Raw genomic sequence first — 139,206 nt, 5'->3', positions numbered from 1 at the left:
TCTCATATCACAAATTCGTAAGTGAAGGTAAAATTCAAAATAGGGCCAATAAATGTATTGGGGTCCAAGTTTTGATAAAGGCTTTGTTTCATCTAGGGCTGTAATCGAACGGAGTAGAGCTTTAGGATTTCAAGACTGGCTCGTTTACAAGGATGCTTATTCGAGCCGAACTCGTGTTCGAGCTAAACTATAAAATGTGTGTTCAAGCTCTGCTTGTTTAAAATTCAGGAGAGCTCGAGTTCATTGAGAATGATATTCGAGCCAAGCCGGGCAAAACTCGAGCTCGAATTAAGCTATTAAATTCCTTAATGTATAATCCGGGTAGAGTTTAAGCTCGAATTTTAAAACAACCTCTAAACATTTATCTATAGTATAAATATAAATATTAAATAATTTATAGTACATATATTACTTAATTACTAACGTACATACTTAAATTTATATAACTAATTTTAGTAATAAATTAATATATGTTTGTGTATATATATATATATATATATATATATATATATGAACGAGCTAACGAGTCGGGCAAACGAACCGATCAAGCTTTAAACGAGTTAAGCTCGCGAGTCCTTATCGAGTTTTCTCGAGCAAGTCGAGTATGTATCATTTACTAATTGAGCAAGTTTTTACAGTAATGAGCGAGTTCATACAATATCGAGCTCAAGTTCGAGTCAAGTTAAACTGAGTGGGTTGTTGAATGGACTGGTTTATTTATAGCACTAGTTTCATCATGTCATAGTTTGAGACTAGCTATGTGTTCACATAGACATGGTAGCTCCATTCTCAACAATAATAGAGCCCAGTAGACCCTAAGCGGTTGGTCTCAACCAATCAGGTCATATGATAGGATAAGGGCTTTCGTTATTAAGCTATTTAGTCTTCCTTATAGGGCCAATGAATGTAAGTTGAGGTAAAATCCAAAATAGGGCCAATAAATGTATTGGGGTCCAAGTTTTGATAAAGGATTTGTTTCGTCACATCATAGTTTGACACTACTGCGTTCACATGGACATGGTAGCTCCATTCTCAAATCTCAACAATAAAAGAGTTCAGTAGACCTCAAGCGGTAGGTCTCAACCGATCAAGTCATACATCACATTTGAGAGAACTCAAATAAAACTCTAGTCCTCGTATCACAAATTCGTAAGTGAAGGTAAAATTCAAAATAGGGCTGATAAATGTATTGGGGTCCAAATTTTGGTAAAGGCTTTGTTTCTTCTAGGGCTGTAATCGAAACGGGTTAAGTTTCTGCAGTTCACTGGTTACTTTAGGAACAGAGTTAACATTCACATAAGGATGCACCTCTTACTGAACAGCTGAAAAACAAACAGTTTCAGAGAAGTCCCTAATTAACAGATGATAAGTTAGTGGATGGAGGGATCAAAAAACACCAACTAATTGAAATAAAACAGCGATAACAATGAGGGTAACGACGAAAATGTAATGCATTGTGACCATTTATACAGCTGATACTGTATACCATTAACAAAATTGAATCTGATTCTAAAACCTAGCAGCACATACATCTCAGTCAATTTAATCTATGAATATAAGTTTTAGGCCCCATCAAGCTGAGAGTATGGGAACAAACAAACAACCAAAAAAGAGATACAGATGCATATAAAAACCCAATAAATGATTCCATCCAGTTATTTGATAAAGAACACAGAAGTTAACAAATGCAAAAGAAACAGAGAAAAGAGAAGAGAAAGAGACAGAGCAAGTGAAGATTCAGACTTAAATAAATAGGCACCTCAGAACGCAGATAGGGTACGGATACAGCAGTAAAAACAAAACCAGCAATAATGTAATAAGGAGGAGGTTTGCCCATGATGTGTGCTGGGATGAGCCGCTTGTGTGTTTCAAGTCTTATGTTGAATTCAAGTATCTCTGAATCACGGAGAACTTTTACTAAAGCATTGTCCCCAGTGTATTTTTGAGATACAAGATAACTGAAGCCAATGCGCTCTCCATGCCGGAATGGAACTAAAAAGGAATTAAAAGAAGCAAGAGTTAATGGGTATTCTCAAGAGCCGTGAAATTCAAAACAAAATCTTAAATACTATATAGATGTTCCTGGTTTGCGAAAAAAATTTGGGCCACACCAAAGACAATGACCTGTCCTCCATAAGATGGGTTTCACGTGGAAGTGAAGTGGAACAAAGATACAGGACGGGGAAAGAATAGTACACTGACAGTTATCAACATAGGAGTGGCCAAAACAAGAGAGCATGAGGTGTGAAACCTAAGTACTTCAGACAAAGTTCAAATGTGACTCGATGCACTTTCTTTTTATCAGCCAAGAAACAACAGTAGTTCGGTCAGTTGCCCTACTTTAGCCACTGGCTGAAGCTAACTTCCTGCAAATGTTCAGTTTCCATTACTTCATCTATAACTCTTGTATACACTCCGCAACCCTCATTTTTAAAATCTACTTTCCATGGTTGCCCAACAATCAACCACTTAATTGCACATGCTTCCTATTGTAGCTATTATTTGATGAAAGACCTCAAACTGACAAAGAAAATTGAGATATGGCTAGCATCCAAAATTTTATAGGTGTCGCACTTTTGCAAACCAGAGGGTATTGTATCCAAATTATCATAAAATGAACCTTAAAATGCATACAAAAGATTTAAAGAAAAAATTGCCAACTAATTAAGTTCTATGGCATTACTAGAAAAGATTATCACAGGTAATCATTCCTCATGGTAAATATTTCTTAAGACCAGAACACATAGTTGTAGAAACGAGTATGCATGAACAAGATACAGAACACAGTACTAGCAACAAATTCTGATCTTAAATTATCATTTTTTTTATTTTCTTTTGGCTGGGGGGAGGGGAGGGGTTTACCTGTTCCATCATTAGCAATATTAACCCCATCAAAACTCAAGATAACATCAGATGGCTTCAGAACCTGAGACTCAGGAGCAGTAGGTTCGATTCTTCTGATACGGACACCTTTCTGATCAGGTCCCATCCCCATTGCCATGCGTAGATCAGGATTTTCTATCTTCTGCCATTCAACTCCAAGAATTGGGAACCCTAACACATCGCAAATGAACAGAAGATTTAAAGAAATGAAGATCAACTCAAAAGTCTCAACAAAGAAACAATACCCTCAAAGTTCAGCACTGTCCCTGTTCTCCAGTTGCCTGATCAGATGTGCAGGGACGGAACAAGATACAGATAACAACCTTTACAGTTACAATAGCTAAATTTCTGCACTGAGTTTATTTGTTATAATATTATTTTTGGATTTCTTTTCGGCGGAAGTGGGGTTGAACAAAGTAAAACTACACCCTGAGAAACCTGTATATGCTCCATTCTTCTCATAATCTTTAATGAAGTGCATAATAACTGGTGTCGGTATGACATAACCTATGTTCTCCACATCTTCATGTTTAAGAGACTGAAATGCAATACCCACACACTTTCCTTTATCATTGAAGGCAGGCCCACCAGAGTTTCCAGAGTTTATTGCAGCATCTATCTGGGAAAAAGCATGTCATAACAAGGGACAGCAAGAGACTATGTCAACAAAAAGGTACATGATATCAACAGTAAGTCTAACAGAAGGTAAAGTCAAAACTCTATAACCTGCAGTCCGAGAAGTTCTGTTGACCCATGAACATAAGAAAGTATCTCAATGCGTGAAACAACACCACTTGTCACAGAGATTGTGTCACCCCCAATTGGGTAGCCCACAACAGTTACTGCATCTTGGAGCGCAGGCAAATCTCCAAACTCCACAGGTGAAACTCCTTCCCAGAACTCGTCATCACTCACCGTCAGCATTGCTGAAGCATCACAAAAAGCGAAAAAATAACCCTTTTAGTTACATTACATACAAATTCAAACTAAAATCTTTAGATGAGTTACTCTACCATCTCTAAATGTTAATTCAATTAAACCAGACACTAGGATCAGCATAAGCATCGGGGTAGCTTAACTGGGTGAACCATTAACATATCCTTTTTATTCCATTTCGACACACACCAGCCTCTTTCATGTATTCGTTTCAACAGAAACGCACAAATTAGGACTTCTTCACTATTTTTATAGAATTTAAACCAAGTAAAAACTTCAAGTAAATGCCTATACCTACAACAAACCTATTAGATAAGTAACATTAATTTGATAGAACCATAGTCATTACTTTTCATTCTTTTTTCTTTATTTAATGAATTACTAATAGATTTTCATTCGCATTATTGCAATAACAAAAGTGAACCTCACTCCCACCCTACAATCCACATATTTATCGCCAAGCTATTGCCTCAGTTAAACTTAAATTAAATTATTTAGTAATTAATAAAATAAATATTACATAAATTAACATGTTACGCCTCGTTTGGTTCTCGAAATGTCTAGTCCATTAGAAAATGAATAGTTACTACGGAGAATAGAAGAGTGTAAAATATAATAGCTATTCTTTTTTTATATATATATATATATATATATATATATAATAGCTATTCTTATTCCTTAGTTTAGTAACAACACACATGCAAACATTGGAATTTAATCAAAATTATGAAAAACCCAATTTTTTTTTTCAAACTCATATAATAATTATAATAATTTTTTTTTTTTTTCAAAAAAAAAACTGAAATAAAATGGATGGCCGACCACCCATTGTGATGGTCGAGCACCCACGGGTGGCCGCGCTACCACCCTTGACGACCTGCAGGGTGGCCACGACCACCCTAGAGGAACTTCGAGGGTGGCCGCAGCCACCCCTAAAGCAAATCTGGGGTGGCTCAAAATGTGACGAGGGTGGTCGCACCACCCCCGACCCCTTTTGTGGGTGGCCAACCACCCCAATGGGTGGTCAAGCAACCCACTTTATTTTTTATTTTTATTTTTATTTTGTTTTAAGTTTAAAATAATATATATATATATATATATATATATATATATATATATATATATATATATATATATATATATATGAGTATTTTTGAAAAATGTATTTCATTCCTTAAGGATTAGTTAAGCCACTAAAAAATGAGTGGCTTATCTAATCCTGTGTGTATGAGATTAGTGGTTCAATGGGAATAAACTATTCTCAAGAATAATGTGTAGCCTAACAAATGAATAGTTATACCGTAGGATTAGCTATTTGTTTTCATAGGTCTATTATACAAACCAAACAAAGCATAAGTTTGAGATGATGCGCGATGAAAAAGTTTTTGTGTGCGTGCTGCATTAGAGTATATTGCAACATGTACAAAGTGCGCATTTAGTACATGTTGCTGAAAAAAATAGCTTTTCCTTTCTAATTTGTTGAATATGGTGATGCATTTAGACGGTAAATATCGTGGGTATTGTTCTAATTGTTGGGAAAATTAATAATTAATTGGCAACTAATTTTCCATCAGACCTTTATGCGAAAGACAAGTTTGGAAAGAAAACACACAAGAACACACACCAATCACACATGTACACAAAGAGTTTATGTGGTTCGGCAATATGCCTACATTCACGGGGCGTGATCCAGTCTCCTTCTTTACTATTGAGAAATATTGAGTACAATAATACAAGCTTGAATTGCTCAAGTTTAATATCTCAAACCCAAGCCTTTAACCCCTTGTACACCCCTTGTACACCCCACTCAATCGTCCCTCTCAAATACCCAATAAAGAAAAAATCTTTATACTTTATAAATGCTACAAAGTGTTCTCACCAATTTGAATTTTCCGGATGATCTCAACCACAGACTACATGTCCTTTTATAGAGACTTAGTCACGAAAAATAGGAGAACAATTTTAACCAAATTGCTGCTAGGAAAACGAAACCATCATGAATACAAAGTCTTTTCCATGATGAAGATAAACATTGCGGCCCACATGTTTACCCACACATGTTTTCTCTAGAAATCCAATTCTAAGTTGTTCTTGAACTCTTTTTAAAACTAACATTATCCTCTTACAGATAAATAGGACTTGAGCCCACCAACTTAAATATTAATACTTTTCAGCAATTATCTTTACACTTATTAACAATTTGAGCCATTATGACGTACTCACCGCTGAGAAAAGAAAATGATAGACACTCATGGAGTTAAAAGGCATGTGAGACATCACTAATCAGTTCCTATTTTGATGTAAGAGAGGCATTGTTATTTTGATCTACTGTATTATACTAATTTTAACGATTATAGTATCCCAAACAACACTTTATGACAATTATTGAATTCGTAAGAAAGAAGATATAAGTTATAATATTGTATTGAGAATGGATAATTAATGTGCATGGCATGGGATAATGTTCTTCTCCATTTCCTACCTTTCTTATGTGGTTGAACAAAAACAAAAGGAAGAAGCAAGTAGTATGATCACCAAATCCGCTTGACTCCGATTACATTCATGCATGATGCATGAAAACAGATAGTCCAGGAAGGCGGTGTGAATGCAAAACACGTCATGATCAGCAATTGGTTGATAATTTGATCTAAGCTAGCTTATATGAGTTGCCAAGCAGATCCCTTTGCCAGAGAGGCGGGCGCCCATGTGGGAATTCAAAACACGTTGTCTGCCACGTTGAAATTTTGTTGATAATAAGTAGCTAATTAATTATGAATAGTCTCCTTCCAATGACATTCTCCATCTCGGTATTTAGCTAATTACCTTGGGCCCATATGGCCCAAGGTATTCCCCATCTCGGCCTGTTCAGGGCCTACCCTTATCCAATGACATTCTCTTCTTTTGGTGGCGGTAAAGGTCGATTTTTGCTTGCGTGTTTACCTGACATTATCACATCAGTTAAACTTAACACGTTAGTTTGTAATAAGAAACTAGAAAAAACCTTTGAGAGGATGCGCAGGAAAAGTTTTTGTAAGGGAGTTGCATTAGAGTATTGCAACATGTACGAAATGCTATATATACGAAACAAGAAGAAAGAAAAAAAAAATTCTTTCCAATTTATCGAGTATGGTGATGCATATAAACGGTGAATATTGTGGGTATTGTTCTAATAGCGTACTGAAAAGAAAAGAAAATGATAGACACTATCAGGAGTTAAAAGGCATGTGAAACATCACTAATATATATATCAGATCCTATTTTGATGCATGTGTAAGAGAGGTACTTTTATTTTGTTCTACTGTACGAATTAATATACTAATTCTTATAGTATCGCTAGGAACACTTTATGACAATTATTGGTAAGAATTAAGAAGTAAGAAATTAAGAAGAGATAATATGTTATATTAATATTGAATTGAGAAATATTGATAACGTGCATGCATGGGATAATATTGGTGTTCCCCATTTCCTACATTTCTTATGGGGTTGAACAAAAACATACACTAAATACAAAGGAAGCAGCAGGTAGTATCAACAAATCAGCTAGCTTGACTCCGATTACATTCATGATGCATGAAAATAGACTAACAGGGAGATAGTCCAGGAAGGCGATGTGAATGCAAATTAAAACACGTCATGATCTGCAATTGGTTAATAATTTGATATAAGCTAGCTTATATGAGTTGCCAAACAGATCCCTTTGCCAGAGAGGCGTGCGCCATATGGGAATTCAAAACACGTTGGCTGCCACGTTGAAATTTTTTTGATAATAATTAGCTAATTAATTATGAATAGTCTCCTTCCTAGTTCCTGCCCCAGAGAGGCAGGCGCCGATATGGGAATTCAAAACACGTACGTACGTGTCTTGCGTGTTGACCTTATTTTGATATGGTTAACCTTCAAAGTTATATAAATTGCACCAAATCTTCGTGTGCAATACGTTGCAACTCTTGCATATGTAAAGGAAATTTCAGCAATAACATAAGACTTGTTCTTTCCGATAATTAAGTTGTATTAGATAGAGCAATTATATATGCTTTATCGTTAACGATGGTATAATGTACCTGTCTGGTTCAACAAGCACTAGGTAATTAATTAAACAAAAGTGTACGTGTGTAAACGTACGTTAATGTTTTAATTGGACCGATGTTGCTAGCAGCAGGTTTAGATTATTGGATAAAGTTTGTTATGATATCATCATATTCGTTTCCTTCTGGTCCTGGTAGCTTTGACAATTGTTTTATCTCTTTAGGTGTAAATTAATATATATAATTCTCTTTTTAAACACACAAAAACAAAAAAGAGACGGCATGATTGATGGTCTAGATCATTTCTTATGTCGGGAACATTGAATTATTGTCTTTAATTATATTATTATTTTGTCTGGTAGACTTGGGTCTTCACGTACCAGCTTATGCTCTCTATTGATAGACCAATTCTAACATTAATATTATAAATCAATAAAACAAAATACATATATACACAACACCACTTGGAGAAAAATAGTAAAATAGAACATAAAAAAGTGGAAGCCTGGCTAATTAATAAACTGGATGAATATTTTTATCATTAATGGGTTATTATAAGACCACCATTGGAGGTCCATAAGGTCCAGACATGTACTAAGGCGTAGGTCCGAATATCCGCAATGGATAATCACTCACATAAACCTATTTAGTGTTAGCCACCTTAAAAATTCACTGATGTCCTGATGGGGCTGGGTCAGGTTCTAGTTCAATTGTTGTTGACGGAGTGCCTATAGTTCTTGTCGTTTAGGCGCCTCCTGAACTAGCCGCCTTAGGAATCCACTGATGTCTTAGTGGAGTTGAGTCAAGTTATGATTCAATTGGTCTTGACGGAGCATCTACGGTTCCCACCGTCTAGGTCCTTCCTTAGCAATTCTTAGTGAATAGATGTTACCATGGTAAATTAATCCCGGTAGAGTAGCATCACCACCTCCTGCCCTTTTTGCTTAAAAAAAGGGGGGTTAATATAGGAATATGCATGTTAAAGTAAGAATATGAGAGAAGTGCTAGGAAGCCAAACAAATGAACCTAGAAAAATTTCCAAATTTACGTGGCAAGAGTTTTTAAATTAAAAAAATGCAATTCTCTTTTCTTTGTGTACTATTCACGGTCTGCCACGTCAATTTGAAAAAAAATTTGGGTTCATTTGTTTGGTTCCGAAACACTTCTCAAAATATGATTTTCACAACTTTGACCTATAAAAGTCATATCAGCCCATAGTTCCGCCGCTCAGGTGAATTGTTCAAAAAGGCTGCATTTTAGTTAATCAATATTGGCCGCCTCTCGATCATCGTTTGACATTTTTGCACGAAGGACGACGTCCCTCCATTTGGTATATATATATGTGTATATCTTAAAGAAAGAGTAGTAATTGTATGCAAGCAACGATCGACAATGTTGTCTGTAGTAATGACATCCCTGAGGGCCCTCCTAACTGCTCCTTTCCATCGATTCATCCATGGAGACTTCCATGAAGCTGTTGCCAAGATGACTCTCATAGACGCTTTCCTCTTCCTTGTACTGCCATTAATGTTCATCTATAAGCTTGTGCTTTATTATTATTATTATTATTATTATTTGTTTCTGAAAATGTCAACACATGCATGTAGCTAGCTAGCTACTAGCTAGACATATACGATCGACACTCATTAATTAATTAGCGTATGCATGTTTCTTTTTATGGGAGGAAGACATAATTAATGACGTTATCTTTCATGTGTTTCGTGCAGATTGTCCACTCCATTGATAAGCTGGGGATTTGGCACCGCTTACCGGTGTTCTTAGGTCTAGCTTATCTTGGTGTTCGCCGGCACCTTCACGAGGAATACAATTTAATCAACGTTGGTAGATCTCCGGTGGGTGTTAGATTTAACCCCGGGGATTATCCATACAGGACAGCTGATGGAGAACACAACGATCCCTTCAATGAGGGTGCAAGTAATGAAGGAACTTTCTTTGGCAGAAACCTTCTTCCGGTTGATCAAAAGAACAAGGTATTTGGTATTTCTCCCGTTGGGACCATATAAGAGTATAAGACTACTAACACATCTCAATTTTTAATTTTGAAATTAAGTTTACTATCATTTTAAACCCAAAAATTTGTCATTTTCTTTTATTAAATACATAATATTAACGATGTGAAATACATATTAATTAACAAGCTAAATTTGGTAATCCCGCTTACCAGTTAGTTCCACTTCTGGGACGAAGCTAAACTTTAAATGTTTTATGTGTTGAGTTATTTGATAATGTTTTAAGTTTTTTGCTTTTTACAATTATGTTAACGGGCTTGTTTGGTAAACTTTTACATTTTTTTTTTCTTAAATGAAAGGTGAAAGTAGTTTTTGAATATTTTATGTGTTGATTACGTTGTTTGATAATTTTTTAGTATTTTTCTAAAAAGGAAAAAGTTATCCTAAAGAGAGTTGCCAAACGAACCATTATTTTTATAAAAATTAAAAACTAAAGAAAAAATAAATGATGAGATAAGAATTTTTTTTTTTTTTTTTTTAAAAAAAAAATGGTTGGATCTTTCCCTACCATGGGCTCATGGTATGCATGGTTGACTGCATGAGACAATTTTAATATTTTACAAGGCCTTGACGCACCCAATTTTACAAGGCCGGCCGTGGCCGGTTGAGAGCTCGACAATGATGAGGTTGGGTCGTATCCAGCCATCATCATGGCTAGCTGCATGGATCGATATGGCTGCACGTGCATAAGTCAACTTCATTTTTTTTCTCCTTCTTTTCTTGTTTTTAATGTTTGTTCAACTTTTTTTAAAGGAGTATATTTTCATATTAATTTTGTCATTTGTTTGAGGAAAAAAAAAAAAAAACAAAAAGATAAAAATATCAGATTTAAGATAATTGTAAACTCGGATCTCAAATTTACAAAAATGAAATCCAAAGTTTTAATATAAAGAGACGAAAAACACACGTGGTCCTACCAATATTTTTCATATAAATAACTAAATATTATCTCATATGAAATAAAAAAAAAAATGGTCCCATATAGATATACACACTATATGTGTTTGTATATATACAGGGACGGAGCCAGTTTTTAATTTGGGGAGGAACCGATTGGTAAAAAATACCTTAATTTTATTTATTTATTTTTTTGCCATAATTTTTTTTTTCTTGTAATTTTGTGGGGGATCAAGGCCACTCCCAGTCCCCCTAAATCCGTCCCTGCTTATATATATGATCACATGGCTCAATATACACATGAAAATTTTTAAATATTTATTACTTCAAATTATAATTACGATAATTTGCTGTATGTGAAACTCTAACTAGTAAAAGTTCTAAGAAATCTAAAAGAGTTTCAATAATTTATGTTATGAATAATTAATTTAATTTGGATGATATGTGCGTGCGCAGCTAAGGAAACCAGATCCAATGGTGGTGGCCACAAAACTTCTAGCGCGGAGAAAATTCACCGACACAGGGAAGCAATTCAACATGATTGCTGCTTCTTGGATTCAGTTTATGATACATGATTGGATTGACCACTTGGAGGATACCAATCAGGTTTGCTTTGTATATATTGAAATTAAACACTTTGTATATATATATATATATATATGAACATGTTCTTTAATTTGGATAAAATTATTGTAGATTGAGCTGATTGCACCTAGAGAAGTTGCAAACCAATGTCCCCTCAAGTCTTTCAAGTTCTACAAGACAAAGGAGGTTCCAACTGGCTTTTACGAGATCAAGAATGGGACATTGAACATTCGTACACCATGGTGGTAAGAAACGTTTCGTAATCAAATTTAATTTTTTATTGGTTGGTGTAATAAATGTAAGAATATAAATTAAATGATTAAATTAATTTCTTCCCTAGACAAGTGATTATATATTTTAAAAATTTGCATGTCTCTAACAAGAATGATGGTGAATATCAGGGATGGAAGTGCTATATATGGGAGCAATGCAGAGAGGTTGGGAAAGGTGAGAAGTTTCAAAGATGGGAAGCTCAAAATATCACCAGATGGCCTTCTTCCCCATGACCAAGATGGCATTGCTGTGTCCGGAGATGTTCGTAATAGTTGGGCTGGCGTCTCAACATTGCAGGCCCTCTTCATTAAAGAACACAATGCTGTCTGCGATACCCTCAAGGTATATTGGATCAACTGTTCGTATCATGTGAATATTTACCACTTTTCATGCGACCACAAGAGCTCAAAACAGCCTCATTTTAATGATGTTTTAGAAGGAATATCCAGAGTTTGGTGATGAAGAATTATATCGTCATGCAAGGCTGGTGACATCAGCAGTAATTGCTAAGATCCATACAATAGATTGGACAGTGGAGCTCCTCAAAACTGATACATTGCTTGCTGGGATGCGCTCCAACTGGTATTCTTTTATTTCAACATAAGTTTACTGAATTGATCATCTTCTCCATTAAGATCAATTAAGACAACTAAAAAGGAAAATGTTGTTCACAAACTTAAATTGAAACAATATGGTTCAACTATAGGATCATTGCAAACACAAACGGATGATCCAAAATTCAACCTTATAATTGTTATATGATGGTACTTTCTGAACATTTATTTCAGGTATGGATTGTTGGGTAAGAAATTTAAGGACACCTTTGGTCACGTTGGAGGAGCCGAATTGGGAGGTTTGGTGGGTCTAAAGAAACCAAATAATCATGGTGTTCCTTATTCTTTGACGGAAGAGTTTGTTAGTGTTTATCGCATGCACTCGCTTTTACCCGATCACCTTAACCTCAGGGACATCTCAACCGCACCAGGACCGAACAAATCTCCACGGTTGATCGAAAAGTATAACCCTCTTGATTTAACTCGGCATCAAAATTAGACCATTCAATTTTCATGGAAATTGTTTTGTCCTAATTATTTTTGTATTTCAGGGTTCCTATGGCAAATTTGATAGGTATTAAGGGAGAAAAGGTTTTGGCAGAAATTGGGTTCACAAGGCAACTGGTTTCAATGGGCCACCAAGCTAGTGGGGCCCTAGAGCTTTGGAACTATCCTACGTGGCTCAGGGACCTTATACCACAGGAGGTGGATGGCCATGATAGGCCTAATCATGTGGACCTACCAGCTCTTGAAGGTAGTATTAGCTAATCTGGGTCGTTTATTTAATTCATTTAATTACCAATTTATATTCAATGTGAAGCAAGCTTATTCTTAGCCTCCATGATGCAGTTTATAGGGACAGAGAGAGGAATGTCGCAAGGTACAATGGCTTCCGCAGGGCCCTACTATTGATACCCATTTCAAAATGGGAAGATCTGACGGATGACAACGAGGCGATTCGAGTGCTTGAAGAAGTGTACGGTGATGATGTTGAAGAGCTTGATTTGCTTGTGGGCCTCATGGCAGAGAAAAAGATCACAGGGTTCGCTATTAGTGAGACAGCTTTTGTAATTTTCTTACTAATGGCATCAAGGTAATAAAACAAATCCAGTAATTGTAATGAAATTAAATAAGGGAATCGTGTGTGATACAATTATTATAACATGATGATTAACTTGGTTGGGCATTCATGCGTGCAGGAGGCTGGAATCAGATAGATTCTTCACAAGCAATTTCAACGAGGAGACGTATACAAAGAAAGGATTTGCATGGGTAAATAATACAGAGAACTTGAAAGATGTGATTGATCGTCATCATCCAGAATTGACGAAAAAATGGATGAATTCTACGAGTGCTTTCTCAGTTTGGGATTCACCTCCAAATTCTCACAATCCAATCCCACTTTATCTGCGAGTTCCTCAGTGAATCTCATATTATATCAAACCCTATTATGTATTATTTGGAATAATAAAGTTGTATATTGAGTCTGTCTTAATTTTCCCTCGATCTACTTGGAAGGGGAAAATGTTCGTGCAACTACTTTAATAAACCATAAGCTTATTATGTCTAATATTACCTAGAAATATTTAACTGATACATTTGTTTATCATTTTTCCCAAAGATGACATCTTTACAAAAGAACAAACTTTGAGCACAAATATATATATATGGTCCTAAATCTAATCACCTATGTTGTCTAGCTATTTGTACACGGTATTCATGTTGGACATCCGTACGTATCTCTCTCTCTCCAACATGGGAAAACCAGCAAACATAACCCCCAGCAACGTGGCCAAACAATAGCCATTGGGTCTGTCTGGCTGCCGAGAAAAGAAATACAAATTAAAATTAGACCAAAAAAAAAAAAAAAAGGTGGTGGGGGGGGAGATTGATCGATGAGTGGAAAGCGAAACCCAACCCAACTTAGCTACTAGATCACGCTACATAGGCATTTGAAGGACAAGTGACGTATATATGGCATTACTGTGCGCTATAATTTTTCTAAGTTTTTATTAATTATGATATATTCATTCGTTTTCTCCTGATCGTGATCTTTAAATATTGTTATATATTGAAACTAGTGGCTCGTGCACAACATTATATTTATTTACAGCATTCACATTTACCATTCAGCTTCAAAATCTTATCTCATCGAAGCGGGGCATGGGTGATGTCGATCGGTTAAAGATTCCCGAGGCATCCTTTCTCAATCATCATCTCAAAACCCTCCAAAGACAAATATGTTCTTTGAAGTTTGCAAAATTCCTCTGATTCAACGATGAATAGGTGTAGGAATCTGGCCAAAAGTAAGAGATAAGATTACGTACGAAGCTGAATACAATCACGTGTCACTGCTGCCATTAAATAGATAAGGCTCGGTTCAAAAAATTCTCTCCTTCGTGGGGCAAATATGGAGCAATATTGTCCTCATTTATATGGTCCCCAACGGTCAAATTTTGCTTCAGATTCAATGCCATCAATCTTTGACCACAGGAGATGAAATATCCAATATTTGAATATCGTTGCATATACCAATGAATTTGGTCCCAAATTTACATATATCAGATAATATTAGTCAGATGCTAAATACGATCATGAACAAAAAATTGAAAATACAACTTAACATTATGAGCACAAATATGGTCCCAAATCCATTCACCTATGTTGTCTATTTGTGCACGGTATTCACGTTGCACATCCGTACGTATCTCTCTCTCTCTCTCCAACATGGGAAAACCAGCAAACACAACCCCCAACAACGTGGCCAAACATTAGCCATTGGGTCTGTCTGGCTGCCGAGAAAAGAAATACAAGTTAAATTTATAAAAAAATAAAAATAAAAAAAGGTGGGGAGGAGATTCACCTGACCTCATCAAACTACCATCTTATGACAAAAAGTTCTCTTCCGCTAGTTAAAAGAGTTAAAATTGACGGTTAACGGTCATGTGCAAGTCATGTATCATTTTAAATTTTTTTCTTCCGTTTTTGCCCTCACTTTAGACCGGAAAGATGACGCTTATACCCTCCTAAACATATTAACTTTATTTGTTTGAAGTGAGGGCAAAAGAGGAAGAAAAAAAATTTTAAATGACACATGACCGTTGACTGTCAATTTTAACCCATTTGACTAACAGAATAAGACTTTTTGTCATAAGATGCTAGTTTGATGGGATTAAGTGTCATAGTTGATAGTTCATAAAGAGAAAGTAACAAGACACTATAGTTCATTAGGCCAAAAAATAATTACCCCAAAAGTTTTTGTAAGCGAGTTGCATGCATTAGAGTATTGCAACATGTACAAAATGCCATACCAAAAAAATAGCTTTTTCTTTCTAATTTGTTGAGTATGGTGATATCATATACCTTTAAGGGTATATGATATCACCATATACATTTATATCACTACCAATGGACCTCTCGAACCATCAAATCATTTCATAGAATAGTTTAACAGAGTGTGAATAATTCATGAGCATCCATCCACCGTAAAACTAATTAACCCAAAAAAAACAAAAAAACAAAAAAACAGAAAAAGTAAAAAAAACAGAACAAAACAAAACTCTCATAATTTGGCTTTAAGTTTTGGTCAACGTAACCACTTTGGTAGTTGACATGTCGTTATAAAAAAGGCAAAGCGTTAATGATATAATAATGAAGGAAGGTGAGATGGTACAAGCAAACAGGTGGGGAAGATGAGATTGCAGGCTTTCTTTCGCTTTATTGATCAGACAGGACACAGCCTAGTGCATAAAAAAAAAAAAATTAATAAATAGAGGAAAGTTCACTAAGCTATCCTAAAGTTTCAATTGATTTGACAAATACTTCTTGAATTTTCAAAACTCTCATTTAGGCTCTTTGAACTTTGATTTGCTCTCACTTTAGACCTTTATGTTAGTTTTCAACGTTAAAGTCAAATAATTTGACTTTTTATGCCCATTTTACCTTCATCCCAAAACTATACCGTTTTGTGTCGTAAAACTACAACACCTATTCAGCCCAAAACGATGTTGTTTTAGGTATTAATTTTTTATTTTTTATTTTTTTTAAAAAAAGAAAAGTAAAATATTAAAAAAAAAAAAAAACACGAAATTGGAGTGGCTCCAGCCACCCCCTGGCCGATCTGAGGGTGGCCGAACCACCCCCTTGGCCAAGGGGGTGGTTCGGCCATCCCCAAAAGGCCAAAAAAAAAAGAGAAGGGGGATCGAGTGTTTTGGGGGTGGCCGGACCACCCCCCCCCTCCCCAAGGGGTTGGGGTGGTTTTGGCCACCCCATACCGGCCGTATGGGTTGGGGGTGGTCCGGCCATCCCCAAAAGCACCCGATCCCCCCCCCCCCCCTCTTTTTTGGCCTTTTTGGGGTGGTCCGGCCCACCCCCTTGGCCATGGGGGTGGTCGAACCACCCCCAGACCAGCCAGGGCATGGCTCCAACCATCCCCTTGGCCAAAAATGGGGTGGTCCTGGAGCCACCACGATTTCGTTTTTTTTTTTTTTTTTTTTTTTTTTTTTTTAAATATTATGCTCAAAACGAAGTTGTTTTGGGTTGGGTGGTGATGTATTTTTTAAACCCAAAACGGTGTAATTTTGGTTGAGAGTAAAATGAGCATAAAAAGTCAAATTATTTGACTTTAACGTTAAAAACTAACAAAATGGTTCAAAGTAAGAGCAAACCAAAGTTCAGGGAGCCTAAGTGAGAGTTTTGGTAATTCAAGGGGTACTTGTCAAATCGGTTGAAAGTTCAGGGGGGCTTACTGAAGTTCCAAAAAAAAAAAAGAGTTAAGGGACATAGTTATTTGGAGCATTTTTGGCCAACAAAAAGGGTTCCTATTGATTTCGCAACGCTTGATTAGAGGCACTTGAGACACGACAATTTTTATGGCGACTAGAATTTAAGTTTGAGATATTTTTTAAAAGAATTGACGTGCCCCATTTTTTAAAAGGGGCCGCTTAGTGGTAAAAAACGCACCCTTTTAAAAAAAGGGAGCGCTTGCCTAGGAAACGCCCTCATTCTAAAAATGGGTGCTCAGGTGGGCAAGCGCCCCTTTCATAAAAGGGGGCGCTGACATGTAAAGCGCATCTATTTCTATATGGGAATATTTTCACATCGCGAAGCGCCTGCAATAATTAATATATGGAGAAAATGTTTTCCCCATGCAATCCATATATATTTTTTATTTTCTCCTGATATACAATACGCAATACAATATTGTATTGCATATTTTCTCCATAAATATTGTATTAATCCATAAATATTTTCTCCATTCATCAATCTCATACAATCTTATATATATCTTATATATATCTCACAGTACATATCTAATCCATATATACAATCTCATATCTCATAAGACATCTAAATCCAAAATGATGATATCATAAACACAAAGTGTACATCTTAAAGAGTTAACAAAAATTGTACCATACATATGAAATAAAATATTCACAACGATATCATAAACACAAAGTGTATCACCTCTTAAAAGAGTTTACAAAAATTATATATTGCATATGAAATAAAATATATAATGGGTTCGCTTAGCATTTGGCGTCAAATACATACCCAACCTAACAGGTCAAGTAAACGTACATCACTTAATGATTACCTGCAAATGATAAAACCAAAAATAAATAAATAAATTACAAACCTATATCTAACTATTTTGAAAGTGCAAACCTATATATAACTAGATTATAGTACAAGTGACTAAGATATGAAGATCTACACATACTTTGTGATGATCCATAATGGTCGCCTTCTGCATCAGCTGCATGCTCATCTTCATTTGTTATCCATTCTTACCTATATATAAATAGATGCAAATGTATATTATGCAATCATATATATGTTCTTAAGTCAACTACAATGTGGAAGTAACATTTTTAATTATGAAAATGTAAATATAACTAATATAATGTAATTAAGGTTAATTACCCGGTCGCCTCCAATAATTAATATATAGAAAAAATGTTTTCAAAAAAAAAAAAAAAAAAGTGTCTAAAACTACACTTTATGGTCTCTTAAAAGTACAAAATCATCAAGTATCGAATCTAAATCATATTTTGTATAATGAAATGCTACAAGCAGGCTATCTATAACAAGTGGTGCTTCAAATGTCTAAAAGATCCCACACATGTTTTAGGAAATAAATTTATCAAAGATTGCCCAAGTCTCCATGATAAGATAGTTGAGTTAGTTAGGTCTTTCCTTTATAAGGAAACTAGCTGCTCAAACACAATTCATTATCATTGATCTTGCAAATATCATTACTATAAATGTGAAGCACTATAAACCTACATTTACACTAAAGTGTATCACTCTCATAATTCTAAACCAAGATGCTAAGTCATATGTACACACCGTAGAAAGCCTGAAAGGGCAAAATTTGGGCTTCCCTCTTCGTTCACACTTCAAAAGATATGCACCCTTCTTTATGGATACAATTGCCTGTACATAAATCGTTATTATGTGAAGATTTTTGGGTTGTTATTATAAGGCTATATGAATAATAATTTATTGAAAGAAAAGGGCAGAGCCCTCGTACTCAAAAAAACTATAACCACCCTAAAAGCGTGGTGATGCACTGATGCTGATCCCGTGATGGACCTTTAATATTTTATTTTATTTTATTTTTTTATGGACGTTTGCTTATATTTCAGAAATGAATAATGATAACAGGTTTTTTAAAAACTGTTTGGAGAACAAAAACGAAATTTACAAAAACTAAATATTTAATAGAGTAATGTTATTTTAAAGCCAAATCATAGTTTTGTTTTTTGTTTTTTGTTTTTTTTTTTTTTTTTTTATAAACTTTTGGGTTAATTAGTTTACAGTGGATGGATGCTCATGAGCTCTTCACACTCTGTTAAACTATTCTATGAAATGATTTGATGGTTCGAGAGGTCCATTGGTAGTGATATAAATGAGTACTTGAAGAAAAATAGTAAAACAGAATATAAAAAAGTGGAAGCCTGGGTAATTAACAAACTGAATGAATTTTATCATTAATGGTTTATTATAGGAGAAACTTCACTGAAGACCTCCGAACTTTCACCCGTTTTGAAATACTCTCTTTAAACTTTAAAATCTCTCAATTTAGTCTCCTAGACTTTCAATTTATTTCAATTTGGACCCCTTCGTCAGATTTTAAATGTCACATGACGTTTATACACCTGACTTTTGTATAAAATTTCAACTTTCAAAACATTTTTTTATTTAAAACAAAAAACAAAAATTAGGGATATTTTGGTCTTTTTTTTTGAATTTTTAACAGTTAAAATTAATATAAGGGTTCAAATTGAGAGCAATTGAAAGTTTAGGGGACTAAATTGAAAGATTTTAAAGTTTAGAGGTATTTCAAAACATGTGAAAGTTTGAGGGTCTTTAGTGAAGTTTTCCCTTTATTATAAGACCACCATTGGTGGTGGTTCAATAGTCTCAAAGAAATTCTTATGAGCTCTAGGCATGTACTAAGACATGAGTTTGAATCTCCACAATGAATAATCACTTATATAAGTCTGATTAGTATTAGCTACTTTAGGAATACGTTGATGTCCTGGTTGGTCTAGGTTAGGTTATATATGGCTCAATTGATCTTGACAGAACGCCTATAGTTCCTACGTACCGTCTTGGCCCCTCCTGAGCAATTCTTAGCAAGTAAATATTATCATGATAACATTCTCGTAGAGTAGTCATATTTGGTCGCTCTCTTTTGTTCTTTTTGCTAAAAAAATAATAATAATAATAAAAAAAAAAAAAGTAGGGGGTGAGGTGGCATGTTAAAGTAGAAATTTGATTTTCAAAACTTTGACCTATAAAAGTCATATCAGCCCCAAGTTCCGCCGCTTGTGAATTGTTCAAAAAGGGTGCATGTATATTATAGTTAACTAATACTGGCCGCCTCTCGATCATCGTTTGACATTTTTGCACGAAGGACGAGTGGACGACGTCCCTCCATTTGGTATATATATATCTCAAAGAAAGAGTAGTAATTGTATGCAATTAAGCAACGACAATGTTGTCTGTAGTAATGACATCCCTGAGGGTTCTTCTAACAGCTCCTTTCCATCGATTCATCCATGAAGACTTCCATGAAGCTGTTGCCAAGATGACTCTCATAGACGCTTTCCTCTTCCTTGTACTGTCATTAATGTTCATAAGCTTGTGCAATATTATATATGATTATCATTCTTTTTTGTTTCTAAAAATGCCAAGATCGACATGCATGTAGACATATATACAGTACTCTTTAATTAATTAGCGTATGTTTCCTTTTATGGGAGGAATTAAGACATTAATTAATGACGTTATCTTTTTCATGCAGATTGTGCACTCCATTGATAAGCTGGGGATATGGCACCGCTTACCAGTGTTCTTAGGTCTGGCTTATCTCGGTATTCGCCGGCACCTTCATCAGGAATACAATTTAATCAACGTTGGTAGATCTCCGGTAGGTGTTAGATTTAATCCCGGGGATTATCCATACAGGACAGCTGATGGAGAACACAACGATCCCTTCAATGAAGGTGCAGGTAGTGAAGGAACTTTCTTTGGCAGAAACCTTCTTCCAGTTGATCAAAAGAACAAGGTATTTGATATTTCTCCCGTTGGGACAATATAAGACTCGCACGTACATCTCGATTTTTAATTTTGAAAATTCGAAAATTAATTTTACTATCATTTTAATTTTTTAAACCCCAAAACTTGTCATTTTTTTATTAAATAAATAATATAAATGATATGAGATACAATTATGTTAACGAGCTCGTTTGGCAACCCTTTTTAAAAGGTGCTTTTTCATTTTTTTTGTTATGAAAGGTGAAAGTTGTCCTTAAATGTTTTACGTACGTGTTGAGTTCTTTGAAAATATTCTTCTTTTTTTTTTATAAAAAAATAAATAAATAAATAAATGCAAAAAGTTATCTTAAAGATTGTTGCCGAATGAAATCAAAAGCAAAAAAAAAATTAAAAACAAAAAAAGAATTAAAAACTATTAGGAGGAAGAAGAAGAAGATAAGATACGATTTTTTTTATTAAAAGAGAAAAAAGAGAGGGTTTGATCATGATGGACTCACCCCACTATACTTACCCCCGTGGCCGGGTTACCCAAATACAACAATTGGGTTATGCCTGACCACTATATATGCATGGTTGGGTGCATGAGAGCTCGACCTTGACGCACCCAATATTTAAACAAGGCCGGCCGGCCGTGGCTGGTTGCAGTGGCGTATACACGCGGGACGCCCTCCTCTACAAAAATCCTAAAAAAAAAGTTTACACCTGTAATTTTGAGGTTTTTTAAGCCCTCTTACTCTTTCAGCCCCTACTATTTTTCTTTTTTCTTATTCTTCTTCTTCATTTGCTTAGAGAAAATAAAAAGAAAAGAAATATGTAGCAGATCTTAAATGAGAATTCTGATTTTGATTTTCTCTTCTTTTCCTGTTTCTTTTTTGGTTGGCTTCTCTCTTCTTCAATTGATTATTCTAAGACTTGCACTTGATTCACTCTCTCAATACATTTTCTGGACATGAATTTGAAGAAGAAAGGTGAAAGGCTTTTGTTTAAATGTGAGAAATGAAAAATAAGGAGAAGATGCTGATAGGCGTGGGTATCAAGGGTGTTAGCTGGCGTGTCAGTCCCTAAGCCATAAGTCCATAGCCACTAAATTTCACTCTCTCAAAGTCTTTCATCTCTCGAAGACCCACTTTCCTTTTCTTTTGTTTTTTTTTTAACCCACACAGGTGGCATTTCAACCACTTAAACTAATCTTCTTTTCTTATTAGTATGTTTTTGCTCTAGAAAAGATATTAGATGTTAGTGTGAAAGACAATATCTTTAAAAAAAAATTGCATATTATTGATAGATAATTAAATATTGGAAGTAATTAATTGAAATACAATATTGTGTTTTAAATAAATATTTATATATGTTGGTTTTTGGGTAAATCAGAGTAATGCTATAAGTAAGATTTATGTCGTTCTCTTATTTTTAAAGGTACATAGATTTTTTTTTTTTTTGACATGAAAAGTATATAAATTTTAAAATTACTATTAAATTTGGAATGAATCACTATTAATTTTTTATATAATACATCATATTTTGGGGATAAAATAGAGATATAATCTTACTACAGTGTTTCTTGATCAAATAAACAATATTAAAATATAACATTATATTATATTAATTAATTATTAATCCCACTTTCAGCCTCTTCAAAAAAATATCTTAGCTCCGCCACCGGCTGGTTGAGAGCTCGACAATGATGGGGTTGGGTCGCATCTAGCCATCATCATGGCTAGCTGCATGGATATATATGGCTTCAGATGTATAAATCAACTTCATTTTTTTTTCTCCTTTTCTTGTGTTTTTAATTTTTTTTTTCAACTTTTTTTAAAGGAGAGTATATTTTCATATTAATTTTATCATTTTTTTAGGAAAAAAAAAAGATAAAAATATCAGGACTTAAAATGATTGTAAACTCGGATGTCAAATTTAAAAAATTGAAATCCGAAGTTTTAATATAAAGAGACGAAAAACACACGTGGTCCTACCAATTTTTTCCGAGTAAATAACTAAATATTATCTCATATGTAATAAAAAAAAAAAAAATGGTTCCATATAGATACACACTATACATGCTTATATATATACAGGGACGGAGCGAGCTTTCAATTTAGGGAGGGACCAATTGGTAAAAGATACCTAATTTTATTTATTTATTTTTTTGCCTTAATTTTTTTTTTCTTGTAATTTTGGGGGGACCAAAGCCACTTCCAGTCCCTCTAAATCTGTCTCTGCTTATATATATGATCACGTAGCTTAATATACGCATGAAAATTTTTAAATATTTATTACTTCAAATTATAATTACGATAATTTGCTGTATGTGAAACTCTAACTAGTAAAAGTTATAAGAAATCTAAAAGAGTTTCAATAATTTATGTTATGAATAATTAATTTAATTTGGATGATATGTGCGCGCGCAGCTAAGGAAACCAGATCCAATGGTGGTGGCCACAAAACTTCTTGCGCGGAGAAAATTCACCGACACAGGGAAGCAATTCAACATGATTGCTGCTTCTTGGATTCAGTTTATGATACATGATTGGGTTGACCACTTAGAGGATACCAATCAGGTTTGCTTTCTATATATATATTGAAATTAAACACTTTGTTTTTTTTTTTTGTGTCAATAATAAATATATGTTTATTTATTTATGTGCATATATATAAACATGTTCTTTAATTTGGACAAAATTATTGTAGATTGAGCTGATTGCACCTAGAGAAGTTGCAAACCAATGCCCCCTCAAGTCTTTCAAGTTCTACAAGACAAAGGAGGTTCCAACTGGCTTTTACGAGATTAAGAATGGGACATTGAACATTCGTACACCATGCCATGGTGGTAAGAAACTTTTCGTAATCAAATTTAATTTTTTATTTGTTGGTGTAATAAATGTAAGAATATAAATTAAAAAATTAAATTAATTTCTTCCCTAGACAAGTGATTATATATTTAAAAAATTTGCATGTCTCTAACAAGAATGATGGTGAATATCAGGGATGGAAGTGCTATATATGGGAGCAATGCAGAGAGGTTGGGAAAGGTGAGAAGTTTCAAAGATGGGAAGCTCAAAATATCACCAGATGGCCTTCTTCCCCATGACCAAGATGGCATTGCTGTGTCCGGAGATGTTCGTAATAGTTGGGCTGGCGTCTCTACATTGCAGGCCCTCTTCATTAAAGAACACAATGCTGTCTGTGACACCCTCAAGGTATATTGGATCAGCTGTTCGTAGCATGTGAATATTTACCACTTTTCATGCGACCATACATCATGAGCTCAAAACAGCCTCATTTTAATGATGTTTCAGAAGGAATATCCAGAGTTTGGTGATGAAGAATTATATCGTCATGCAAGGCTGGTGACATCAGCAGTAATTGCTAAGATCCATACAATAGATTGGACAGTGGAGCTCCTCAAAACTGATACATTGCTTGCTGGGATGCGCGCCAACTGGTATTCTTCCCCATATCTCTCTCTCTCTATATATATGATTAATACTAAAAGAAAAATGCAAAATGGTGGTTTTTAATTCATTTTCATAATATCTATTAAGGCAACCGAAAATGAAAATTTTGTTCACAAACTTAAATGCAACCTCTATGGTTCAACTATTGAATGATTGCAAACACAAACGGATGATCCAAAATGCAACCTTATAATGGTTATATGATGGTACATACTTTCTGAACATCTATTTCAGGTATGGGTTGTTGGGTAAGAAATTCAAGGACACATTTGGTCACGTTGGAGGAGCCGAATTGGGAGGTTTGGTGGGTCTAAAGAAACCAAATAATCATGGCGTTCCCTATTCTTTGACTGAGGAGTTTGTTAGTGTTTATCGCATGCACTCGCTTTTACTCGATCATCTTAACCTCAGGGACATCTCAACCGCACCAGGACCGAACAAATCTCCACCGTTGATCGAAAAGTATAACCCTCTTGATTTAACTGATCAGCATCAAAATTAGACCATTCAATTTTTATGGAAATTGTTTTGTCCTAATTATTTTTGTATTTCAGGGTTCCTATGGCAAATTTGGTAGGTATTAAGGGAGAAAAGGTTTTGGCAGAAATTGGGTTCACAAAGCAACTGGTTTCAATGGGCCACCAAGCTAGTGGGGCCCTAGAGCTTTGGAACTATCCTACGTGGCTCAGGGACCTTATACCACAGGAGGTGGATGGCCATGATAGGCCTAATCATGTGGACCTACCAGCTCTTGAAGGTAGTATTAGCTAATCTGGATCGTTTATTTAATTGATTTAATTACCAATTTATATTCAATGTGAAGCAAGCTTATTCTTAGCCTCCATGATGCAGTTTATAGGGACAGAGAGAGGAATGTCGCAAGGTACAATGACTTCCGTAGGGCCCTACTATTGATACCCATTTCAAAATGGGAAGATCTGACGGATGACAACGAAGCGATTCGAGCTCTGGAAGAAGTGTACGGTGATGATGTTGAAGAGCTTGATTTACTTGTGGGCCTCATGGCAGAGAAAAAGATCACAGGGTTCGCTATTAGTGAGACAGCTTTTGTAATATTCTTACTAATGGCATCAAGGTAATAAAACAAATCCAATAATTGTAATGAAATTAAATAAGGGAATCGTGTGTGATGATTAACTTGGTTGGGCATTCATGCGTGCAGGAGGCTGGAATCAGATAGGTTCTTCACAAGCAATTTCAACGAGGAGACGTATACAAAGAAAGGATTTGAATGGGTAAATAATACAGAGAACCTGAAAGATGTAATTGATCGTCATCATCCAGAATTGACGAAGAAATGGATGAATTCTACGAGTGTTTTCTCAGTCTGGGATTCACCTCCAAATTCTCACAATCCAATCCCACTCTATCTGCGAGTTCCTAAGTGAATCCCATATTATAGCAAATCCTATTATGTATTATTTGGAATAATGAAGTTGTATATTGAGTCTGTCTTAATTTACCCTCGATCTACTTGGAAGGGCAAAATGTTCGTGCAACTACTTTAATAAACCATAAGCTTATTATGTCTAATATTACCTAGAAATATTAAACTGATACATTTGTTTATCATTTTTCCCAAAGATGACATCTTTACAAAAGAACAAAATTTGAGCACAAATATGGTCCCAAATCCAATCACCTATGTTGTCTATTTGTACACGGTATTCACGTTGCACATCTGTACGTATCTCTCTCTCTCTCTCTCTCTCTCTCTCTCCAACATGGGAAAACCAGCAAACACAACCCCTAACAACGTGGCCAAACATTAGCCATTGGGTCTGTCTGGCTGCCGAGAAAAGAAATACAAATTAATTTTTTTTTTTAAAAAAAAAAAGGGAGTGGGGGAGATTCACCTGACCCCATCAAATTACAATCTTATGACAAAAAGCTCCATTCCGTTAGTTAAAAGTGTTAAAATTGACGGTCAACGGTCATGTGCAAGTCATGTGTCATTTTAAAAAAAAATTTCTTCCACTTTTGCCGTCACTTCAGATCGAGAAAACGACGCTATACCCTCCTAAACATATTGACTTTATTTGTTTGAAGTGAAGGCAAAAGTGAAAGAAAAAAAATTTAAAATGGCACATGACCGTTGACCGTCAATTTTAACCCCTTTGACTAATAGAATTGGGTTTTTTGTCATAAGATGGTAATTTGATGGGGTCAGGTGTCATAGTCGATAGTTCATGGGGAGAAAGTGACAAAGTATTGTAGTTCATGAGGCCAAAAAGTAATTACCCCAAAAGTTTTTGCAAGTGAGTTGCATGCGTTAGAGTATTGCAACAGCATGTACAAAATGCTATACCAAAAAAATAGCTTTTTCTTTCTAATTTGTTGAGTATGGTGATATCATATACCTTTAAGGGTATATGATATCACCATATATATACATTTATATCACTACCAATGGACCTCTCGAACCATCAAATCATTTCATAGAATAGTTTAACAGAGTGTGAATAATTCATGAGCATCCATCCACTGTAAAACTAATTAACCCAAAAGTAAAAAAAAAAACAAAAAAAAACAAAAAAAACAAAACAAAAACAAAACTCTCATAATTTGGCTTTAAGTCTTGGTCAACGTAAACATTTTGGTAGGTGACAAGTAGTTATAAAAAAGACAAAGCATTATTAATATAATAATGAAGAAAAGTGGGATGGTAAATGCAAACGGGTGATGCTAAATAGAACATTGGCGTGCCGTGCACGCCAGCGTTTTGTGTATCATGGCCCAATGCAAACAAGTGGAGAAGATGAGATTGCAGGCTTTCTTTCGCTTTATTGATCAGACAGGACACAACCTAGTGCACCACAAAAAAAAAAAAAAAAAAGAAAAAAAAAAGGGTTTAGTGATATGATTATTTGGGATATTTTTGGCCAAAAAAAAGGTCCCTATTAATTTTGCAGCGCTTGATTAGGGCACTTGGGACACATCGGTGACGTTTGGAACAAAACGCCCCCTTTTAAAAAAGGGGGCGCTTAGTAGTGAAAAACGCACCATTTTAATTAAAAAGGGTGCGCTTCCTAGACAAGCGCCCCCTTTTTAGAATGAGGGCGCTTCCTAGACAAGCGCCCCCTTTTTAGAATGAGGGCGCCTCCTAGGCAAGTGCCAAAAAGGGGGCGCTTTGTTCCTAACGTCTCGTTTTAAAAAAAGGTCTCAAACTTAAATTCTAGTCGCCATAAAAACTGATGTGTCCCAAGTGCCCTAATCAAGCACTGCAAAATTAATAGCGACTTTTTTTTTTGCCAAAAATATCCCAAATAATCATATCACTAAACCTTTTTTTTTTTTTTTTTTGTGGTGCACTAGGCTGTGTCCCGTCTGATCAATAAAGCGAAAGAAAGCCTGCAATCTCATCTTCTCCACCTGTTTGCATTGGGCCATGATACACAGAATGCTGGCGTGCACGCCATTGTTCTGTTTAGCATCACCCCTTTGCATTTACCATCCCACCTTTCTTCATTATTATATTATTAATGCTTTGTCTTTTTTATAACGACTTGTCAACTACCAAAATGTTTATGTTGACCAAACACACACCTTTTTAATTAAAAAGGGTGTGCTTCCTAGACAAGCACTCCATTTTTAAAGCACCCCCTTTTTAGAATGAGGGCGCTTGCGTGTAAAGCGCCCCTATTTCTATATGAGATCACTTCCACACCGCGAAGCGCCTCCAATAATTAATATATGGAGAAAATGTTTTCCCCATACAATCCATATGTATTTTTTATTTTCTCCTGATATACAATACGCAATACAATATTGTATTGCATATTTTCTCCATAAATATTGGATTAATCTATAAATATTTTCTCCATTCATCAATCTCATACAATCTTATACATATCTCACAATCCATTTCGAATCCATATATACAATCTCATATCTCATAAGACATTTAAATCCAAAATGATGATATCATAAACACAAAGTGTACCACATCTTAAAGAGTTAACAAAAATTGTACCATACATATGAAATAAAATATCCAAAACGATATCATAAACACAAAGTGTACCACCTCTTAAAAGAGTTTACAAAAATTGTATATTGCATATGAAATAAAATATATCAACGGGTTCACTTAGCATTTGGCGTCAAATACGTACCCAACCTAACAGGTCAAGTATACGTACGTCACTTAACGATTACCTGCAACTGATAAAACTTAAAAAAAAAAAATTAAATTACAAACCTATATTTAACTATTTTGAAAGTGCAAACCTATATATAGCTAGATTATATTACAAGTGACTAAGATATGAAGATCTACACATACTTTGTGATGATCCACGATGGTCGCCTTCTGCATCAGCTGCATGATCATCTTCATTTGTTAATCAATTCTCACATATATATAAATAGATGCAAATGTATATTATACAATCATATATATGTTCTTAAGTCAACTACAATGTGGAAGTAACATTTTTAATTATGAAAATGTAAATATAACTAATATAATATAATTAAGGTTAATTACCCGATCGCCTCCTATAATTAATATATGGAGAAAATGTTTTTCCCATGCAATCCATATATTAGAAATATAACATGCCAGCACTATATAAAAAAATAAAAATAAAAATAAAAAAAGTGTCTAGAACTGCACTTTATAGTCTCTTAGAAGTACAAAATCATCAAGTATCAAATCTAAATCATATTTTATATAATGAAATGCTACAAGCAGGCTATCCACAACAAGTGATGCTTCAAATATCTAAAAGATCCCACACATGTTTTAGGAAATAAATTTATCAAAGATTGCACAGCTCTCCATGATAAGATAGTTGAGTTAGTTAGGTCTTTCCTTTATAGGGGAACTAGTTGTTCAAACACAATTCATTACCATTGATCCAGCAAATATCATTACTATAAATGTGAAGCACTATAAACCTGCATTTACACTAAAGTGTAACACTCTCATAATTCTAAACAAAGATGCTAAGTCATAAAATTTGGGCTTCCCTCTTCATCCACACTTCAAAAGATATGCACCATTCTTTATGGATACAATTGCCTGCACATAAATCGTTATTATGTGAAGATTTCTGGGTCGTTATTATAAGGCGATATGAATAATAATTTATTGAAAGAAAAGCGCAGAGCCCTCGTACACAAAAAACTATAACCGCCCTAAAAGCATGGTGATGCAGGGATGGAGCTAGGAAGTTTTATGGGAGGGAACCAAAGCAATTTTTTTTTTTTTTTTTGTTATGAGGATTTTTTTTTTTTTTTTTTTTTTTTTTCTTTCGGTGCAATGTGTAATGAGCTAGTGCTTTTTTCTATTTTTCTTCTTCTTTTTCTAATCACTGGTACTTAAATACAATGGGGAATTGAGCTTAGAATTGTGTCATACTCTCCAATTAAATGTTTAAATTCTAACAAACAATATTCTCAATATTTAATAACCATAATATCTAAATTACAAGACCACTTAGATTATGAATTGAGCTTAGAGTATTAACCTCAAAAAGTGCGACCTGCGTTGAGTTATTTTGCACCTCGTTGATTAACATAATATTCTCATAAGTGACACACAATCCAGAATCAAACTCCAATAAATTTTGTGCATTTTTTCTTTTGAAATAGTCAAATATTGTATTTGACTTTCTCATCATCTACAAATAAATTTCCATGATCATTTTGAGTCTTTAAAAAATAAAGAAAAAATATGTGTAAGTTAACAATGAACAAACTCACATAAATAACATAATCATCACATAGACTCTAAGTTAAACATTACACTTTAACCCTATAATTATTATTCTCTTCCTATTCCATTGATCTAGCAATTTACCCCAAATTTATAATACTCATATTCATATACAATAATCAATATGATTATAATATGACATATTAAAACCTAAACCCCATGGGCATCAATTTCCATTGAACTCATAAAAGTCTAGCTAGGGTCAATTAACGCTTAAATGTAATTAACACATCCAATTAGCAATCCTAGTGTTCACATACCAAAAGCCCTAATTTAATTCATACTATACAAATTAGGGTTTATGTCCATACTATAAACAATAGTGAAATTAAAGTTTTAAACCCATTAATCTAACAACCCGGATTTTAAATCATGCATAGAAATCCACTACACATAAAATCCCCTAGTTAATTTTAGGAATTTAGCTTCTTACTAAAATTCTCCCAAATTCGGACCTAATCAAAAATTCCCTAAATCATTATGATTTCAAACTTGAAATTAAATGGGTGGAACAAAAACTCAAAGAGAAACTAGAGATTTCTCAATGGCATTAGTTATAAAAACCCATCAAAATAAAACCTATAAAAAATTCTCATACGGCCATACCAAATCAAGAACCAGAAATCCCCACAGAGAAAAGATTCAAGATTTACATACATACATAAAGAAAATAACAACAAAAAACACAGAAATTTCCAAGTAGCCACAGGAATTTCCAAGTTTCCAAGCCGACAACCAATCTATGAAGGAAAAAAAAAAATTGGGGGGTACCAGTATAATTTTTTTTTTTTTTTTACTCCTTAAAATATCTTTTTTGAGGAAGTGGGGGGGGGGGGGATCATGGCCCTAGCTGGTCCCCCCTCCCTCCGTCTCTGTGTGTAAGCAACGTCATTGCAAACGTGTATTAATTATATATAGACTTTTTTGGAAGCTAGCTAGTTATAACAATTTAAATAATGGGTAATATCTGTGTGTGTAAGCAACGTCATTGCAAATGTGTATTAATTATATATAGAGACTTTTTGCAAGCTAGTTATAACAATTTGAATAATAGGTAACATCTTTTTGAGGAAGTGGGGGGGGGGGCGACCATGGCACCAACCGGTTCCCCCCTCCCTCCGTCTCACTGATGCTGATGCCGTGATGGACCTTCAATTTTTTTTTTTTTTTTTTTTTATGGACGTTTGCTTATATTTCAGAAATTAATAATGATAACAGGTTTTTTAAAAACTATTGGGAGAACAAAAACGAAATTTACAAAAACTAAATAATTAATAGAGTAATGTTATTTTATAGAAAATTATATATTGTTGTCATGCAATTAAAATTATTGAGCTTTGTCTTTATTATATTATTAATGCGTCTTTATTATATTGTATTTTATAGTTAATTAATATTGGCCGCCTATCGATCATCGTTTGACATTTTTGCACGAAGGACGACGTCCCTCCATTTGGTATATATATATCTCAAAGAAAGAGTAGTGATTGTATGCAATTGAGCAACGACAATGTTGTCTGTAGTAATGACGTCCCTGAGGGTTCTCCTAACTGCTCCTTTCCATCGATTCATCCATGATGACTTCCATGAAGCTGTTGCCAAGATGACTCTCATAGACGCTTTCCTCTTCCTTGTACTGCCATTAATGTTCATAAGCTTGTGCAATATTATATTATTATCATTCTTTTTTGTTTCTGAAAATGCCAAGATCGACATTCATGTAGACAATTCCTTTTATGGGAGGAATTAAGACATTAATTAGTGACGTTATCTTTTTCGTGTGTTTCATGCAGATTGTGCACTCCATTGATAAGCTGGGGATATGGCACCGCTTACCAGTGTTCTTAGGTCTAGCTTATCTCGAAATTCGCCGGCACCTTCACCAGGAATACAATTTAATCAACGTTGGAAGATCTCCGGTGGGTGTTAGGTTTAACCCTGGGGATTATCCATACAGGACAGCTGATGGAGAACACAACGATCCCTTCAATGAAGGTGCAGGTAGTGAAGGAACTTTCTTTGGCAGAAACCTTCTTCCGGTTGATCAAAAGAACAAGGTATTTGATATTTCTCCCGTTGGGACCATATAAGACTCACACGTACATCTCGATTTTTAATTTTGAAAATTTGAAAATTAAGTTTACTATCATTTAAATTTTTTAAACCCCAAAATCTTGTCATTTTTTTATTAAATAAATAATATAAATGATATGAGATACAATTATGTTAACGAGCTCGTTTGGCAACCCTTTTTAAAAGGTGTTTTTTTTTTCTTTTTTTTTGTTATGAAAGGTGAAAGTTGTCCCTAAATGTTTTATGTATGTTGAGTTGTTTGATAATATTCTTCTTTTTTTATAAAAAAAAAAAAAAAAAAAAAAAAAAAAAAAGCAAAAAGTTATCTTAAAGATTGTTGTCGAATGAACTCTTTTTTTTTTAAAAAAAATAATAATAATAAAAAAAAATTAAAAACTATTAGGAAAAAGAAGAAGAAGAAGAAGAAGATAAGATACGATTTTTTTTTATTAAAAAAGAAAAAAGAGAGGGTTTGATCATGATGGACTCACCCCACTATACTTACCGGCCCCCGTGGATGGGTTATACCCAAATACAACAATTGGGTTATGCCTAACCACTATATATGCATGGTTGGGTGCATGAGAACTCGACCTTGACGCACCCAATATTTAACCAAGGCCGGCCGTGGCTGGTTGAGAGCTCGACAATGATGGGGTTGGGTCGCATCTAGCCATCATCATGGCTAGCTGCACGGATATGGCTTCAATTCAGATGTATAAATCAACTTCATTTTTTATCTCCATTTCTTGTGTTTTTAATTTTTTTTCAACTTTTTTTAAAGGAGAGTATATTTTCATATTAATTTTGTCATTTTTTTGAGAGGAAAAAAAAAAAAAAAAAGAAAGAAAAAAATATCAGGACTTAAAATGATTGTAAACTCGGATATCAAATTTAAAAAATTGAAATCCAAAGTTTTGATATAAAGAGACGAGAAACACACGTGGTCCTACCAATATTTTCCATATAAATAACTAAATATTATCTCGTATGTAATAAATAAATAAATGGTCCTATATACATAAACACTATACGTGCTTATATGATTACGTGGCTCAATATAAGCATGAAACTTGAAACTTTTTAAGAGAAATGCTAGGTATACCGCCTGGGTCACGGCTAGAACCCAGCGACTAGCCTGAGAATTTTTTTTTTAGTGTGTGTGAGAGAGAGAGAGGCACTGGGCAGCAAAGAACTCTTTTTCTCTGCTGCCAGTGCTGCGTGTGAGTGAGAGAGAGATTTAATTTTTTTTTTTCATTGTTTATGAATTTCTCTCTCTTCCGTATGCCTAGCATTTTTTATTTTTTAAATATTTATTACTTCAAATTATTAAGATAATTTGCTGCATGTGAAACTCTACTAGTAAAAGTTATAAGAAATCTAAAAGAGTTACAATATTTATGCTATGAATAATTAATTTAATTACCTATTATAATTTAATTTGGGTCTTCAATGAGTAGCTCAATCGGCTGTTGATCATACCTCATAAAGCGGAGGTCACTAATTCAAATCTCCCTCTCTATTCTCTTGTGTAGACATATCAAAATAAAAATAATAATAATGATAACAATAATTTAATTTAGATGCTATGTGCGCGCAGCTAAGGAAACCAGATCCAATGGTGGTGGCCACAAAACTTCTTGCGCGGAGAAAATTCACCGACACAGGGAAGCAATTCAACATGATTGCTGCTTCTTGGATTCAGTTTATGATCCATGATTGGGTTGACCATTTGGAGGATACCAATCAGGTTTGCTATGTATATATATATATATATATATATATATATATATATATATATATATATTGAAATTAAACACTTTGTGTTAGTTCTTGTGTTGGCTTAATTCAGTTCCAAAATGCAGATGCTACTGTTCACGGCTCAAACACTGATATAGAATGCTCAGAATCCAATCTGCACCGTTCATAATGTAGATTCATGTGTTATGAACGTCCCTGCAAAATTTCAGCTCAATCGGACCACAAACGCACATCGATCGGAGTTGTTGATGAAGACTGGACAGTCCGGGTCCGGACCTCCAGAATCCGGGTCCGGACCCCATTTCCAGAAACTTGATTTTTCAAGCAGGGTCCGGACCTCAATTCCCCGGGTCCGGACCCCAGTTCCCGAAAGTGCATTTTATGAGGCATGTCCGGACCTCAGATCTGCAGGGTCCGGACCTGGCTGACTTATTAGGTTTATTTTCTATTTAAACACGATTTTGCTACATTTAGACGTACGTATTTTTCGAGAGCAAAATCAGAGAGCTTAGAGAGAGATATTGTTCTAGATTATTTGAGAAGGGATTAAATACGTGAAGCCAATCGGAGTTCCGGTGAAAGGAAATCTTATAGAAGAATTGTGCCAGATGTTCTGGAAAGGGCTACTGCGGTAGAAGTCAAGTGGGTCGCTTGTCGTGTACAAGGAAGAGTAAATTGCAAAGGTTTTGTAATTCTTCTTGTATTCCTTATTCTTCTTATAGTGGATTGATTTCTTGGGTTTGGCTGCCCCGGAGAGGTTTTACATTTAGAGAGTTCTCTAAATGGTTTCCTCTTCGTAACCAAATATCTGTGTTCTTGATTTTCATTACATATCTGTATTTGGTTGATTATTGATTGTTAGGTCAGATCTTATTCCGCTTAATATTTGTGAATCACCTAGACATTTGAATAGGTGTTGTTTGGAGTCGTTTTAGAATTTTCAATTGGTATCAGAGCGGGTTCACTCTGTGAAGGATTTATTTCCTGAGTGTGATCCGAGACTCCATATCAAATGTCTCTTACGGTTGCTCCTAATTCTCTTCCCGTCTTTGACGGAACAAATTATACGCTTTGGAAAATTCGTATGAGAGCTTATTTTAAATCCATTAATGTTTGGCATATTGTTGAATCTGGATGGACACGTCCAGACAAAGCAATTGCTGAATGGACAACGGAGGAAAAGAATAATGCTACTGCGAATGACAAAGCTATAAATGCTATTTACATCTCTGTTTCAAATGAGGAATTTTCTAGAATTTCTAGATGTGAAATAGCTAAGGAAGCCTGGGAAACTTTAGAAATCACACATGAAGGAACTAAGGTTGTTAGAACTTCAAAAATTCAAATGTTGGTTTCTCAGTTTGAGGAGATTAGAATGCAGGAAGATGAAACTTTTGATGAATTTTATTCAAAGCTTAGTGCCATTAGAAACTCTACCATTAATTTGGGAAAGAAAATGAATGATGCTAAAGTGGTGAAAAAAATCTTAAGATCTTTGCCTGAGAGGTTTATTCCCCAAATTGCTGCTATACAACAGAGCAAGGACTTAGATACTATGAGAGTAGAAGAACTTGTAGGTTCCCTTCAGACCTTTGAGCTAATTCTTCCTAAACACAAGAATACCAAAAATATTGCTCTTAAGGCAAAAAATGTTAAGGTTGACTCTTGTGGTTCATCTGATGAGGATTCTGGAAATGAGGAAGAAATTGCTATATTTGCTAAGAAGTTTAGGAAATTCTTTAGAGCCAAGAAAGAAAATTTTAGAAATAGCAATTCACAATTTTCTGAGAAATCTAGAAATGAGAATGTTGAGAAAGGAAAGTCATCTAGAGGTATCAAGTGTCACGAATGTGGTGGACATGGGCATATTCGTGTTGACTGTGCTAACTTGAGAAAGTCAAATGGCAAGGCATTTAATGTGACTCAAAGTGATGAGTCAGACAAGGATGATGCTGAACATGGAGTTAATTACTTAGCACTTGGAGTTAGTTATGAGAGTGAGCATGAGAATAGTGAGTGTAATTCTCAAGACAAACAAGGTGTGTCCGATAATGATTCGGAAGAAGAAGATGATTTGCAAAATGCTTATAATAATCTCTTTGTAGAATACACTAAACTGAAAAAGCTGAATAAGCAGCAATTGAAGAAACTCAATGAGGTTAATCTTGAAAATGATCAACTTTCTGTCACCTTAACTGATTCTCTTGCTACTCATAATACTTTGATGTCTGAAAATCAAATGCTAATTGCCAAAGTGAAATCCTTAGAGAATGAACTGAATGAATCAAAGAATCATTTAACAAAATTCTCTAGTGAAAAGCTAAATCAAATGCTACATAATCAGAAACATTCGTTTGATAGAACTGGATTGGGTTTTGATAAATCTACTATTTTATCTACTAATGTTGCTTCTTCTTCAAAGATGATTTTTGTGAAACCAGTGAACAAAGAAGATAGCTTGGCTGAAAAGAAGGTAATTTCTCCTCAAATTTCCAAAGGTGGAAAAGGTAAGGGAACTCTAACTGATTCCTATATGTCTAGTTCTAAGTCGAGAAGTATGCACATGTTAAGGAACCAACCTTCTCAAAGGTTTATTCCTACGTGTCATAACTGTGGTAAGATTGGACATATTCGTCCTAAGTGTTTTCAGCTTAACAGTCATGAGCCTAAAAGAGAATATTTCCATTCTAGAAATAGTTATGAGAAATTATTCAACATGATGAGAGACGTAGTAACACGGTTAGATGTCTTGGATAAGAGTCACACAGTTGTCCTTGATGTGAAGAAAGTTTGGGTCAAGAAGATTAATACCATTCACCCATTGAGGGGGAGTGGTAATGGACTCACCTAGATTAGGTGGGCACATAGACCATGCCTAGAAATTGAGCATATTGATATTTGTCTATAGCTGTTCTAGGGCATTTTTTTCTTAATTTTTGTTTGCTTTGTTTTTATTTTCTTTGATTATTTTTTATTCTTTTAGATTGTTTTAATTGTTAGATACTCAGTTTCTCATGTCTTGTGCTCAAATGAATATTTTACATATGAGTGGGGTCAATATTTCTGCAATTTACATCTATTGCTCCATATGTTTCTGATATACCTTGTTTTTCTGAAGACTGTTAAAGGAGTAAGAGTCAGTTTTTCTCATGTTCGAATTTGTGCACTTTTTGCCCCCATTAGGTTTAGATTTTTGTTATATGTTTGGGAATTTGGAGCAAGCATTTTGCTTGGAAGATAAGTAGTGTCAGTTCTATCCACTTGACCAACTCGTTAGTTGAACCTAGCTCCTAAAAAATTCCACCATTTTCCAAAAAAAAAAAAAAAAAAGAAAAAAGAAAAAAAAAGGGCATAAAATAAGCTCAGATGATTTCATTTTGCTTCTGTCTGTCCCTAAAGAAAGAATCAGTGATCAAATCATTGCGGAAATAGATGATTACTAAAGGACATGGTAAAAGAAAATGATCAGTCTCAGGGGGAGTGTATCGGATGAGGGAATCTAGGTCCTAACATTATAAGGTTTTACTGTGGTTTGAATCAGACTGCTGGTCTTCCTTTACAAAATGTCTGCCTAGATTTACCTTTCATTGATGAAATCTTAGTTAATGGGAGTACTCACACACTACACCATCACATGAGATTTCTGATTATTGCCTACTTGACTGCATTCACAGACCAAGGTTGTGTCATGCATATGGTACATTTACGGTGTAAGTGTAGCTTGTTGATCACTCCGAATTGTTCAGATATTCATACGAGCATGCATGATCTATTGCTTATCTATACATGTTTTTTTTGGTGTTTTGTTTTTTTTTAAAAAAAAAAAAAAAAAAAAAAAAAAAAGGAAAGCTTTTGGATATTCATTGTGCAATACATGAGTCCTTGATGTGTTATCATGTGTGTTCATTTAACTTTTAAAGGGGGAGAAACATGCTTTGCATTTCCAGTTTCCTGTTGTTAATTGAGTCATACATTGAGGGGGAGTTTTGCTGATGTTTCTTTATAATCACGCATCATATTTTTTTCATGAGTTTTATTTATGTCTTCTTGTTCCACATATGCCTTGATGTATTTTGTGAAGTGTTTCAGGAAACATGAAGACCTTTTGTCATTCTGTGACAAAAAGGGGGAGTAAATATGGGGAGATGATGGGATTGGCTCGACATTTTGGTTTTGTCACTGAATTGCCAAAGGGGGAGTTTGTTAGTTCTTGTGTTGGCTTAATTCAGTTCCAAAATGCAGATGCTACTGTTCACGGCTCAAACACTGATATAGAATGCTCAGAATCCAATATGCACCGTTCATAATGTAGATTCATGTGTTATGAACGTCCCTGCAAAATTTCAGCTCAATCGGACCACAAACGCACATCGATCGGAGTTGTTGATGAAGACTGGACAGTCCGGGTCCGGACCTCCAGAATCCGGGTCCGGACCCCATTTCCAGAAACTTGATTTTTCAAGCAGGGTCCGGACCTCAATTCCCCGGGTCCGGACCCCAGTTCCCGAAAGTGCATTTTATGAGGCATGTCCGGACCTCAGATCTGCAGGGTCCGGACCTGGCTGACTTATTAGGTTTATTTTCTATTTAAACACGATTTTGCTACATTTAGACGTACGTATTTTTCGAGAGCAAAATCAGAGAGCTTAGAGAGAGATATTGTTCTAGATTATTTGAGAAGGGATTAAATACGTGAAGCCAATCGGAGTTCCGGTGAAAGGAAATCTTATAGAAGAATTGTGCCAGATGTTCTGGAAAGGGCTACTGCGGTAGAAGTCAAGTGGGTCGCTTGTCGTGTACAAGGAAGAGTAAATTACAAAGGTTTTGTAATTCTTCTTGTATTCCTTATTCTTCTTATAGTGGATTGATTTCTTGGGTTTGGCTGCCCCGGAGAGGTTTTACATTTAGAGAGTTCTCTAAATGGTTTCCTCTTCGTAACCAAATATCTGTGTTCTTGATTTTCATTACATATCTGTATTTGGTTGATTATTGATTGTTAGGTCAGATCTTATTCCGCTTAATATTTGTGAATCACCTAGACATTTGAATAGGTGTCGTTTGGAGTCGTTTTAGAATTTTCACTTTGTTTTTGTGTCAATAAAAAATATATGTTTATATTATAAACATGTTCTTTAATTTGGACAAAATTGTTGTAGATTGAGCTGATTGCACCAAGAGAAGTTGCAAACCAATGCCCCCTCAAGTCTTTCAAGTTCTACAAGACAAAGGAGGTTCCAACTGGCTTTTACGAGATTACGAATGGGACATTGAACATTCGTACACCATGGTGGTAAGAAACTTTTCGTAATCAAATTTAATTTTTTATTTGTTGATGTAATAAATGTAAGAATATAAATTAAATAATTAAATTAATTTCTTCCCTAGACAAGTGATTATATATTTAAAAAATTTGCATGTCTCTAACAAGAATGATGGTGAATATCAGGGATGGAAGTGCTATATATGGGAGCAATGCAGAGAGGTTGGGAAAGGTGAGAAGTTTCAAAGATGGGAAGCTCAAAATATCACCAGATGGCCTTCTTCCCCATGACCAAGATGGCATTGCTGTGTCCGGAGATGTTCGTAATAGTTGGGCTGGCGTCTCAACATTGCAAGCCCTCTTTATTAAAGAACACAATGCTGTCTGCGATACCCTCAAGGTATTTTGGATCAACTGTTGGTATCATGTGAATATTTACCACCTTTCATGCGATCATACATCATGAGCTCAAAACAACCTCATTTTAATGATGTTTCAGAAGGAATATCCAGAGTTTGGTGATGAAGAATTATATCGTCATGCAAGGCTGGTGACATCAGCAGTAATTGCTAAGATCCATACAATAGATTGGACAGTGGAGCTCCTCAAAACTGATACATTGCTTGCTGGGATGCGCACCAACTGGTATTCTTTCATTTCAACATAAGTTTACTGAATTGATCATCTTCTCCATTAAAAGGAAAATCCTGTTCACAAACTTAAATTGAACCAATATGGTTCAACTATACGATCGTTGCAAACACAAACGGATGATCCAAAATTCAACCTTATAATTGTTATATGATGGTACTTTCTGAACATCTATTTCAGGTATGGATTGTTGGGTAAGAAATTCAAGGACACATTTGGTCACGTTGGAGGAGCAATATTGGGAGGTTTGGTGGGTCTAAAGAAACCAAATAATCATGGCGTTCCTTACTCATTGACTGAGGAGTTTGTTAGTGTTTATCGCATGCACTCGCTTTTACCCGATCACCTTAACCTCAGGGACGTTTCAACCGCGCTAGGACCGAACAAATCTCCACCGTTGATTGAAAAGTATAACCCTCTTGATTTAACTCGGCATCAAAATTAGAGTACCGTACCATTCAATTTTCATGGAAATTGTTTTGTCCTAATTATTTTTGTATTTCAGGGTTCCTATGGCAAATTTGATAGGTATTAAGGGAGAAAAGGTTTTGGCAGAAATTGGGTTCACAAGGCAACTGGTTTCAATGGGCCACCAAGCTAGTGGGGCCCTAGAGCTTTGGAACTATCCTACGTGGCTCAGGGACCTTATACCACAGGAGGTGGATGGCCATGATAGGCCTAATCATGTGGACCTACCAGCTCTTGAAGGTAGTATTTAGCTTAGCTAATCTGGGTCGTTTATTTAATTGATTTAATTACCAATTCATATTCAATGTGAAGCAAGCTTATTCTTAGCCTCCATGACGCAGTTTATAGGGACAGAGAGAGGAATGTCGCAAGGTACAATGGCTTCCGCAGGGCCCTACTATTGATACCCATTTCAAAATGGGAAGATCTGACGGATGACAACGAAGCGATTCGAGTGCTTGAAGAAGTGTACGGTGATGATGTTGAAGAGCTTGATTTGCTTGTGGGCCTCATGGCAGAGAAAAAAATCACAGGGTTCGCTATTAGTGAGACAGCTTTTGTAATATTCTTACTAATGGCATCAAGGTAATAAAACAAATCCAGTAATTGTAATGAAATTAAATAAGGGAATCGTGTGTGATACAATATTTATAACATGATGATTAACTTGGTTGGGCATTCATGCGTGCAGGAGGCTGGAATCAGATAGATTCTTCACAAGCAATTTCAACGAGGAGACGTATACAAAGAAAGGATTTGCATGGGTAAATAATACAGAGAACCTGAAAGATGTGATTGATCGTCATCATCCAGAATTGACGAAAAAATGGATGAATTCTACGAGTGCTTTCTCAGTTTGGGATTCACCTCCAAATTCTCACAATCCAATCCCACTTTATCTGCGAGTTCCTCAGTGAATCTCATATTATATCAAACCCTATTATGTATTATTTGGAATAACAAAGTTATATATTGAGTCTGTCTGAATTTACCCTCGATCTACTTGAAGGGGAAAATGTATGTGGAACTACTTTAATAAACCATAAGCTTATTATGTCTAATATTACCTAGAAATATTAAACTGATACATTTGTTTATCATTTTTCCCAAAGATGACATCTTTACAAAAGAACAAAATTTGAGCACAAATATATATGGTCCTAAATCTAATCACCTATGTTGTCTATTTGTACACGGTATTCATGCTGCACATCCGTACGTATCTCTCTCTCTCTCTCTCCAACATGGGAAAACCAGCAAACATAACCCCCAACAACGTGGCCAAACATTAGCCATTGGGTCTGTCTGGCTGCCGAGAAAAGAGGGGTGGGGGGGGGAGATTGATCGATGAGTGGAAAGCGTAACCCAACCCAACTTAGCTACTAGATCACGCCACATAGGCATTTGAAGGACAAGTGACGTATATATGGCATTACTGTGGGCTATAATTTTTCTAAGTTGTTATTAATTATGATATTCATTCGTTTTGATCTCCTGATCCTGATCTTTAAATATTGTTATATATTGAAACTAGTGGCTCGTGCACAACATTATATTTATTTACAGCATTCACATTTACCATTCAGCTTCAAAATCTTATCTCATCGAAGCGGGGCATGGGTGATGTCGATCGGTTAAAGATTCCCGAGGCACATATCCTTTCTCAATCATCATCTCAAAACCCTCCAAAGACAAATATGTTCTTTGAAGTTTGCAAAATTCCTCTGATTCAACGATGAATAGGTGTAGGAATCTGGCCAAAAGTAAGAGATAAGATTACGTACGAAGCTGAATACAATCACGTGTCACTGCTGCCATTAAATAGATAAGGCTCGGTTCAAAAAATTCCCTCCCTCGTGGGGCAAATATGGAGCAATATTGTCCTCATTTATATGGTCCCCAACGGTCAAATTTTGCTTCAGATTCAATGCCATCAATCTTTGACCACAGGAGATGAAATATCCAATATTTGAATATCGTTACATATACCAATGAATTTGGTCCCAAATTTACATATATCAGATAATATTAGTCAGATGCTAAATACGATCATGAACAAAAAATTGAAAATACAACTTAACATTATGAGCATAATGTAATTCAACATTCATACTTTCAATGATTGTCAAATATTTTTAAATTGTCTCAATGCATGGTTTGTAAGCACCAGAATATCAACCATCAACCAACTTGTATATATATTGAGTCGTTGTACTTGTGCTTATTCTTCTTATTTTTACCACAGCTACAAATTAAACAAGCATTGTCAGTTATGAATATTGTTGAAACTAAGTTTCACGACAAAATTAAATACGAGTTTATGACTAATTCTTTGATATTGTATATATATTAAAGGAAAAATTGTTATGAATGTTGGTACATATTCAATCATAAATGATTTTTAGGATCTAAAAGAACGTCAAGTTCCATTTTGATAGATAATTAAACTACAAATTGAAATATATTAAGAAATAATTATTTTATTGTCTTTTCTTTTGCTTATATTTTCTTAACACTAAATAGATACTAATTTTATCTTTTATATATTGATTTAATCTTCAATCTTAATATATTTCTCACCCATACCTTAGCCCTTTTATCTAAATATATTTTTATTCATGTTGTGCCACCATCGATAAAAATCCTTGGTTATGTTGATGGTGGCTAGCAACACCACTTGAAGAAGAAAAATGGTAAAACAGAACATAAAAATGTGGAAGCCTGGATAATAAACTGAATGAATTTTATCATTAATGGGTTATTATAGGAATATGTTAAGAACATAGGAAAGCAAAGTATAAATTTATTTCTTATAAAAAATTAAAAATTAAAAATTTAAAAAAAAAAGTATAAATTTATTATAAGGTGATTGCTTCTGATTTTCATGCCCATATATGACCAATAAAAGTCACATCAACACTAATTAGTTCCACCCCTCACTTGAATCATGTTGATCAAAAAGGCCGAATTGCAGCGAATTAATGGTCCCCCGATCGAACGTTTGACGTTTTGCACGAAGGAGGTCCTTCCTTTTAGTGTATATATAGAGCTAGAGAGGGTTGTGATCATTCATCAAAACAAAAAATAGAGAGTGCTAGCTGTGATCTTAATTAAGCTATGTTTTCTGCAGTAATGGCATCGCTGAGGGATCTCCTAACTCCACTTTTCCATGGATTCATCCATGAAGATTTCCATGCAGCTGTTGCGAAGATGACTCTCATTGATGCTTTCCTCTTCCTTGTAAAATCCCACTTTATCATTCTATCTATATCTACTGTCATAATGTTCATAAGCTTTAGCGTATGTTTCCAAAAATGTCAAGACATGCATGTACGTAGCTAGATACTACTGATCTTTAGCGTATGTTTCCTTTTTTAGGAAGAAGACAATGACGTGTTATCTTTCATGCAGATTGTGCACTCCGTTGATAAGTTGGGGATATGGCACCGCTTTCCAGTGTTCTTAGGTCTATTTTATCTCGCCATTCGCCGGCACCTTCACCAGGAATACAATTTAATCAACGTTGGTAGATCTCCGATGGGTGTCAGGTTTAACCCCGGGGATTATCCATATAAGACAGCCGATGGAAAACACAACGATCCCTTCAATGAAGGTGCAGGTAGTGATGAAACTTTCTTTGGCAGAAACCTTCTCCCCGTTGATCAAAAGAACAAGGTATATATTTGTAAGCACTACGTACGTAGTGATTGCTCCATTTCGACAATGCATTAATTCTTATGCAAACTGATTGCTCGATCCCTCCTTTGTTATAGCAACACTTAATTTGGATGATATATATATGTGCGCGCAGCTAACGAAACCAGATCCGATGGTGGTGGCCACAAAACTTCTTGCGCGGAGAAAATTCACCGACACAGGGAAGCAATTCAACATGATTGCTGCTTCTTGGATTCAGTTTATGATACATGATTGGGTTGACCACTTGGAGGATACCAATCAGGTTTGCTTTGTATATATATATATTGAAATTAAACACTTTGTTTTTGTGTCAATAATAAATATATGTTTATTTATTTATTTATGTGTGCATGAATGTTCTTTAATTAATTTGGACAAAATTATTGTAGATTGAGCTTACTGCACCTATAGAAGTTGCAAACCAATGCCCCCTCAAGTCTTTCAAGTTCTACGAGACAAAGGAGGTTCCAACCGGCTTTCACGAGATTAAGCATGGGACATTGAACATTCGTACACCATGGTGGTAGGAACAAACTAAACTATTTGTTTAATGACTAACATTATAAGTGACACGTACATAGATTTATAAACTAACATGTTAGTAGTCAACGTAGAACTGTAATGTAATAAGTGTCACGTAACTATCACATCAATTTATAAAGAACTTGTAATAAAAATTGTAATACCAAAACAGCACCCGTGCAAAGATAATCTCAAATTGCAAATGACTGTACGAATTTCCTGAACAACATTTTTGCATGTCACTAACATGAATGATGGTGAATATCAGGGATGGAAGTGTTATATATGGGAGCAATGCAGAGACATTGCGAAAGGTGAGAACTTTCGAAGATGGGAAACTCAAAATATCACCAGATGGCCTTCTTCTCCATGACCAAGATGGCATTGCTGTGTCAGGAGATGTTCGTAATAGTTGGGCTGGTGTCTCAACATTGCAGGCCCTCTTCATTAAAGAACACAATGCTGTCTGTGACACCCTCAAGGTATTAATTTGAATTTGCCGTACGTCAGTACGTAGCATGTGAATATTTATCACTTGTCATGCGACTCATCTTAAGCTCAAAAATGCCTCATTTTCATAATGTTTCAGAAGGAATATCCAGAGTTGGGTGATGAAGATTTATATCGTCATGCAAGGTTGGTGACATCAGCAGTAATTGCTAAGATCCATACAATAGATTGGACAGTGGAGCTCCTCAAAACTGATACATTGCTTGCAGGGATGCGTGCCAACTGGTAAAATTTCAACTATAGGATGATTGTAATTAAACACAAAAGGATGATCCAAAATTCGACCTTAATTGTTATATATACAATGGTTTTTGAACATCTATTTCAGGTATGGATTGTTGGGTAAGACATTCAAGGACACATTTGGTCACGTTGGAGGAGCCATATTGGGAGGTTTGGTGGGTCTAAAGAAACCAAATAATCATGGTGTCCCTTACTCATTGACTGAGGAGTTTGTGAGTGTTTATCGTATGCACTCGCTTTTACCTGATCACCTTCACCTCCGGGACATCTCGGCCGCTCCAGGACCGGACAAATCACCACCGTTGATCGAAAAGTATAACACTCTTAATTAATTTCCCTAAGCAGAAAAATTCGTGCATGCAATTTTCTTGGAAATTAATTAATGTTTATGTTACGCATGTTTTGTCCTAATTATTTATTTTGCATAGCAGGGTTCCTATGGCAAATATGATAGGTATTACGGGAGAAAAGGCCTTGGCAGAAATTGGGTTCACAAAGCAACTGGTTTCAATGGGCCACCAAGCTAGTGGGGCCCTAGAGCTTTGGAACTATCCTACGTGGCTCAGGGACCTTATAGTACATGACGCAGATGCCAATGATAGGCCTCATCATGTGGACCTACTAGCTCTTGAAGGTAGTATTATCTAATTTGGATCGTTGATCTAATTGATTGGCCAATATATATTCCGTGTGAAGCTTATTTTTTAGCCTCCATGATGCAGTCTACAGGGACAGAGAGAGGAGTGTCGCAAGGTACAATGACTTCCGCAGGGCCCTACTATTGATACCCATTTCGAAATGGGAAGATCTGACGGATGACAATGAAGCAATTGGAGCGCTTGAAGAAGTGTACGGTGATGAAGTTGAAGAGCTTGATGTGCTTGTGGGCCTCATGGCAGAGAAAAAGATCACAGGGTTCGCTATTAGTGAGACAGCTTTTGTAATATTCTTACTAATGGCATCAAGGTAATAAAACAAATCCACTAATTGTAATGAAATTAAATAAGGGAATCGTGTGTGATACAATTATAACATGATGATTAACTTGGTTATAAGTTATCATAACCTAGATGAGGGCGGAACTATCCTCGGGCTTGGGGACTTTAGCCCCCAGTCCCCCCAAGCCAAGGAGTACCACAAAAACTAAACATTTTAGTTATGCTCCTGACCTACATCTAAAGAGTCAAGAATTTTGAGGGCCTCAAAGCCTTGTTTAGTGTCAATTTGGTTTAGCAGTTTCAAAATGTGATTTCCAAATATAGCAATTTTAAGATGTAATTGATGAAAACTTAATTTTTTAAAAACACAATTAAATATTTAGTAGCGATCTTGTAAAGGGGTGTGTTTTTTAAACACATCCCCTTGCCCATCATTTTTGTGTTTTTTTTTTAAAAAAATACACACTCCCCGCCAATGGCCAAACATGACATTTTCTGCAATTTTATTTAAAACGCAGTTTTGGCTTATGAAATCACAGGGCTAAACACACCCTTGAAGGTAAATTAGGTGGTGCATTAATGCTATATATCTAACAAAATTTTCTATTCCTTCATTACTTCAAAGTTACATGATCAAATGAATGTTGCATAAAGGCAGAATTAATTAATTTTTTCGAAAGTAGGTGGAATGCCATGATTATAATTAGGTGTTAAAATTAAGATTTGGACATACAATAAGTTGATAACTAACTTGCTTTGGCATGTGTACGTGCAGGAGGCTGGAAGCAGATAAGTTCTTCACGAGCAATTTCAACGAGGAGACATACACGGAGAAAGGACTTGCATGGGTAAACAATACAGAGAGCTTGAAGGATGTAATAGACCGTCATTACCCAGAATTGACGAATAAATGGATGAATTCTACAAGCACTTTCTCAGTGTGGGATTCACCTCCAAATTCTCCCAATCCGATCCCAATCTATCTGCGGATTCCTCACTGAACCCCAAATATATATTTGGAATAATTAAGTTATTAATGGGTCCATCTTTACCTTCTACCTAAATAAGAAAAGTGTGGAATTGCTTTAATAAACTGTTACGTGGCAATAGTCATGCAATGGCAGGACTCGTGGAATAAGAGAATTCTAGGATAAGAGGGTATCTATCCCCTCAGTAATTAATAGTAGTAGTAATCAATATCTGTAGCAGAATGTAATGTACCTCATCATGTAATTCATTTTCTCTGTTCTTGTTTACAGTGTCTTGTAACGCTTATTTAAGCAATGGATTGATGAATAATATTATCAAGATTCAGTATTTTAACTTTTCAGTTGTTTGGGAGGTGCAGAGCTTTTGAAATTATTCAGAAAAACCGATCCTAGAGCCTCGCCCAGTCATGTACTTCTAGACGCCCACAAGTAATCATAGTGGCGTAATAACTTGGTATCAGAGCGGTAGCGTATGAAGAAACAAATGGAGTTATATTTTGGTGCTTGCTTCATTCATGAGTTTTACTTTTCAATGAAAGAAGTACCCTTTAGATCATTCCTGGATGTTTCTCTACAATTTTGTATTTTTGATATAAGGCCATGTAGTTAGAGCATTTTCAGCGGTTCTTTCATCATTTTTTTTACATTTAAGGATTCAAACTACTTTTTGCTTCCTTGTGTCAAAATACATTATGCGCATTCCCAGCAGCTTTCTTGTCATTTTCCCTACATTTAAATATCCAAACCACTTTTTACTTCCCTATGTCAAAATACACCCCAATAGTTTCCATTAATCATTTTGTATATCATTAAAATATTTGTTTCTTTTAATTATATTATATATTTGAGATGAGAGATGAGAGAGAATTGTGAGACATGACTTATGAGAGCATATGCAGCAGCATTAGGTATTTTACCTACTCAAAAAGCACTATTCTCTATTTTACCTACCCATTTTTCTATACAAACTCCAACAGCTTCTTTATTTCATTTTCTACTTTTCTTTAAATATTTTTATTTAATCTTTTTTATTTTTTATTTTTTATTTTAATTTTTCTCTCTCTCACTCTGACTCAACCCAAACCCCCCATGGCCAGCCTCTGCAATTATTTCTTCCCTCTCCCCTCTCTCCCTCCACACCACCACAACCCAAGAAACTTTAAATTTTGGAGCTTAAACAACACTGCCACAGAAGAATGATTTGATACTAAAAGAAAAAAGGATTTGATACGGTCGGCCTATGATGGATCTGAACCCCATCTACGACCGTGGGTTCTGGTGCTCTTGTTGGGAAATTTTTTGTTTCAATTTCGGATGATTTTAGGTGTGGTTAACTTGGTCTTGAGGAATTGGGTCAGTCTCATGGAGTGTAGGTGAGGAAGAATGATTTGATACTAGAAGGAAATATGAGAGGAAGGGTTGTTGGGTGGGTTTGTCCAGAAAACCAAGAATGCCTCGGTGAGGAAGAAGAAGAGTGAGAGAGAAGAGAGAGAAATAATACTAAATAATATTATATTCAATCTAGTGTACTATAGTGAATAACTATAAATTTCTATTCACTGTAGCAGTTAAAGTATAATAGTTAATATGAAGTTATTATGTTTGAGCAAAAAAAAGGTAAAAAATAACTAAATGTAGCTAATATATCTATTTTAGCTACACTGCTGGAGATGCTCTGAAAGAAGAGAGGAGAGATAATTATTTTTTTTTATTTTTTTTTTATTTTAATAATCATAAAGATTGCAATAATAGAATCCAAAACATTAGGTTCCACTGTAGCAATCATAATATTTAGGGTTCATTTAGGGAGTCTACTGTGAGACTTTTTTTGCGATTTTTTGGACATATTTTCTAAACTTAGGAAACAAACTCCCTTATAGGAAGTCTACTGGGAATGCTAATAGCTTTCCTTAATCGTTCCCTATGTCATTAAAATATTTGTTTTTTAAAATTATATTATATATATGAGATGAGAGATGAGAGAGAATTGTGAGAGGAGAGAGGAGAGAAGAGAGATAATGATTTTTTTATATTTTAATAATCATAAGAATTGTGATAGTGGAACCCAATATTTTGGGTTCCACTATTATAATCCTAATGTTTAGGGTTCATTTAAGAAATCTGTTGTAGGATGATTATCTTATAGGGAGTATGTTGGGAATGCTCAATTTCACAATTGGGAAATGCTAGACATCCTAAGACTTACTTCTTAAAAGTTAGTTCTCAAATGATATGTCATCATCTCATGAATTGGTGATACATTTTCTAAAATAATAAATCTCATGAAATGGTAACACATCATTTGAGAATTAACTTTTGAGAGAAAAATTTAAGATGTGTAGGCTATGTAGCACTCCTCTTCACAATTTAGACTACTCTGTGAAGTTAATTTCTCTACAATTCTATATTTTCTATATATTGGTAAAGCGTATGACTCATTAACAACTAATAACAAACTTATACCAACCTTTTATTCCCAAGCACCAAAAAAAAAAAAAAAAAGGTTTCTTCTAGCATTATTTAATTCATTCATATGTGCAAATGAATCCCCACGGGCCACAGCCATATATCCGGCGTCCACCTCTAGGAGTGAGTGCATAGACTTAATTTGTTAATGTATATTAGACTTAATTTGCTTGGTTTGGTAAGGTATAAAAATAATGTGTCGCTTCCCACCTTGTGTTTAATTTAAAAGTATTTTCAATTAGTCTCTTATTCTAACTTCTATTCAGATTAAGAATGAAAAAGACTCTCCATTATAATCTCTTTCTTCATTTAAATAGAAAAAGAAAAAGAAAAAAAAAAACAAGAAAGAGAGGTGTGAGCCAATTTCAGAAACGCCTTTATAGTTTTTTTAACAGATCCTCAGAAACGCCTTTAGAAACGTCCTAACGTTTCGTTTTTTGTTTGTTTTTGAGCGCAGATCCTAACCTCTCTCTATTCGTGGCACACCTAAGCTACAGTACTTCTTAGGGTGTCCGACGTAGCAAAGTCTCTCTCTCGGCGCCGTGATGATTGAAGGCAATTTGGTTGGGAAACCTCGCAAAAACACAGTACCAGGGCAAAAGCCTTTTGATTTCTTTCCCTTTATTCCCTCTGTCTCTTTCTGATTGAAACTTTACTCCCACCGTTTCACATGTGATTGTTTCTTCCATTTCCTATTCCTACAGCAATACCCCTCTGAACTCTCCGTCTCTCTCGTTTCCCTTTCTCCAATTGCCCATTTCTCATCTCACTTCCATTTTATTTTCTTACATTTTCCTTCTGCTTTGGCTTCTTTTACCTTCAATTTCATCTGGGTGTTTCTTATTCTTTGTGTTCTCGCACGAAATCTCTAGGGTTTTGATTTTTACCTTCGTTGGCTACTCTGAATCTCACATGTTGCTCACTTCTTAGGTCTCATTTACCTTCAATCTCATCTGGGTATTTCTTATTTTTCACATATTTGTGCTAAAACGTCCAGGGTTTCGATTTCAACTTTGTGGGCTAATTGGATTGTTCAATTTCCCTTATCGGGTTACTCTGAGATCTCAATTCTGGATATTGGGTTGTGCTCCTTTCTCTTTGATTCACTCTTTTCCCCTCTGAATTTCAATTCCAATAGCAATGTCACAAGGCTATGCAATAGAGCTTTACTTCGATCCCGCCCTCGAAAACCAGGTCTTGAAGGCCTGGAACGTGCTCGCTCGCCGCCAAATCAGCACCCAACTCATCGAAATCGAATCTCGTCCACATATAACCCTCTTCTCCAGCCCCTTTATCGACCCCGCGAAGCTGGAAAACGTTGTCAAGAGCTTTGCTTCAAAGCAGGAGCCTTTGCCTTTATCTTTCTCGTCAATTGGGAGCCTTCCCAGTGACAACAATGTGCTTTTTCTTTCGCCTACGCCTTCATTGTCGCTTCTTCAGTTCCAGTCGCAGTTGTGCGATGCAGTGAGGAAGGAAGGGATCGAAATTGCGGAGGAGTATCGCCAGGACTCGTGGATTCCGTATTGCGCGGTTGCTCAGGAAGTGCCGAGGGCTCGGATGGCCGAGGCATTCTGCGTTTTGCGGGACTTGAAGTTGCCGGTTACTGGGTATGCTATGGATATCGGGTTGGTGGAGTTTTCGCCCGTGCGCGAACTATTCTCCTTTGTGCTTGGTAATTCAGTAGAGGCATGACGTTCCAAAGCCATTTTTATGTGTTAATCTGAAATTTGGTTTTTCCTTATGAATGTGGTGCCTTTGGTGTTAATGTAGGTTTTGATTACGATGGTGCTATTTAGAGCATAGTTACAAAATTTGCAATTTATGTTTTTGAATCTGACCTTTTTTTTTATCTTACTTGCTTTAGATTGATAGTTTATTCTGCTCATATTGAGAACATTATCAGAAAATTACTCCTACATACACTACTAGGCATTTCTTCTTGTTGCTTTGGATGTTCAGTGTATATAATACATTGCGATATCTAATCTAAAAGATATTTCTAATGGTTCTTTGGAGATCAAAAGGTTTACTTTTGGTTTAGATTCTTGTATTGAGGCCGTTTTCGAGGATGCGATACCTTTGATGGTATTTTTATTTTTCATGTGCGACCGATCAGCTAATTTCTATAGTTATTTTCATTATGATTGTAACCTGCTTTTTCACTTTTTGTTCAATAATTTGAGAATTTCTTATAACTTGGTCATTTTGCTGCAGCGAGGGTTAGCTTTGTGACTCTTATACCCATTTGGTTTAGCATTGTGGATCCTGTTTCATCAATCTTATTTTCTCATTTTTTTACCTTTATCTGTTTTCTTTGTCCATCATTTTTACCATTTTGTTCCCTTATTTTTGTAGTCTTTCCGCTCCAAACTTTGCTATACCTATTCATAGCAAGTGTTATTTTAATTAACACCATCTCACTCCATGAATCAGGGCTAGTTTTTTTTTTTTTAATCAGCCATACCTCCTCCTTGATTTTTCCATCTTCCATGGTATGTGAATAGGCTCTTCCTCTTTTTGTATCATTCACTGAAGACAGCTGAATTTTTTTGCTTTAAAGTATGTATCTCAGGGTTGTCAATTTTATGAACAAACTTTTCTTTTCTGGCCGAGTAGCAAAGATATCACATACGTAGTATAGTTTTGGCTAAGTGAATTTTTTGTTTGACTGCACAAGCCGAATTGGATTCTGTCTACATATTTTTGTTTTGGCTCATTTGAAAATTTGGATTTCTCGAGTGTTGACCAGTTGTAATTTTGTTCATCAACAACAAGGAACTTTACCTAAGCAGTTCATTCTTCTATGGACATTAGAGAAAAAATATGGTTTTTTGTGGTGTTTCCTGTTTGTGAGTCGACGTATCTACTTTGGCTGTCAGATACATGCTTAATCTTTCAAATCTAAGTTCTGAATATTCAAGAATAACAAATGGCGTGTAACACCTAATGCCTATCTTTTGGAGATGAAGAAGAAATGCCTTCTATTGCTTCCATATTTAGAAGTAGTTGATTTTTTCTTTTTCTGAGAATTAGAGTAGTTGATTACCCCTTGATACATATTGGTATCTTAAAATTGTTTGATGCATAGAATGAATATTTATGAAGTTCCGGGTTCCTTGTTGACTGGTGATGGAATGAAGGTTAGATAGTGTAAAGATTAAAAAAAAAAGCCTGGTACTCCAAGGTTATCTTACTTGAAAGATCTAGGGCATTTAATTACAAATTTAGTGCGCTATGGTGCCTTTTGATGCTCAAATCCTCCATGGACCTTGAGTTCTCCTACCAGTTGTAAATTATATATTGTTTCTTTCATGTATGAGGAACTTCTCCACGTTTAGGCTTGTTGCAATTGTTTAGTACATATTTACCTCCTAGTGAAATGTGGTATATAAAATTGAGCCCTTGGACCGACAATTAATTGAATTTCTCCAGATTTGTAGTGTGGCATTAATGCCTTTTATTTTGCAGTGGAGTCCCCCGTCCTCCCTTTGTTGTTCAACTCCATGAAGGGTTAAACACTTTTTATTTTTTGGCCTCATCTATGCTGTTTTTCCATTTCAGGGTTTATGTTATATTCCCATAATCATGTGTTACACACAGCTTTCCATTACATCACTATCACTTTTTTTTTCTCCTTTAAGGAATTCTTTGTATATTTTCATATTACCTGCCTAGAATTGCTAGAAGCCCTGTATGTTGTGCCTAGATCATATGATTTGCCTGCTTGTATTAAGAGAGCAAGCTACCCTACAGTGACTATAGGATTGAAAGTTGCTCAGGAAAACAAAATGACCATAGGATTGAAGTTCTTTTTTCTGCAAAGAAAAAACTGGGACTTTTGTTTAGCTGAAATAAGTTTTTTCCGTTTGCAGTTTTGCATATCTCATCAGTTGTTGGCAGCCACCATGAGGATTAGTCTCATTCATGCAAATATGTAGCCTTTTAGGATTTTAATCTTGCAGGGAAGCAATTGTGCTGGTAGACACCTTTAGCAGTTGGTATTATTACGAGGAAATAATTAATGTGTATTGCTAGATTACCTACAATGATATGACGCACGTCGTTTTGAAATATATATTCATTATTTTTATGTCTTTCATAAAGAGTAGAAGCACCTCTCGAATTCCTAATCAGAAGCACCTCATGTTTGAATGTTCTCATCGAATTCCTGATTTCCTTCTGCTTTACGCCCTCTCTAGGATATGTAATGGGTTCTCATGAAGCCTTTTTTTTTTTTTTTTTTTTACATTTTAGAAGTGGGGGTTGGTGTTGCGGATGAATTGATTGTATTCAATTCATGTTTAGGGATATTTATAAAACTATATAAATAAATTTTAATTCAACTCATTTAATTAAATGGACGAGACTCCTTAATTTTAATTTACTAATTTTGTGTTGGGTTTGTATTGGATTCGCAAGTTATGTAAAAATTGATAGCCGTAAATGTTCCATATAGGGTTCCGGACTATATAGACTAATCATAACAAGACTCCAGTAGTTTGTGTTCATATATGTCTTCAGATGCCCACTCTCCAAAATCATGATCGATTTACTTACAAATGACTAGTTTCTTTTGTGTAAATTTGAAGCCAAGTGAATATAGACAAAAAAAAAAAAAAAACTCTGTAGCAAATTTAGATTCAAATGAATGACATTTTTATAAACGCAAGCAAGACCCTTGATCGTCCAATCACAAATCTTGATCTTCCAGGATTATTTCTCATTGGCATGCTTATATTTTTCAACCCAAACAACTATATATTGCCGTTATGAACAAAAATGGGGATGTTATTATGGCTAAGATATGTGTGCTATATTGGTCGTCTAACTACCCTCAATCAAGAACTCAACCCTGCCTCTGCTTCCTTTCTCAGAGCTGCTAGAAAAAGTTCACTCCAGGTGTCAACAGGGCCCGGCATGCACCAATGGACACAATCGTTGTAGCCTCCTTTCCATGTGTTGCCCCAATGTTCTCCTGGGTGCCCATCAGGTCTCATCAACATGGCCCTTGTAACATCAACTAACCCAAACCTCTTCCCCTGTTTTTCCCCTGCTTCTCTTGCTCTTTCAAATTCTTCTACCTGAACATTCCTCAGCTGCCACTCAAATTTCTCCAAGTCTACATCCGTCTCTTTGAATGGAGTTGTCCTGTTGCAGTATCCTCCTGTATTCCAAAACCCATTCTCAAAGTGGGCAGGCGCAAACGTCCTTAATAGAGTCATCAGGCGAGTGCTGCAGTTCTTGCAGCCATTGATGTGCTTCAACGTAGCTCGAACAGCCATTCGAAGAGCGAAGTCAATGTTGAGGTCAGTGACATTTGGTTCATGGCAGTAAACACATCCTACTTGATTCTCGCCTTCATGTAGGTACAATACTCGGAAGAACCAATGCCCAGCCGAGATGATAGCGTAGTCTATATCAGGGAGGTACTTAGCCCACTCGTCTTCAACCTTGTCAATCTGCAAGTCAAAAAAGCTTGACCCCGTACCATTTATCATTCTTTCCTCACCGACTATAAGGAATTTGCTCCAAAGGACCATAAGGGTGAAGTCGTGGCGAGGGAAGTACAATGTCCGGAACCTGTCTTCCGAATCCTTGTAAACGTCATTTGGAATTTCCTCCTGCAACAACATTAGCACAAATTTATAAGCTTCAATGGGATTGCTGTCTTCTTCACACACAAATGGCATGAATCTCCTTTCAAAACATGGAGCTTCCATTGGGATTGCTGTCTACACTCTCTTAACAATGTGGAATGAAGACATTATGTAAATTTGATTTCCTTGTAATCTTAGCCTCCTTTCAAAGCAAAGGTTTTAGGTTTGATTGGTGATCACATAAGATCACATCGGCCATAGAAAAACTCTCATATCTACGTGGGGTTGACTGAAAAGCTAAACCTGTCCAAATCCTACCTCTACACAAAATATAAGAAAATGATCAATCTTTATTAAGATTGATTGCTTCTATGATGGATGTAATTGTACTGCCCACATGTGCCTACTTTGATCATCGTTTTGAATTCCCTGTTATTGCTGCGATCATTATTGAATAAAAGACATTATGTAAATTTGATTTCCTTGTAATATTAGCCTCCTTTCAAAGCGAAGGTTTGATGATCACAGAAGATCACATGGGCCACAGAAAACTCTCATTTCTAGGTGGGGTTGACTAAAAAGCTAAACGTGTCCAAATTCTACCTCTACATAAAATATAAGAAAATGATCAATCTTTATTAAGATTGATTGCTTCTATGATGGATGTAACATGTGCCTACTTTGATCATCGTTTTGACTTCCCTGTAATTGCTGCGATCATTATCACCGTCCTGCCAACTGACAGGAACACCAATCTCCAATGCTTAAAAAAATAAATAAATAAAAAGCAACAAAATAGATCCACTCTAAGTTATACATGAAGTAATAGCTGTAAATCTTAGATTGTTATTGGCCTATCTTCACCAAAATTGCTTAAGTTTTCATTAAGATTTTCAATTAGAGAAGAACCTTTTTGAGAACGATGTCCAGCTATTACAAGTTAGTTTTAGAGTCTGTTCGACCTATAATTTAGCAAGTTAATCGCGTGTTTTTAAATAAAATTATAGATAGTGACCTGTTTAAAAGTACGTTTGTAAAAAATGGCAATTTAAAAACATTAAATTTTTACATTTTCACACCGCAAGGAAGAGATAAAAACACATAATATAAAAGATTGAACTATAATTTTACTAAACGTTTAATTATATGTTTAAAAATATCAATTTTCAAGTCTTATTATTTGGATTTCCGATTTCAAAACTTGTGATTTGAAACGCTCTTCTCAAAAACACAATTAAGAGTTTGGTAAAATCACGATTTGACCTTTAAAATCATAACTTAGCATTTAAAATAATGCATTTTTCAAATCACATCCGCTTGCTTGCAAGTTGAAAATACAGAATTTTCAATGTTTTCAAACTGCAATTTAAAAAAAAAAAACACATTCCCAAACAATTTTTAATTTTCTTTTTTATGATTTTATTTAAAATCGCACTTTTATTTTGTGAAATCACAGCGTTTTAAAATCACTATTTTCTCTGCAATTAAGACTTAAAATAAATTTGTTTCCTTAATTATCTAGTGAAGTCAGAAAGGTAATGCCAATTCCCACATTAATCAAAGTAAAATTCTTTCCTTGTAAACACAGTAAATTAGTGAGCAAGACACGGCACTGAAAAATAGAAATGTTCTCTGACAAGAGCAAGCAAAGAATATTAGAATTAATAGAAAGTAATTTAATCCGTGCAATGTGCATTAAATTTGATTTATTATTTGTATGTAACATATAATTAGATTACTGTACACTCAAAAAATTAGGAATTTCAGAGGAAAAATAATAATAATAATAATAATAAAAATTGTAAAGTAACTACCTGTGACAAGAGGCATCGTAGGGATTCCATATGATTCCGGGCAACCGAGTCACCGATAAATGCCATTTTCTTTCCCTGCACAATTTGCAGAAAGCTTCTTGCATCAAACCGTGGGAGGTGGCATTCGTCAGGTTTCCATCTCCAATTGAGAAAATCCATGTCTTTCCTCCCATTTTTGAAACAATTTTTTGACTCAGGAATTGTTGTGCAGCTTGAATTGGTGTAGAAAGGCCCTCTTGGTTCTTGCACCCAATGACCCTTAAACAAGTCACAATCCTTTTCTACAAAAACCAAAAAATATTTTGAATTAATCACAACCCAGAACCATTTTTCAGCATAATGTGAGGAAGAAATGGTTGTTTTGGAATTTACTTTTTTGGGGTTTGAGATTATGATGATGATGATGATGATGATCAGCAGGGCCTTGCATGGGGGCTGGAGGTTGTATTTGGAAGGAATCAAGGCCTTGTTTGGGTGGTTGTTGTTTTTCGGGGACAGAATCGAGGCCTTGTTTAGATATAATTGTAAAAGGGTTTGGAGAATAGAGGAGGAAGAGGCCGAAAATGGTGGCTATGAACATCAAAGGTACCAGTTTTCCCATGTTGAGGAATCTGTCTCTCTTGCCATGCTGATGTTTGTATTGGAAAAACATGTTTTCTTCCTGTGCAGGTTCTGAATGACAATGAGAGAGAGAATGGTTTTAAAGTGAAAGATTTTCCAATGGAGACTCAAAGAGTGAAAGCCGAGCTTTGAAGAAGAATCTGTCACTTCCTTCATTAGATTATGCTCCCCTGTGTCTCTCTCTCTCTCTCTCTCTCTCTGTGTTATTTTTTGTTTTTTCTTTAAAATGAGACATAAATAAAACTGTGAGATGGTTGGTTCTTTAATTTGTAGAAATTAACGTCAGCCGTGTGATACAAACAGATGGCACTTCTTCTGCCAACTTAGTGCATGTGAATTTTTGGCCTGGTCTTTACAAATGAGCCTGATTTCTCGGCGCAATCCTTTCGAATTTGGAAAATATACATAATATATATAGAGAGAGAGAGAGAGAGAGAAATGCACTTTGTGATATTGTGTGGTCTTTAATGGTTTCCACGACGTTAACTTTCCCACTTACCCATGAGATGGAGGGCCAACCATGTCTACCTACATCGAAAGTCCTGTAAGGGTCTTAATCCCATGTAGTTCTTCCCCACACAAACACGGACGAGGATCTCTTGTTAGAGTCCTGCTATGCGGCTGCCCGTAGGACAAATATTAAAAAATAATAATAATAAAAAAATTATTATTATTTTTTTATAACATTTTTATAAGTTAATATTTAGTTTCTAATGCCTCAAAACTTATTTTTGGATTTAAAACTAAAACTTAGGGGTGGAAGGTTAACCCTTTAGGAATGGTATCACCTAAAAGGGATTTTATCATCTTAAATTTGATGCTAATACCTCAAATTTAGTATTAATATCTCAAATTTGAATTTTCCTTTAATATCTCTCTTTTTCAATTTAAAAAATAATTTTTTTTTTAAAAAAATGTCAAATGTCTGACGCTTGAGGCAACCGAAAATCTCTATTCCTCTTGTTATTAGGACAAGCTGTGATTCTCACTTACTTCGGACAGTTTAAAATTTGGAACCTATTTGTTCGGAAAGATGAATTCTACATTCTTTTTTCTCTTTTAAGCTACCAAATTTACGTAAAATTCGAGATCTAGTAACAAGAATTCCAATCTAGGGAATTTGGGTATGTTTGGATTTACAGTTTGAAAACGTGCGATTTGAAAGTAAAACTTTTAAAAAATAGACATGTTACATACACGCAATGGGATAAATATTAGATTTTGAGAGAATCGAAACTCTTAGATTCGTTAAAGGGAACCTAAAATATTTTCAAATACAAAGTTTGTATTAATTTTCTGCTTGTTTTATTATTCATAACATAATGCCCTTTAAATAGACAAACTATTACAATATTTTATAAGGCTGAGTCAGCAGCTCTTATTATAATATAAACTAGTCATCAAGACTCTTACATGGAAATAATTAAAGACAATATCAAATAAAAATAAACATAATAAAATATTCTACCGTATCATATATTTTAATATATCATAATATTAATAATTGTTTCGCATAAACTCTATTCTTGTAACAAATTCACTATTGAATTTACAGACTCAGTCCCACAAATATAATAGCGGATTCACTCATCCATTAGACGGAGATAGGTGAAAAATAAGATGAAGAATGATATATCATTTCTCTTTAAAAAAAAAAAAAAAACAATTATTTATTTGATTATTATTAAACAATGAAATGGGAGACTAATGGAAAAGTACCTTTGTATTCCATGTGTTTTGAACCATATGAGGACGCATACACGTTGGGCTTAGGAAAGTTGGCAGTGGAATTGTCCAACTCTCATTTTCAATGATGCTCACGTCATTACCGACATTCCTCCTTTTTCATTCCAAGTGTGAGACTTGGACTTTCAAAAGTATCATATCATCTCATGCCCCAACTTTCATCGTTACCGTCCACTACACCCTGGCCCTACCACTTCAATTATTAGTATAGTAAAGAAGTTTTTGTTCTTTCTTTGATTTTTTTTTTCCTCTACAAATAGATATTAATTTAATGAGAAATGCTTGGTTGTATTATGTCATTAATCTCGCATATATTTTTATTGAAAAATGTATATTATTCTGAAGATGTACTTGAAATGAACGCTAAAATGTAAAAAAGTATATCCAATAAGGTAATTATATTAGACCATTAGCTTTTAGTGGTAAAATTGTACTTGGGTAATTAAGATTCATTGCTTCTATGATGAATGTACTTGCCAACATGTGCCTACTGTGTTAATTGTTCTACTTTTCTTGCAATGCATATATTGCAATCATTATTAAGTTGGAATATCTTGCAAATTGCAATTTAGGTAGTAATTGTTTGAAATCTCATATAAGTTTTGAGTTATTCAACCATTTATATGAACATATGAGTTCTATACAAGCTCTCTTATAATTAATGTATAAATTTGCTAAAAATCATAATCCATCAATATCTCAGGAGAAGTATTAGAGAGCCAAACAAATAAAAAAAAAATTAAACTGACGTGATAAGGGTTTTTAAATTAAAAAAATGCAATTTTTTCTCTCTTGTCTGTCACTCACGGTCTATCACGTCAATTTAAAAAAAAAATTAAGTTTATTTGTTTGATTCTCTAACACTTTCCATATCTCAGTCATGCAAGTTTTCATTAAACTCCAAAACACTTAATAAAAAGGCTAAAAAAGTAGTCTACTCAAACAACCCCTTCAAGGCTTCAAACAAAAGATCTGAAACCCTAAAATCAATGATGCTTACACGATTGCAATCACTCATATTTAAACCTTTTACACTGAATGTGACCTGAACCCCCTCTCAAAGCATAAAGATTAAAGAGTCTTTCTTTCAACAGTAGCAACCTGCTTGGGCCATTTGACTTGCAATTAATTTGAACTTTTATTTTCTAATAATAAAATTAATTATGCATTTAGTACACCTGGCTGCCTAAACTTAGTTTTAATCAAATCAAAGTGAGAGGATCCTTCACTACCTGGGGTTGTTGGTGAGCAAAGAAATTACCATTTGAATGTTTTCGCCTTTCTTTTACGGCGACTTGTTTATAGCTGTTAATTGTAAAAAGCCAAGCCAAGCCAGGCCTAATGTTTTTACAGCAATAACCGCTGTTGACACGAAAAGATGGGTCGGGTATAATCTTTTGGAGCAAGAAGTCATTGTTTGTTGCCGTGGAAAGTTTGGCCCAATCAAGATCTTCCCCAGCGCCACGTGAAAAGATGGTCGGCCTGGCCCAACCTTTCTCGGGATTTGTTCTGGGCGATAAAAGTTGGGCCTTGTTCAACAAAGCAACGCATTAATTTCTCCCGCACCAAATATGAATAAGCAAGCGGGTTAGCCTCGGTGTCTGGTGATATGGAGTGGATCATTTGAACCGGATATAATATTTAGTTAGTTATATTTTATGGGTATTTTTGTCTTTTTATTTTTTAAAGAATAAAAATGCTTATCCAATATAATTAATTGAATATTATTCAGTTCATTTAAACTAAAAACAATCATAATTCAATGATATTATGGGGAATTCGATTAGTGTCTCGAGGGCGTAGATACCTATGGGTCTTTAAGAGGCCTATCCACAAAGTCTAATCAGGCCGCAGGGCCGGCCAAACCCTTAAGCAAGTTAGGCTGCCGCCTAGGGCCCCCAATTTAATAAGGCCCTCAATTAATTATTATTATTATTATTATTATTATTATTATTTTTAAATCAATAAAACAATTTTAAGCCATTATTAGCGTCCATATTCTTTAATTAAAGCCCCCTAATCATGGTAAATAAATAATTTAAAAAAGGCCCTCCAATTTAATTTGAATTAGGATCCTCTCAATTTATTTTGAACTGGATAATATCCAATTAGTTATATTTTAGGGCTATTTTTGTCCTCTAAAAAAGTGAAAAGAGAAAAATATTCTTCCAAGGCACCAATTAATGAATCCTAATAAAACAATTTCCATAAAAAAAATTAAATATATATTTGCCATCAATATATATGCTTTAATTAAGGCCCCCTACTTAATTTTAAAAAAATGCATTAATATCATTTGATTCTCCAACATTCCGAAATAAATAAGGCTTAAAAAATGAATAACAATAAATAAGAGAATCAAATCATAATCAAATATTCAACCCTAAAATCAAATGGGAAAAACATATAAATAAATGCTAGAAGATGAAAAGTTTCTAAAATATTTTATTCAATTACAAACTCCTCTATTTATAAGTTTCCATTTTTCTCTCTATATCTCTTTTCAAGACTTATTCAAATTTGAAATTTTCTTTTATTCTCCATAATTTTGCTATTTGCAAGCTAATCAGTGTTTAAGTTATTAAAATCATTCCATATATATGATCAACGAAAAAAAAAAAATGTTAGTTACCAAAAAGTCAATCAATCACTTTCATTATTATTTTTTATTTGATTTTTGAAAATATTTTTACAATTAAGAACAACGAAAACATTTTTGGTTTTTTATTTAATTTTAAGAAATTAAAATCACTAGACTATGATAGTTTGCAAAACAAATGTCTTAATCTAAAAAGTTTCCTAAAACATGATATCTGTTATGATATTGATGGTTTAGAATTATTTTCAGAATTAAAAGTTTTAAAAGAAATTTTATAGAAGAAAGTGTTCCAATTGACATATTAAATTATATAAAAAGACTTGATTCTTTTCTAAATGCATGTATCGCTTATAAAATTTTATTAAAATAAATATTATTTAATATATATTAAAAAAATAAGGTCTCACTTAAAAGTTTTGCCTAAGGCCCCAAAATATATCGGTCGGCCCTGCACTAGGGACTCGATGTCTCGATGACCCACAACTTGGCTAATTGCCAGAATTCGAGTGCACCTTCGCTAAAAAGATATCACTTAGCCACCTATTCTCCCTTGTTAGTTCAGCTAACTGGATGTCCATGCCATACGCCATTCTCAACAAACCAAGGGAAAAAATCTCAACATTAGTAATAACTTCTTCAGCCCTTAAAACCCTAAGAGAGAGCATAAGCATTGGCTTATATAAGAAAGCGAGGTAAACCTTGCAAATATTCAATCTGAACCTTTACAAATTCAATTTAATTCTTAGCAAAACTCTGCCTAAATTTCCATTCAACATACTTCACTATCAATTGGGTGTGTAGTAGTGTCAACGAATTTCAACAGTGAATCCTTCTAATCCTTTTTTCCGCTCTTTCTGATCTCCTCCCTAAAAGGTGGTTTAAAGTCACAATAGATCCCACATCCAACAGTATGTTTTCCCAGAAGTTTAAGGTTGCAATTGGGACAGCAAGTTAATTAGGTGTAACGTTACACCTAATGAGCAATACCAAAAGACCCAGTGATTGGAAGGTTTTTGGAAGTCTCCCCTGAAATATTGACAATTGACAATTCCTGACCATATTACCCAGCTATACAGGCTAGGCAAGGTGGCAGATAATTAACTAAGGTTGTATCATCATATATGGTCTATTTATATCGAAGCCACAGTCCAATCTTGATTCAGAAATGGACATCCCACCCAACAGACAAGCTTTAGACTCCCGTCTAATATCTCAGACACTCCCACATTCTTCTTTCTTAGACACGGTGGCCACTCCCATTTTATGTCTGCCAATTGCAACCTTTTGTGACCCATGTGGATGTGGGTATTTATCTTCTCTTATTATACTACTGAAAATGTTAGTTTTTTGAGTTGTGACATGCATGCATATATGTAGCATATTTAATTTGTGTCGGCAGTGCATGACACAGATAATACCATGATACATGCTATGCATCAAGGGCCACTGTGTGTGGCCCAATATGGATGTAAATCTGGAGATTTGAATGTTTGTAGTGTAGCTTTCAAATCGACGTGACTGGGTTTCTAATCTGGATCACTTATCTACAGCTTCCTTCTTGATCGATCTAAGGATCAAGATTTGTTGGTTGGATGATTCTATTTAAAAGGGTGAGGTCCATTGAGGGACCCTTGTTAATTAACATTGATATTTAGTATAGATTTTCCCAATACAAAAATAATGCCTTGGATGTTTTTTAGTAAGTTAATTAATTAAGAAAGCCTCCCTTGGATCTTGGGTCCTTGGGAATAAGAAACTAGGACAAACTTATTACAAGATCCCTCCGATAAGGGGTGTTATGGATCTAGGAAGTATCATAACTTGTAGAGAAAGTGTTGGTCACATCTGAACTATCATCTCATCATATATTTGTAAAGTGCTAACCACATTTGCATTATTACTTTAAAATGACTAGTTAATATATATGAAGTTTCTCAAAAATTACTTATAAAGCTTTGTTTCGCATGATAATTAAATAAACAATGTGAGACTTAGCAATTAACACCCATAAATGTCTTTATAAACCACACACTTTAGATGTTTTACTACATCTTCACACTATGTGACCCTAGAATACACTAAAAAAAAAAAAAAATTAAGCATGCGACGTCAATTGAGTACATTGAAAAAAAAAGACTAAGAATGCAAAATAACATTTCTAGTTGTTTTTACCTAACTTGCCAAAGCTGGTAGGCCACAATACCCCCAATGGGAAATCTCTCAACCAATCCAATGTGCCCTTGCACGAAGATAGAGATTAGTTTGGCAAAAGCTGATGTTGCTTTTAAGTATGAGCTCATATATGAAGCTGTTTTTAGTGGTGATGGAGAGGGCATTGCCAAAACTGGTAGGCCACAATTAGGCATTGCCAAAACAGCAAGCTTGCACCAAGCTGTTAGCATGGGATTTGGAGCTTCATTCATGTGCTGCTTATGCCAGACTTTGTCGGCACCTGGATGAAGTACGTAGATCAATGATTACATGCCATGGCATGCCACACAAATGTAAATAAATAGGCATTCAAATTCATTTCAGGAGGGTTTAACTTTATAGAATGAAAGTAAACATTAAAAGCCCCACATCTTTTAATATGTGATGACTACATATAACATATATATACTATACATATAAATGGTACACAAATAGCAATGGTGAAGGGAAAGTATATATTAATTAATTGATGTGCACAGGCTGCCATGGCCAGGGTACATAGCTGATCACATGCGAGAGTGGCCTGACCTCCCATGTGGCCGTGACAAAGAACAACAACAACCAAGACAAGTCCATTTGAGATGAAAATAATTAATCTCCCATGTTAATGTGATCCTCATGCTACTTCCCACTGCTTGGTTGCTGGGATGCATACCCATCAGACCACACATGAAACAAGCTGCCCCATTTGTTTCTCCACAGTAATTTATTAGAGAAAGTGTACGTCCTCATCGATCTGCAAGGGAAAAGTACTGTGATATTATCCTCTCCAACAGTACTCCATTCAAAATTCTATGACCTTTATGAACAAAAATTGATTTCTTTTGTCCCCTATAGTAACTAATTAAAGTGTTGTTAATTAAGACGGAAAGCAGAGAAAAATAGTAGGAATTGAAATGGATCGAGTTCCTTGATTAGCGGTTATGGGAAAGGGTATTCTCTAATCAACAAACGCGGCACAATTGATACCTTGATTTGTGCATATGGTCAAAGGACGGTAGCTAGCTCCTCCTCGTGTAAGACCAACAGCTATTATTTAACTACTTAAAAAAAAAGCTATTATATATATATATATGAAGTTTAAAATTGATATTAACTAACTATTTTAAAGTTGAGATAATTAATGTAAATGAAATGAATTTTCATTAAAGACTGATCACATGGGCTCCCAAGGCAGCGGGCTGGAGACCCCGCAGCAATAAATACTGTCTTTTTTATAATATGAGCTTATTTATTTATTCCTGATTTCTTCAAAAAAATAACATAAATTAAAAAAAAATAAAGGGATTCCATTTTGACACGTGCATGCTCTCTGACACTTTGATTAGATTTTCCTATGATCTTGATATGATGTTGCCTCAAATCTTTTCCTCTTAATTAACAAATTGACCTCTTACAACAACAAAAAAAAAAACCATTCTTCAACGTGTAGGTGACAAATTAAACTATTCTCTATCTCACTATCTTCATGAGCTGAGGAATATACCATAATAGTGCATGTGGAGCCGGACAGTGGACAGTTTCTCCTGCTTTTTACTAAATAAAAGCGACATTGTTTATTTCAATAATGAAAGCAACTATTACTGTACTCTTTTTTTTTTTTTTTTTTTTACTATTACTGTGCTCAGTTAAAGGCTACAACCAAATCACTACATATATTTATAAATAGTTCAAGCTTTATTTGGAATAAATTTTGTGACGTCCCTTACAATTGAATTGCCCTTCTTTTTTTTCTTTTTTTTCTTTTCAAAAATTTGCGTATGCTGATTTATTTAAGAAAAATGATAAGTGTTTTTCTAGTATTTTTCTGGTATCCTCTTAACTGTGATGTAATTTTTAAAATTATCGTTGAATTTTAGATTATTACTATTGACTTTTAAAATAGCAGTAATTTTAAAAGTAACATTACAGTTTAGAGGATAATAAAAATCACCCCCTTTATTTAATGAGATCCTCTATAATTTGGGTGTCCAAATTTCACTCAAATTCGGATACCCCACAAAAAAGGGACTATAGGACCCACTTGTCCCAGGCAATGCAAGGTATAAGGGCTACTTGTCTCATACAAGTGAGTATCACCACCACCACTCTATATAAACTATCAGAATTTCAATCAAATTTGAACACCCTAATTGTAAGGGATTCTCTCTCTCTCTCTCTCTCTCTCTCTCTATATATATATATATATATATATACTTGAGATAAATTTCTTTAAATTTGTAAATAAAATCACAAGATAACTCGAATTATACAAGAAACAAAATACAAAATCAGTCTCTTGGTTTACTTATGGAAGAACCATTTTTATAGAAAAGCAAACCATATGGATCTCTTCTATAAAATTCAAACAACTGGAAATGATTCTATGAAGATGCAAATCACAATAATTGATTTTGTATTTTTGCTCCAAACATAGTCCAGTAGCATGTGCTTACTTTGACTTCACATTTAATTATAGATTTTAACATTAATTACTTGATATATATATATATATATATATATATATATATATATATATATTATAATAATTACTTGTAATATTCTTTCCAGTTCATGCACTGCTAACTGTTACACGTTTCTCTGTATCAGGGGAAAAAATCATCGTTAAAAAAATAAAAAATAAAAAATCCTGTTTAGTAGATACCCGGAAATTGACCAACAAGTTGTTTAATTTACTTTTTATATCTTAAAAACCGAATATTCACGCTTCTTTTTTTTTTTTCTCTAAAGATTCAGATTAATTAAATTAAGATTAATTAGTTTTCAAAATGAAATTAATGATAATTAAAGTGCACATGGTATACAAATGCAATCATAAGTCATAACAAAGTATAGATGGTATAGTACTTAATTATCAACCAAACTAATAATAAATATTATAAAGAGAGTAAATTTGATTTCTTACTGCGCGTAAACATGGGTGGCGGTCAATAAAATAATATAATCAAAACCCAAACAAGGAATTGAGAAGCTTCTTTGAAAGTGGTGAAACAAGAAGGAAGCTTCTGCAGTATAAAATGGTGTCCAAAATCCAAATCAGCAGACAGGAACAACTTTTTTGTGCAGCTTGGCTGTATTTAGTTGTCACCCCCAAAAAGTTCTTGACTTCTTTACCAGGCTAGCCCAAGCTGGATATTCTGAGCTTGCGTATGTTAAAGCATTTGGTTGGTTCTAACTTGTAACTTGTTATCACTATTTTTTTTTTTACTCGTAGGATGTTTCAACCAATCAAACACAGATGCCATTGCCGGTTGATTTGTCTTGATGGTACTTCGTCACCTCATTTGTCGGTTTCAGAATTATATAATAGAGCTGGCTCTTCCAGTTCTTACCATATAGAAAAATAACTTCTTTATTAGTAGTTCACAGCTGATGCCAATGAGACCGAGTACATTTTCTGCTTTGACATGAAAGATCAATTGTCAACCTTCATTTTCAACTCGATCTGAAACTTGGGATTCTGTTTCCACTCTGATTTCAAGGATCCAGATTTCAGAGGAAACCATATAAAATTGACCATTTTCGAGGTTTCCTTCTCCTAACTGAATTCCCGGTTCATCCCATTTCTTCTTTTCCGAAATCTTGCTCTGGGAAGTGATTCGTTTTCAACTTTCTTTCCTTTGAGGTTGAGTTCCGGGGAAGGAAATGGCATCAAACTCTGTTGTGGTCACAATTGAGAAGACTGACAACTTCTCTTTACTGGAAGTTAATGGTTCGGATTCATTTTTGTTTCCGGATAAGCAGAAGGCTGTAAGTCCCAAGCAATTTACATGGGTTCTTCTTCTCAAAGCTTACAGAGTTCTGACCAGTCTTTCATGGCTGGCCATGGCTTTCAGGACCATGTTTGTTTCAGTTAAGAAACGCATTTCCTTGTCTGATGTAAGTGAAGAAGACCCAAGAAGCAGAGGAAGGTTGTATAGATTTATCAAAGTTTTTTTAGTTATTTCAATTCTAGCTTTGGTGTTAGAAGTCGTTGCTCATTTCATGAAATGGAATTTGCAAATGATTCAGCCTTGGGAGGTTCACGGCCTCGTGCAATCGTCCTATATGGCTTGGCTGTCTTTTAGAGTTGACTATATTTCTCCGTTTGTGATGCTGCTTTCAAAATTCTGCGTCGTGCTTTTCTTGATTCAATCACTCGATCGGCTACTTCTCTGTCTTGGGTGTTTCTGGATCAAGTTCAAGAAGTTGAAACCCACAATAGAAGGAGAAGCTTATGACATTGAGGATTCTTCAACTTTCCCAATGGTTCTTGTTCAGATTCCCATGTGCAATGAGAGAGAGGTAAGAGAAGAGAACATTTCTTGTTTTCTCTAATCAATTCTTTGTCAATGCTTTGTTGCTTGTTACAACTCTGTTTTTTGGTCTGGTGCTGAAATATTATGTTTGATTTAAGGTGTATGCGCAATCAATTGCTGCTGTCTGTGAGCTTGATTGGCCAAGGGACCGAATTTTAATCCAAGTCCTGGACGATTCAGATGATGGAAATCTACAGCTTCTGATCAAAGATGAAGTCTCCTCATGGCACGAGAAAGGAATCAACATAATCTACAGGCATCGACTAATCAGAACTGGGTACAAAGCCGGGAATCTAAAATCAGCAATGTCGTGTGACTATGTCAAAGATTATGAATTTGTTACAATATTTGATGCAGATTTCCAGCCAAATCCTGATTTCCTTAAACTGACCATTCCTCACTTCAAGGTAATATAACCCAAATAAGAACAGGAAAATTAATTTCCTTTTGGTACTCTCAATCAAACAATAGTCATCTTAATTAAGGATGTTTTTTGATTTGTACAGGGAAAACCCCAATTGGGTCTTGTCCAGGCTCGCTGGTCATTTGTGAACAAGGATGAGAATTTGCTTACAAGGCTCCAAAACGTAAACCTCTGCTTCCATTTTGAGGTGGAGCAGCAAGTGAATGGCGTTTTTCTCAATTTCTTTGGATTCAATGGAACGGCCGGTGTTTGGAGAATCAAGGCTTTGGAGGATTCAGGAGGCTGGCTTGAGAGAACCACAGTCGAGGACATGGATATTGCAGTTCGAGCTCACTTGAATGGATGGGATTTCATCTTCCTCAATGATGTCAAAGTTCTTTGTGAGTTGCCGGAGTCTTATGAAACTTATAAGAAGCAACAGCACCGTTGGCATTCAGGTCCAATGCAGCTCTTCCGGTTGTGCCTTCCTGCTATCATAACTTCCAAGGTTTCCTCAAAATTCCTAAAAATTTCGATTCTTTTTACCTTAAAATTCTGAAGAACTTTTTTAATCTTGGATTTATGTTTGTTTGTGCAGATATCTATTTGGAAGAAGGCCAACCTGATATTTCTTTTCTTTCTGCTAAGGAAACTTATACTTCCCTTCTACTCATTCACATTGTTTTGTATCATACTTCCATTGACCATGTTCATACCTGAGGCAGAGCTACCTCTTTGGGTGATTTGCTATGTCCCCATTTTCATGTCCTTTTTGAACATTCTCCCTTCACCCAAATCCTTCCCTTTCTTGGTTCCATACCTACTGTTTGAGAACACAATGTCTGTTACAAAATTCAATGCCATGGTCTCTGGGCTGTTTCAGCTGGGAAGTGCTTATGAGTGGGTGGTAACCAAGAAGACAGGCAGATCATCAGAATCAGACTTGTTGGCTTTTGCAGAGAGGGAATCAAAGTCTTCTAGTGAAGAGAAGATCCTTAGGAGGCATTCTGAGTCTGGTTTAGAATTGTTGGGTAAACTTAAGGATCAGAAACTCCCTTCTTTGAAGAAGAGAAATAAGCTCTACAGGAAGGAACTTGCGCTTGCTTTTCTTCTACTCACTGCATCAGCCAGAAGCCTCTTGTCTGCACATGGAGTTCATTTCTATTTCTTGCTGTTCCAAGGGTTGTCTTTCCTGGCCGTAGGCTTGGATTTAATTGGTGAGCAGATGAGCTAAAATGGAGTAGACAAAGTGTATTATTGTTTGAGCTTATATTTTTTTGGGATATATAGTGGAATTAAAGAGCTAAAAATGGAAATTCAAATGTGTATGCTTTACAAGCATTTGCATTTAACCTTGAGCTGGAGCTGCATATATTAGAAACAATTGGTATTGGGATCATTAGATAAAGAGATAACATGTCAAATTCGGTTCATTGTAAAATCAAATGTTGTGGATGTTTGAATAATGAGAACGACCTTGTTAATACAAAAACAAGTAGTTCAAAACATGGTCATGTTACTTTCAATTGATATATGATCCTTGTTTGTTTAATGCAATTCCAGATATGAATGAGAGAAACAGAGTATTTAAGAAGGGAAATCAGAGAACTAGTACAGAATCAAAAAGAACACCCAAAAGACAAACTCAGTCCCTAAGCCAAAGGGTAAGAAAAGTCACAAAAGTTGGTTAGAAGTCCATTCAACTCTTTGGAAAAAAAAAAAAAAAAAAAGAAGCTGGTGTTATGCCCTAATTAAGACACGATCCCAACCATTAATTCAAATCTAATCTAATGGTTCTAAATCTATTATGCAGCGGTCACATGCCAAACTAAAAAGTCATATGGCTTATTAATGGTCACATGGCTTATAACATAAAAATTAAAAGGCTTAAGATAAGAAAATACTTAAGTTCAAGACACAAACACAGTAACTACAATCAACCAAAATTGGTAATATAATTAAACCTATAGACGGCTAGGCTTCCTTTTAGACTTTTTAGTGGTTTTTTCCAGGTGGTCAAGTGTTTGTATAAAGTCCTCTTCCATATGCTTTCCATCAATCCCTTTAGGTAAGGGAGAACTCGCTGTCGAGTTAGAATCTCCATGGTATGAAATCAAGTAGCATACATTGAAAATGTTGGAGGTTTTAATATGACTTGGAATAAAAAAACTGACTATTTTTTCTCGAGTTAAAGCAGCCCACATATGATTTCTGATGATTGGGAATTCAAGAGAGGGGAATAAGATTGATTTTGAGTAATTTTGGTGTTATATATACTACTCGACTCTACTTAACAAAAACTATTTTATCAAAAGAGATGTGCTATACATTTTTCCACGTCCTTTTCTCTCAATTTTTAAAATTATCATTGGATATGTGAGATTCATATGGATCCCATACATAGGTCCACATATCCAATGATAATTTTGAAAATTGAAAAAATAGAAAAATGAACCACAAAATAAATGAATTATTACTACGAAAAGATCCAAGAAATTCAAAACATTGTTTGATTGATACCCTTTTGAGGACATCTAATCTGTTTTCTGACGGAAGAAATCCTAAAACATTTAATTTTTGATTCATAATAAAAATGGATTACAAAACTTTTTTTTTTCCTAGATAATAACAATTAATCTCTTTTGGCTTATCCAGATACGATCCAGTTAGGATTTTCTCTATTTCATTTGAACGAGAGAATATCATGTTAGTTATAATGAAGAGTAATTTTGTCTCCTAAAAAAACAGAAAGACAAAAGTACAATTTCATTATAATTAACTGGATATTATCCCGTTCATTTGAATTGAACTGGGATCGATTATGTTCCATCTAGAAAATGGTTATTTATTCTCAATGCATTTCAATAAAATTCTCTTCACTTTTCCTCTCTCCCTCTCACATGGCTTCTCCTCCCAAGTTTTATCTTCATTTCCTCCTCTTACTCCTCCCTCTCTTACTCTTGCTCCAAAGCTCACCATATCTGCAATGGCCTTCTTCAGAAGAAAGCTCACCATATCTGCAATGGCCTTCTCCAGCAGAAGCTGACGAGATCATAAAAGCTCTATGGGATACAGGGCGTTACAAGTTGGTGTCAATATTACTCAAGAACAATCTCCACCGTATAATACCGTGCATGAACATGCAAAACAAACTTCCCATCACCATATTTCTTCCTGCTGAGAATGAAGCGTTCCGCTTCGCCGGCCGGAACAGGGGCCCACTCGAGTACCACGTTGTAACATCGAAGGTTGTCGAAGAGGATTTTGATTCGGGTCGTCTCTCCGGCGGTTCTGAGCTAATGACGTGTCTTTCAGCGTACAATCTTACTGTAACTGATCATCCGAGAGGCGGCTATTCCATCAACGGCCGGAGAATCATGGATTGGAATATTTACAGTGATCGGAATGTAATTGTTCATGGGATCGAAAATTTCTTTAATTCTGTTGCTTTTCAATTCGAGAAATATTCTTTTTAAATAATGTAATTGTATTTCTTCTTTCCAAGTGTTTCAACATGCACCAATAATATCCAATCTTTTTATTCTCTAATCTTCGTAAATCCAATGCCATGAGTAGATCGATCGATATTTTAACTTATATATTTACTTTGTTGCTTTTAAGAAATCTTAATTCCCGGCCTCCTTGTTTTAAACTAAATATAAAGAGACCACTAAGGGTGGTAATTTAATTGTCTCAAGGGAATTCTCATGAGGTTGGGCATACTTTAGGGTTTACGTTCGACTCCCACAATGAAAATCCCTTAGCCTATTAGTGTTAGCTACCTTGAATCCCATTGATGCTCTGGTGGGGTGGGTATTAAGTTATGGCTCGATTGGTTTTGAGGGAGCGCATGCAGTTCCCACCGTTTAGATTCGTCCTGAGTGGCGCCCTGCGGGTTAGTGCTACTATGGTCACGCTCAAGTAGGATAGCAACAATTGGCCTCCCCCTCCAACCTTTTTCAATTAAAAAAAAAAAAAAAACACTAAATATAAAGAGAAATTATAAAAATTATTATATATCATATCTTTCACCTATCTCTATGAGTTCATGTAGTGAATGAGTGAATTTATGGTTAAATTTGTGTAGAGCTCACATAAGTCTACAAATTCAATAATGAATTCATTGTGTTTGCAAAAAGAGATTATTAAAATATTTAGTCACAATATTGCATGTAACACTAAAGATTGATTTATTTTTTGTTTGAAATAAGGAGGGATTAATATTCCTTAAAATTTTTAAAATATTCTATCAATTAGACCTTTTCAAATCTCAAAAAATATTTTAAAATGATATTATGAAGATTTTGCTATATCATATTCGTTCACAATTTTTAGCTTACATGAGAATATAGTTAGAAATTAAAATAACGTTCAAAATAGCAAAGAGGTGTCGTGGTGTAGTTGGTTATCACGTCAGTCTAACACACTGAAGGTCTCCGGTTCGAACCCGGGCGACGCCAAGTTCATCCTTCAATCGTTTTTTCAATTCCCAAATGAGCGAGAGAAATAAAGAAATAAAACCGTCGCTTTGGTGATAACACAAAATCGCGGTTTAGAAATCTCTTTTCTACTTTTTAGCTCAAAGGAGTCCCGCCAGAGCAAAGAGTCCTCCTGCCTTCTCTGTTTCAGGTCTGGCACTTCTCTCTTCGTTCTTCCTTTTCAGGGTCTTCTATAGCTAATTCCAATTATTGGGTTTCCTAGAATTTGGTTCATTTCGATTTTCAATTAATTTTAAAGTTCTCTTTGGTGTTAAATATTTGCACGTTATTCATTGCACAACAGACGTTTGTGGAAATGCCTTACAGTTACTGACACCTGCATTGCTTCGTAGACCTTAGTCACCTTACCATCCGTGTTAAGGAAAATGCTACTCTGTTGCGTATTAAGTGGGTTACCCCTGCACATAGCACGCGTAGACATTTATGCTTGGAGCAGTAGGCGCATGCTAATTCTTGAAGTGACAGATTCGATTATATCTCATTCAATTTTATATCCATTTTGACAGCTAAAGAGACGTAGAAAATGTTGTCTTGGGCCACGGCAACCTTTTCGTCGAATCAACTTGTTCCACTTTCTGCTGTTGTTACTGCTGCAGCTGCTCCTTGTTCCAGCTGCAGAGCCAATTTCTTGAAAGTTTGTAGTCCAAGAAGAGGAAGGTTTTATTTGTTTGTTCCTGAGAACCACTCAAGACTGAGGACTTTTGTGGTTGAGTCAAACCGAGTTTCTACATTACAAACTCGACCGGGTACTTGGGAAGATCCTGATGACGGCAGTGGTAGTGATTATGACGAAGAAGATGAGGAAGTGGAAGAAAATGACTTGGATAATGAGAGTGACTGGGAGGAAGAAAGAGATGCTTCAGCTACAACTAGTGTTGATAACCCCACAACAAATAAGTATGAGGAGGATCTTGTCAAAGGTTATTACTTTGCTATAACCCTTTATTCTCCTCTGTATCTAAATCTGTTTTCTGCTTCCGTTAGTACTGTTGTTTTCAATGAGAGTGAATGATTTGAAGTAGAAAGAAGCTTGAAATCTCTAGAACTTTATAACCTTATCTCCTGGGAATAAACGACATGGAAATAATTAGTCTTTATCTTTGTAAGTTTTGTGAAGTATAGCATAAACCAAGTTAGCTCAAAACATTAGGTGATCTGTTTCTATTGTAAACTAATAGTTAGGATTGATTGTTCTACGCCTAATGAAGTGGAGGTCATTAGTTTGAATAATCCTCCTCCTCTTGTGTGGACATGTCAAAAAAAAAAAAAAAGTACTTGATAGCCAAGGATCTGACTAATCCATGTTTGAATGCAATTACCCAAGCCAAGAACTTTATACTCTCCATTTCAGACATATAGTAAGTGATGTTTCATAATACTAGATTCACCTTTGTTCCCTAAACCATGGCCGGAAAAGCATTAGAGGATGGTGGGAAAGAAAATTCTTTTTTTCTGCTAATGATGATGACAAAGACAATATTCCCTGCTCTCAATGATTCTGGTCTCTTGTTGCATATCGACTAGGAATGTATAGGTGACTCTGAAAAGAACCAAAACTTCTTGTGCATAATTTAGTACAGGGTGTCCCTTAATTTAGTAACAAACTGGCAAAGTTCCATTTAGCCTTTGCAGTTCAGGAGAGGACCAAGCTCATCTAAAAGCTGAATTAAACCAACCAAGCAATATCATTTTGGTTGGATTTTGAGGTTGCATTCGACCCTAGTTTGTGCTGCCATCCTGCATCAATTAAAATTTAAGACTTTCATCTAAATTCGTTTCCATCGTGTGGGTGTCTCAAGTTTTTTGGTGCATTCTAGCTTATCCCTTGTTATCTAATTACATCATATTTATACACATCTATGGGTTTGCATTCTCTCAGCTCCTATGTAATTGTCAAGCAACTGTTATCAGCTTTGCTTATTACTGCAGAGGTTGAACAGCTTTTGGGCCCAGAAGAAAGAGCAATTTTGCAACAGAATGTGACACCTAACCTGGGAAAAATCTCATCTGTAAGTATTGAAAATATTGATTAGCTTCCTTTTCTTCTTCTCTTTATATAGTTTTAGTAGAATTAGTAGTTTCTCCTGCTGGTTAAATATCTCCTAGTTTAGTTATTACAAGAAACTGTTGGGAAGCACGTACTACTTGCTATAGATTTTTATTCTTGAAACAGAAATTATATGTGCAGTTTCTTGCTAACTGAGGGTTTATAACTTTTCCATCTTTGTAATTTTTCTACCCCAATCATTCAGGCAAAATGGAGCCCACTCCATACTCTTGCGCTTTCAGGGCAGATATCTTTCATGGATAAGCTACTAGAAAATGGGCTCGGTATTGATATTCTTGATCAGGTGAGGTCTATTCATATATTAGTCCCACATTTATGTCCAAGTTGATAGCATCTTTCTTCTGGACTAACAAATCTTATATAATTTGGCAAAACAGGATGGTCTCACTGCTCTCCATCAGGCAATTATAGGCAAAAAGGAGGCTGTAATAAGTCATCTTCTAAGAAAAGGTGCAAGCCCTCATGTCAAAGACCGGGTGAGGATAAGATTTTCATTTTCATAAATCAACAACAAATACCAAGGATCTGTGGGTTTATATCTTTATCCTCATGTCAGGATGGTGCTACTCCACTTCATTATGCGGTTCAAGTTGGTGCCATGCAAACTGTGAAGTTATTGATAAAATACAAGGTTGATGTAAATGCTGCAGATAATGTGGGTAAAGTTTTTAAATTTCCTTAATTACCGTATCCTGTTGATGCTTGTCTCATAGCATGTTTATGAGTTCTTTCAGGAGGGGTGGACTCCATTACACATTGCCATCCAAAGCAGAAATCGATATATTGCAAAAATTTTGTTAGTCAATGGCGCAGATACACACAGAAGAAATAAGGTAACTTTCTAGAACCATACATATCCCCAGAAAATTGTAATAATTCAGTTCTAGCCTCTTTTTTTTGTTTTTTTTTTTTTTGTTTCAGGTTTTCATTGACTGATATCAGAGAGTCTAGTCATATCTGTTCATGGGAGTTTTGTGATTAAATTTTGGCAAATAGAAAAAAGAAGAAGTTAACTATGTAATCACACGTGCAAGTTCTGCATGTCTCTGTTTCCTATTCTTTTCTATTGCATTGTCATGCTTAGTTAGTTTATGATACTTTCATCTACTTTTTCTCGTATAAAGCTAATTTTTGGTGATGCATGAAAATTGATAAGCAAAGAGTTTTTCTTGTTTGCTTTCAGTGAAGGTGCAATTAACTTGGTGGGTTTTACTGCTTTCAGGATGGAAGAACACCCCTGGATCTGAGTCTGTGTTATGGTAAAGACTTCAAATCATATGATCTCGCCATTTTACTGAAGGTAGTGTCTGCTAACAGAGATCTTTGATGGAGACTGGGAATACCACAATGTTGAGATAGAATCTTCTGTTGCAAGAATGTTTCTATCTGTTGCTGCTATAATCTTCTCAATGGTCGTGCATTCTGTGGTTGTGTGAGACTATAGTGAAGTTTCTTGACAGGCTAATTTGTATCGACTTCCTCACATATCATGGTTATCATGGCTTCTTTCTTCGCTAGTAAATGTTAACAGGATTCTTACAAGATGACAATGTATACATTATGTATGTCGTAGTTTACCCAAAAGCACTTCAGTGACCTGCAGACCTTATGGAGACACGAAGATTTGTGTAAAAGGATGCAACCAATGGAGAAAGTTGGAAGGACTGTTCCTGCAGCCAAATGGTGTGGGATAGTGTATCTGTTTATTTTTTTTACATGTATGTAGGACTGCTGCTGCGGGATAGATTTAATCTTTTGTTCCTTGTATAAATGTCTATCAAGGAATGCTGTGGCCTATGGGCTTTTCCTGGGTGTCCCTCACCCCCCAAAAGAAAAAAAGAATCAGTTCGTTCTTTGCTTAATTATTTCTTGCTATGTGGATTTGGTTAATTTTCACATTCTATTCATATGGGTTTTTTGATTTTATTCCCCTTCTCTCTTCTACCCCAATTTTCTCTATTAATTCTTTTTCTTGCCGATCATTTTCGAAGTTGAGAATTGTTCTACTAGATTGAAACATGTGTTTCATATGTTATGGGACATATCTTAATCCCAACATACGAGACACAAGTTTTAATCTCAACGAGCTCAGTTTCAATTGAAATTGAAATTGAATCCAAATCAAATAAATGATTGATATTGCATCAAATACTCATTATAGTGCATACACATAATAATGTGATAATTAAAAATCTATATTAGGTCACACTAATGAATCCGAATCCTGTAATTGTTGACCATAGTAAATGGTTGACACAACCCAACCGACTAGTTTAACATATGGACTCTGGACTCTGGACTCTGGAGTGAGTGGCCCATGAACCATGCTTTTGCCTCTTCGCTTTCCCGCCAAAGCCCAGAAACCATTTCTTCACCAACCTCGCCATCTCTCTGAGTCTGCCATACCACACTTCAAAAAACGACCAGTGACTACCCCTCTCGGTCTGTCTCTTATTAGAAAACACGACCTTTATCTGCTAAGGTACGGAGCTGATTTTCGACTAAATTTCTTTTGCCCTGATTATAATCTCGCACTAGCTTCCGTGTTTCGTTCTTAAAAAATTCAGGGTTTTTTTTCTCGTGACCTTGATTGATCATCATGAATATAGCTAAGGATCATTGAAAATAAAAATGTTTGTCTAAATTGAAATTTTATATGTTTATTGGGGTTTCTTCATATTTGGTGCTACTTCTGCGTTTTGCAGTGAAGATTTTGGTCAGTCGGACAACAAATGGAGGAAGAGAAGGACGCGTATTACGTTGTACGGAAGGGAGATATCATTGGCATTTACAAGAGTTTGAGGGATTGCCAAGATCAAGCTGGATCTTCCGTAATCTTTTTCAACCTTATGATCTAATTCCTTTTCAGTTTATCTTTGTTTGAAGCAGCTCTGTAATCTGTGTGATGCGTCAATTTCTTTCTAGGTTTTTCTTATCTTTTAGTCAGCTCTGTACGTGCCCAGTTGAATTTGGTCATCTGGGTTTTATTTGTTTGAATAAATTTACAGTTTGTTGCTATGGATTCCCGAAAGGGTTTTATTTGTTACATTGCTTGGTTGTGGTCTGCATTGTGTTTAACACTGAGGCTTCTTGCATGCGTTTGCTTCGTTGTTTAACTGTCATTCTGTAAATTAGGTTGCTTGTTCAAAAGGGTTAGATTACGGTTAGTTTGCACTGGTTGGTACTAGCGCCCATCTGTTTCTCTTTGTATTTTCAGGTCAAGTATGGTTTATGTTATAAAGTTTCAATAAGTTAATTCAACTCTAGGCTGGGTTGTGTAAGGCGATTCTCACTTCTCAGCTATGAGACTTTTGGGTTGTACCCTTGGTATAAAGAATGACTGAAAGCCATTCTGTGTTTTGTGGATGGTTATATCAGTTTTTGTCAATAACAACATTGTTGTAGCTAGTTCATTGTCACTTAGTTTGATATTTCCTTCTTTTGACGGGTTGAGCTATTGGAAAAAACATTAAGAGTGATGCATGAAACAATCCTTATTCTCACATATTTGTGTTGCTGCAGACTTTGAAAATAAGCTTTCTTTTCCTTTATAGGTGTGCAATCCTTCAATAAGTGTGTATAAAGGATATTGTTTGCCTAAGGAGGCTGAGGAGTACTTTGCCTCACATGGGCTTAAAAATGCTACTTATTCTATCAGTGCTGTTGATGTGAGAGAAGATCTGTTAGGCGAACTTGTTGCTTGCCCTTATCAGGTTTGTTGACTTAGCACCTTAATCTTTCAGAAAATTATTTATGGTCTTTTTTATTTTTTTATTTTTATTTTTTATTTTTTTTATGTCTCTTTTACTAGTAGGTCTGTGTCTGCCAAGGCTCTTCTGCTGGTTGAAGTCCACTTCATGAGTGTCAAACGGCTTGATATTGTTGGCTTGAAATTTTGTGGAGATGCACTCATTTTTATCAAAATTTTGAGTGTTCTTCTACATTGCGACAAACTGTGTTTCTGAACCATTTATAGACATTATAGTCGTTGGCCAAAGGAACAACATTAAATGATGTTTTATTGATTTTCTTGTAGGGCCAATTTGAAGTGTTGACCATTGTATTGTTTTCTTGTTTGATATGGAACTGTAATGCCCCAGGCCCCTGGGACATGCGGGCATAAGGAAAAAACATTGAACCACTTGGGTGTCTGTGTATCATGTTATCAGAACTCTTCTAATTCCTTTCTGCCATGGTGTAGAATAAAAGTGGTTAACAAAATCAGCTTTTTGATATTATAGAGAAATTTCTCTTCAGTTATTGATTGTATGATTGATCATATTATTTTTCTTTCAGCAACCAGCTTCTTCTAAACTAAAAGCAGCTAACAAGGATTCTCCTCCAAAGAGATCCCAAGAAGTTCTTCATTCACATAACATTGTAAGTTAAAAGACATTACCTGTGGTTTATATAGGAGAAAGTTGGTTTATCCAAGACATAATTTTTTTTATTTTTTTATTTTTTATTTTATAAGAGTTGATCAGAGACAATTTTGGAACTAAAAGAAATTGGCGCATAGATTATAGCATACCCCATAATAAAATCTCACTGTTATAAGCTATTATTTTGCATATAGCATCTTTGAGGGAATATGGAATGACTTGATTATGTTGTGGTAGTTAGTAATCACTTTGTATGACTTTGTTCCACAGGTGGCTGGATCAACTTCTCTTTTGACAAATCCTCAGAAGAAACATTTCAAATCAGATAGTTGCAATGAAAGTCATACAATTTCTTCCAGTTGTGTAAGCTGCTGACCTGATATCTACTGCTCATGTACTAAGACCACAACCAATACTACTATTTAATTATTTATGTGCATACATGATTGTGCATTTAATCTCAAAAGTATCCATGTCCGTGAATTCACTTGCATTCATATAACATGTGTTAATTTTGTATCCATTCCATTAGTTCTTTGAGCGTATTCCTTTCATTCTAGTGGTTACAAATATGTAATGGAAGTACAAGGTTTTGTTTAAATTGCACTTCGCCCTCTCAAATTACCAATCCAATTGCACTTACCATTCCCCCTTTTTTCTTTTTCTTTTTTGATAATTACACTTGTACTTTCAAATTATGACTCATTGCAACTCGGACCTATAAACTACCAAAATGTGTTAGTAAATAATGATTAAAAAAAACTGAAGCAAAGTCTCTGTTATGCTGGGGGAGGATGTAGTTGCAGTAGTAGTTTGAGGAGGCCAAGTGTAATTTACTCATTTTTTTAAATAAGTAATCTTGTTGTTCAGCACTTTATTGAAGTAAAATGAAGTGATTGCACTTTATTAGTGTCCAAATTGGTGTCTAGACACATGCCAAGAAAAGATGAGCAAGGTGTCTGCATGGAATAAATGCTCCACTGCTTATGAACTTGATATTTATTTATGTTGGCTTGTGGCTTTTGTCAAGCCAAAATGCGTAGAGCTGAATGAACTCGTCCATCTTTATGCTCAGAGTTCCTGTTCTCTGGAGTTTGATGGTGCTTCAAAAGGAAATCCTGGACAAGCTGGTGCAGGAGCTGTGCTGTGTGCTGAAGATGGAAGTATGGTATGCAGTTAACTGAAAAATATCTGTTGGTTTTAGGTTTCTGTGTCCTTTTGCAAAATGTAGCTCTTTCTAACCTCGAGGCTTGGTAGGTCTGCCGATTGAGTGAAGGGGTGGGCATTGCAACAAATAATGTTGCTGAATATCGAGCTGTAATTTTAGGTTTGAAGCATGCCCTTAAGAAAGGATATAAACACATTCGCGTCCGGGGAGACTCTAAACTTGTTTGTATGCAGGTTTGTCTTCTTCTTCTTCTTTTTTTTTTTAATAATCTTCATCTTTTATCTACATATCTTATATCTACAATTTTGAACATGTTGCCATTAGAAGGAGAGAGAGAGAGAGAGAGAGAGAGAGCATGTAAAAATGAAGGCAGATAGTGATTACAAAAAAAAAAAGGGGGGGGGGGGGGTGGGTGGGCATTACAAAACAAAAGGTGAAGAAGCAGTTCAAATCAGGAATCATACAAGAAGAAATGCTACTACCATCCCGTCCCCTGGTGGCACCACACCCAAATACCCAACTCTGATTTACAACTTATTGGTGCCTTTATATGCCTTTGATGTACTTTATACGTGACTTCGTTACTTCCTTTTCATTTTATCATTTACATCCTCGTGAGAAGTCCATCGCTTCATATTGGGCTTGAATAAAACTGTTGCCTGTATATGAATGTACAATTTCCATATAATGCATTTAATGTGCATATACTGAATATAAGGAAGATACATATCAAGGGTAGTAATGTGACATGATTGTTGTTGTATTTATCTTATTTTAATCCATTGGTCTACCTAGTCTGCACTATTCTGATGTGATACCTGAGGTTTTCAAGAGCTGTGGGATTGGTCATAGTGTGGATGCTTCCATGATATCAAGGCTACTGTATAGCCTTAGAGGTTCTGATAGCAAATTACATGTTTTACTTCATTGCTTTACCTTTCACCCAATGGCTTTCCTTGTTTCTATTCTGTCTTTTGATATGTCGATTGTTTAATATTCATTTTTATGAGACCTCCTCATTTACAGATTCAGGGACTTTGGAAAACCAAAAACCAGAATATGGCTGACTTGTGTAAAGAGGCCAAGGAGCTCAAGGATAAGTTTGTGTCATTCCAGATCAATCATATTGTTAGGGTACATGCAAAATGATTACTTGTTTCCTTAAAATTCTGCACTATCTATATGATATTTTTTAGAAAGCTATTACTCCCGCTGCTCCACAAAAAATGAAAATTTACAAATGATACACATTCTAATGAAACAAACACTATTAAAATGCCCATAGATAGGACCAAGGAAAATGGGTTAAATTTTGGAAAAGGGTGGACTAATTTTTTTTTTTTTTTTTTTAAAAAAAAGATGGTTCAAATTTAAGGATAATATGAAAGTTAGATGGATAAATGCTTTCATTTTAAAAAAACTTTCATTTATTTTGGGATAGCCCAAACATGAAATATCATCTATTGGGGGGACAAGAGTGTTAGTTTTTGTTTGGTAATCTACTCATGCACATCACCCTTATGCTATATGGTACCTGAGGACATATTAAACACTATTTGGTGAGCCATTAGATTTGTTTTTGTTTTTGATAGTAGACTTCTTTAACATAAGCAGTGGCAAGCCATAGTCATGCTAGCATTGTATCAATGGGTACGCTGTTTGTATTGAAGCAACTCTTATTGTTTTGATTCTTGAATACGGTTGTTTGTAAACATCATTCTTGTTTACTATAAGAACTTTTGCCAAATCCAAATAAGGTTCTTGTTCATTTTCAAGGAATTAAACTCTGAAGCTGATGCTCAAGCAAACCTAGCTATACATCTCAAGGGTGAGGGCCTTTTGCACTCTACTGAAATTTTAATGCTCTCTTGTTTTGTGGTATTTTATATATTTGTTTCAGCAAAAGTCACTGACTCTTATGCTCATGCAGATGGACAAGTTGTAGAGGATTGCAGGAAGAAGTAGCTCAAATGTTATAGGTAGTAGCTGCAACTATTTCTTGGTTGCCCAAAACATTGTTCACTGACTTGCTTGGACATACTATCCTTGGGGCCAAAATCTAGTTACAATGTTTTATATTCAAGCTTTTAGTCTAGCTGTTGTCCTTGCCAGATTAAATTTTAGAGTTAAATTGGCAAGAGCGCTGGTTTTGAAGTCTGCAAATGCATGTGTTCAATTCTCCATTACAAAGTTAATGTTTTGATGAACCACATCAAAGCCCAAGGAAATGTCTTGGTCTGCTAATTTAGCTCATAAATTCTTAGGGCTGCCTTTGGCTGTCTGGAATTGGCATCGATTGGGCATTCTAATTCCCAATGTGGTGCCAAATCCAAACCCAAAGCAATGCCAAATGGACGGATTGATAAATCACAGGTTGTCCAAAAGCTTAAGCTCTAAATTAATATTCAGATACTTTCTTTTGCTTGCACGCTCAAATTCTTCTTTGACAAATGAGGTTTAACAAGTGAAATATGAGATTTATTATTTGTAAAATGTGTCACCAATTCATAGGTTAATTTGGAAACCAATTTTTTTTTGAAAATGATTTGATAAGCGTCGCCAAATAATACAATTACACTCTAGAGAGAGAGAGAGAGAGAGAGAGAGGGTTGTGGGGGAATTTTGCACCCAAGGCTATTATTCGGGGTATTGAATTTCACAGCCTTTCTCTACGCGGGTTGACGGAGTTGCACCAGGATCTAATAGACTGGCTTCATATTATCCCAAGTTGAATAATACGGTCCAACCAAACAGAGCCAAAAGCCCACCAAATTGTTGGGCCCCTGATCTTCACGAAGAAATCCGATGATGACGAAGAAGAGAAATCTGACGGCTCTGATAGTTTCTGAATACTGAAAGAGTAAAAAGAACGCTGAAGTGGATTTGGATTTGGATAGGGAGCGAAGCTCCACTTCAAAGCTAAAACCCCTCTCTCTCTCTCACTCGCATACAGTGCTCAGAGGTCAGGGAACAAGAATGGCAACAGTCACATGCTCGGCTCCCTTAATTCGCATCCCTCCTAATCACCGTACATCCGTTCCCGGTCCTTTTCTGAGTTTCCCGTTTCGAAACCTCCACCTCCGTACCCATGGCGTTTCGAACTCCTTCAACCATTTCACGCTCGAAGTGAACGAGAATAAGAAGAAGGAGCAGCTTCTGAGAATCGTGGCGCGGTCGGTGGAAGAAGAAACCCCGATAATTCCAGAGGAACAAGAAACAGTACAAGAAGAAGAAGCATCGTTGTCTTCTTCGTCGGAGCAACCGCCCGTTTCGGTACCCGTTTCGCCCTCTGACATTCTTACCATGTTCTTTCAGGTAATTGTAATTATTTATGTGTCTAATGTGGCAATTAGGCAAATTAGGTGGCGCATAAAAAATTTTCATTTTTTTGGGGCCATTTGATAAATTCTGGAATCACCTAAGCACTTGTTTCATTATTCCAGTTTCTTATTCTACCCCATTTATATGAGAAGGCCTTCCTTTGGAATTGGTTTATAGTAATACAACTAATGGTCTGCCTTTTACGTTTTTTTTTTTTTTATTATTATTTGAAGGCAGAGGGAACAATGAACGAAGCAGGTATTCCTAATGTGACCAAAGCCTTGGAGGTAAACCCATATGTTCTCTTATTTTAAGTAACTCTTTGATATGCGTTGCAATGTCATTTTGAGTTCCATTGACGGAGATGATATTGTTGTGACCTGCTGGTGTGAGGGCTAAAAAAATCATACACCCCATGGGGGTTATTGGACCGGGTTGGAGGGCAACTAAGTAGTAGTTGCCCGGGGCCAGGGCAGCTAATGTGAGAGGGAAGGTGGGCCTGCACCTGTCCGGGTAGGTGCAGGATCTACCTGCCCTCTCGTATGGGCAGCTAATTGCACCCGATCCAAAAACCTGAGTTTACCACATTAGCACAGCCATTGTTTTCGACACTATTCTGTGGAATCATTAGCTTTGATACTTGTTAGGCTGTTAGGGTGATAAAACGTGGAGAGCCTCCTAAGTCCTAATGAGACTTGATATAACATATTGGACACCAACTTAACCCAAAAGTTTAGGCCCCATAGATTTGTGCTTTGTTATGCCATATCAACCACTTAATTTGTGACTATTACTCGATGTGAGGTTTAATAGTTCACCCTGATATGTGTATACTCCAACAAATATTGTTGTGTCATGGTATTGGAAGAATCAAGTCTTTTGTTTTATCAATTTTATGCAATTCAACAAAATCATTTGGTAAGAGATGAGAATCGCAGTGTTAAAGAGAGGACAAGCAGGTGATTGGTCCAATTCAGTTTGTATCTAGCTCAATTGTTTCGAGATAATGCAAGTTGGACTTTGAAATGTAACCTAACATTTATTATTATTTTTTTGCATTTAAGCTCAAACCTCAGCTGCTTCAAATTTAGGTAAAAAGTCGATTGTGATGGGATTTAATGTGCCTGTAGCTTTTAATTCAACATAGTCCAGACAAATTCGGTAGTTGATGTTTAGTCCAAAATATAGATATCATAAATGGTGAAATTAAATATAGTATCTTATTGAAATGGGACGATCAAGATCAAAGGGGCAAAAGGTAAGGGGGCCTAGGGCGTAGAGAACTATATGGTCAATATCCGTTGTGATTTTTTTAATTTTCTAGCTAGTGTTGAGTAGAAGTTTATTTCTTTCTCTCTCTCTTTTTAGGCGCTGAATTTTTACTTGGTGTTGTTTGGGTAGCTGGGGCCATATCTTTTTGAATTACCATCTTTCTCCTATGGATATACTGTAGATAAATTGCAATATATTGGTAAATTGTTATTCACATGTTGATTCCCACCATTGCTCATAAATCTTTTCTTTTGTAGGAAACAGAGGGTATTACTAATTTAAAGGTTCAAGTTGTTGAGGGTATTGCGAGTGTTCAGGTGTGTATGCACTAGTTGCTTAAATTCCAAAATTGTCAAATTTTAAATTTAATCCTGTAGATCAGCTTCTATTAATTCTGATGGGCTGCCTAGAAGTTCAGGGTTCGTTGATTGAGAATGGTTTTCCATACTGGTGATACATTTCATTCGCTATTTCATCTCAATGTTCTTGATCAAAATTTCCTTTCATTCTTCAGAAAGAGACATTGATAGATAATGATTTTTTTTTTTTTTTTTGTTCTCATGTTTAGTTGACAAAACAAACAACAGTACAAGCTACAGCAGTGGCTTCTGGTTTGGTTGAGACCATACAAGGTTCAGGCTTCAAGCTGCAAACTTTGAATTTGAGTTTTGAAGATGAAGAGGGTTTCCTTGCCTAGAACTTATTTGCGGATTTTGTAAAAAGGACAACAAAAAAAAATTACAAAACTCATAAAGGAGCAATTTATTCTTGAGCACTATTTCCTTAGAATCTTGGTATGTAGGCATCTGATCAGAACTGTACTGAACTGATTATTGTTAGTTCTTAGATGGTGCTGCTGGTGAAATCATTTTATTTCTCAAAAGATGTTAAATGGTATCACTTGACCAAGATCATTTTCAATATTCGAGTTAGTGAATTTTGTTATGCAGTGATTGTGATGTTTTCTAGGTAATAAAGATGAATCATGGAAGTTTTTTGGTTTGTTACTGGCCATCATGTTTTCAGGGTTCCATTTTCAGTGCAGCGAGCCATGTGCGTACCGAGTGAGACCATGGTTTATCTTAGGATGAATTGCTTGTGTGTAGTAGAGGGGGGGAAAATGAAGAAAAGCAAAAACAGTTGTCTTAGGCCCTGGTGTTTCAATTGCAAACAGGTCCTTGATGGCTGAACAGCTGGCTCCATAAACAAGTTGATTTCAGATCATGACAGCAAAGCTTGTTTCAGAGATTTGTTGAGGTCCTATCTTGAGAGAAATCAGGTGACCTTTTTCGCACATTGTTTGTCTAGCAATTAGGAAGCAGGTGCATCAGTAGAATTCTAAAGATAAAAAATTTTCTTCAGAAAACTGACTTCCATTGTAGAAACAAGGTCAAGTAACTATCATATTTGCCTCTTGTTCTCTTGAGCTCTCATGCTTGTAAGACACACTTAGTAATCTATGAAATGGCCCATACTAGTGCATGAATTTATATGGGGTTCTGTAAATAGAAAGCAAGAATAAATAAATTTAAGCATAGAACTAAGTCTTTGTATGAAAATGTAACCCAAACCTTAGCTAACCGATTGAATGAAAAATGGCAGGTTATATCTTGACAAGCTGATGGTAACATGTAAATCGTGCACAGTCGATACCTGTATACCAAGGGGTGATTTTAGGGCAAAACTGAGAGATGATTGCAGGCCAGTTGTAGTCTAATTTAGGCACAGTCGATACCTCAATCCTTTTGTAATTGATAAATAGGTCCACCTCGAGAAACTCACATAGACAGCACAGGTACCAGCTTGTCAAGCTTTAAGCTGACAATCCAAGCTTTAAATATAGCCATAAGTACCTTTAGATTGAGATTTGTCTAAAAATTGCTGGATAACCTTGTCCTATCCTATAGCATACCCCAAATTCAGAAACTGCATTGAATTTACAGTGCAAGGCTGAGGCTCTGGGCTCAAGGTTTGGGCTGTTCGCGGAAGAGATGGCAGTCACCTCTTGATGTGTCCCTGCATTTAGGGCCTTATGCGGCTCTGTTTTTGTGGAAGCCATTCGGCATTCAACAACTTTATTTATTTATTTTTAATCAAAAATTTTAAAATATCTCGCTGTAAAGCACCTAATCGGCTATCTGAGGAGGCAGTCAGGCAGAATTGAACTTGTTTCCAGTCTCTAATCTATCTGGATAACAATTACTCCAGATTCCCATATACTAGCATGACATTACCTAATCCCAATAGACAGAAATACAGATATCCTGGCACACGGACAGAGACAACAATAATGTTCATAGTACTAGTTTGTATCATTGTATGTTAATAGGTGGGCCAAATTAGCCCAGCACTCAATTCATGCACAACCCCTGCTACTGCAGCTGCACGGTGCCTCCAGGATGCATGCACGGAACAGCTATATGACCATAAAAATTTCAGACGCAAAGAATTAATGGGGACTGAAATTTTTAGCCCTGCATATTAGCTTCTCCATGCTTCGTTATATACATATATTTGCATAAACCAATCATTTGCGCTTCCATTTGACACTCACTTTTGGTTTTTATGGGTAAATCACTTACGCGTAATTTGTACAAAAACTTCAAGACCTGACACCAAGCGAAAATCACATGCAACATGTCAGTTAGGGCCTAGGGGCCCCATTCAGATTTACTAAGATTATTTGCTACTTGGAGTTAAAAAACAAAAAACAAAAAAGGTATCGGTGGGGTGGGGTGGGGTGGGGGTGGGGGTACTTAATTTGCCTGCGCATTGGATACCTTCGACGGAACTCGTGAAAACACCTTTTGGTATGACTGTTGGCCAGTTGTAATATTCATAGGGTTTCTAGAGATTTGTTAAAAATATAATTGTATTTGGAGATTTAGATTCGTTTGTTCTTGAGAGGAAACAACTGGATAGCCACGTGCTTAAATCCAAGTAAGAGTGCTTATTGTTAGTACATTTGCCTTTTGGGTCTATTGAGTTTGATTAACATTTTTCAACACAATTTAAACCCGACATTTCTATCGTATTCTTTTAAGTTGCAAATCCTAATTGAGATCAATTAGATCTTTGGTACAGTTACCTAAAAACATTATCCACTGGGTATTCCAATTTGAGAAATGCTAAATATCTTAAATTTTTTTTTCAAAAATTAGTTCTCAAATGATGTGTCACCATCTCATGAGTTGGTGACTCACTTTTCAAAATAATAAATCTTATAAGATAGTGACACATCATTTTAAAAACTAACTTTTTTTTTAAAAAAAAAAATTAGAATAACACTCCTTATTCCTACTTTGAACTCCATTTGTACAATATCTAGTGAGGTGCCAGCCAAGGATCATTCACATGTGCCTCCCACCATACGTTGTCATGTCATGTGCAAAGCTCTGGATATGGTCAAGGATATTATGTTACCAAATGTAGCGAGGAGTTATAATCTGGATTACTTGAAGCAGGCAATCCACCTACACGGGAAGGAAGGTCAGAGCATCAACATATTAGTCTGTAATCTATGAGTATGAGACGTAGCTTTGGTTCCAAGTTTCAAAAGACAGACCTCGTGTTCTGGTTAATAAATTAATTCACAAAACCCTGGTGAGATATAGATAGATATGCTACTTTAGCAGACACAGTCCTTGGGGCACGTGGGTCAAGCTCTTAACTTCGCCAGACCTTCTGGACAGCAATTTCCACAAAAAAAGAAAAAAAAAAATATATATCACATATAAACTTTCTGACATGAAGCCATAACTTGTGTCACAGTGATCTGGTGAAGCTGGCATGCACAGTTTGATTGAATAATCGGAAGCCAGCTTGGCAGCTTGTAGATATTTCTCTTTCAACGCTTTGAGCCCTATTTATACCACAGTTGCTTCTTCTGCCTTGAACCAACATTGAGTACTGACTACCTTTTCATATTCTCTTGGCTTCTTTCTGGTTCTCTTCTATTATGATGGCTTTCAAAGCTTTGCTCTTTCTCCTCACCACTCTTCTTGCAGTGTCCACAAGAGTATGCCTCTCTCTCTCTCTCTCCCTCCCACACACACACTGACTCAATCTGTCTATTTGCTGTCTTAATTTAGACATCCTTGTCTCTTTTTTTGTAGGTTTCATCTAATGAACAGGAACTCAACTCAAAGGTATTGTCAAGACAATTTGTACTAATTTTCTTTTTTTATCATTTCTCTTTTTGTCCTTATTTTCTCTTTATTAGTTTTTGGTTTAATAGGTTCTCTATATGCTTATTTGGGTACCCTAAGTTTATATTCCTGCTTGCTTCTTGTTACCTTTTAGCTATATCTCGTTTTACATAAGAACTCCATTTGGGGAGCCTAAGAGAAAGAGGCTGCTGCCTATTTGCTCAACGCAGCTCAGAGAATTCACTCTGGAGGCTCTCTCTCTCTCTCTCTCTCTCTATATATATATATATATATATATATATATATATATATATATATATATATATTTTGTTATTTAAAATAGCTAATCACATTTTATATTTCAGTTAATGACTTTTCAAATTCACTGTACATTAGATTATCTATTTATTTTATTTTATTTTATTTTTCAAATACATATTCTCTTTGAAAGAGAAAAATGAATAAAAAAACAGAAAGAAAGGAGAGAGAAGTATAAAAAACTTTTCTATTGATGCACAGTATTTCTTCACATTTGGATAAGCACTAGTGTAGCTCAAGTTTAGAGAATTAGATGACACGTTTTTGAAGTTTTTTGTTAGCCATTTTACATACAATTCTCAAGTGTCGCATTCTGTGAGGCATTTAGATCTAGCAACTCCTTCTGCTATGAATTTAGACAGCCTAATAACGAGATCCAATCCACATACTTGTTTGATCTGTGATTGATTTGTGACTGTTTCTTACCAAAATTAACTTGGTAATAAATGTGTACTTTGCAATTTGGTGTAGGCTATTTCTGTCATAGTCCCACCACCAGCACCAGCTCCTGCGAAAGCTCCAGTGAAGGCACCATCTCTTACTCCCCCAAGTGCACCCACTTTTGCACCTCCACCAAAGGCACCAGCTCTTACTCCTCCACCAAAGTCGCCAGCTCTTACTCCTCCACCAAAGTCGCCAGCTCTTACTCCTCCACCAAAGTCGCCACCAGCACCAAAGGCACCAGCTCTTACTCCTCCAGCAAAGGCACCAGCTCTTACTCCTCCACCAAAGTCGCCAGCTCTTACTCCTCCACCAAAGTCGCCAGCTCTTACTCCTCCACCAAAGGCACCAGCTCTTACTCCTCCACCAGCACCAAAGGCACCCACTTACGCACCTCCACCAATGGCACCTGCTCCGGCGCCTCCAGTTAATCCGCCTGCTCCGGTGCCCCCTGTCAAGTCACCCCCTGCTGCACCAGCACCACTGCCCCCAGTGACTTCAAAGAAGGGTAAATATATCTTTTCATTTGTACAGAAAGTTCAACATAAACTTTTACGAACATGCCTTTTGTGTTTCTTGTTTGGTAATGTGTGTTAATATTGTTGATATGCACAGATTGCATTCCCCAATGTGATCGGAGATGCCAATTACATTCAAGGAAGAGAGTCTGCATGAGAGCTTGCATGACATGCTGTGACCGCTGCAAGTGCGTTCCACCAGGAACATTTGGTAACAGGGAGAAATGTGGCAAGTGCTACACCGATATGACCACTCACGGCAACAAATACAAGTGCCCTTGAAATTGGCCTACATTACTTGATGTTTCTATTACCTAATTAAGTCTGTGTAGTAAGAATATATCTCTTATTCTTACTGTGTCCTGAAAATAAATGGTTTTCCTGTGTCCTTTCTACTGAGTCATGAAGCAATTAGTTGGGCGTATTGGGTTAAGCTAGGACTTGTTCTGTAGTGTGTCCACTAAATTTTCCGTTTCATATTGCAGATATTAATATATCTCTTATTTTTCCTCAGATCTATTGTATGGAATTTTGTCTTAACAGAAGAAGTATAGAGTTAGTAAACTTACTCTTTGAACAAGTAAACCTACCCTTTGAACAAGTCAGCTGTCATCCTGCATTAATTGGAATCTTTAAGACTCATGGCACTGTGGCAGGCTCCAGTACCTGGTGCACCATGGGAGAAATTGCCCCCACTTGCAATGCTTGATGAAGTATATCATAATGTGAGGGTCAGAGAGGGATTGGGAGTGTAACCAAAACAAAATGCAGAAATTTCAATGACAATGGACCGTAATAAATTAATAAATAAGAGGGCTACGGCTTGTCAATGCCCGTCTCTTAGGATTGCACAATGTGTACACAACTTATAGACTTATTCTATTGACACTGACTCGATAATATTTTTTTTTTTTTTTTTGTCTTTTGGTGGCAATTTTGGCCACGAGGTTACACTTATTCGATTGGCCATTTTTCTTTTGATGTGTTAAGTGCACAAAAAATGATATATATAGGTTTCAGTACTCGAAAGGCAATAATAGCTTAATCAAATTAACAACTCATCTTAGTCTGTGCACAAAGCAGGAATTGAAAACTCAGCCTGAAATTCATGTGATTTGATGTACCAAAATCCTGTTGATCACCTGCATAGAAAAGATGTTATTCAAATCTTGCCCGTTTTGAAGAACAACTAATTAGAAAAAAGAAAAAAGAAAAATTCCACATGACATATTCCAATGCAGATATCAAAGCATTTATCATTGTTATCACAAAGCAACAACGGAAGGTGCCAGTACTTGTTCTTTGAATCTTTGGTATTTTCATCTACTCTGTTTGCTTACATTTGGATCAAATGCTTGTAAAGTATCCAAAAGGACAAGAAGAGATTCATAGGTTTAGCCTTCTGGCGGGCAGAGACAGGTGGATTTCCCTGTCAATAAAAATACTAGAGCTAGGGGCTCTGCCTCTGCCTATATAAAGGCAGATATATATATATATATATATATATATATATATATTAATAAATCACTCTTAAACATCAAAGCTACTTTAAGAAGACATAATAAACACGAAACATGGCGATCCCAAGGGTTGTTGCCATTTTTTTCATCTGGTTTACTTGCTCGATCTTAGCCGCTTCTGCACACGTGTGCACTCCCGGCCCTGCCCCGAGCCCTGACAATTCTAATGCACTCAAATCGTTTCCATCCATGTTGATTGCCTATGTGGGTGTTGCCATTTCATTCTTTGTTCTTAAAGAACTCGCTTGAAGTCCCTATTGACCTCACTCTTCACTATGATATGTTCTTGAGCTCACAGTATTTGTATTAATAACAATAATAATGTGTCTGATGTATTGTTGTGATCGTGTTATCCCACTTAATCCGTCCGTTGGATTTACGGTAATAGTGTAATGTTTCTAAATGTTATCAATATTATACCAATAAAATTGGACTCTTCATCGTCCTACACATTCTTATGCTATATCCAAAATGACACGAGTATGAACTTCGATGGTATTAATTGAAAGATTTTTTATTGATTTTATTAAACGCTCGACTTATTTTTTTAAATCACAATTTTATTTACTACATTTTTAATTTTTTAATTTTTTTTCAAACCACGCGTTTTAAAACCTCTAACGAAAACTAAAAAACAATCCTCTTTTCATTTAAACGGATTAGGAAATTGTTAAGACGACTAACCCTTGTTTGTTTTTTAATTGTAACCCCAAAGCGCCGGGTTTTATTCTGTGCCTCGGCCCATAGAGTGACGCATCTGGTCACCCTAGGGCCTAGTAACCGGCCCACCAGCCACCATCAGAGAAAAAGAGAGAGAGAAGTAGAATTCGGTTTTTCGTTATTTTTCAGGTACTGGGAAGCGACTTTTCTCCGATTCGCATCGGAGGTCAGACTCAGTTCGTTGTATCTGCTTTTGACAAACTACGAAAAGCAAAATCGAAAAAAATAGCAGTGCAAATCGAAGTCCGAAGAGCATTAAACATGGGAGGTAGCGATGGGATCTTAGGCAACAGAAGCGTGGAAAGAGGCAAAGCAACTGTGAGCACCGCAAGTAGTAAATGGCTGAAGCGGCGAGAGACATGGCTCGTCGTTCTAGGAGTCATTCTTCACGCTGTTTACATGATGAGCATTTTCGACATCTACTTCAAGACTCCCATTGTCCACGGCATGAATCCTGTCACGCCTCGCTTCAAGGCTCCTGCCAAGCGCCTCGTGCTCCTCGTTGGTACGTCCTACGTGGAATCGCGCTCTACATGTTTGTGGAATTGTCTTAGTGAAATGTTGCTGCGGTTTTGTGTTTGTAGCTAACCTCACTAACGAAATGGCATTGGCTACGAGATGGGTCGGGTTGGTATTGTTTATAGTACCTACGAGGGAGACCCATTTGAGTTTACACTAATTTATTAACTACTAATTGGTCATTTTGGGGTCAAAGGTTGTTCAAAATTGTTTATAAAGTTTTGGGTTTTTGAGTCGTTTTACATGGGTCATTTACACTCCTGAAACTGATTTCTCTATTAGATTTGTTTTTTTGTAATATAAGCAGTGTAAACCGGTTAGTATGTCCAAGGAAACGGTTGCCACCCTTGACTTATTTTTTCAAAATAGATTTTTATTGATTCAGGTCTCGTTAAGGCGGAGTTAATTGGAAATTTCCATAAGTTATTAGTATTTTACATGCCGTAAAATTTGGAACTTTGTTTAATGGGGAAACATATTAATGCAGCTGATGGTTTGCGTGCTGACAAGTTCTTTGAGCCGGATTCTGAAGGAAATTATAGAGCTCCATTTTTAAGAAGCATAATTAAAGAGCAAGGTCGCTGGGGAGTATCTCATGCACGCCCTCCAACAGAGTCGAGGCCTGGACATGTTGCTATAATTGCTGGTTTCTATGAGGACCCCAGTGCAGTTACAAAAGGTGGATTGTCCATCTTCTTGTGCCGAAGTTACTATTGTGTATCTTTTATTTTTTATCATTCTTCTAGTCAAATCGCATTCTGTCAACTAAGATGCTCCATTATGTTCACAGGATGGAAAGCTAATCCAGTTGAGTTTGATTCAGTATTTAACCGAAGCCGGCACACAATTTCTTTTGGCAGCCCTGACATCGTTCCAATATTTTGTGGTGCAGTGCCACATAGCACATGGAATACCTATCCTCATGAGTTTGAAGACTTTGCAACTGGTTCACTTACAATCTTTGAACACAAATTTTTTGATTAATTAATGTTGTAACAAGTAAAATCTCAAAGCTAATAGAAGGTTCAAGGAATTATACTTATATTCTTACACATTATTATTCTCACTTTCATTCATTACTTTATCAATTCAAAATTGTTGATGCAGATGCATCCTTTTTGGATGAGTGGTCTTTGGATCAATTTCAGAGCCTTTTGAATAAGTCCAATGAAGACTCAAAGTTGAAGGAGTTGCTTCTACAGGATAATCTTGTTATATTTCTGCACCTACTTGGCTGTGATTCAAATGGTCATGCACATAGGCCCTTTTCCTCCATCTATCTCAATAATGTAAAGGTTGTTGACCGTATAGCCAAAAGGGTTTATCATCTAATGGAAGACTATTATAAGGACAACAGTACAGCATATATATTTACTGCAGATCATGGAATGAGTGACAAAGGTTGGAACTTCTATAAATTTCAATTTCTTTTAATGAAAATTTGTTTGTTTCACCGCATTCACTTATTGATTTTGATATAAGCATGCTATGTCTTCTGATACTTGCTTAAGTTTTGCCTAATTGGTTAAAAGTTTGTAGCACTAGATATGGCACTAAATTGCTCCATGCTTATATTCTAGTTTTCATCCCCACCCGACTATTTATTTTAAATTAATGGTTGGAGAATCCAAAGCATCTGTTTCTTGGCCTTGAATGTGGATCCTACTAACTTGATCTGATTTGTATCTGTTGTTTTAGCGTCCATTTCATTAGGATGTTCTCTCTTTTGGTTTCCCTTGGAGCAGGCTTTTTTATTTGCTAGATATATTGAAAGAAGATGCTGACACAATTACGGTTTTATTGATAGGAAGCCATGGAGATGGGCATCCTTCAAACACTGATACCCCCCTTGTTGCTTGGGGATCTGGTATTAAATATCCCAAACCAATATCCAGCACCAACCATTCTCATTGCAGTTTTCGTTTTGTGGACGAACATATGCATGACACACCAACACCTAAAGAATGGGGCCTTGATGAAATAGAACGGGTTGATGTCAATCAAGCTGATATTGCACCGCTCATGGTAGTACATTTTTTTCTTGAATTTCTCTGTTCCAATCCTGAATCCTTTGATTTGTCCTCCAGAGTTATTGATCTGATGTCCTCATTGGATTTTATGGCAGTCCACTCTTGTTGGTTTGCCATGTCCAGTTAACTCAGTTGGAAGTCTACCCCTTGATTACATTGACTTGATTGAGGTATGTTCAATTAGCTTTCATTGATAAATGACTTCTTTTATTTTAATAGAGAATGGCAGATATCTTACCATATTATTGTCAATGGATTTGTTTATTTTATAATTGAATTTGTCGTACTCATTTAAATGGGTAGAGAAGTAACAGTTTACACTTCACCATAATCTTCAGCAAATATTCTTTTATTCTTAAAAATTCCAGTTGATGATTTGAATGAATCCAACTTGAATTGATGATGGATAACTGACATAGGTTTTATTATTTTAATATCCAGGTAGAAGAGGTTGAAGCTGTGGTAGCCAATACAGAGCAAATTCTTAACCAGTTCCTTCGCAAGTCATGTATCCCCTTCTTATATTAATTTTATTTCTGGTAATGTGGATGTAATGGGTATCTTCTTTTCTATGCTTTGAGCATTACATCTTGAATTCCTTTCAGATAATAATTTAGTTTGGTGCTAATGAAAATCAAGTTTTTCATATATCATTAGAATAAGAAAAGTCATCTCATACCTGGGAAGTCCTCATGTTGCACCCCCCGTTTTACCTATCAAAAAAAAAAAGAGAAGTCATCTCATAAAGACATTGTGTTTCTATTTCGGATTTTGTTTGTATGCACTAATTTTCTTGCTTATTTAATTTAATATACTACTTTGACCACGCTGCTTCTTACAATGTCTAAAGTATTATTCATGATCTAGTCTTTTTCTATGCTTTTGGAGATAGTAGAAGGGAATGGAGGTAGATAATGAGCTTTTTGATTTGTGTTTGTTTTCTTGACTAACTTAGATATAAAGCAGTCAAATTCATTACATTTCAAGCCTTTCAAACCATTGGCCAATTATTCCTCTATGTTGGTCAAAATTGAGGACCTAATTTCTGTAAGAGAATATGAAGCTGCTCTGAAGCTATCTGAAAATCTCAGAAGCTTGGCGCTTCAAGGGCTTCATTATTTTCAAACTTATGATTGGCTGATGCTTATGACTGTAATTACTCTTGGTTATGTTGGTTGGATGATCTATCTTGTCCTCCACATCCTGCAATCTTATACTTCACTGCCAGGAAATATGTTGAGGAAGGAGCAAGCAGTTCGCCAGAGAAATTATACTGGAAAGGTGATGTCCCTATAAGCTTAACCGTTTCTAGGCTGTATTATGATCATTTGAAATGAAGAAAAATTTGAATGGAAATGAAGAAAAAATATATAAGGCAAAAAGGTAAAAAAGAGAGCGCAGGTTGAAGCTGGGATACAAAATTAAACCTCATACAAAATTGTTTTGCTTTCTCTAACCATGCATTTCATATCTCACATATCTCAGCTTCTTGGCAGGTATACCTATGTGGATGTCTTTTCATGGGAGTACTTTCTATTGTACTGTTTCTGGAGCACTCCCCTCCCCTTTACCATGCCTATACTACAATGACAGTATTTCTCTGGACACAAATAATTAGTGAATATTGGTTCATAAAAGCATTATGGAAGCACTTACATGGAAGAAAATTCAATTACATCATCAAACTTCTAGCCACTACTGCTGTATCAGTATTCATTCTTGAATTCCTGGTATGGATATCAAATGTACTATTTATTATCCTGCTATATCCATGATAAAGTACTAATCTAGCATTCTGAGGGATGTTTTCTGGTACCTTGTGCAGGTGAATAGCTTCACTGACAGGAATCTCTACACTTGGTGCTTCCTGATCATTGGGCCCACAGCTTCTCTTTATCTTTTTAACTCAATTCCATGGCGATCTGGCATACCTATTTTTGTTTGCATGGCGTGTTGGTTTTTGTCTGTGTTTACTTTGATGCCAGCAGAAATTCCCGATAATAATCAATTAGTGTAAGTAACTTTCTTGAGTTGGTCCTGCTTATTCTGTGGATATATTGGAGTGACTGTCTCTGTGTGTTTTAGTTTTTTCTAAACTATTTTAAATTTAGGAGCTGACAAAAATTTTAGAGAGAAGGAAATTAAAGGGTACACAGCACGAACATAAACCCACTGTACACTGCATTTCTTCAATTGACATGTGTATGTGGGTAAGCTGGTAGAGGAACCCTTGATTTTCCCTTAATCCTTTTGATGAATATTTCAAAGGGAGGGGCTGAGGAAGCTGTACACACAAGGTAGATACACAGAACAAGCTTCAAAAACTACCAGTAACTACAAAATCTGTGACAGATTAACCATTTTTTAAACATCCTGAACATCCATACGAGTCTTCTCAAGCCTGTGCGCTCATTTTACCATCAACACTATCATAACTTTATTAGTTATAGTTTTTAATTAATAGGTAATAAAATGGCTTTGCCATGTTTTATTTCCCCCGGTTCTTTCTGAATTAACATAAGCACACATGTTTTCACACTTTGCAAATGCTCAATCAATCAATTTATATAGTATAATTATGTAAATTTCGAAATCAGGCATCATCTTTTAATAAGTAAAATGCTTTTAGATTGATCAGTGAAGGCAATATAAGAGTTGTCAGGAGGAAACCATTTATAGCAAAAGGCTCATCAATCTGTTGATCTCATATATCTAAGTTGCATATGTGAGGAACCATAGTTTAGTATGTTCGTGTCTACATGACTGTTTGGGCTATCAATTGTTTTAAATCTACAAAAAATGGTTGCCCTCCACACTTGAGATCTGCATTTTCAATTATTGCTTTCTATCAGTAACATGTAGCTTTCCATCTTATGATTTGTGTGTCTAGAATGAAGATAGGAATTCTATTAAAAATGATTACTTAACGAAATCCATGCAGCTAAGAAAGTATAAATTATATTGTATTAGCTATCAGAGTTCAGAGTTTATTAGTTACATCTGAGTGATCATGATCATGATGTTTGTGTGTTAACAATAACTTCTGCAGAATCGTGAGTGGAGTTATGATTATCTTGATAGGAGTAGTTGCAAGGTGGCTAGATCTGCATGCTGAAGGGAAGTACTGGCGGAGCATCTCTAAACATGAAGTGAAGAAACCCAAGTTTCCCATGCTCTTTCAGTTACAGGTTCATAGCTTGTATTTACCTTCTACTGGGATTGGAGCTTAATTATATTTATTTCTGTATAGATCTAATTACTTCTTTTGTAAATTGTATATAGGCTCTTTTGGTTGGTTTATCTTCAGTGATGGTGTCGTTATCAACATCTCACAGAACACAGAAGCAAGAACTGCTTGCATTACACCAGTTGATTAATTGGTCTATAGCTGGTATACTCTTGGACACTTCCCTCTTTGCTTAATGTTCACTTCTGCTATCTAGGCTTTTCCATAAGGCTAACGTCAAACTTTAATTTTAAGTCTTATTCTTTTCAAGTTCTAACATTCTTCTATATATGTCAATTGTTTACTTATCAAAAAAATAACTCCTCCCATGTCATGCATAATGTTCTAATCATTTTCCAAGCCTGTCTCAGGCCCAGAGAAAAGATGGGGGTTATACCAATTGATTCTCTGCTACCGTAAGTCAAACACTCGTGCCAGTGCACGAAGTTTCATGTCAAGTGATTGCTTAAAAACAGAATAGAGCTTTATTTTATTAAAGAACATTGGTGTTACAGAGCTTTATAGGCATAGTGTAAGGTAATATTCTGGTTCATAATGAATACGACAATTTTTTGTTGAACCCAGCTATAGGGGATACAACTTTGTAATGTTTTAGTCCACATATTCTGAAACTTTCTTTGAAAGATATCATATCTGGCCTATGATCCATATTTGTAGTTGTAGGTCAATTAGGCTCACGGTTCTGAAATGAGACATGATCATGCTCATCACAGGCCACATATCATCAGTAACGTACTAATTTGATTATCTGAAATGTCTGTCTGACTTTTTGTTCTTCATCTGCACTTTTTGTTTCCCTAAAACCTAATTTGCTTTCTTGTTTGATTGTGGAAGCTCCTTGACTTTACATGTTTGCATTCCTATTTTTGCTTGATATTACTCATTGCTGAGTTTCCACTACTTGAAGTATATACAGGTGCACATTACATGTCTATCTAAATTCACGTGTTAGTTTTTCTATAATAGGTTTTTCGATGGTTCTCCCGTTATTTTCAGCAAATGGCCTCTTGTCCCGGCTTACTTCTATATTTCTAGGTTTTGCACCCACGTTCCTTCTTCTATCTATTGGGTATATCTCATTTGTAAGCGTCATGGTACTCATTTAACAGCTTCTTGAAAAAGGCAAATTCTTTATCTTTCTTTTCATTTTTTTCCTTTTATTGAAACTTGTGCAGATATGAAGCTGTCTTTTATGGTGCTTTTGCTCTTGTACTAATGGCATGGATACTATTTGAAAACACAGTTTCATACTTAAGTAAGGATAAAAAATCATCAGCTTCCACCAAAAATGCAGACGCAAATGTCATTTTTGAACATGACGAGAGATGCTTGCAGCTGTCTGATGCGAGAATTCCTTTAATCTTTGTAAGTCACTTCCTTTTTCCTTATTATACTTTGCCTTTAATTAAACATGTCTAGTTTGGAATGTCTTAGTATAGTTATGTTAACTAGATGTTTTTCAAACATTTGTTCTTTTTTATATGGTCCCTAAGTAATGTTGGAAGAATATCAGCTGTGGGGGTTTTTTTTTTTCTTTCAGAGTTTTCATGTTTGGTGGCGATTTAATATTCATCCTTCCATGAAATGAGTTTAATGGTTTGCTTATCGTGTGACTCTCATTCAAACAGCAAAACTTTTTAGAATTACAAAGAATCTCATGACAAAGATCTTGGGAGATAGGAAGAAATTTATGCAACTATGCATGTGTTCCCTTCTACTGGTTTCTAAGATGGCTAAATTTTTAATTGATGTCTCTACTTGAAATTTAGGACATGCTTATATTTGAGCTGATTTAGTAAATATCAGGACATTGACCTTAATTTTTTGTACAATCTTGTGATTGTAAAGAAATAGAATGATTTATTTTGTTTAGATCTGTATCATAATTAAAATGGTCATGATATTGACATATAAATGTCTCTAATGGCTTTTATGCTTTTCTTTTGTTTAGATGGTGTTATTCAACATTGCCTTCTTTGGAACGGGAAATTTTGCAAGTATTGCTAGTTTTGAGATTTCATCTGTCTATCGATTCATTACTGTCTTCAGTGTAAGTAAAGGTTGATCTTCCTTAGAACATCCATCACTTGTCAGAAATCTGTTACTAAGCTGATATGGTTTGCTTTTAAATGCAGCCCTTTCTGATGGCAGCCCTACTTATATTCAAGCTATTTATACCATTCATGCTTGTCATGTAAGTAGAATTACAAATTTGTCTTCAATAGATAATGACAAGCTGGATAATCTAAATTCTTCTGTTTAAAAAGTTTCAATTTGCTATGGCGTGTCAAAAAGAAAAATGATACTTCACTGGCGTTATTGAGGATTTTGTTTTTGGGTACTATAATATTCATTCTACACAAATTCGTCAATCTTTGAGAACCATTTTACGAATTATCTGTCCAGATAGCCAAAAGTCTCGATTGCTTTAGCTTATTTATCATACTAGTTTTACTTGCAGTTTTTTTTTTTTTTTTTTAATCAATAACCTACCTGGTAATTATAGTAAGCTTATTATTCTTTGTTTTTAATCTAAGTTAGCATTCCAAATCTTTTAAAACTGTAGTTCTTAAATTGCTTGTTTTGGTCTGAATTGCAGATGTGTATTCAGTGCTATAACCAAACTACACCGACTTCCACGTTTGGGATGCTATTTTCTTGTTATATTATTTTCCGATGTAATGACCATTCACTTCTTCTTCCTGGTAAGAGCACTGTTTTTCTTCAGATAGCCCTTCTTTTTTATTAAATGAAGCTCTGCTTGTATTGCTAGTTACTTCTTAACACATAAAAAGACTTTGCACTTTGTTGCTCATTATCATAGACTGTTGTGACATATACCAGGTTCAGAACACAGGAAGTTGGATGGAAATTGGTAACAGCATCAGCCATTTTGGAATCATGAGTGCCCAAGTTGTGTTTGTGCTGTTCCTGTTTGCCCTCACTAATATATACACAAAAGGTATTGAGTGCAATTCTGCGCTGATAACTTCTCAGAAAGTGATGTAAGCCAACGCCAAATTGGGATATTTGGCATCGACATGGGCTGCCTGCTGTTCTTAAAGGTGAGCTTTTTCATTCTAAAGGCAGCTTCCTGGATTTAAGAGCAGCTTCTCATCCTGCGTTTTTTTGATTGCTTGGTACAAGTGTTTAATGTCCCAATGGGATTTTCCAGATGCCCCCCATTCATTTTGCAATTGCGGCTGTATTTTACCATGTTTATGATAGGACTTGCTTTGTTAATTGGTATTTACAAGTTATGTATACAGATCATTGATCAATTATAATAATATTAATCACAGTTTTGAAGATATAAATCGGAACCACATCTCTACCGGTCACTGATCGATGTAGATTGTCAGCAGGGCAACACTTACAGCCACTGTAAGTTCCTGATATTCACTTGTAGTAGCTGGCGAAAATCATAAGTTGTCATAATCTTTCATGTGGATCTCATAGCAAGGATAAGTGAAACCAACCTTACGAACCTTAACCAAAAAAGAAAAATAGAAAAGTCATAATGTGGAGGTTCAGTCTTTGGTGCTTTGAAACTGGTGGAGGCTTCGTATTACAACCCATTTCAGATCGTGGCTTAAAAATTTAGTTTCAGTTATTTCTTTGATCCAACCTTTAACCTAAATAGATTTGGTTAGGGGAGGATAGTAGCTTGGAGAACCCACGAAAAATTTAGAGACGTCAGGTCAGGACTTCCTGTGCGTTTGGTCATTTTGATTTTAGGGCGCAGCATTGACTCTGTTGGAGTTGGAAATAGCTTTTCCAACTTTCATCTCTGTCAGCATTAGAAGAGTCGAAAAACCTCCGACTCTACTACTTCTAACGGAGGTGATTTTCAGTCCAACTATGTCCTTGAAATTGTAGAGTTGGAGGCGATCGAAATAGTCGAAAATAGTCATCGAATATGAAGAAAAGATCTTCGTCTTTGAAGAATAACGAATAAGTCTGCCTTTTAGGTCTCCAAAAGGCAAAATGACAAGAAGTAGAATGAGGTATTTGACACAATTTCCCAAAAACTTACTAAAATTTTATAAACAAGTACTTATTAGGAACTTGTTTATTACTTAATTTTTTTTTTTAAATATATATATAGGGTGGCCATTGGAGGGGCGGTTGTGTGGCCACCCGACTGACCTTTTCTTTTTTCTCTGCTCAATTTAATATATATATATTTTTTTTACAAGTAAAGCACTACAGCTATTTTGTTTTGTTTTTTTTTTTAAATGTTGTGGTGTAACTTGATTTCTCAAGTCAATTCGGTTGGGCATGCACTACCCCTTTTTTCTCTTGGTTTGGTTTTACATGATTTGCCAACTTAGAGCTCCTATTCCATATTGGCGTTGGACTCCTAATACAAGTGGGATTCGGTGTTGTCCTACTCCTAGCCAAGTTTGGCTTCTCTGCAACCGACTTTGCTCCTTATAAAAGGAGTGTTGCCCAACGTGAAGAGGTGTGACGGGGGAGAAAAATTTAGAAGCCGCATCTCATTAGGATTTTCTCATTTTATTGTGCCTTATGGCACTTAGAGTAGAAAAGAGTTTTCTTTGTTAATTTTTTCTCTCTTTTGTGTGAGAAAAGAGAGAAAAGAGCTCCTATTCCATATTGGCGTTGGACTCCTAATACAAGTGGGATTTGGTGTTGTCCTACTCCTAGCCAAGTTTGGCTTCTCTGCAACCGACTTTGCTCCTTATAAAATGAGTGTTGCCCAACGTGAAGAGGTGTGACGGGGGAGAAAAATTTAGAAATCACATCTCATTAGGGTTTTCTTAATTTATTGTGCCTTATGGCACTTAGAGAATAAGAGAGTTTTCTTTGTTAATTTTTTCTCTATTTTGTGTGAGAATGAGATTTGGGTGTATTGGAACTTTGAATTTTGAGTGATTTTCTCCCTATTATTTTTGTACTCCATCTTTTATTAGTGAATTTCCTTCGGATCGTCTTCGCTAGTGGATGTAGGCTTATTAAGTCGAATTACTTAAATCTTGGTGTCGTGTGTGATTTATCTATTTCTATTCAATTCTTTTCTGCTTCTTTGCGATCCAATATTTTAATTCCGTGTACAACATTACAAAGAAAAAAAAAAAAAGCAAAAAATATACTTCTAGAAACCGTTTTCATTGTATCATGTGATTCACGTCTAACACCTTTTCCAATTAAAAATAAATAAATAAAAAGCCAAAACATGCCCATCCATGTCCACACCATACAGAAAGTAATGAAAACACATATATGTTGATGTGAATGAGATGTGGCATTTGGACGCTGGAAAATACTGCGTAACGACTTAAGTCTTAAATGCGTGGAAAACCTTGCCTGTTGAAGTGGACTTCTTTTTTTTTTTTCAGCAAGATCGTGGAAAGGGGAAAAAGGGGACATTTCTATTGTGTTTAGACTTTTTATAGTGTAACGACTTGGATTTAGTGCATATTTGGAATTGCGTTTGAGGGACCTAAAAATATTTTTAACATTCAAAAAGTTTGTTTGAAGAAAAAAGTATTCATTTGGTAAAAAATAAATTAAAAGCGATTTTGAGATTCCAAAAAGCCTAAAAATGGCAAAAAAAATACTTTTAGCAAAAACTTAAAAATTATGCTTTGCCTAAAAACTCTTTTTGACTTAAAAGTTTTATTTTTCAAACTCAATCTCAAATAGGCTCTTACTCTCACAATTTTTAATTTCGGCAATAGTAGACTAGTAGTTATTATTTTTTTTTATTGTGAGGGGAGGGAGAGACAGTGAGAAGGAGAAAGAAGGGTGAGAGAACAGAATAAATAAAAAAATGGTTAAAGGTAGCAAATGTTTGAAATGACCCAAATTTCCTCAAGTTCAGAGGAAATTTCTTTTAACTTACTTTAATATATAATATGTTTGGGTTCTAGATTAGTAAAATGATAATAAATAACTGTTAAAAATATTAAAGAAAGCATGTGAAAAATAACGCACAACCCTTATTAGAATAGGTTGGAGAAATTTTTTGTAAATTTGAAAAATTTGGAAAAAATTCACTTTACCCCATGATGTTTTAGGAGTTTTCAATTCGAGCCCCAATATTTAAAAATTGGCAATGTACAATTTAGACCCTCTGTTACTAATTTTCGTCTAATTGGATGAAAATCATCTTACGTGCGTCTCACGTAAAATTTTGATGCCTTTTATTCTAATTTTGTCCTCATTAAAACCTATGAAATTGAGGGTAATTACGTAATTTCATAGGTTTTAATGAAGACAAAATTAGAATAGAGAGCATCAAAATCCACGTGAGATGCATGTGGGATGATTTTCGTCTGATTAGATCGAAATTAGTAACGGAGGGTCTAAATTGAAAAATTTTAAAACATTAGGAGGTACATTACCAATTTTTAAATATTAGGGTTTAAATTAAAAAACCCCTAAAACTTAAAGGTAAAGTGAATTTAAACCCAAAAAAACTTTAGTAGCACGTTAAGTTAAATATAACTTAAATCACCCATTTAAAAAGTCGGTCGGAGATGCGTTGCAGCACTTTTGCAGGAGTCGCCTCTTTCATTTCTTGGTTTTTTCGCTCGAGGTGTAAACGTAGAATTTAATGACGTGAGAATTCAACCAGGGAGTTGCGTGGACAAGAATATAGGATAAAGGAAATGTTCGGTTTCGTTTCAAAAGAATCTCTACATGTAAGAGATGCGCGCAAGTCTCCTTGTTAGTATAAATTGTAGTAGACTTTATTGCAAAAGCAATGTCCATTTTTAATTCGATGAAGTTTCCTCTTGTGGGGCCAGACATTTTGTTAGTAGATGGAAGTCTTGGATTGATTCTAGTTGTTGTACGCACTTCGCCGAGTCCAACAACCCCATAGAGGATGAACAGGTCTCCCATGTAAGAAGAAACCCATTTCATTTTTTTCTTTTTATATTTCTTCGTTTAATTTGTTTCTTGATCATGGAAATCCCATTTCTTGGATTCTGGATTGCAGATTTAGCAGTGGGTTAGAGTTGGGAAGTTTTGTTGTGACCTCTAATGTCCTGCACCATTCATGGGCTGCAATTTCGGAACTCTACGGAGAAATCCATGAACCACCATCTTGGGATTCCCCTGTTAGATTCAGAACTTTTCAGCAGCCAAATTGTACAATCATAGCTTTCGTTACTTGGCCTCCTTATACCAAAGAGCATCTTCAAGGACAAGGAGGAGGAGACTTGGTTTCATCATCAGCTCTTAAGGAGACTTTTCCTCTCTTTGAATTTCTCTGCACCAAAACCAACCCACGTTTCTCCATTAACAAACCTGCAATCGATCTTTTTGTCAGTGTCCGTGGTGTGCTGGATTTCTTGAAATCTCAGGTACCTGATCTCTATCCTTAAATTTTCTTTTCTTTTTCTTTTTCTTTAATTTTTCGTAAGCTTGGCGAAAACTTGACCATGGTGTGTAACTGTCGGTCAAACTGCTGCACAAACATCATTTCCTATAAATTTGTTGCTTTGGAAATTTGATGAATCATTTCGTAGAAAATGATTTTCACAAACACCCACACACTGTTCACTTAAAAAAATAAATACAATAATAATTGATATAGAAAAGGAAAAAAAATGATATTAAAAAATAAAAAAATTATTTTGTAGTAATTTTTTTATTTATATAGTAATAAAAAGTAAATAATGTGATATAAAAATAAGAATATTTTGATTTTTTTTTTTTGTTAAGAATGAAAAAATAATAGTAATGTTTGAGGTTGTTGGCATTGTTTGTCAAACAACCCCATAGTTGACCAATGAGCAGTTGAGAATAGCTCTAAGTCTCTAATACCTAATTCAGTAGGAGAGGGGTAGGGATTTTGAGAAGGAAACGAAACTCACCTTTTGACCTGCCTTCCATATAGAGCCAATTTATAGTAACCAGTAGCCATGTGGCACACATTAATAGGTGACTTTTCTTGCTGTTGAATTCCTTAGCCCCATGACTCCTGCCAACCATCATTTTCTCCTAGTACTGCAGGAACCGATGCTATTGTACTAAGAGATGGAAATTATGGAATCATGTGTGCACTTGAAAATTGGGCTAATTTTTTTTTTTTTTTTTTTTTTATAACAAAAAGTAAAAGAATTAACAAACAACCCAACAAATAAAACACTAGAAGGCAAAAAAACACCATCTAAAAAGCATAACCAAACGTGCCCATCCGCCCAAGTCTTTGTATGCTTAGGAAAAAAAAAATTAATAAGGTCTTTGCATATGTTATGGACCATTTTTTACTGTATGGATCAAGAGAAATTTGAGAATTTCGCTCAGCCTGTTGTAAAAGTTTTAAGATTCATATCTTAATGCAGATTTCCAACAAGCCATTAATTATCACTGGACACTCTCTGGGAGGATCTGTTGCCTCTCTCTTCACCTTATGGCTGCTGGACAAAATCAATTTAGCAACCACCAAACGCCCACTTTGCATCACTTTTGGTTCACCCCTTATTGGTGATGATGGCCTGCAAGAAGCCATATTACAATATTCAGCATGGAACTCTTGCTTTTTGCATGTAGTTTCTGACCGAGATCCAGTCCCCAGAGTTTTAATTTCACCCTACAATCCTACTGCTCCTGAATTGGCTTCTCCAACCAACGAATACAAGCCTTTTGGCACATTTCTGTTGTATTCCGAACTGGGCTGTGCTTGCCTTGAGGACCCTGAATCTGTTTTGGTGTTGTTGGTGGCAACCTACTCAGAGGGTCCTGGATTTGACTATAAAGATATTTTCCAACAACTCAACGGTAATGTAATTTGCAAGGATAGTACAAAAGTTGATGAATGGATTGCACAACCATTACAGGCAGGCATTATTACACAACTAGGAGCAATCGGACTGGGGCGACTGCAGGTAGCTCAATCTCAATTTCATTTGGATCATGTATAATTGCTGCTTATTTGACTCATATCTCATGCTATATATGGTACATACACAGCTAAGAATCACCATCATTTATAATCGTCTTTGAGATTTTCCAAAACTCTACTAATTTGTAGCTCAACTCATTTTTAAAAAAATGATTGCACCAGCAGCTACAACAGCAGAGCATTGACATGAACACACTGATTAGACAGACAGAAAGACGGGAGAGGAAATGGTTAATCAGGAGGAGGGAAGTCTATGATTCCAACGTGTTAAGTGAGATGAAAGTATACATGGCCCAACTGGAATGGTACAAGAAGTGTTGTGAGGATGAGGAAATTGGATACTATGACAGGTTCAAGAATGCATTCGATAGCAGTGACATTAAAGCACAAGGGTTCAAGAAATCCCTCACATGTTACTGGATAGACATGGTTGATGAAGTAGAGAAAAAGCCCCAGAGAAATGGCGCCGCCTTTACTACCCGCTGGCTCTTTGCAGGAACAAACTACCGAAGGATGATTGAACCGCTGGACATAGCTGAATACTACCGCGACGGCAAAACAGACTACATGGCTAAAGGAAGGTCTAAACATTACACTCAATTGGAGAAATGGCTCAGTGAAGATGAGAAACCTGCAAGCCGTCCAAATAATTCCAAGAAACAAAACCTGGCTGGCGGCCTGACGGAGAATTCTTGCTTCTGGGCATATGTTGAGGAGGCTCGCATTTCATGCAATGTGCTGAGCAATGGAGAGTCGAATGATATGGATAAACATAAACGGAGCCTGATTGTGTTTGAAGCCAATGTAATGGGTATGCTCAACAATTATGCAGTATCCCCTGAGATATTCTTGAATCGGAGCAGCTTCATGAAATGGTGGAAAGAGTACTTGGAAATTATCCGAAAAGGCATCATGGGACCTTCTCATACTTCTCCATTCACTGAGTTCATGCAAAATCGCCAGTAACGCCATTATGCTCCTGGCTGCCTGTAGAAAGACTTTCCCCGGCCAATAAATTGTAAAGGACATCATCTTTTCAATTTCTTTCTCTGTTTTCAATTTTCCCATATCGTTTTCTTTTGCATTTCGGGTTGTATATGATATGAGTGCATTTTCCAGGAAAACATATGATCCACCATAAATGTGAAAATTTTAGTAATAAAATTCTGAAAAATAGTATCATTATTTACTTGAAAAGTAATTTGTATTGTTATTTTTCCATATGAGAATTTCGTGTACCTTTTTTCACTAGCGACAGGTAAAACTCTTGTAAACCATTGCTTGCGAAGTTGTAGGTAGGTGTGTGCAAGTGACACAACGAGAAGGAGCTGTTAATGATGACAGAAGACGTCAACTAACCTAGAAAGACGCGGGAGCCACACGGCGTAATTGAGGTGACAGGTGGGGCAAGCAAGCAACTGTCATAACATGGCTTAGGCCTTTTCCTTTGTTCTAAGTTCTAACCGAAAACTCTTCCTACAACTTTTTTTCTTTTTGGATCTGTTTGTGAAAGCTTTCACCGACACTTTTCTAACAAGATATGCATTTGCTGAGGGGAAAAAATGGAAAGTTCAACATGATAACATCAGACACGACACCCGACTAAAAATGGAAAGCTAAGGACAGTGGAATGGGTAATATTAGAAGTCATTATTGTGTCTTTAAATAATGTGACTCTTAAAATTACAGTTGGGCTTGGGATTGATCACTATTGGATTTTGATCAAATAATAATTTTAAAAGTTACATTATTTTTGGAGAGACACAATAAGGACTTTTAGAATTACTCATATAAGTGATAAACTTAATTGAATAAATAAGGGGCTTGAAATTTATAACAATTCGTTTTATTTCTTCTTTAATTTTCAACCATTTGTTGTGTGTTGCTTTGTGATAAGGATAAAAATCCTTTGAGATTAATGAAGATTAAATTACCCTAAACTTAGAGATTTGAAAATGATTTGATGAGATTGAATCACCCTAAACTAAGGGATTTTATTATGATTATATTATATTCAAGTCATCTATAAACTCTACTGATAAAATCATTTGTATTGTACACTTATTAAGGAAAGATATATAGCCCAACAAGGCTTTAACGTGTTGACATAAGCCAAATGTCAAACTACTTAAAATATGTGTTTTCTTGCTTTCTTTTATCGAGCCATGAATAGAGATGCTGGAACCATTCAACGTGATTCAAGTGGTGGAACAAGCAAGAACATGTATGCACCACTCATATTTCATCTAATCTTTTGTTTCTGGTTAGTAGAGATCAACGCTACACTTTATGGACTCTTTAGGACTTTTGTTCATACCTATGTCAAAATATCTCATTCACCATTTATTTTAATTAAATATTTTAGTGTACGTGGTAAGCCAACACTTATAGCCACAGTAATTTTCTGATTTTTATTTTTTATTTCTTTCCTTTTATACAAGGAACTCTTGCAAGAGCCCATACAAACCGCACCACTCACACTAACTAGACAAGACTAGGGTGGGTGCACTGGGTGGTCCCAAAATATTGATAGCACCTATAAAGATTCAAACCTTAGTAGTCTTGATGGTTGCTAGCTGCCAAAGACCGAAACCTGATATTGACTTGGTATTAGTTTTCATTGTCTTGGTTTCTAATGGGAAGAAAACGATTACTCGTGTCAGTCGTGTGTGGGTCTCATAGGAAGGGAGAATAAAACCAAGCTCCACGCAAAGGGGAGAAAAAAGGGACCAGTTTTTGGCTTCATCAGTCTGGAAATGAATCTTATGACTTGCAATTTTTCTAAATATCTATCTAGATGTAGCGCTGTAAACGAACAAAGCTACCCACTAGCTCGCTCGGGTTCAGCTCGTACCCGACTCGATTATTAAATAAGCCGCTTGTGGACACGAAACTATAATCGATTATTAAACGATACATACTCATATAAAACCTAGCTCGCTCGTTTAAATTCGTGAACATACTCATATAGGGGCTCGACTCGCTTATTAGAGCAACTCGTGTATATATATATATTAAAATAACTTATATAATATATAACTTATTAAATAGTTTATATATTATAAATAGTATTTATGCTTATATAGTCTGACTATGTAGCATAAATACTAAATATATATAGTTAAAGTATTAATAATGTAGTCATACAGCGTATAACTATTTATAGTTAACTAGTGTATTGTGTGTATTAAACTAAGTTAACTAATTAGTTAATTGGTTTAGTTATATAGATATATGTAGAGAGAGAGCTAATTGGTTTATATATATATAAAATAAAAAATAACAAATAAAAAAAGTTAGATAATTTGTATATATAATAAAAAATTTTTTTTTATCAAAGTCAATTTCATATATTAGTAATATTAACCATGTATATGCTACAATTAAGTATTAAGAGTAAACTCGATCTTTTGATTTTCCTTGTATTTGTTTGCTTACAAGTGTCTCACACCAATAAAATAAAATCAAGCACACATCTCTCTAGCTTGGAAAAAGCAAAAAAACTTTCTCACCTAAATAATATATAAAAAAGATGCAAGCCTCTCTTACTCTTACTCCTCTAGTTGTCCCACATGGAAAGAGTAAGAGAAATTCCTTGCCCAACTAACCTATGAAAGGAGATTCCTTGCCTCTCTTTTGAGCCAATCCATGTGTGTGTCATCACACATGCCAACAAAAGTAACTATAAGTTACAATTACAAAGTTGCCCTCAATTTGTTGGTTAGGAAGTAAAACATTTTTACTAATATATTATTATTTTATTTTATTTTATTTGTCTCATTGGGAAGATGAGTCATTTAAGTTATTATTATCATTTTTTTTTTTAAGCTTGCATTAGCCATGACAGCTCGGGTCGCTCGCCTACTAGGCGAGCTCGAGCTCATAGAAAGAATTTTCTTTGGTGAGTCAAGTCAAGCTTACATTTTGGAGCTCGAGCTCGTGCTTGTAAAATTTTTACATGAGCTTAGCTTGAATAGCCATGGCTCACCCGAGCTCGACTCATTTACCGCCCTTCTAGATGCCTCAATCCAATAGGAAACGAATCAAAACTTGATGGTCAAGATTTTAATTTTAAAAAATTAAGTTATACAAAAAGTAATTAAAAATATTTTTTTAAAAAAAAACTAACAAAATAAATAAATAATTTGCATATATATATGATTGTTAAAATGTTAACCCATTCTCCTTCTCACTTTTAGTTGTTGTTTTGTTAACAAATAACCTAAAATGTAAAGGTTGTTTGACAACTTTTTAGAGAGCAATTTTTTTTTTTTTTTTTAACGTGACATAAACATAAAAATAGTTTTAATTCTTTTGGAAGTTTTTTGTGTTTGAGTTTATTGTTTAAGAGTTTTTTTTTTTTTTTTTTTTTTTGCTAAAAAGCAAAAAAAAAAAAAAAAAAAAAAAAAAAACTGTTTTAAAAGCATTGCCAGTTGAGCCTAAAATATACAAAACACTCCAAACTACTTTCATTATTATTATATCAAAACAATTTTTAATTTACTTTAAAAAATAAAAAAACACCCTCAAAAAGATTATTGGAAGTGTTAAATAAATATATTTGTTGTTAGTGTTTTTTTTGTTTGACTCATTATCTTGTTGACTTTCTAGTCTTTGTCCGTTTCTAATTCTCACTACGAGGAACTTTCTCGTGAGAGCCATTGGTTATTCGACATGGACGAGACTTTGATTGATTCTCGTTGTTGTTATAAGTTTGTTGCCACCACGTAGCGGTGTCTGTAAGTGAGTCTAACAAAGCCATCGAGGATGAACCGATCTGATTCTCCCTTGTAAGAAGAAACCCGTCGCATTTCTTTTTTGTCTTTTTTTTTCGTTTAATTTGTTTCTTGAGCATGGAAATCCCATTGCATCACAATTTGTTGACCATTTTTTTCCTTTGATTCTGGGTTGCAGATTTAGCAGTGGGTTAGAGTTGGGAAGTTTTGTTGTGACCTCTAATGTCCTGCACCATTCATGGGCTGCAATTTCGGAACTCTACGGAGAAATCCATGAACCACCATCTTGGGCTTCCCCTGTTAGATTCAGAACTTTTCAGCAGCCAAATTGTACAATCATAGCTTTCGTTACTTGGCCTCCTTGTACCAAAGAGCATCTTCAAGGACAAGGAGGAGGAGACTTGGTTTCATCATCAGCTCTTAAGGAGACTTTTCCTCTCTTTGAATTCCTGTCCACCAAAACCAACCCACGTTTCTCCATTAACAAACCTGCAATCGATCTTTTTGCCAGTGTCCGTGGTGTGCTGGATTTCTTGAAATCTCAGGTACCTGATCTCTATCCTTAAATTTTATTTTCTTTTTCTTTTTCTATAATTTTTCGTAAGCTTGGCGAAAACTTGACCATGGTGTGTAACTGTCGGTCAAACTGCTGCACAAACATCATTTCTAGAAATTTGTTGCTTTGGAAATTTGATGAATCATTTCGTAGAAAATTATATGTAACTAATTAACAAGCTACTTTTTACATGCTCATAGCTAATTTGCCTGTTTGACCTGTCATTTGGGGACGAGAAATGCTATATACTATATTGAATATGATGTGGTAGTACTTATTGGCCATTTTTAAAAGATAAATAATTAAAAGCCATATATCCATAGTTATTATCACATGATTATATTTGATTGTTTGGAGAATAGCTATGCAATGTAAATAAGTTATTTGTATATATGCTTAGAAAAAATATATATAGTTTGTATATGTTGAGGAGCTTTTTATTGTATGAAAAATGTTATATTTTTAAAAAAAAAAACTCTCCAAAATTTATTTCCTAATTGATGTTTCACAATTCTATGTAAAATATTGTTTTCGGAACTTTTCATGATGTTGAATTCCTTGGACAAGGATCCTCTCCATTTCAAATGAAATGGAGGAGATCCTTCTCGAAATTTCTTAGGCCCCATCATTTTCTGCTAGTATTGCAGGAATTGATGCTATTGCACTAAGAGATGGGGATCATGTGTGTTCTTTGTGGTTGTATCCATTTGAAATGGAGGGGATCCTTCTCGAAATTTCTTAGGCCCCATCATTTTTTGATAGTATTGCAGGAATTGATGCTATTGCACTAAGAGATGGGGATCATGTGTGCACTTTGTGGTTGTATCCGGGTCTATTGGTTGATTGGCCTGGTATTCTAGCTACTAGGACCAGATAGATAGGTAAAATATGAGATGGTGAATGATTTTTATTATTTGTTTTGGAAAATAGCTATGCATTGAAATTGGGCTAATTTGCTTCTTCTTTTTTATTATTATTACTATTTTTTCATTGCAAAATGTGAAATAATTAACAAACAACCGAACAAATAAAACACTAAAAGGCCAAAAAAAAAAAAAAAAAAAAAAAAACCCTCGTCAAAAAAGCATAACCAAACAACCCCAGCCGCCTAGGTCTTTGTATGCTTAGGAAAAAAAAAATTAATAAGGTCTTTGCATATGTTATGGACAATTTTTTACTGTATCGATCAAGAGAACTTTGAGAATTTCACTCGGCCTGTTGTTAAAGTTTTAAGATTCATATCTTAATGCAGATTTCCACAAAGCCATTAATTATCGCTGGACACTCTGTGGGAGGATCTGTTGCCTCTCTCTTCACCTTATGGCTGTTGGACAAAATCAATTTAGCAACCACCAAACGCCCACTTTGCATCACTTTTGGTTCACCCCTTGTTGGTGATGATGGCCTGCAAGAAGCCATATTACAATATTCAGCATGGAACTCTTGCTTTTTGCATGTAGTTTCTGACCGAGATCCAGTCCCCAGAGTCTTAATTTCACCCTACAATCCTACTGCTCCTGAATTGGCTTCTCCAACCAACGAATACAAGCCTTTTGGCACATTTCTGTTGTATTCCGAACTGGGTTGTGCTTGTCTTGAGGACCCTGAATCTGTTTTGGAGTTGTTGGTGGCAACCTACTCAGAGGGTCCTGGCTTTGACTATAAAGATATTTTCCAACAACTCAACGGTAATGTAATTTGCAAGGATAGTACAAAAGTTGATGAATGGATTGCACAACCATTACAGGCAGGCATTATTACACAACTAGGAGCAATCGGACTGGGGCGACTGCAGGTAGCTCAATCTCAATTTCATTTGGATCATATATAATTGCTGCTTATTTGACCCATATCTCATGCTATATATGGTACATACACAGCTAAGAATCACCATCATTTATAATCGTCTTTGAGATTTTCCAAAACTCTACTTATTTGTAGCACAACTCATTTTAAAAAAAATGATTGCACCAGCAGCTACAACAGCAGAGCATTGACATGAACACACTGATTAGACAGACAGAAAGACGGGAGAGGAAATGGTTAATCAGGAGGAGGGAAGCTTATAATGATTCCAAATTAAATGAGATGAAAGTAAACATGGCCCAACTGGAATGGTACAAGAAGTTTTCTGAGGACAAGAAAATTGGATACTATGACATGTTCAAGAATGAATACGATAGCAGAAACAATACACTACAAAGGTTCAAGAAATCCCTCACATGTTACTGGACAGACATGGTTGATGAAGTAGAGAAAAAGCCCCAGTGGAGAGGCGCCTCGTTTACTACCCGCTGGCTCTTTTCCGGAACAATCTACCGAAGGATGGTTGAACCGCTGAACATAGCTGAATACTACCGCGACGGCAAAACAGACTACATAGCTAAAGGAAGGTCAAAACATTACAAGCTATTGGAGCAATGGCTCGATGAAGATGAGAGCAGAAGCGCAAGCCGTCCAAATAATCCCAAGAAACAAAATCTCAAGGGTGGTCTGACGGAGGATTCTTGCTTTTGGGCATATGTTGAGGAGGCTCTCATTTCCGTCAATGCGCTGAGCAATGGACAGTACTCTTCGAATGATATGGATAAACATAAACGGAGCCTGATTCAGTTTGAAGACTATGTATGGGGTATGCTCAAGAATTGTGCAGTATCCTCTGAGATATTCTTGGAGCAGAGCAGCTTCATGAAATGGTGGAAAAAGTACTTGGAAATTATCCGAAAAGGCATCATGGGAACTTCTCCATTCACTGAGTTCATGCAAAATCGCCAGTACAGCCAGTATGCTCCTGGCTGCCAGTAGAAAGTCTTTCCCCGGCCAATAAATTGTGAAGGACATCATCTTTTCAATTTCTTTCTCTGTTTTCAATTTCCACATATCGTTTTCTTTTGCATTTTGGGTTGTATATGATATGAGTGCATTTTCCAGGAAAACATATGATCCATCATAAATGTGAGAAATTTAATAATAAAATTCTGAAAAATAGTATCAATATTATTTACTTGAAAATTAATTTGTATTGTTATTTTTCCGTATGAGAATTTCGTGTACCTTTTTTTATTTTCACTAGAGAAAGGTAAGACTCTTGTAAACCATTACTTGCGAAGTTGTAGGTGTCTGCTCGGTTAACTAACCTAGAAAGACGCGGGAGCCACACGGCGTAATTCAGGTGGGGCAAGCAAGCACATCTGCACATGCACCAGAAGCTCATGTCATCCAATCTATGCTTCTAGAAGAGATTAGCACTACACTTTTTTGGGGTCCTGGGGGCTTTTGATTTGTGCAGCTCTGTCGTAACATGGCTTAGACCTTTTCCTTTGGTCTAAGTTCTAACCGAAAACTCTTCCTACTTTTTTTTTTTTTTTTTTTTGTGGGTCTGTTTGTGAAAGCTTTCACCGACACTTTTCTAAAAGGATATGCATTTGCTGAGGGAAAAAAATGGAAAGATCAACATGATAACATCGACACGACACCCGACAAAAAGTGGCACTATCATTGATTGCACAGCTCAAGACAGTCGAAATTGGGAGCTAAAATGAAATGTTTTTGGATCCACATTCCCTGTTGTGGAGAAATGGCCTCGTGGATAAGATGTTAGACAAGTTTATAAAAAATGAGCAATTCTCTCTTATATATTGAACCGGTTTTATGAGATGAGTTAAATTCATAAATTTATTTATAGTACCAGAGCTTACCACAAGACGAATATCCACACTACTTACCCCGTGACAAGGATAAGATTTTGGGCATGCTTATAAGGAATGGACAACTCTTTATTATTTATTGAATTGGCTTTATGAGATGAATTAGGCCTACAAATTTTTTCACCTGTAATACTGATGCGGCACCGACTTAGTCTCTTGTTATATATGCTTCTTTTTTCTTTTTTGAGATCCCTTATAATTTTGAAATATGACTTATTTTAAAAGTTTAAATGAGATGAACGATTAAAATTTATGAATTTGAGAATTACAAATTTTAAAAAACATTCTAAGGGTTCTCAATCAATAAATAAAGAGGCTTGAAATTTCTAACACTTTTAGTTTTCTTTCTTCTTTAATTTTCACCCGCTTGTTGGTTGTTGCTTTGGGTTTGTGTCTTTGTTAATTGTCGGTGGGATTTGAATTTCAAATACCTGTTGCATCCATTGGTGAAACGTGGAGTTGGTAACTTGGTATATTGTTTCTTTGGGTGGGGTTTGCATCATAATTCTCAAAATCGCTGGCCTATTTTGGTTTATTTTATCTGAGAATGAGGCTATGCCATTAATGCGTTAGGAAGAATCAAACAAGTGGATTGAGATTTATCCCTTGCAGTAATTAGGGTACTCCACGAGGAATTCGGATCCTCTTCGGTCCTCTATAAGGTGCAATACTTTTCATCTGAATAGTTCATTTAAAATGAATAGTCTAGATTATGACAATAAAACTTTGATGAAAAAGTATTAGTTTTTAAAGGAGGCTATCGGTGACCAAACTACTTCCAAGCAATCAATTTAGGGGTGGCTCGACCACCCCGTTCCCCCAAGAGGTGGTTCAAGGGTGGCCAAACCATCCCTGAACTGCTTACTTTAGATGGTTTAACTACCAACAACTTCTTAAAATCACTATTTGTCATAATCTAAATTGTTCAATTAATTGAAATGAACAGTCCGAACAAGAGATATTGTACCCTTTAATATTGTATGGAATCTCAATCTCAAGCGGGTTAAAAAGAAAAAGAAAAAAATAAAAACAAATTTCCTACCAACTAATTTCTCATATTCTGTCCTTAAAAATAACATGTGCACCAGACACCTATATATTTTTGTTCATAACCTCCAACCAATTTTGGGTAGTCAACGTTTTTTTTTTTTATGTTTTCTTTTTCTTTTTTCTGCCCTGTCTGTTTCAACAAATTTCTACAGAAAAACCTTAATGCCAGAAATTCTCACTCATTACAAGCAAATTCTAAACCACAGAAAAAAAAAAAAAAAACAAAACAAAACAAGGACCGCACCACTCTTCTATGTTCAATTGGTTGATTGATATTTTCTCTTTCTTTTTAACTCTAAATACAAAGTTGAATAGGAAAATACTTAAGTGAGCAGCTAATATAATATTTTTAAGTTGATACAAATAGTCAGAACTCAAAGTTCAGCCCACATTATCATGCCAACCCACTAACATGTAATTTATTAATTCTTTCTCTTAATTACATGTTCCTAAGACATACATTTAAGTCAGTATCTTGATCCTTGTTTAATTATAACAAAAGAAATTAAACTATCTTGATCTATTAATAAAAACATGACCATTATATGGTGCCATCCTCAAATGGGTTTGGGACAGTCACATTTTATTTGTTATATCAATTTCGAGCTGAAATAATATGTAACTATTCACATTTTAAAATATTTGACGTGACAAAGTGTCACCTACAATGTCAAAACTCTTTAAAAGTTAAAATTAAGCATAGTAGCGAGTTCTAGAACATTTCTCAATGGACGAGACTAGAGTAGTAGAGTGTCCAGCGAGATGGTTATCCGCAAGATCACCGCCATTCTATGAACTGAAATTGAATAAGACCAATCAATCAACGATGTCGATAAGCAGGCAGACCTAAGCATATGATCCATCATGTGACTTACGAAATATACGCCAAACTCACCGTTGGCATCAACCCAATAAATGACAAAATGGGACAAACCAAATCTTAGGTGTTTTAATTAATAAAAAAATCACATAGTGGCCCCCAAATTACGGCTCCAAATTCACAAATCTCTAGGATTCACCCAAAACAAGACCCGGTGCTCACCGCTCAGTGTCTGATTTAGTCATTTTCGCAAACATTATATAGGCCATTTAGAGAGAGCCACTGTTTTACGTGTCCGGCGACAACTGTCTGCATGTTTGGAGGCCCCGCACCAGGTGGAGCCCTCTCATCCCCCAAAGCCCGCATCCCGTGATTGGTGGTGCAGAGAGCAGCGCGTGCGCGAACACAGTCTCTCTCTCTCTCTCTCTCTCGCTGAAGTAAAACCCTCCCCATCTACCCCACTCCCCCAGGCCAGTTCTCCAAGGAGCTCGCTCAGGTACTCGCCATTTTCACCTGCTTGTCTCTCTAAAACACACACAAAGGCGAAAGCCACTCTCATTCTTTCAGAGAGCAAAATGGCGATGCTTCCCATTCTCTTTATCACAGCTCTGTCACTCTTTCTCACTCCCGCACAGTCCCAGCTCAGCCTGGACTACTACCACAACTCCTGCCCAAGATTCAACCAAATCGTGCAAGACACCATCACCAGCAAGCAGATCACCAGCCCCACCACCGCCGCCGCGTCGCTACGCCTCTTCTTCCACGACTGCCTCGTCAACGGCTGCGATGGCTCCATTCTTATCTCCTCCACGCCCTTCAACTCCGCCGAACGCGACGCCGACATCAACCACTCACTCCCCGGCGACGCCTTCGACGTCGTCGTCCGAGCCAAGACCGCCCTCGAGCTCGCCTGCCCTAACACCGTCTCGTGCGCCGACATCCTCGCCGTCGCCACGCGCGACCTCGTCACCATGGTCGGCGGTCCCTACTACAATGTCCTCCTTGGACGCAAAGATGGGCTGGTCTCAAAATCTTCGTATGTGGAAGGCAAGCTTCCGAGGCCCACCATGTCTATCTCTCAGATTATCGAGCTTTTCGCGTCCAATGGGTTCTCGATCCAAGAAACCGTGGCTTTGTGCGGTGCTCACACAATTGGGTTCTCTCATTGCAAGGAGTTTAGCTCCGGGATCTATAACTACAGCAGGTATTCGCAGTACGACACGCAGTACAATCCGAGGTTCGCTCAGGCATTGCAGAAGGCTTGCTCCGATTATCAGAAAAACCCCACGTTGTCCGTGTTCAACGACATCATGACTCCGAACAAATTCGACAACATGTACTTCCAGAACCTGCCAAAGGGGTTGGGGCTGTTGAGGTCCGATCACGGCTTGTACAGTGATCCGAGGACTAAGCCGTTCGTGGAGACGTACGCGGCGGATCAGAGCAAGTTCTTTCAGGCGTTTGGGAAGGCAATGGAGAAACTGAGTGTGTATAAGGTGAACACAGGGAGGAAAGGAGAGATTCGGCACAGGTGTGATGCGTTTAACTGATAAGCAGTCGGAATTTTTTTGTGGGTTATATGTTTTATAATTGTTGTTGTTGTGATAATCATAAGGCGGCGGTGAATGGTGGTGAGGATGAATCGTTTTTGAATTCTTTTGGGTTGTGAGGATCTGGTAATATGTATACATGATTTGTATCAATGTCATAATTTTTAAGGCTTAAAATATACCATATTTGATTTATTTTCTCTTCTGGGTTTCAATCTCTTTTGCTGTTCTTTAGAATTGTATAAAGTGGTCACGGCAGAAAAAAGTAACAAAGAAGTTGCAGTCTTGCAGATCTTAATTACTTTAATAATAGATTCTATTATTGGAGACTCTGTTTATGGAAACACGATGGTTCTAGCTGATGAGACTACACTTATCAATGAAATAAAATTATTAGGAGTATAATAATGAAGCATAGGAAAGAGGAAGATGCTTTTTGTTTAGGCTGAGGACAAAAATAAAATAGAAAAGATCCAACCTTTGGGCCCCTAAAAAGGCTCAAAGCACATTTGCATAGTCTTAAGGGACGCCTGAATGACATGAAAGTCGAGAGAGCCATAATCAGGTTCCTTGCTTTATTATTTTACTTACAATTTGTGCCGTTGAACCCAAGTTGTCTTTTTCTTTTCTGTCAGTGGCCACTGCTGGGCTTCCAGCTTGTATTGAATTTGACTGCTCCAAAGAAAACAATCATGTCTGTTTTAGGTATTCATTGTGTCACAAGTCAATGGAACCCATTCATGTCGACCTTGTGGGTGTTTAATTACCAGGCTGGCCACAACCATTACTTGTCATAGTAGGTATCTCATTTCTAGCTGTCACAGGGAAATTTCTAACACAAATTATCTACTACTACTTACAAAAAAAAATATATCTACTACTAGGGCATAAGTTCAAGTGATAAGACCCATGGGGTTTGCTTTTTTCTGTAACTGGGATTGAAGTTGAAATTAAGCTGAGGGTCAGCTTATAGAGTTCAAAATTGTATGTAGCAGGAAGAATTATGATATTATGGAGTGGACTTGATATGTTTAACCATTTATGCTTGCCTGTCTTGCCTCGTGTTGAACTCGTTTTTCAATCTTTTTAGCCCGATCGAGCCAACACACCGAAAACTAAGACAAAATCATTTCTTTTTTCTCTTGGGCAATTCTTGGTTATAACTTATAAGTGAAGCATAAGGATGCACTTCCTAGTTAACATTGAATTTGGAACCCGTTATTTTTTCTAAAAAAATTGATTCACAGCTGATGTGTCACCATTTTTGTCTCTATTTACTAAAACAATATATCACATAAGATGATGACATATCATTTGAAAACCAAATTTTTTGAAAAACCTAGATATGAAGCCGTGTATTTTGATATGTATGAACCAACCATTATTGGGAGTCACTAAAAACTCCCATTATCTTATCGTTGAATATCTAACAGCAGACAATGGTAGAGTAATCTCATCAACCACCAAAAGCCTCCAACAGCTATTACATCCGATATCTAATCTAAATTGTCATATAAAGTTCATTTTGCTTTTCCACCAAACCTGAATGACAAAAGGAAGACTCTAATCTAATCATACAATAATAGAGTTAATAGTAGAAACCCAAAAAAGCAGCTAATTACCTCTAATTAACCAACTTCTTTTTCTTTCATTCTCTACATGCCCGTTTTGATTTGGGAGGGAGCACGTATAGGAAAAGCCTAAGGATGTCCTCGCCCTGTGAATCATGGGACACTTATGTCCAATTCCAATTGCCATCCTATGCTCTAAGAATCCCCACGAGGAAAAGCTCAAGCCCAAAGCATTCTTGGTAATCATGGGGCACTGCCACCTCTTGGGCCTTTCCCATGGCAGAACCAATCTTTTGGGCCTCAAAAGAAATTTCAAAAAAATAAGATTATTAATCAAAGCAAATTCCCTACCCGTATAGGAAGCCCACTTGAACAGAAGACCTCTTCGAGTGGGCCTCTGCTCAGGCATAAAATAATAGGAATTCCTAATTATAGATGATCCTCATCCACTTAAGCTTGCTACAATTGAGTTCTACTGATATTTGTCATATCATTTTGATTGTACCATATTGTTGTGATTGGCACGCTTTATCGAGGAAATGTGAAACAATAAAGAGTGAGGATTGAGATATAAAGTGGTGGCACCAAACCCATCTCAAAATGAAGACCCATCAAGAATAAAGTGATAAGCATTAAAGCAAACTTTCGGAAAAGATTCGTACAACTCCAAAATCACTTGGGTCTAAAAGCTCTTAATTTACACCTCCAACATCCATGATTTAGGTGAAAAAAATGTCACCAAAGCGCAAAAGCCACAAAAACCACCAATATAAACACCGGTAATTACAAATCTTAAACCAACCCCACCCCCAAAAAAGACAACACTCAAAAGAATCAAAACATCAAACTCTGTACTTCAAAATTCTTGACTCACCTAACCCACAACGAGTCAACACTGAGTCTGACTCTCCATGCCAAGCAAATCCACCCAATCCACCTCCTCTTCCTCCTCCTCTTCCCTCTTTTTGATCATCTCCAAAACCCTTTTTGCCTTCTCCCATGCCCGTTTGCACCCGACGTTCTCAACCTTCATCAACACCTCTTTTGCCCTCGCCGCCTTCGCCAACCCCTTGAACCTCAACCCGCCATGACTCAGCCCATACAATGTGTCAACGCAACTCGCCCAAGCCGACTCGGACTTCAACTCGCCCCCATCCAACAACCCAACCAAACAATCTACCCCACCCGCATCCAACATTGCGGCCCGCCCATCCATGCACCAAGCCAGGTTACACAAAATTAGTAGTAACCGACCTGTCATGTAACCCGATCTCAACATACCCAACAAAATTGGAACGGACCCGAGTTTCACTAACTTAGACCGATTGCTTTGAACGAGCGAAAGATGGTAAAGAGCAAGCGCCGAGTCATGCCGGGTCCGCTCGCTCTGGGACCGGAGCATGTGAATCAACGGCTGTAAAGCGCCCAAAACACCAATCGCGGTCTTGTTGTTATCATCAAGGGCTAAGCTGAAGAGTGCACCGGAAGCGTGTTCCTGCGCCTCAGCAAATCCTCCCTTCAGAACATCAACTAGTGGAGGAACGATTCCTGACCGTACGATCCTAACCTTGTTGGCATTCTCCAAAGAGAGATTCACCAATGCTGCGACAGAGTTCACTTGGATGCTCGAGTACCTGGAGATGATCAGAGACCGGAGGGCTGAGAGTAACCGAGGGGTACAGAGGTGGCCCCTTGAGTCTTCTCTGGTCCGTGTGATCTGTCTCAGAAAAATCACGGACTCTTCGATCTCAAACACTTGTGGGCTTCTGAGTTTGGCCAAAATTTCCTCTTCCTCAGTGCAATTAGGGGCTAGGGTTTCGATTTCGGACGAGGATGGAGAGGAATAGCAACTCGGCTGAGTCGCGAGTTGCAGAGACCGAATCGACGCTGTGGTCCCGAACGAGTCGTCCGAGCTCGAGTCGCAGTGACTAGGATGATTGGAATTCACGCTAGGCTTTTCTCTAACCCCTTGTATCACCTTCTTCTCCGAGATTTCGGTCTGTTGGGCTCCATTTTCGTTCTGGTTACCCCATTTTTGGGCATCGGCCGCCATTAATGTACGGACGAGCTTCTCGGCGGTGTTGGAATCGACGGGCTTTGGAGGGTCTACCGAGGAGTTTTTGCACCAGTTGAGAATGGTGGATTTGAGCGCGAGGTTGGGGATTATGGAGGAGAAATCGGGTGTGGACGAGTCGGGTAAAGTGGGTGTAAAGCCCAGGGCTTTGCAGGCTCTGACGCAGGCTTGTTCGAAAGTGTGGCCAGAGGAGACGATGACTGGGTCGGCCATGAGAGAGCCGGAAATGGTGCAGATGAACTCCTTTGGGGGTTGCTTTGGTTTGGCGTTTACGGGTTTTGAAGGCGGTGTAGACAGGTACTTGTTGAAGATCTTCCATTTTCGCCTAGGAGTGGCAGTACTTCTCTGTTTTTCTGTCTCTTTCTCAAATGCCCATGTCGTCTTTATGGGTTTGTGAACCACCAACTTCATCATACCCTCTTGAAACTCCATCTCTGAGTTGCCTATCCCCACAAACAAACTCAGCTTTGCATTACGCGTCCATGTGTTTTAGGAAAAGAGTGAGCTGAAGGAACAGAGGTTGCTGAAGTTGCTGTCATGTTCACTTTCGACTCGGTCTCTTGGAGGAGGTAAGCAGCAGTAGCAGCAGATAGAGAGAGAGTTGGGAGAGTTTGTTGGGATTGTGCAACCAAAATGATGATCCGGTGCTGGGAGGAGTATCTGTGTGTTGCCTGGTGCATGTGGATTCCTTTGCTTTCTGAAATTTGGGCCAATGAGAAAAGCGACAGGGATTGATGCTTCTGTATTAATAATGTTATGGCCATTTGGGTTCGTCTCAGGTACTTTTACGTACGTGAATGCCACCAATCAAAGCAACCCACGTGTGTGATGTGCTGTTTTATTATTTTATTTATTTCCCTTTCTACCCAAGTGTATTTCGGACTTCGGAGCTTCAGTCACAAGCTCACGCGCCAACAAAAAAATAAGAAATGGCATTGTTTTTTTTTTTTTTTTTAATAAACTGATAACTGTCGAAGCAAAAGAGAGTGGACATACAAAGACGGAAAAACCCAATCCAAACTGACTATAAACTCTTCAAAGCAGGTGCAGATGGAAATCATCTGCGAATGTAGTTCGAGAAAACTCTTATTGAGATGCAAATTGATTGACATAATTATCGAGAGTATGAAAACTCTAATAAAGCATCTAAACAAACTTTCAAAAAAGTCCTGGAGAAATAAATGTACAGTAACAGTAACAGTGTAGGTATGAAAACTCCAATTGTTTTCTTTTTAAGTTAGATTAAATGAATTTCTTAATTAAAAGTGTAGGTAAGAATTATATATTTTATTCCTCACATTCTCTAAATAAACTGAACTGAAAATTAATTATTTAATCTAGTTTAGAATAAAGCTTTATAGCTAACAAGAAAGAGTAGATAATGGCAAGAAGTGACACCAAAAACCTCATCCATGAAGAGAAAATATCACTTTGATTACTAATTTTAGATTTTTAGATAATGTTGATTCGTTATACAAATATTTTGGGAGCAAAAATCATTCTATTTCCTTGAACCTAAAAAAAAAAAAAAAAAAATTAGGTTACAATATGAAATAAGTTTTGACTCCGTGAGCCAACAGTAGTTGGAGTGAAAGCTGATGTGGCATTTTCTCAACCCTTGATCTGATAAAGAGACCTTTCTATGGGCTATTATTGGTAGACAATACTCCATTCTACTTTAGCCCACTATGAACCCAAAAGTTAAAGAAAAGTAGCTCTTAATTCGCCCTTTTTGTCCAATTTTTTTGTTTTTTTTGTTTTAGTTTTTGTGAGCTATTCTCTCTGACCACTTTGCATGGAGAGATACTAAAACACCAGGAATACCCACTAGTTTTACAATAATTGAAGACTTAATAGCTAAGTTTATGCAGTGGTACGAGTGTTCTAGGCTGGATAACATCTCACTTTCCTTTTCTTTTTTATTTTCCATATTTCCTTTTGTCCAGAACATCTTGCTTTCTTTACCAAAGTTATTTGATTCCCGTGCATTGCTCTATAGATGTTCATGGCCCACCCATTCAAATAAAATAAAAAATGACTAGAAATCACAGAAATTATATATTACACAAATTGTTCAATTATGCTTTGAGTGAGTATCTAGTATTAAAACTTATGATTTAGAAAAGAAAAATGAGAACAAGGAAGAGAAACTCGGAGAATTAAGGTAGTTCGGCTTATGACCTACGTCCACATATCAAAGCATTTTCTTGGCTACATATTTCCTTTATATATTTTATGGTGTATAATACTTTATTTATAGAGAAATAGTATGAATGTTACAAGCATTTTTACTTTTACATTAAAGTCAATAAACTTAATATATTATTTACAACTCTTGTCACTTGAGTTCTTGTAACTTTTGACTTTTAAGTTCTTTGTCTTTTGAGCTATTGTAATTCTTGTTTTAATACGCCCTCGCAAACCCAATAGTAGATCACGTATGTTGAGTTTTGATCTATAACCGAAACTTGGACTTAGGCGACTCTTGGTCGGCATCGGCTACTATGGCCATATTTGAACATCAGCAACTTTTTTTTTTTTTGGCCAGCATCGGTTACTTTGACCGGGATTTTGACATCGTCGAATTTTGGCTGGCATCGGCTACTATGGCCGGAACTTAGATGATAAGGATACTCCAACAGTGAAAATGTCTTCGACTCGATGGTTACTCATTAAGGAAGAGTGATCGAGAAGAGAAAAAAAAAAAATCACAAGATCAATAATTGTAATTTAAAGAAGAGAAATCAGAACAATGAAGAGAAACTCACAGAATTAAGATGGCTCAGCTTATAGCCTACGTCTACACATCAAAGCATTTTCTTGGTTACATATTTTCTTAATATATTTGATGGTGTACAATACTCTATTTATAGAGAAAGAATATGAATATTAGAAGCATTTCTACTTCTAACTTAATGTATCATTTGTAATTCTTGTCACTTGAGTTCTTATAACTCTCTTAACTCTTGAGTTCATTTTGGACTGAATTATTTGTCTTTTGATTTATTATAACTCTTGTCGCAATATCTAGAACCATGATTGCCTTTTTTTTTCTTTTTCTTTTTTAATTCGGGTGGTTTAATTAACCTAAATCGGCCATTAAAAGTTATTAAACCACTTCCTTAAACTATTCGGGTGTTTTGGCTATCCATTTATGAATGATTCAAATTAAAGGTATTATATTGGGTCAATCGCAATCCCGTAAGTAGTAGGACATAAATTAGTTGAAAGCTAGGAATGGCCAGCAATTGTATGCAAAAATGACCTATCGGTCAAATCACAACTCCAACAAATTTCAAAATGGTTCTTCCTCTTGGATAAAAAGTGGCAAAAATGATCAGATTCTCTTAGAGTTCAGAATGTCTAACACAAGGATTGGGATCCCGGCAATAGGAGAAAATTGTCCATCAAGAATTTTTGAAATCTTGGCCATCCAATATGATCCAAGAGTCTACAAGTCACCATGTGTCCTACTAATAATAAAATATTATTTAATTTTTTTTTAAATTTTTTTTTTAAAAAAATGGGGTGGCCGGCCACCCCATTTTTGCCATAAGGGGGTGGCCAGCCACCCCCAAGGGCTGGTTGGGGTGGCTTCGGGCCCCAAGGGGTGGTTGGCCACCCCCTAAGGCCAAACTCAAAAAATATAATTTATGGGTTTGGCCATAAAGAGTGGCCGAACCACCCTTTGGGGCCATAGGGGTGGCTTCGGCCACCCCCTAGGGCCAAACCAAAAAATTTAATTTTTTGGTTTTGTTTGGCCACCCCCATGGCTCAGCTGGGGTGGCCGGCCAACCCCTTAGGGGAAAAATGGGGTGGCTGGCAACCCCATATGTTTTATTATTATTTTTAATTATTTAATTATTTTCTTTTATAATTTATTTTTAAAATTTAAATAATATTTTATTATTTTATTATTAATGGGACATGTGGCGGTTTGTAAACCCTTAGATTACATTGAATGGCTAGAATTTCAAAAATTATTGATAAGTAATTTTCCCTTATTATCGTGGATCCCAATCCCTAACACTGATTTCTACTTTGGTTTATACAATAAAAACTATATAAACTTCTCACGTGTGATGTGCAATAAAAATATAAAAATTAAGATGAAGAAGGGCCAATGTCGTTAAGCACTTTTAGGCCATAAAGCAATGAAAAGGGAATATTTGAGATTTGTGGCTTGCACCCGATGTAGACCCATTTCAAAGCAAGCCATGACCATGATTTCTGTTGCCCAGAAAAATAAAATAAATTGGCATCAGGAAAGATCTTGCAAGCAACCTACTTGTATTGTATATTCATTAAGAAAATTTTGGGTATGTTGTCCTTTTTTTTAGCACAAACTTCAAAGCATATCATAAACCTTTTAAATTTTATGAAAAGGGCTTTCCACCTTTACAATTTGGCATGGACCGCTTTGTTTGCTAATTGGGTCTAGCTTGTCAATTATTTTTTGGATCCCTTTGTTTAATTTTTTAAAAATAAAAATATTAATAAACAACGTAAACCCCAATTACTCATAAAAACACAAAAAATATTTGTATTTTTTATGTCACACACATTAGACATTACCAAAGAGAGCTATTTAACTCAATGGCCTTGCCATTAGGATCCAATTGTCGTGTAACATTAGCATGGGTTAATCTATTACAGTTAGTAGTATATAGGTTACATTTTCTTTTCTAAACAAACCTGAACTATTTTTCTTTTTCCATTTTCTTATAATCGGATCGGGATTCTCTTGAGTTTGTTATTTGAAATGCACGTAATTCGGACAACTCCATAAACAACATTAATGTCCTCCTAAAGAATTTATCTTCTCAAACAATCCACAAAAGTTGTGGACAAATCAATCCATTATTGTATTAGAAAAAGAGGAAAACAATAGTTTATTGGTGAAAAGAGCGCTACCCTTTTTACCCTTTTGTGTAACTATTGAAACTTTGACCGTAAGAAAAAAAAAGAAAACAAGAATTTGTGCTACGGAATTAAATACTTTATCCTGGGAAATTTCCCGGATGAAGGGGGGAGGGATTTGAACAAAAAGAAAAGCAAGAGAATAAAAACTTTTTCGGGTCTGCAGTAACAATGTCAAGGGGATTGGATTCTCTGTTGCATCAAACCCAAGTCGACCCATGGGCTATCTTGCAATCAGCCTATAAATCAATCAAACAAGATAGTAATAGAGAACTTAAAAAAAAAAAAAAAAAAAAAAAAGAAAAAAAGATAGTAATAGAGAAAAAAAAAAAAAAAAGTTAATTGCACGTAGGATGCTACACATAAAATAATCAATTATGTTTTTAGTACATAAGTTTTTACATTTTTATTTTTTTCTACTTAAGTTTCAATTCGTATCACATATAATAGTTGACTTATGAATTGTTCTTCTCCCATTCAAATGAATTGGAGAATATTCAGTTAGTTGCACTTGAAGGGTAATTTTGTCTTTTTATTTTTTGAATTGACAAAAATATTTCTCTACTATAACTAAATCCTCTCGAATTAGTTATAGTGAAAGAATATTTTTATTAACTCAAAAGGTAAAAAGATAAAAATACTAGGCACTATAACTAATCCCGAATATTGTGGGATCCAATTCCTAAAAATCAAGTATCATCCGTGTAAAATTAACAACCGAGTGATGACATGGCATACATCACGAGGAAGTTGCTAATTCCGCGTAAAACTGTGTTGGACGGCGTCGATGGGTCTAGAAACGTCTTTCCTTGATGTTATTTCCGAATCCAAATTGGAAAACAAAGTCAGGGTGGGCTTGGCTTGGCTTGTTGGCCAATCCATCACCAAACCTATATATAAATACTGGGCTGCCTTTTTGGAACTTCCTCATATTGCTTTCCTTCTACAACGGAAAAGAATTCACAACAAAAAACAACACCGATTCAGAGAAAGACATGGGAGGAGGAACAGAAGCTTTCCCAGATTTGGGTCAACACTGCCAACACCCAGAATGCCATCAACTCGATTTTCTCCCTTTCAAATGCGACGGTTGCCGAAACGTACATACTTTCATTCATATCAGCCTCTTTTTTTTATGTTCAAATTCCCCCCTTTTTCAATTCGATGTTCAATAATAGAACCAGTTTTTTTTGTTTTTTTTTTTAATTATTTTCATGAATACACAGGTGTTTTGTTTAGAGCATCGATCGTATAGAACCCACGAGTGTCCGAAATCCGACCCCATCAGTAGAAAGGTTGTTGTCTGTGAGGCTTGCTCGATGTCGATTGAGGTTACCGGACGGGATGGGGAGGGCGAGGAGGAGATGTTGGAGAGGCATGAGAGGTCTGGGAACTGTGACCCCAAGAAGAAGAAGAAACCCACGTGCCCGGTCAGGCGGTGCAAGGAGAAATTGACTTTTTCGAATACAAGTACGTGCAAGACTTGCCAGCAGAAGGTGTGCTTGAAGCATAGGTTCCCCGCCGACCATGCGTGCGGACAGGCACAGGCGTGTAAAGGGTCGCGGAATGACAAGTTTTTGGCTGCTTTGGCTTCGAGGAATGGGAGGGATTGTTCCAAGAATGGGCGTGACTCTGCGTCTGCTACGAGTACCTCTTCATCCGTTGAAGCATATTGAGGGAGATTGAGAGATTGCGAGCATGTGTTTTTTTCTTTTTTTTTTTGTTGTACACGTGTTTGTACAACTCATTACTGTTGAAATGTTCTCATATTCTGGGTAACTCCTTGTCTGCTTTGAATAATCTTTAGTTAAGCCGAGAAGCTAATTTAGCATCACATTTATTCATGTTGCTGTTGCAACATAATCAAGTTGTATTGGACAAATTTGCACCATGTATTCCATATCATTCTTGAAAAATCAAAAAAGCTAAAATATTAACAAATAAATTAACACACAAAATACTCAGAAACTATTTTCATCTACAAATAAATTTATCAAATTTATCACATTTATATCATACCGGCGATAACGTATTTAAGTGGCTAACTATATCAGTCGATATGAAAATGTGTGAAGAATAGTATTTACTTTTTTCCAGACAATCATGGAATATGTGCAGCAGATGTTATCATATCGACATTCTCACTTATTCAATATAAGAGCATTCTCAGCAGACTCCCTATAAGGGAGTTTGTTTCCTATGTATAGGGAATATATCCAAAAAATCGCAAAAAAAGTCTCACAGTAGACTCCCTAAATAAGCCTCAATCATGAGGATCGCTACAGTGGAACCCAAAATATAGAGTTCCACTATTGCAATCCTTATGATTATTAAAATAAAAAAAAATATTTCTCTCTCTTCTCTACTCTCTCATCTCTCCTCTTTCCTCTTACAATTCTCTCTCCTCTCTCCTCTCATATATATAATATAATTAAAAAAAATAAATATTTTAATGATATAGGGAATGATTAAAGGAAACTATTGGAGTGTATTTTGACATAAGGAAGCAAAAAGTAGTTTGGATCCTTAAATGTAGGGAAAATGACGAGAAAGCTGCTAAAAATGCTCTTATAGATTAAATCTATTCTCTTCCTTCCAAATAAACAATTACGTGAAAAGAGGAATCCGAAATGAAGATGCAGTTGGAGTAAGGCAAAGAGAACAAAGAGTAGAACAATGGATTCGTTGCAACATCTGACCAAGGTTCAAACTAAATAGTTACATGTTTCACTAATGCAATCGTCCGTATCCTGTGTACATACAAACTGGCGAAATCAATTTTTTCAAGCAAATGAATTTCATCGTTTGTCCATATTTACCAAGTTATACGGTTACAGAAATAACAAATACTCTCCAAAATAAAACCATTGAACAATTGCAGTTATGGTTGTTGCTGTCTCGAACGGGGTAAGAGAGCAAGAAGAATCTTCTTCCTGGGTCCCTGTGTCAAGCAGCTTTTGTGAGAACAGACTAATTGACTTCCATTAGACATTTTGACATTAATTAAGGATGGTATGAAAGTCAGTTCATGGTGTTAAAGGAGAAGAATAACAAGGTTATGATAACGTAGCGGTTCAAGCCAGTAGCTTTTTAGACAATAAACCACAGTTACCACATGATACTAACAGAAGTAACTTTTGACAGCAAAACAAACTAAACAAAATTTCTAAAATTTTCTCAGAGTGAAATGACAGTACCATTGGTATCCCCATATCTTTGAGGTCCTTATCACCCATCTGCTTCAATGCAGTCATGTCCACCTATAGAACAGATAATTCAAGTATTAAGATGTTTGTTTGTGCATTTCCAAGGTTTATCATTGTTCCCCATGGTTCTTCATTTTTCTTTGCTTAGAACATAGACCACTACCACAGATCCTACTTGCTTTCTCAGAAATCATATCACATTGGCTTATAATTTTCATCCAGAATATGATCAAAACAAGGGAAGCACAGACATTCCACCACTAGTCAGGAACTTATTATTATTATTGTTTTTTTTTTTTTTTTTGATAAGTTTTATTATTATTGTTATTTTGAAAGAATTGATAGAGGCAGCCAACTTACCTCTTCAGCCCGGAAAATAATGTTATATTTTCCTAAACCAAGTGATTGCAACAGGCCAGCAACAGTGAGAGGATTCTCAACCTGTACCACAAATGAAATACAACCATTAATGCGGACCATTTCAAAAATATAAACCAGCTCCTCTAAAACCAAGCTGAAGCGGTGCAGCAGAAAGGAAAATCATACCATATGAGAACTTCTCTGTCCAATGTCACTCCTTGGAGCGAGCTGTGTGACTGGCTTAGAAGTTTCAGGAGGACCTTTCACCATTAAAGATGTCGAGCTCGTTGGCCTATAAGCACCATTGTTGCTCAAAAACCATCCAGTTCTTGACACGTCAGCTGCCCTTGCTGATGGTACTTGGCGCAGCTCATCAAAATTTCTTGGTGGTGAGAGTTCCCTAGAAGCTTTCAACTGAGATCTTTCTGTGGGTGGCATTTTCCACGAAGGACTACCTGTTGGTTCAGACCTTAGCTGCAGCATGTTACGACTTGATGAAGGCTGAATTTTTGACAGCTTTTTGCGCCGGTCCATCTTCCTGCGCTCTTCAGCAGCCCTATGAATTAGCCGTTTGTGCATCAGTTTCAATCGGAGATCGTTCCGACTAATCCCCGAATCTTCATTCATATCAGGGTGCCATAGTCAGGTCAAAGAAATCATATAAAGACTATGGTATAATAAAGAAAAACTTATATACGCACAAGATTGGTTGTCACCATGCATTCCATTGCCACCCCAACTCCGGTTAATACCATCTCCTCGCTGCCTGTAAAAGTTATACCACCCATCAATATAAAACTAGAAACAAATTTTCTGATGACTGAATCAGAAACATAGGTATCTAAACCTTGGAATGCCACAAACAAAACCTTGAGCCCTGTTTAATATGAAATTAGGCTTTCTGGTAAACCCCACATCCTCTTCGGTTTATAATAAACGGTGGGAAAAAGGAAGGAATTAAAATGTATATTTTTATTTTTTAACATGTTGTAACTAATTAAAAGAAAACACCGCACTAGACCATTTTTACCCTGGTGGTTAGGTTTTCAAATGACTATTTACAGGATCGCTAGCTAAATCACTGGCAGTGGCACTACGGTGCTTTATGCAAGAAGAAGTTGAAATGAATTCCAAGACTGACCCCGGCTTAACTAAGTAGAGTTCATTTGAGGAAACCAAATGGAAATTTATCCTAAGAATCAAAGTCATATTTCTTCTCTTTCCCACTAATTTTGCAGTAGCCAAACAAAGCATCAAGCTTCTCCTATTTTCCCTATACAATTATGAAATATATTTTCAATGTCTTAAGAGCTGATGCAGCCCTTGCATAAGGGTCAACTGACTACCTTCATTTACTGCAAAATCTCTAAAACCATCAACCTAGTAAAATAAGCCAAGCTACACTAAAATCAGTTTAATTCACAAGGAAACAGAACAACACACACCGCTTGTTTGTAAACAACATCGAACCATCAGCACCACCCCCTACTCTCTCTCTTCTAAACTGTTTGCTTCCGGTCACTGCCTTAGTATCAGTGTGTGGATGCACATAGTCTGAATCCCTTCCTCCCCTATTTACCACCTGCAAAAACATTGAATCTCACAAACTTACTCACACAAACATTCAACCAAAACCACACACACCCACACACAGAGAAAAGCACATACAATAAATTAAACTCAATTTAATAAACAAAAAGCTGAGGTCACTTCTCCAAATACCCTAATCCGAAAACTCATTAATCAATTCATGTACACTAAAAAAAATGTATGCAGAGTGGAATCACACAACAAGCTTGAAGTTATGATCACCAGAATAACCCTAAAACCTAGTTCGTAAAACTCTAATACTCGTCTCAAGTTGGGTTTTTTTTTTTTTTTTTTTTTTTTTTAAAAAAAAAGCTTCACTTTCTCTTTTCCCACGGATTCCCAGCAACCAAACAGTCGGTAATCCATCTAACAAGCTTAAGAAAAAAGAAAAGGAAACAAAGAAATTCATATTCGTATTTGAACATACATATACGTGCATATACATACCTGGCCAGAGCGACCGAGGGTGATTGTGACACGTGGCTTCGACATTTTCCGAAAGCGTAACAACTAACAATGGACCTTCAGAGAGATTTAGGAGAGTCCCATCTTACGATATATCAACTATTGGAAGGAAAATCGAGTCGACGAGATCAACCAATGTTCTGAAAATGATTCGAAAACCTAATTTTGTTAAATTGCCAGGAAGAAGAAGAAAAAGAAGAAAGGAAAAGAGAGGGCAATGGGGATGTGGTGTCAACCGGTCAAGACAATATACTGGACCTTTCTTGGAGGTTCTCACATCAAAAGGCAAAAGCCCAGTTCAGACCCGAAATGAATAGATAAATGTATTAAAGAAACAAACCTCAGTTATATATATATAAATGCTATAGTGCAATAAAAAAATTATTTTTGCGTCTTAGGCAGCACGAGGTCATAGGCCCCATCTTTAGTTGTTGTGGCCCTATCCACTGATGGACCTATAGCTTTTTGCCACCTAAGACTTTTATGTGCCAAAAATGGTCTTTCTATTGTACTATAACATATCTATTTTTTTTAACAAGGGTTTGGTTAATTTGACATGGCCCTCAATAGAATTAAGGTGAAATGAAAACGTAAGTATATACGTTGAGTCACTCACCTTTGAGTAAAAAAAAAAAACAGAAAACTTGTCCATTTGACGTGCGATAACTCAGTCAATTTTATAGCCAAAACGGTTATGATAAAAAAGTTGTTTAGTCTCCGAGGATTAGCAATCCATGCATATAAAACAAGAGCCATTGTTGAGTCCAAAGTGATAGGTTTGTAGTTTGTAGATGTAGAATAACTCATATATGCAGTGGTGGTACTCTACTAAAATGTAGGAAAAAGTTTATATACATTGCTCAAATTATCACAAATTAAAAGTTTAAGAAAACATTGTTAATTGAATGATGATTTGTAAGGGAGAATGTGAACGTTTTCCTAAAATGTATAATTTCATAGTGCTACTAGGGATATTATAATGTTTACTACAAGTTCTTTGCAAACTAACCTAATAGTTTACCGAGGTATTTACTATATCAACCACTAAAATATGTACGGCCATATAATAGTTTACATAATACTTATCATGTTTACAAATTAACATAGCATTTACTATATTAGCTATTGAAATATGGACCGTCAAGTGACAATCCATAAGATACCTACTCCTATAACATGTAAGACAGTGATTCCTTGCGTGTTTTGCCCAATAAAGGAAAGGAAAGGAAAGGAAAGAATAGTTTCATTAATTAACTTCTTTATTTCAATAGTTTTTTTTTTTTTTTTGGGAGAGTTCTCCATTTCAATAGTTACTTCTTGATAACCGTGTACTAATGGAAGTCCTTTTATTCCTTTCTTTTTTCTTTTTTCTTTTTTAAGACGTGCACGAATGAAGTCACTGCCATTACCATAGGAATAGTAAATGAAAAAAAAGTCCAAGAACCGAAAGGAAGCACTCTATCGTCAGGAATGGACCCAGCTATCTCGTATCTTGGGGATGCTAAGCAGTTACTTCGTTGGTGGGGTTGATGCCAATGCCAAGAGCTCGGGGCCCCCAGCGTTTTAGTAAAGTTCCAACCACTGCTCTGCCGGCACCTTTTCTTCCTCCTTTCTTCTCCTTTTCTTCACCCTTATTTTTTAGTGCATGAATTGGCATGGTAGGAAAAGGGTATGGATGCAGTGAAACGTGTGGCATTGAAAACTACGGAGAAGCATTCGAATCAAAAAGGGAAAGGCAGATATGGCCCCTGATTGGCGTATAAATATACATACAATGATGATTATTTTTTTCATTTTCTGCCAAATACAAGTGAAGGCTGTCTAAACAAGAAATTATGATACACTACATCCAGTTACATATTTGCTGTTGATTCTCTGATCTCATCCAAGGAGATGGTCTGCAGTGGCAACATAATGTTTGGTTTGTATTAGAGAAGAAACAAAATTCTAATTACAGCATGTATAATTATAAATACACTGAATGGAGGAACTTTATAGTAGTAGTTGTTGTTGCAGAATGATAATGATGCAGCTGCGGCAGCAAAACAACATAAAATGCGTTTGTGTTTGTGCGTGTAAATGCATACAGGTAAGTGTGCATAAATGTCTATAGACTATACGTATGCATGCATCTGTCTAATCTTTCAGTCTTCTAACATTCTGAAAATTTTCATGCCAATTCAGTACCATAAACAAACTCCAACATGCGAAGTCCAACTTAAGAAAAGCCACTTAATATTTTGCTCCCATTGATATAATGAGTACCAAATCAAAGTAAATCTGGTGAATCAAAAATGGTGTAAATAATTACCTGCTCCTTGCCAGCAAAATCATTGTCGGGAGTGAGAAAGAGCATGCAGTGGCACTCCTTCCTGACAAGGCAATCATTTTTTAGTTCCAAAAACCAGATTTATATACATATATAATGAGTTGAAGCAAATGATGATCTGTAATAGCTAGCAAGTTCACATGTTAGAGATTTAGATGAGTTGATACACTTGCGATTCTCAAGCCATGTTCAAGAAAAAGCAACTTCTATCTTTTAACAGCATTATATCTTACCATTTAGTTAAATCCATTCTTGAGATTTCAGCAGAAAGCAAGTTTTCAAGCAGTCATCTAATTCCTGGAAAAGACATTATGGCAGACCAATATCGGGTTCGAAATGTTTATGAACTCTCTACAGAGCACCCATGGCTTAGACATGAGATATATTAGCATATTCATCAAACAAATACAGAAAAAAAATCATATTGAAAACATTCCTAACCCACCGGCCCCTTCCTTCGTAGAGCCGTGTATTGTAAGTGATCCAAAACCTGCCCAGAGCAAGCCTTCCATAGAGGCAAACGGTTGCTTAATTACAGTATTGATTTCAGAATCTGTATATTTTGTGCTAACTCTGTTAAGTATTGTCCAACAAATTGTTTATCAATGACAGAAGAATATAAATCTTGATTCTGTCAAAATTCATATAGTATAAGCTGACTTTGTCTTTCTGACAAAAACAGAAGATACAAATTATTGTATGAATTCTATGACGCCATACAAATATCTCACCCACATACACAATATTCAGCTGACATTAAAAATTATTGGCATTTAAATTTACTTGGAGCAAATCTGCATTCCAATAAGATTCAAGAAAGTCTGATACATGCTGCCACCCACAGCCACCCACATCCCAAACCGGGACAGCTAATGAGTGGCTGTAAGTAGTAATTCAACAGGAAAATTTGTTTGACTTGAAATTTTTTCGCTTCCTCTAAGGTAAGCCTTCCAGCTAACAATTTACTGAGCCCAATAATACTAATGACTAAAACCCTCCACTGGCTATGACTGCTACTAATTCCAAAAGAACTTAAACTGCTATGGTTCTGCAAAGAATTCAACTAAAATCAACATTTTTTTTCTCCAAACTCTTCTTATTACATATATGCTGTCTCACTATTAAATCTAAGTGTACATCTTCTGTAAGCTAATTGGACAAAATTATCTTCCTTTGCTAGCTCAACTGACATCCAGAGTACTAGTGAATTAATGTGTTTTGTGGCACAAAAGGAAACCACCAAGCTACCTAACTCCATGCAGTTGCATTTCTATAGATCTAATCATGTCTTGTCTTACTCATCCTTGTAGATAGACTAACCCAAACTCCATGCCGTCGGGCCAGAGACTTTGACCCAACCTAAGGTGAACCTTCGGTACTGGTAAATACAATTATATCTTCTCTAACGGTTCTCACACTTTACATATCCTAGATAAAGTTAGTTTGCGCGTGCGTGAATGTGCGCATGTCAATAGATATTAGATATAAACAGTACCAATTTCTTTTCTTAACCCAAAAATCCCAAGATATGCTTTCTTTTAGACAAAAAAGAACACGGGGAAAGAAAATCTACTTCTCCTTGGAAACATATCATCATTTACCAACATTATTTAATTTTCATGTCCTCACTGACCTAAGGTTTAAAAGTACAGCTCACAAGTGAACTGCAACTACTAATTCAATTTCAAAATTCCAATGGCGAAAATATTCAAAATTATCGCCATAAATTCTATGCCAGCCCATCAAGCTCTTTTATTGCATAACAAGCACAGTCAAAACTCCCCATTGGAAGTTTAGCAACAGCAAGCAATCATCCTTGAAAAACACAGGAAGTTTACCTTTGCTTTCATCAACTAAGTACCAACAATCTTATGCTCATAAGGATTACAACTATGTTAAAAAACAAATCTACAACGTACAAAATAATTGTGTGTGTCTCAATTTGTTGCATATTATTTTAAAATAATAACAATAATCTACCTTTCTCTCATAGGAACGCATGGACAATTCCAGAAACCCTGCCCAGCCTCAGCAGGTTTGTCATCATAATGCCTGAAACAAAATAAGCGCATACTTGGATTATGACATGAAAGAATAAAAACTAATATTGAACTTATGAAACAGTTAGGAGTTCCAATGGACGCATGCGACAAAGAGAAGAAGATCTGGTAAAGAACAAGAATCAAAAAGAGTAAATATTTACCGACAAGGGCAAAGTGGTGCACCCAACGAATCTTTGTGGTCAGCCAAGCCCTGTTTAAATTTGAAGATAAGTTCGTTTGCAAATATTACATCAAACTAATGTTCCCAAAATTAAGAGAAAAGGTAGACGCAGTGGAAAGACTGAAACAAAGAAGAGCAACAAATAGTGAGGTGAGTTTAATATTAAAAAATCAGAT

The 139,206-nt window shown here is 35.9% G+C and overlaps 20 protein-coding genes and 1 non-coding gene across 27 annotated transcripts in view; 16 read left to right on the top strand and 5 right to left on the bottom strand.

Moving 5' to 3' along the window:
• Positions 1–1,598: 1,598 nt before the first annotated feature.
• LOC132183409 (protease Do-like 9) lies at positions 1,599–3,807 on the bottom strand. Its single transcript, XM_088516430.1, has 4 exons — positions 3,610–3,807; positions 3,322–3,502; positions 2,863–3,054; positions 1,599–1,992 (listed from the first exon to the last, which is right to left on the bottom strand). Exons 1-4 carry the CDS (start codon positions 3,805–3,807, stop codon positions 1,679–1,681), a joined length of 885 nt encoding a protein of 294 aa, XP_088372556.1. The 3' UTR covers positions 1,599–1,678.
• Positions 3,808–9,239: 5,432 nt separating this feature from the next.
• LOC132182819 (alpha-dioxygenase PIOX-like) lies at positions 9,240–13,713 on the top strand. Of its 3 annotated transcripts, XM_088516620.1 has the most exons (11): positions 9,255–9,362; positions 9,575–9,704; positions 9,753–9,838; positions 11,231–11,380; positions 11,471–11,604; positions 11,761–11,974; positions 12,069–12,214; positions 12,421–12,648; positions 12,738–12,940; positions 13,036–13,279; positions 13,386–13,713. In XM_088516620.1, the coding sequence occupies exons 1-11, from the start codon at positions 9,255–9,257 to the stop codon at positions 13,609–13,611; spliced, it is 1,869 nt and encodes a 622-aa protein (XP_088372746.1). In that variant the 3' UTR covers positions 13,612–13,713. The 3 variants fall into 3 exon arrangements, with proteins under 3 accessions (XP_059452151.2, XP_088372745.1, XP_088372746.1); XM_059596168.2 differs by having other exon boundaries at positions 9,240–9,362; positions 9,575–9,838; XM_088516619.1 differs by having other exon boundaries at positions 9,240–9,362; positions 9,575–9,856.
• A 6,481-nt stretch (positions 13,714–20,194) lies between these two features.
• Positions 20,195–25,726, top strand: LOC132182476 (alpha-dioxygenase PIOX). The gene is given in 11 exon segments (XM_088516570.1): positions 20,195–20,317; positions 20,504–20,767; positions 23,166–23,315; positions 23,446–23,574; positions 23,577–23,584; positions 23,741–23,954; positions 24,054–24,199; positions 24,447–24,674; positions 24,767–24,969; positions 25,065–25,308; positions 25,396–25,726. Coding segments are annotated over 11 exon segments (1,935 nt in total). The 3' UTR covers positions 25,622–25,726.
• A 5,739-nt stretch (positions 25,727–31,465) lies between these two features.
• Positions 31,466–41,098, top strand: LOC132182475 (alpha-dioxygenase PIOX). Its single transcript, XM_088516584.1, has 10 exons — positions 31,466–31,588; positions 31,749–32,012; positions 33,629–33,778; positions 38,946–39,079; positions 39,236–39,449; positions 39,549–39,694; positions 39,881–40,108; positions 40,206–40,408; positions 40,510–40,753; positions 40,860–41,098. Exons 1-10 carry the CDS (start codon positions 31,466–31,468, stop codon positions 41,083–41,085), a joined length of 1,932 nt encoding a protein of 643 aa, XP_088372710.1. The 3' UTR covers positions 41,086–41,098.
• A 2,157-nt stretch (positions 41,099–43,255) lies between these two features.
• LOC132182474 (alpha-dioxygenase PIOX) lies at positions 43,256–47,397 on the top strand. The gene is made up of 10 exons (XM_059595730.2): positions 43,256–43,408; positions 43,580–43,843; positions 43,980–44,129; positions 44,257–44,390; positions 44,658–44,871; positions 44,979–45,124; positions 45,228–45,455; positions 45,574–45,776; positions 45,865–46,108; positions 46,856–47,397. The coding sequence occupies exons 1-10, from the start codon at positions 43,286–43,288 to the stop codon at positions 47,079–47,081; spliced, it is 1,932 nt and encodes a 643-aa protein (XP_059451713.2). The 5' UTR covers positions 43,256–43,285; the 3' UTR covers positions 47,082–47,397.
• Positions 47,398–49,999: 2,602 nt separating this feature from the next.
• On the top strand, positions 50,000–51,384 carry LOC132181051 (uncharacterized). The gene has a single exon (XM_059594095.2). The coding sequence runs from the start codon at positions 50,676–50,678 to the stop codon at positions 51,225–51,227; it is 552 nt and encodes a 183-aa protein (XP_059450078.1). The 5' UTR covers positions 50,000–50,675; the 3' UTR covers positions 51,228–51,384.
• A 2,415-nt stretch (positions 51,385–53,799) lies between these two features.
• On the bottom strand, positions 53,800–57,696 carry TBL22 (TRICHOME BIREFRINGENCE-LIKE 22). The gene is made up of 3 exons (XM_059594094.2): positions 57,319–57,696; positions 56,947–57,227; positions 53,800–55,156 (listed from the first exon to the last, which is right to left on the bottom strand). Exons 1-3 carry the CDS (start codon positions 57,596–57,598, stop codon positions 54,374–54,376), a joined length of 1,344 nt encoding a protein of 447 aa, XP_059450077.2. The 5' UTR covers positions 57,599–57,696; the 3' UTR covers positions 53,800–54,373.
• A 9,783-nt stretch (positions 57,697–67,479) lies between these two features.
• Positions 67,480–70,176, top strand: CSLC04 (Cellulose-synthase-like C4). The gene is made up of 4 exons (XM_059594322.2): positions 67,480–68,407; positions 68,520–68,828; positions 68,928–69,332; positions 69,423–70,176. The coding sequence occupies exons 1-4, from the start codon at positions 67,769–67,771 to the stop codon at positions 70,056–70,058; spliced, it is 1,989 nt and encodes a 662-aa protein (XP_059450305.1). The 5' UTR covers positions 67,480–67,768; the 3' UTR covers positions 70,059–70,176.
• Positions 70,177–73,210: 3,034 nt separating this feature from the next.
• Positions 73,211–73,284, top strand: TRNAV-AAC (transfer RNA valine (anticodon AAC)). Its single transcript has one exon. It is a non-coding gene; the product is annotated as a tRNA-Val (tRNA).
• Positions 73,274–77,310, top strand: EMB506 (Ankyrin repeat family protein). Its single transcript, XM_059596620.2, has 8 exons — positions 73,274–73,453; positions 73,830–74,243; positions 75,253–75,332; positions 75,576–75,674; positions 75,769–75,867; positions 75,948–76,046; positions 76,126–76,224; positions 76,614–77,310. Exons 2-8 carry the CDS (start codon positions 73,847–73,849, stop codon positions 76,716–76,718), a joined length of 978 nt encoding a protein of 325 aa, XP_059452603.2. The 5' UTR covers positions 73,274–73,453; positions 73,830–73,846; the 3' UTR covers positions 76,719–77,310.
• Positions 77,311–77,744: 434 nt separating this feature from the next.
• LOC132182793 (Polynucleotidyl transferase, ribonuclease H-like superfamily protein) lies at positions 77,745–83,095 on the top strand. 2 transcript variants are annotated; one of them, XM_088516537.1, is made up of 10 exons: positions 77,745–77,873; positions 78,097–78,222; positions 78,946–79,104; positions 79,688–79,771; positions 80,044–80,136; positions 80,849–80,941; positions 81,031–81,174; positions 81,968–82,041; positions 82,718–82,769; positions 82,872–82,919. In XM_088516537.1, exons 2-9 carry the CDS (start codon positions 78,124–78,126, stop codon positions 82,722–82,724), a joined length of 753 nt encoding a protein of 250 aa, XP_088372663.1. In that variant the 5' UTR covers positions 77,745–77,873; positions 78,097–78,123; the 3' UTR covers positions 82,725–82,769; positions 82,872–82,919. The 2 variants fall into 2 exon arrangements, with proteins under 2 accessions (XP_088372663.1, XP_059452120.2); XM_059596137.2 differs by having other exon boundaries at positions 77,746–77,873; positions 81,968–82,075; positions 82,872–83,095.
• A 743-nt stretch (positions 83,096–83,838) lies between these two features.
• LOC132181133 (Heavy metal transport/detoxification superfamily protein) lies at positions 83,839–86,479 on the top strand. Its single transcript, XM_059594216.2, has 4 exons — positions 83,839–84,256; positions 84,496–84,549; positions 85,792–85,851; positions 86,103–86,479. The coding sequence occupies exons 1-4, from the start codon at positions 83,918–83,920 to the stop codon at positions 86,229–86,231; spliced, it is 582 nt and encodes a 193-aa protein (XP_059450199.2). The 5' UTR covers positions 83,839–83,917; the 3' UTR covers positions 86,232–86,479.
• A 2,856-nt stretch (positions 86,480–89,335) lies between these two features.
• On the top strand, positions 89,336–91,472 carry LOC132181013 (uncharacterized). Its single transcript, XM_088516467.1, has 5 exons — positions 89,336–89,552; positions 89,650–89,682; positions 90,472–90,550; positions 90,812–90,949; positions 91,057–91,472. Exons 1-5 carry the CDS (start codon positions 89,493–89,495, stop codon positions 91,239–91,241), a joined length of 495 nt encoding a protein of 164 aa, XP_088372593.1. The 5' UTR covers positions 89,336–89,492; the 3' UTR covers positions 91,242–91,472.
• A 1,841-nt stretch (positions 91,473–93,313) lies between these two features.
• Positions 93,314–106,035, top strand: LOC132180513 (sulfatase and phosphatidylinositolglycan class N domain-containing protein). Of its 3 annotated transcripts, XR_015912078.1 has the most exons (20): positions 93,314–93,704; positions 94,206–94,397; positions 94,509–94,664; positions 94,826–95,119; positions 95,526–95,743; positions 95,844–95,918; positions 96,190–96,256; positions 96,704–97,029; positions 97,245–97,478; positions 97,574–97,761; positions 98,798–98,936; positions 99,031–99,139; positions 99,962–100,064; positions 100,171–100,360; positions 100,947–101,045; positions 101,131–101,189; positions 101,595–101,700; positions 101,840–102,060; positions 102,298–102,379; positions 105,963–106,035. XR_015912078.1 is itself a non-coding variant. In XM_059593375.2 (18 exons), exons 1-18 carry the CDS (start codon positions 93,461–93,463, stop codon positions 102,002–102,004), a joined length of 2,964 nt encoding a protein of 987 aa, XP_059449358.2. In that variant the 5' UTR covers positions 93,314–93,460; the 3' UTR covers positions 102,005–102,291. The 3 variants fall into 3 exon arrangements, 1 of the variants encoding a protein (XP_059449358.2); XR_009440166.2 differs by lacking the exon at positions 105,963–106,035 and having other exon boundaries at positions 102,298–103,185; XM_059593375.2 differs by lacking the exons at positions 102,298–102,379; positions 105,963–106,035 and having other exon boundaries at positions 101,840–102,291.
• LOC132180514 (senescence-associated carboxylesterase 101) lies at positions 105,540–108,932 on the top strand. Its single transcript, XM_059593376.2, has 4 exons — positions 105,540–105,865; positions 105,963–106,329; positions 107,314–107,856; positions 108,036–108,932. The coding sequence occupies exons 1-4, from the start codon at positions 105,849–105,851 to the stop codon at positions 108,837–108,839; spliced, it is 1,731 nt and encodes a 576-aa protein (XP_059449359.2). The 5' UTR covers positions 105,540–105,848; the 3' UTR covers positions 108,840–108,932.
• Positions 108,933–112,503: 3,571 nt separating this feature from the next.
• On the top strand, positions 112,504–116,169 carry LOC132180974 (senescence-associated carboxylesterase 101). 2 transcript variants are annotated; one of them, XM_059593994.2, is made up of 4 exons: positions 112,504–112,663; positions 112,788–113,154; positions 114,418–114,960; positions 115,143–116,169. In XM_059593994.2, exons 1-4 carry the CDS (start codon positions 112,641–112,643, stop codon positions 115,968–115,970), a joined length of 1,761 nt encoding a protein of 586 aa, XP_059449977.2. In that variant the 5' UTR covers positions 112,504–112,640; the 3' UTR covers positions 115,971–116,169. The 2 variants fall into 2 exon arrangements, with proteins under 2 accessions (XP_059449977.2, XP_059449976.2); XM_059593993.2 differs by having other exon boundaries at positions 112,505–112,663; positions 115,140–116,169.
• A 2,835-nt stretch (positions 116,170–119,004) lies between these two features.
• Positions 119,005–120,493, top strand: LOC132180976 (peroxidase 31). Its single transcript, XM_059593995.2, has one exon. It carries the CDS (start codon positions 119,318–119,320, stop codon positions 120,290–120,292), a length of 975 nt encoding a protein of 324 aa, XP_059449978.1. The 5' UTR covers positions 119,005–119,317; the 3' UTR covers positions 120,293–120,493.
• A 1,995-nt stretch (positions 120,494–122,488) lies between these two features.
• Positions 122,489–124,865, bottom strand: LOC132181190 (RING/U-box superfamily protein with ARM repeat domain-containing protein). The gene has a single exon (XM_059594302.2). It carries the CDS (start codon positions 124,367–124,369, stop codon positions 122,753–122,755), a length of 1,617 nt encoding a protein of 538 aa, XP_059450285.2. The 5' UTR covers positions 124,370–124,865; the 3' UTR covers positions 122,489–122,752.
• A 4,830-nt stretch (positions 124,866–129,695) lies between these two features.
• Positions 129,696–130,748, top strand: PMZ (zinc finger (AN1-like) family protein). The gene is made up of 2 exons (XM_059596316.2): positions 129,696–129,957; positions 130,084–130,748. Exons 1-2 carry the CDS (start codon positions 129,853–129,855, stop codon positions 130,531–130,533), a joined length of 555 nt encoding a protein of 184 aa, XP_059452299.2. The 5' UTR covers positions 129,696–129,852; the 3' UTR covers positions 130,534–130,748.
• A 773-nt stretch (positions 130,749–131,521) lies between these two features.
• LOC132181070 (uncharacterized) lies at positions 131,522–134,741 on the bottom strand. The gene is made up of 7 exons (XM_059594124.2): positions 134,461–134,741; positions 133,869–134,005; positions 133,125–133,189; positions 132,610–133,040; positions 132,424–132,504; positions 132,055–132,117; positions 131,522–131,798 (listed from the first exon to the last, which is right to left on the bottom strand). The coding sequence occupies exons 1-7, from the start codon at positions 134,503–134,505 to the stop codon at positions 131,739–131,741; spliced, it is 882 nt and encodes a 293-aa protein (XP_059450107.1). The 5' UTR covers positions 134,506–134,741; the 3' UTR covers positions 131,522–131,738.
• A 1,458-nt stretch (positions 134,742–136,199) lies between these two features.
• The window catches only part of LOC132180282 (ferredoxin thioredoxin reductase catalytic beta chain family protein), a 5,020-nt gene continuing 2,013 nt past the window's right edge, over positions 136,200–139,206 (bottom strand). The window contains exons 3-6 of the mRNA XM_059593044.2: positions 139,011–139,060; positions 138,788–138,859; positions 136,790–136,850; positions 136,200–136,376 (exon numbers count right to left, since the gene is read on the bottom strand). Coding sequence (XP_059449027.2) covers positions 136,332–136,376; positions 136,790–136,850; positions 138,788–138,859; positions 139,011–139,060 — 228 coding nt within the window. The 3' untranslated portion in view covers positions 136,200–136,331. The remainder of the gene's footprint in view (positions 136,377–136,789; positions 136,851–138,787; positions 138,860–139,010; positions 139,061–139,206) is intronic.

Source organism: Corylus avellana, chromosome 5 (assembly GCF_965113065.1).
Source record: "Corylus avellana chromosome 5, dhCorAvel1.hap1.2, whole genome shotgun sequence".
NCBI lineage: Eukaryota > Viridiplantae > Streptophyta > Magnoliopsida > Fagales > Betulaceae > Corylus > Corylus avellana.
The sequence above is the reverse complement of the archived record's forward strand: the minus strand, read 5'-3'. Positions and strand labels throughout refer to the sequence as shown.

Coding starts and splice junctions, on each gene's coding strand:
- LOC132183409 (XM_088516430.1), bottom strand. CDS start 3,807: ATGCTGACGGTGAGTGATGACGAGTTCTGGGAAGGAGTTTCACCTGTG. Junction 3,055..3,321: donor GAAGAATGGAGCATATACAG/GTTTCTCAGGGT, acceptor GCGATGTGTTAG/GGTTCCCAATTCTTGGAGTT. Junction 1,993..2,862: donor TATTGCTAATGATGGAACAG/GTAAACCCCTCC, acceptor ATTCCTTTTTAG/TTCCATTCCGGCATGGAGAG.
- LOC132182819 (XM_088516619.1), top strand. CDS start 9,240: ATGTTGTCTGTAGTAATGACATCCCTGAGGGCCCTCCTAACTGCTCCT. Junction 11,975..12,068: donor CTGTCTGCGATACCCTCAAG/GTATATTGGATC, acceptor ATGATGTTTTAG/AAGGAATATCCAGAGTTTGG. Junction 12,649..12,737: donor TCTCCACGGTTGATCGAAAA/GTATAACCCTCT, acceptor TTTGTATTTCAG/GGTTCCTATGGCAAATTTGA.
- LOC132182475 (XM_088516584.1), top strand. CDS start 31,466: ATGTTGTCTGTAGTAATGACGTCCCTGAGGGTTCTCCTAACTGCTCCT. Junction 39,695..39,880: donor GCTGGGATGCGCACCAACTG/GTATTCTTTCAT, acceptor CATCTATTTCAG/GTATGGATTGTTGGGTAAGA. Junction 40,109..40,205: donor TCTCCACCGTTGATTGAAAA/GTATAACCCTCT, acceptor TTTGTATTTCAG/GGTTCCTATGGCAAATTTGA.
- LOC132182474 (XM_059595730.2), top strand. CDS start 43,286: ATGTTTTCTGCAGTAATGGCATCGCTGAGGGATCTCCTAACTCCACTT. Junction 43,844..43,979: donor CCGTTGATCAAAAGAACAAG/GTATATATTTGT, acceptor ATGTGCGCGCAG/CTAACGAAACCAGATCCGAT. Junction 44,130..44,256: donor ACTTGGAGGATACCAATCAG/GTTTGCTTTGTA, acceptor AAATTATTGTAG/ATTGAGCTTACTGCACCTAT.
- LOC132181051 (XM_059594095.2), top strand. CDS start 50,676: ATGTCACAAGGCTATGCAATAGAGCTTTACTTCGATCCCGCCCTCGAA.
- TBL22 (XM_059594094.2), bottom strand. CDS start 57,598: ATGTTTTTCCAATACAAACATCAGCATGGCAAGAGAGACAGATTCCTC. Junction 57,228..57,318: donor TAATCTCAAACCCCAAAAAA/GTAAATTCCAAA, acceptor TGGTTTTTGTAG/AAAAGGATTGTGACTTGTTT. Junction 55,157..56,946: donor TACGATGCCTCTTGTCACAG/GTAGTTACTTTA, acceptor ATGTTGTTGCAG/GAGGAAATTCCAAATGACGT.
- CSLC04 (XM_059594322.2), top strand. CDS start 67,769: ATGGCATCAAACTCTGTTGTGGTCACAATTGAGAAGACTGACAACTTC. Junction 68,829..68,927: donor TGACCATTCCTCACTTCAAG/GTAATATAACCC, acceptor TGATTTGTACAG/GGAAAACCCCAATTGGGTCT. Junction 69,333..69,422: donor CTGCTATCATAACTTCCAAG/GTTTCCTCAAAA, acceptor TTGTTTGTGCAG/ATATCTATTTGGAAGAAGGC.
- EMB506 (XM_059596620.2), top strand. CDS start 73,847: ATGTTGTCTTGGGCCACGGCAACCTTTTCGTCGAATCAACTTGTTCCA. Junction 74,244..75,252: donor TGAGGAGGATCTTGTCAAAG/GTTATTACTTTG, acceptor TTATTACTGCAG/AGGTTGAACAGCTTTTGGGC. Junction 76,225..76,613: donor ATACACACAGAAGAAATAAG/GTAACTTTCTAG, acceptor TACTGCTTTCAG/GATGGAAGAACACCCCTGGA.
- LOC132182793 (XM_059596137.2), top strand. CDS start 78,124: ATGGAGGAAGAGAAGGACGCGTATTACGTTGTACGGAAGGGAGATATC. Junction 78,223..78,945: donor AAGATCAAGCTGGATCTTCC/GTAATCTTTTTC, acceptor TTTCCTTTATAG/GTGTGCAATCCTTCAATAAG. Junction 79,105..79,687: donor TTGTTGCTTGCCCTTATCAG/GTTTGTTGACTT, acceptor TTTTTCTTTCAG/CAACCAGCTTCTTCTAAACT.
- LOC132181133 (XM_059594216.2), top strand. CDS start 83,918: ATGGCAACAGTCACATGCTCGGCTCCCTTAATTCGCATCCCTCCTAAT. Junction 84,257..84,495: donor TTCTTACCATGTTCTTTCAG/GTAATTGTAATT, acceptor TATTATTTGAAG/GCAGAGGGAACAATGAACGA. Junction 84,550..85,791: donor ATGTGACCAAAGCCTTGGAG/GTAAACCCATAT, acceptor TTTCTTTTGTAG/GAAACAGAGGGTATTACTAA.
- LOC132181013 (XM_088516467.1), top strand. CDS start 89,493: ATGATGGCTTTCAAAGCTTTGCTCTTTCTCCTCACCACTCTTCTTGCA. Junction 89,553..89,649: donor TTCTTGCAGTGTCCACAAGA/GTATGCCTCTCT, acceptor CTTTTTTTGTAG/GTTTCATCTAATGAACAGGA. Junction 90,950..91,056: donor CCCAGTGACTTCAAAGAAGG/GTAAATATATCT, acceptor TGATATGCACAG/ATTGCATTCCCCAATGTGAT.
- LOC132180513 (XM_059593375.2), top strand. CDS start 93,461: ATGGGAGGTAGCGATGGGATCTTAGGCAACAGAAGCGTGGAAAGAGGC. Junction 93,705..94,205: donor GCGCCTCGTGCTCCTCGTTG/GTACGTCCTACG, acceptor ATATTAATGCAG/CTGATGGTTTGCGTGCTGAC. Junction 101,190..101,594: donor ATACCATTCATGCTTGTCAT/GTAAGTAGAATT, acceptor TCTGAATTGCAG/ATGTGTATTCAGTGCTATAA.
- LOC132180514 (XM_059593376.2), top strand. Junction 106,330..107,313: donor TGGATTTCTTGAAATCTCAG/GTACCTGATCTC, acceptor ATCTTAATGCAG/ATTTCCAACAAGCCATTAAT. Junction 107,857..108,035: donor TCGGACTGGGGCGACTGCAG/GTAGCTCAATCT, acceptor TGATTGCACCAG/CAGCTACAACAGCAGAGCAT.
- LOC132180974 (XM_059593993.2), top strand. CDS start 112,641: ATGAACCGATCTGATTCTCCCTT. Junction 112,664..112,787: donor AACCGATCTGATTCTCCCTT/GTAAGAAGAAAC, acceptor TCTGGGTTGCAG/ATTTAGCAGTGGGTTAGAGT. Junction 114,961..115,139: donor TCGGACTGGGGCGACTGCAG/GTAGCTCAATCT, acceptor TGATTGCACCAG/CAGCTACAACAGCAGAGCAT.
- LOC132180976 (XM_059593995.2), top strand. CDS start 119,318: ATGGCGATGCTTCCCATTCTCTTTATCACAGCTCTGTCACTCTTTCTC.
- LOC132181190 (XM_059594302.2), bottom strand. CDS start 124,369: ATGGAGTTTCAAGAGGGTATGATGAAGTTGGTGGTTCACAAACCCATA.
- PMZ (XM_059596316.2), top strand. CDS start 129,853: ATGGGAGGAGGAACAGAAGCTTTCCCAGATTTGGGTCAACACTGCCAA. Junction 129,958..130,083: donor AATGCGACGGTTGCCGAAAC/GTACATACTTTC, acceptor ATGAATACACAG/GTGTTTTGTTTAGAGCATCG.
- LOC132181070 (XM_059594124.2), bottom strand. CDS start 134,505: ATGTCGAAGCCACGTGTCACAATCACCCTCGGTCGCTCTGGCCAG. Junction 134,006..134,460: donor CCCTCGGTCGCTCTGGCCAG/GTATGTATATGC, acceptor ATGTTTTTGCAG/GTGGTAAATAGGGGAGGAAG. Junction 132,118..132,423: donor TTATTTTCCGGGCTGAAGAG/GTAAGTTGGCTG, acceptor TCTGTTCTATAG/GTGGACATGACTGCATTGAA.